The sequence below is a fragment of the Pistacia vera genome, unplaced genomic scaffold, assembly GCF_008641045.1.
Source record: "Pistacia vera cultivar Batoury unplaced genomic scaffold, PisVer_v2 Contig74, whole genome shotgun sequence".
In the NCBI taxonomy this organism is placed as follows: domain Eukaryota; kingdom Viridiplantae; phylum Streptophyta; class Magnoliopsida; order Sapindales; family Anacardiaceae; genus Pistacia; species Pistacia vera.
This window is the reverse complement of record NW_022196601.1, coordinates 68,208-212,386: the sequence shown is the minus strand read 5'-3', so window position 1 is coordinate 212,386 and position 144,179 is coordinate 68,208. Positions and strand designations below refer to the sequence as shown.

The window sequence follows — 144,179 nt, the reverse complement described above, 5'->3', positions numbered from 1 at the left end:
TTTTCCAGGAATGGAATGTAAATTCCCCAGTTGTGGGGACCAAATTTGAGATGACAAACTCTTTGGGTTAAAAGAGAGTAAAGGATCTAAAAGAAAGGGTAAGGATATATGCCTGAAGGGTATGACCGAATCTTGACAGCAATCGAGGCAGGGAGTCCTAATAAGATAGAATAATAGAAAATTGAAGGCAAGGTAGAGAGGGTTTGAGTAATTTTTTAACAAAAGGTTCTCTTAAATGGCAAGAGAGGCATAGAAGAGGTTGTTTCCTTGGTCACCGGCAAAGCCCACGGAGCCCGGGCGCACCCAGTTAGCTCAGGGGACATAGCCAACAGATTCTTAACACAAAATAATTATCACTACCTGCACTAAATTATTAAAAAACCAGACACCCCACAAGCACAAATCTGACTCCACCTCACTAACTATTTCTTTATCTTTTGATTTCTGATTACTCTGTTTCTTTGTTTTTTCTTAAAATAAAAAAATAAAAGCACATAAAGATTCATGCCACAAAGACTAATTGAGTTTCTTTAAAGCTTCAAGTTCCAAATCATTTATAAATGGTGTATTTTTCAACCGTTGAAGTTTGAAAAACCTGCAACGTTTAGAAAACCACCAAAACGGTAGACAACAAGCATCTGTCTTTATACGGAATAAATAAGAAAGATCACAAAAATTAATTTAAATCTACTGAAGTAATGAACAATCAAACATCAACTACCAACCAAAAAAAAAAGGCTTCAAATTCAATTGCAATCCGAGAAATATACCAGAATAATCAAATCATAAACCAAGAGATCACATTGTACTATCATACGTGTAAAACCCTAAAACCCCACATAAAAAAATATGCTTTTCATCAACTATCAAGTTGGTTAAATTAAACAAACAAAAAAGTCAATCCACTCTCCGTGGAAACCCCAGCAAAACCCAAGACCAATTCTATCAAATTTATAAACCCATCAACAATGCTCCCTAACTTGTAGCATTAAAGTAGAAATAAAACCAACCCACTTCAAGATTTGGTAACATCAACCTACAGATGCTAAAAACTTTCAAACCACAAAAAATAAATAAACAGAAGAGATCTCTCTAAATTGGTAAAGCTAACTAATTTTAATTTAAACTCACCAAATATTACGTCTACACCACAATTGTACTATCATTTGTGACACATTAATAAATGGGCCATGCATGAGCACTAACTCACTGAGTCTAAAGAACCAAACCTACAAAAAAAAAAAAAGATAACAAATTTACACACAACCCACAAAAAAGATGACAAATTTACACAAAACCCACCAAAATAAAAAGCTAAAAAAGAAAACTTGAAAATACCAATCAGTGCCTTAGCTGCTTTTTTCAGTTTCAGATTCTATATAATTATGTACGCTAAAGAACCAGAACGCCCCACGTCGAAAGCCAAATAATTAAGCAATGTGTTTTCCGTTCACTCTGTGAGATGTAACTGTAAGAAACAGCACTAATTCTAGAAAATTTAACACGAAAATATTATACTTTCTTTGTTTAAAGACTAGTGGTGTGAAAAAGCAAAGTTGGATTCGGGGAGTTAACGAGAGTGTTTACCTTGCTCAATTATGCACGCCAAAGACTCTGACACACGGCTTTCTTGTTGCCGCTCTTTAATTTCTTCATTAAATGAGTCTCAATCTCACACTCTTTACTTGCATCCTAATGAACCCATCACTCATTAGAGATCAATAACTCAACTCCGTCGTCAAGAAACAGAATGTAACGTAAAAACCATGTTCAGTTTTGTTTAAAAACAGGAACTCTATTATGGCATGAAGTTGAAGATTTTTGTTTACATTTCCGCTTAGCGTCTTAAATAGCGAAACCTAACATACTGTTAGCGTTAAATGTAGCCTTTAGCAACATGCATTGGCTCTCTTCTTGTTTCATCATGACTCTGTGTACGTAAATTTCATCACACATAATTTTTCTAATGAGTATATAGCTGCCTAGCTAGCTTGCAGGCCAGCTGCATAATGTGTTCACAAATGAAGCTGTACATTGTTTAAACTTAATTATAGTTTTATATTTTCTTAATCTTTGAATATTTAAAAAGTGAGAGATTCTTAATGAGCTGAGTCTTACATCAGCTGCTGAACCAGAAGATCAGCCCTAACCAGTTCTGTGAAAATGCATGTGCTTCCATTTGCATGTGCTTTGAGAGAGAGAGAGTGGCCACATAAAATCATAATAATAACTAATAAGAATCCTTAGCCACATAAAATCATCAAGAAAAAAAGAATATGATTGATCATTTTACATATAAAAATGGCAAGAACATTTCATATTCCCACTATAGCACATCCCTACAAAAGTGCTAGATTTCTTCTTCTTCGCATTTATTGATATTTATAAACACCTCACTCAACCACATTTCAAGGTCATTATTTATTGTCTCTCTTCTCTAAAGATTGAGCCTATCTGAACTTTAATTTCTTCATTAAGTTAATAGTTTACTATGAAAAATATTTTTATTTAATTATTTTAATTGAACCCTATGACAGAATCATAAACTTTTGACCATGTTGAGATGAAATTTTATTAATCTCCAAAATAAATTTGATGAATGAAAATGTGTCAGAAGTGTGTAAAAACCATACAACATGAAGGATAGAATAAATAAATAAAGAAAATGGAATTGAAGGTAGAAACTTGAGTCATTGCTGACTCAAATAAACTAAATAAAATATATATAATAAATAAAAGATTCCTTAAGAAAGACTTGATTCCTTTCGAGCCAAATCTTGAAGGGATTCTTTTTTATTTAATAAATAATTAATATTAGGCAGAATTAGCCGAAAGTCATCTATCTGCCCAATCTTGTGTTGTGGTTAGAGTTTAAGTTTATCGATGAACATACATCTTAGTCAAACGACTTATCCTCACGCCCTGTATTCCTATTTCTTACCTCCCTAATAATTTTCATCATTACATTTTTGTTATCTTGTTTTTTTTTTTTTTTCAATGCTCCAAGTTAAACTGCAATTATGATAAATGATCTCAAAGTAATTCTAAGTTCAAACCCGTAAAACGTGGTTCAAAATAAAAAAAATCAATGAAAGAAGCAAATTTTTTTTACTGCTGTGGACGAACCCCCTTGGGTTAATTATATATTAACCATCTGTATAAGATTATTATATAATATTATACAACTCAAATTAATTTTCCATTTTCTTATTATGCATTTGAAAATTGGGTACACATGCTTCAATCATATTGACGAAAATGAGATGATCAATACGACTTTTATTTTGAAGATACCACCACATGGTCTAACAATGCATTTCACACATAATGAGCATATCATCAAATTAGGGCATCACTTTTAGTTAAAGATGATTATCTTAATCTTCCCAACTCATTAATGGTGATATGAAATATGATTATCCCTAAAGAATCATCATTTTCAAAGAGTCAAGAACTGGTTAATGCAAAGTTGGGGAGAGACAAGAGAAATCAAATACAAATTAAGCTTTAAACTGGTGGGGGACAATTGAGTGAGAGAGGGAATCCAGAAACCGCCTATTTGTCTTTATAAACATATTCTTCTTTATTTAATTTCCAAAATATGGTACTTTTTTTTTTATTAAATTATTGCATCTAATTAATTACGTAGTAATTAGAGAGAGTGCACAATGCACATGGCCACCCACCATTAATGTTGCGGCAAGAAGGATATCTTAATCATGATATCCATCACCCTCAATATTATCGCACGTAATCCTGCTCTGCTTTACGTCGCATGATTTAATCAATATCAGATCTGATCACATTGGCATGCCTCCATTAAAATCATTTACCCATCATCCATCCATTTTTATATTAAAATCTTTTGTTTCACAGATTTCTTAAAATGTTTGTTGGATCAATTAATCTAGATAAAATAGAAATATATTTGATTTTTTATAGGATGATTCGTGTATAAAAAACATATTTATCCTTATAGAATTAAAAAATTAAAAAAATGATTTAATAGTGAGAGAAAGAATAAAATAAAATTAGAATTTCAAATTTCATTTAATTCTCTCTCTCATCATTAAGCCTAAAATGAAATATTTTTAAAACATTTGATTTATTACCAAGAACAAATTTAATATTTTAATTTAATTATATGATAAAAGTTATTATACACTTTACTCATGCCAACAATTATAAGTTTAATTATAGTGCCAGAAAAGCACTTGCGCTGAAATATATAACCCATATGGTTTTTTTAATATTCTTTGTTTAAAGAATCGAATTTTTCAGTTTAATCTAATTGTCATTTCAAATCAATTGCATGACTTCGAATTTAAAATAATGTATTATAAGATTTCAATGTGTTAGTGACTTTACCAAGTTAAAATACAAATACATGCAATGACATAATCTTACAAGTTACAATCTACCATGTTTAATGTCATGGGTAAGAACCAAATTAAGAATAGTACTTAAGTTCTAATATGGCTAATGCATGTGAATCAAGTACAACTTAACCGCAACAATAAACACAAACTCAACTTAACATGATTTGGCTAATAAAATGGAAGGATTTAGGTAAAAGACCATCTCGTCAACCGATCTCTAATACCATGTTTACTTAAAAACTGAATCCAAAAACTTAAGCTAATTAGTAAGGACCAAAATAGTCTTTAAGCTCTAACAATTTTGAAAAAAACTGAAATACAAACCAGCCCTAAACTTCTAGGAAATAATTGACAAAACAATGCTTCTCAAATAAACACTTTAATCAATAACTAAACTAGTGTACTTGGCTAAACATTCAAGCTAACTCAACACACTTTGTACCTTTGTATTAATATGTGCTGAAAATCAATGTGTTGCAAACTGTTCTTATACTTGCAATAAAAGATTATACTTGCAACTTTGGATGGCAAATGTTTGATACAAGAAAAAAACATATACTTATAAAAGGGATTACACTTGCAATTGTAAGAGATAAAACGGTATCTTTACATTTTTTTTTAAAGCAATTTAATTATTACAATAAATTAATTTATACTTTCCAATCTCTATTCTTGAAAATATTAAAATAATAATTACTTATATCTCATTCTTTCTTAATATAAATACGGTAAATTGTTTCCCTCCCAAAAAAAAACAAGATTTAAGAGCCAAAAGTAATTTTATTTTACTAAAAGGTAAATTTGTAAATTTACCTTTCAAAAAAGTTTTTGATCGGGATCGATTGATCCAAATAGCACTACTCTTCTTATGACACCTATTCTACAATTATGTCATTAGGTTAAGTAGGGCCATCATGAAAACTATTAATGTTTTCCCTCCCATTAATGATTTCATTAAATCTCTCCATTAATTAAACACCTCATAATAATATTAAGATGTCGGATGACGTAATTCATTGAGACAGAAGTTATTAATTGGTAGGTTGAAAAGAAATTAAGATGATTAATTAGGGCCGAGATAATTCATCACAACAACTTTTGATCAATTATGGAATCATTGAGGATAGAGTAATGCTTTGTATATTAATCAATTTATACTTATCCAAATATTATTAGTTTAAATTTTGAAATTTATTTTTTTTAGTTTTTGGGGAAACTGATGTGACAATAATAGAGATTTACCACGTTAATTAGTACTTGGATTGTATTGTTTTTTGTTAGTGTATATATCATTATTCTTGAATATATCCTAAATAAGCGGTGGGCGGGTTTGGGTACCCATCCAAATTCAAAAGAATCGAAATCAACCGATTTCTTGGATTTGGAACTGAAATCAGTTGATTGTGGTTTTTAGAAGCCAAGAACCAAAACCTGAAACATAGGTTCCGATTCCTGTTCGGGTATCCAGGTTAATATAAATTACCCCATTACTTTTAAAAAAAATAACAAATAAACCCTCTAAAAATTACAATACCCCCAAAAGTTTAAAAAAATTACAATTCAGTCTTAGAACTCGACTCCAATTTCGGTTCTTCGTTTCTACAAGGATGGAACTGGAACTGGAACTGGAACTGGAATTGACCGATTCTTAATTTCTAGAATTGGAACCGATCGGTTCCTAAGTTCTAGAACTAGAACCTACCCTGTGAGGGTCAGTTCTAGGTGGAAACTGGAATTGGAACCCTGGGTACCTGCTATTTTTGGTTCCATTCAGTTCTTTTGCACACACCTAATCCTAATATTTTAAACTGCAGGACTTAAACTTATAGACCTAAACCTCATAAAGTAGATACCATTAACTCTTAATTAGGCACCAGTGAATGTAGATTAACGTACATTATCCATATTAATTGCATTTGCATGCATGCTTCACTAATAATAATAATTATGATCATGCAAAAAGATAAAGGCTACACTACACCGCCCACTCTAGTGGTCTTCAAGGTGGGCTTCTTTGAGTTATCATTATCATACCATTCTTTGATAATCTCATTTTGTTCAGCATAATCAATCTCATTCACATTCACATGTCATTCTCTCCACTACTACTTTTTATTATTATTATCTTTATTAACTTAATTAATTATTCTTTAAATACTCTTTATCTACAACAATCAAACGTAGCCTAACTTTATGTTTATTTGAGTTTTATAATGTCTTGTGTTTAACTCTTGTGATAAGGTTTCAATTCTCAACACTTTTGTCCCAACCTTTTACGGACACTAGTTCAATCCTGTCTCACAATAATTTGAATATAATACCCATTTTATTTAACATCTTTTTACACCTCTTCTCAATTCTCACGTCAGTGTTAATCACAATGTTCTCTTTCTTTCTTTATCCTTCCCTAGAGATAAATGCCCTTCTGGCCTTTCTGTGCCTTCTTCAAGGGCTTATAGATAACTACCAAAAGGAATTGGTGATTTGGGCTTGGAATTCCTCTTGTATTTGGAAGAATGAGGTATGACTAGACCCTCATTGAACAAATGGAACTCATCATTTTCGGCATTATCTTGACGTGGTTTTACACTTGCTAGTATAACTTTTGATTTTCTCGATCATATCTAGATTACTAGATCTACACTTAAGGTGCCTTTTTTTCAAAAAGGAAACTTTGTCACAAATGTTTAATTCTGATTGAAATCTAAATGAGCTTAAGGGTGAGTTTGGGGCAATAGATTGTTGCATAATGTATATTAGCAGCAGTCCAGTGCTGAGACTATTGACATGCATGCTGCCAACAACCATTAGCTTGCTTTTTAATGAAGGATCGTTCAATGTTTTAAACACTTTATATATCCGCCACCTCTTAAAAATAGATATATAAATTGAAACATCTGGCCTGAATTAGCATATATCAATACTAGTCTCTTCTCCTAAAAAAACAATTTGATAATACACACTCACATCTGTAGAAACTTTACCCAGTTTCAATCTAAATATAAATACTCAAGCCATTATAGAAATTTCATACTAATTTAACAATTATCAAGAGTTGGTGAATATTATTACGAAACTTAATATTATACTTATTTCGAATTGAAGAATGAATAAACACAGACTCAATTTCTTCTGTGATGTTTTTTATTGAATAAAGAAGACAAAAATAAATAGGTTACAATAGTAAGACAATTCTGAAAATGAATATCTCTTAAAGGAACAAATAAAAATAAATCAAGAAGATTTGACAATTAAGAATTCAATCTTCTTGTAAAAGGAAAAGAATAATTAAGAAATAAAAAACTCATAAAATAATAAAAAAAACTTCTAAAAACAAGATACACTAGCTAATAAATAGACTCTCAACAAGGAAACAAACCAACGAAATAAACACAATCAACAACTTAGACTTTCAAGGAAACAAACCAACCAAATAAACACAATCAACAACTTGACTTTCAACACTCCCCCTCAAGCCGATGTATAGATGTTGATCATACCAAATTTCTCTACAAAGTCTTCGAAGTTGGCTCGAGCAAGAGCTTTTGTGAGAATACCTGCAGTTTGACCGGTATTTGGAGTGTAGCTAACCTTAAAAATTCCTTCTTCAATATTTTCTTTGATAAAATGTCGGTCTATCTCCACATGCTTAGTTCGATTATGATGAACTGGATTCTTGGCTATATTGATGGCGGCTTGATTGTCACAGTATAATTCCATAGGTTGCTCCAAGTAACCTTTAATCCTAACAATAATCTTTGTAACCAAATGCCTTCACAAATTCCTTATGTCATAGCTTGAAATTATGCTTCTACGCTACTACGGGCTACAACTAATTGCTTCTTGCTTCTCAAAGTCACCAAGTTTTCCCACACATAAGAACAATATCTAGAAGTTGATCGTCGATCTGTAATGGATCCTGCCTAATCTGCATTTGAATAAACTTCGATATTTCTTTTACAAGTTCTTGAGAAGAATAGAACCTTATCCGGAGTCATCTTGAAATTTTTTAGAATTATGTATATAGTAGTCATATGTCCCTCAATTGGACAATTCATGAACTGGTTGACTACACTAACGGAGAAACCAATGTCAAGTATAGTGTGGAAGTGGTAGATGAGTTTCCCCACAAGGCGTTGATACCGTCCTTTGTCGACAGGAGCACTCCCATTATTAACTTCAAGCTTGACTATTGGATCCATAGGGGTCTCGGCAAGTTTACAACCAAGCATTCCCATTTCACTCAACAAATCCAGAACATACTTACATTGGGAGATAGAGATGCATTTCCTTGACTGACCAATTTCCATCCCGAGGGAGTAATTGAGGTTCCCTAGGTCCTTGATCTCAAATTCTTTAAGAATTGTTTGAGAAGTCTAATTTCTTCCTCATGGTCACCTATTAGAATGATATCATCCACGTAAACAATAATAATGGCCATCTTCCCTTCCAAGAAGTGCTTCATAAACATAGTATGGTCTGATTGACACTGGGAATATCCACAACCTTTTACTGCTTTAGTAAATCTCTCAAACCATGTAGTGAAGATTGCTTAGTCCATACAAGGATTTTCAAAGTCTACAAACCTTGTTGGAGTTAAATGATGTGTCAAGCCCGTCAGGAATATCCATATAGACTTCTTACTCTAGATCACCATTGAGGAAGGCATTCTTCACATCCAGCTAGTGCAAATACCAATTAAGGTTAACTGCCAAGGATAAAAGTGCACAAACAATGTTGAGCTTGGCAATTGAAGCAAAAGTTTCCTGATAGTCAATGCCATAAGATTAGGTGAATCCTTTGGCAACCAAACGAGCTTTATACCTGTCCACACTACCATCTGCTCTTATATTTCATTGTGAAGATCAGCTTACACCCAACAGTCTTCTTACCTTTCAAAAGATCAGTAATTTCAGAAGTTCCATTCTTTCTTAGTGCCTGAATCTCTTCATTAATGGCAACCTTCCACTTAGGAAACTTGAAAGCTTCCTGAATATTTTGAGGAACCTGTATCTCTATAATAATAATAGTGAAAGCTCAAAAAGAAGGTAACAAACCATCATATGAAATAAAGTTTCCAATGGGATGTTGAGTGCATGATCGAACCCTTTTTCTCCAAGCGATGGGCATATTTAGGATCTCATTTTCTAACTCAGAATCAACAAAACCATCTAATTCAGAATTGTTACCTGGAATTTTGGGAGGATTAGGACTTGGTTCAGTTGTTAATTTTTGGATCGTTTACGGAGCGAAAATATAAAAAATTTCAATCACAAAAACCATAAAGCCAATGATCCAATTACAAATCTACATCAATTTAATACAAGGAAAATATTTAAATCAAGTTAAATGTCATACCAACTTTTGGAGGCTCCTCCGATTGATGTGATTCACTCCCACTCCAAGTTAGGAATGAACTTCCAGTATCCACACGAAGACAAGACAAACGTCATTGAGGAATTATTAGGCTAGGTAATTCACTCAACTAAAAGAATAAAAAATCTGCAAAATTTTTCTTGGGAAGAAAAATTCTCTCTCACAAAAGGGGTTCACGTTTTGGGAGAGGCAGAGAGAGTGTGGCAAGGGTTTATTTTAATAGATGAATTATTTCACTTTAATTTTAGTTGTACTTAAATAGTTCACACTAAAACCCTATTCCAATTGGATATCGGAATAGATTACCCTTGCAACCAAACATTGCATTTTTCAATTCAAATTTAGAAACCAAATTTGAATTCACATTATCAATATTAATAATAAATATTATTATTGGATAATATATATATATAATCTCACTAATTTAATTTTCACATGAAATTAAATTCAGGCAATAACCTCAGTAAATTTAATTACACTGTGAGATTACCAAAATGTCATTTCATCTCAAAGATGAAAATGCCCTTTCATCATAAATGACGAAAATACCCTTCTTACTAATTTTATTCTTAATCCGTCTTCTATGTGTGCGACCAGAAGGCTCCTCATCATATCGGCAATGAATCGTATCTCAATTGACAATCAATCAATCATCCCACCAGGTACAGACCAAGATTGGCCTCTAGCCAGGTATCATGGCCACCCGATAGATTCAAATTCAATGAAACTGCCTATCAATGATATGGTTACCGTGCAATCCAATCCTTTCATCATCTATTATCTTATCAAGGCTGAGGCATAGAAGTAGTGTCAACCTCGGATATCCTTGATATCTCAATATTTGGTTATTGGACCAACGACCAGAATAGATTGGATTGAGCTACAACTCAATCCAATTGTGGCCACAGATTTAATATCGTTGCCATCTACTGAATTACTTAGTGAGATAAAGTCTCCCGTACCTAGGAGTGATGAATCCTCTATCGATCCACCATAGTCTCGATACACTTTTCAATGCCGCCAACCGCTACCGTTTGGATAGTCTTGTGTAGAACTACGTTGGGTTAATTTCAAACTACACCAATTGGTGCACAAAACGCTTCGGTGATCTCAAGTCTAAGGATCACATGAATCACCATTCATTGGAGGATTTGTTCCATAGACATTAGGGTAACCATCTATGTGGAATCCTTTGGTGGGCCGGTCTGGTGAACTTACGTACAACAAGCACCCACGTGTTGCACCAGGTTGTCACCAAACAACCTTGACAAGTGAGATTTGCCACCACCTTTCGACAGGGTTGTCCAACACTATGATAGTCTTATCGTATTATCTATGCTCTAGGTCAGGATAATATTGGGGCTATGGACGTTTTTAGAATGACCACCATATGTGCTTATAGTGTTCTCACTATCGAGATTTCAAACACTCAATACCCTCTTCACAGTTCTACCCTCCTAAGGACATATATCATTTTCTTATACGCATATAATCAGATCACATGATATAGATAGATGCCTTTATTGATAATAAAACATGATTACAAAAAGTCAATTTACAAAATAGGATTGGCTTTAGGGTACCTACTCTAACATCAGCTTCATGGTTTTGCTGAGGAAGTGCTTTTTCCTCAGTTTCCTCTTGAATGTGCTCCATATCCCGTAAGTCAACAATGAACTTGATGTTTTTGATAGGTAAAGGCTGACTAAATGACTAGAAATGTGATTTTCTGACACTAAAAGATTGTGATTTTCTATGGTGCTGGGTGACTCTAGGGAATGCTCAGAGTCCCAAAACTGATATGTAGTATGGCTGATTCTAAAAAAATGTGACGTCTATTGAATTGTAGAATTTTCTTGTGACAGGATAGTAACACTTATATCCTTTTTGATTTATCGAATACCCAAGAAAGATGCACTTGAGTGACCTAGGATCAAGTTTACTTCTATGTTGTTGATGGTCATGGACAAAACAGAGCACCCAAAAATTTTAGGTGGAACAATGGAAATGAGGTGAGTAGTTGGAAAAGATTTTAGAAGGGTTTGACATAGTGTTTGAAATTTTAGCACCCTAGACGGCATCCTATTGATAAGATACTATAAGAATGGCTTCCCCCCAGAAGAATTTAGGTACATTTGTGGAGAACATTATCAACCTAGCTACCTTTAACAAATATATATTTTTCCTTTTAGCGACTCCGTTTTGTTATGGGGTGTCTACACAGGAACTTAAGTGAAGTATCCTTCTTTTGATAGGAATTCTCTTATTACGGCGTTGAAGTAATCCCTAGCATTATTAGACTTTAGGGTTTGGGTTTGTGACTGAAATTGGGTCTGAATCATATTTTTGAAATTTGTAAAGATTTAATGTGTTTCTGATTTGTCTCTCATAAGAAACACCTAGGTTAATCTAGTATGATCATCTATGAACGAGACAAACCCCTTAACACCTGTTACATTTTTTATTTTTGATTGACCCTAGATATTGCTGTGAATCATAGAGAATGGTTTAGATGCTTTATAGGGTTGAATAGGAAAATGAGACTAGACATGCTTGGATAATTGACAGATTTCACACTCAAGAGGTTTTGGTTTTTTATTAAATAACGAAGGAAATAAACGTTTGAGGTACATAAAATCAGGATTACCTAAGCGATAGTGCCATAACATATTATTTTTATGAAATAATAAAAAAGAACTAATGCTAGCTATCGTTTGAGATTATTCTTAGAAAAAACGCTCATAGAATTACCTTTGTGAGCTAGATTTCTTGAACCAATGACATGACTTTAAGACAAACCAGTTTATGACTAAGTAGACAGAAGAGGAGACAATAATTTTTGAAGCATCTCTATTTGTTCCTTGTTAAAAGGACTTACTTTAGGTGATGGTGGCTCTTCTGTGGAGGTGTGATTTCCTCGACCTTCTTTCTCCATCTAAAGTGTTAGCTTCCAATCAGATGGCTGCCCATGTAATTTCCAGCATGTTTTCCTCAAATGTCTTGGTTTTCTGCAATGATCACACTAAGGCTTCCTCTTTTATTTTTCTAGCAATTATCTGAAGGGGCAAGTTGAGTTCCCTGAGTGAAAAAAACAGAGTTTTCAGCTACATTCAGATGTTGAGGTGACCCCATCATGACCTTCTTCTTCCTTTATTTTTGTCGAACTTCAGAGAAAGCTTATCTGAGACTAGGTGATGTCTTTGCTCCCATGAGTCTTCCATAGACCTCATCAAGATTTTTATTCAAATCTAGCAAAAATTTGTAAACACGTTTTTTCTCTACAATCTTTTTGTACAATGATCCATCAGTAGTACATGACCAGTTATGAACCTCATACATATCAAGTTGACGCTAGTTGTGTATAAGTATTTTAAAATATTGAGTTACCGTGAGATCAACTTGTCGCAGATCATGGAAAATCCCTTCAATCTCTACCACATCTGAAGTGTTTTCAATGTCAGAGTAAGTTTCCTTGGCTGTATCTCCTTAGTAGTTTCGAACACTAGAAAATTCTCGTCAATGTCCATGTTCATTCAATTGACAAGCCATGACATTGCCATGTTGTTTTTTGCCAACCACTTCTTGTAAGTAGGAGCCATTGGTTATGGGGCTTCTGAAGCATTAATGAGGTAGTCGTATTTTTCTTTCCCCCTAATGAACATTAAAATGGATTACGACCATGGAACATAATTGTGTCTATTCAATATATGAGAGGTAATAGAAACATAGGTGGCTTCTATATTGTGAACAAAAGGACATGAAGGAATGATAATGCCAAAATCACTTTCTGTAGCCATACTAGAGGTTGGTCTGTATTTGGGCATGAAGATTTGGAAGACCCAAAGATAATGAGTAGGAAAAACTTGATGATGAAGATAAGATAGGATTAAACTTGCTTTGATATTATGAAGAAAATAAAGACTTGAAGAATGAAGAAAGACATACTCAATTTCTTCTGTGATGTCTTTTATTGAATAAAGAAGACAGAAATAAATAGGTTACAATGCTGAGACAATTCCAGAAATGAATCTCTCTTAAAGAAAAAAATAAAAATAAATCAAGAAGATTTGACAATTAGGAATTCAATCTTCTTGTAAAAGGAAAAGAATAATTAAGAAATAAAAAACTCCTAAAATAATAAAGAACTCCTAAAATCAAGATACACTAGTTTATACATAGACTTTTAACAAGGAAATAAAACAACCAAATAAACATAATCAACGGCTTGACTTTCAATGCGATTTTCTTAATGAGGGTGTGCTCATTACTGAACGAATAGGATGACAAATATCCAAAAAAAAATGAGAAGTCAAGAGAGAGCCAATGTAGTTTACATCGTTGTTGGCCTCTGATGCTCAAAACATAATACTAATCGGTAAGGGCATGTGCAATATATTTGAAAATGTGTATGTGCAATTTTAGAGAGGATGAAAGATTGAAAGACAAAGTGAGATGCAATGTATGTTTAATGCCAAGAATGTCTAACTTCTTCTTTTGTGAAGTCTATGGTATTACGGTGGTATTGCTCAATATATAATGTATTGAAGGATGGTATGTTTGATGTTGTCTCCTAGCTCATTGTATAATGGATTTTTTTTTTTCAATATATAATTATTTGGGGTTTAGATTTCTTTGTTTTCTAAACATCTTGTGGTTTTTCAAACATTGTCCATGAATGAACACACATTATATCATATGTATGTCCAAGAAGATTGTTATGACATGATGATGTTAACCCTAATATGTGATAGGCATGGAGGAGGTTGTTTATTTCCCGACTCTGGCTAATCTATATGTATAACCATATTAAGCTTTCACGTTATTGCCATGTTTTTATAACACTTTCGTGGTATCACAAAATTAAATAGTGTTACATGAATCTTAAGAAGTATTTTCAAAGTTTTCATCCCCACTGACCCTAATGTATAAATGATGAGATCAAATGGTCATTTCAATAATGTACATATTCTAACACATTAGGTTAAGGCACAGGAAGTCAACACCAAAAAAAAAAAAAAAAACAAAAAAAACTGACCAATTATGAGAAGGTGATACTATGATTGACTTACTTGACCTTGACAATAATTTTCTGTCCTCCTCATACTCACTCTGAATATCATCAAAGAAATAATTAAATGGAAAAAAAAATGTATGAAAAAGCAGTAGAGGGGAATGTGATTTCTTTCCTAAACTTGCTCCTAGAGGATGCTATAATTCTCGACAGAGTTACGGCGGGCAGCTATCCCGAGACACCTTTGTACATAGTTTCCGTGCTCGGGCATACTCAATTTGTGCGAGAAATTCTATGTAGAAAGCCTAAGCTCACATCAGAGCTTGATCCTTGAAAATTATCTCCACTTCACTGGGCAAATGCAAAAGGGTTCTTGGATATTGTTAAAATGTTTGTGTCAGCTAATCCTGAAATGTGCTTTGTTTATGATGGAGAGGGGAGAAATCCTTTACATATTGCATCCATGAAGGGACATATAACTACCTTGAGAGAGTTGGTTCAAGTGAGACCCCATGCAGGTCGAAGCTTGATGGAACGTGGAGAGACCACGTTACATTTCTGTCTGAGATATAACCAGTTGGAGGAAATGAAGTTCTTGGTGGAGACAATTAATGATCATGAATTTCTGAATTCTAAGGATGATTATGGAAACAGTATTTTACATCTCTGGCTGTGATTGATAAACAAGTAGAGGTATGTTTTTGTTGATGCATGATTTTGATACCAACTAAATGCAGGTGTGAAATGCTGAGCTGGCCCAGAAGACACACGTGAATGGGGGATTGAGAATGTAAATGATGGCAAGACAATGTTTAAAGTGGTTCAGATGCTTAAACAAGCGAATCCTACGTCCACTGATATTGTATTTATGTTTGAAGGGTCAGGTCGCGGCTTAGCGAGCTGACTATGAAATATTGAGAATACAAATTAGAAAGAGAGAGAGAGAGCTATTATAGAGCGAAATTAGCTAATCAAGAGTAAATATGAGCGAATCCCCCAAATGGGAGAGAAGCTCTCTATTTATAGTGGGATATATTAGGGTAATGATTGCTGAATCTGTAAAAAAGGGTCAGGTACCGTGCAAATCCTTTCTTGCGTCCCATTATTCATCTACTCGCATGATTTCCTCGCTTTATATAGGGATTGGACACGTGGATGACCTCCAGCCTTTCTTCAGTCTGGCACACACCCACTGCACTGGTAGGAGCATGCTGCTCATGCCAGCACGCAACGTGGTCATGCTTGAATGGCTGCAGGGTCTGCCTAGACCCTGACCACTTGTGCTGACTAGGCTCTACGTCAGCCCTACTTTTCCAGGCATAACAGAAGTCCCCTAATTTTTAAGGTTTGAGAATCGAACCTTGGAAATTACAAATGCCTTGATTTGATGTGCTTGAAGAGTTGTTGTTCGAAGCGACTTGATTGTGAAGGAGGTCAAGAGGACATCTCCTTGCATGCGATCTAAGGTGATCTTTGTCCTTATAGTCAATGACCTGGATTTGGGTATCCAGTGCTATAATGATGATTCTGACCTGGGTGGAATCCTTGACTTGTTTACACTTAGTAGCCTTCAAGAGGCTAAGCGGTCGCTGTTTCGCGGTTGATATCTTTCGAGGTCGAAGAATCACATTGCTTCGCAACCGACGTGAGATGAGATCAAAGGGTTACATCGCCTCGTGAATTACAAAACGAAGATTGCTTTTCATAACGACCTTTTCAGATGTTATCCGTTGCACTTTTGCAGCAGATACATTAAATGAATCACCTTTATGTCTTAAGCGTAATAAGTGCCAGTCATGCGCATTAAATGCTAGCCATGCTGAAATGACATTCCCTATTAGCACATTAAATGCAGACATGGGCACATTAAATATGGAAGAGGGAAAACGTGTCGTCACTTAAGTGTTTCAACGGAAGGGGATGACGATCTGATTTCTCGAGACATGATGGTCACTCTTCTTTGTTGATTCGTGACATGTGGTCACGATCAACGATCAGATGCGTTTTTTGCCCAAACGTCATTTGATCTTGGGAAACCAAAGCGCCACTTCTTCACTATAAAACCCCAAACTCTTTTCAGGCAAAGTCATAATACTTTCATTCTCAGAGAGAGCAAGAAACTTTCGTGAGCCTTGATTCTTTTCCTTCCAAATAGGTGTTCATTTGATATTCGGAGCAGAAGAGCCAGCCTTTCTCATTTCAAGAGGTAAAAACGATTCCCTTCTATTTTTGGTTTGATTTCACTTTCGACAGTCACCATGCACCGACTGTCTGTTGGTATCTCATTAGAGATGAAATATCCTTCGTTGGGTCAAGTCAACAGATGGTGGCCCTTCAAGTATCCTGTTAGGGTTTTTCTAGGGTTTAAAAGAAGAAATACTTTCTCCTCCACATCATCGTACGAGATAGTGTACGAGGACTAAATGGTTCCTTGCTTGTCGCTTTTGCAGACCGTAAGAGAATGGACCCCTCAATGACCAGGGCCGAGAAAGGGACCAGTTCGCCCATGCATGATGCTCCTGCAGGTCCCGCTAGAGAGATCTTCTCGGTACTTACTGAGGAAGAGCTTGAAAGGGTGATAGACCAATATGCTATTTGCGTAGAGGTCTTTTGTGATAGGACACGAATAGCTCGATATCCGCCACGAGGGTTGGCTGCGATCTTCGAGGACATTTTCAAGGGTGGGGGGTTAATCCCTTTCCACCCTTTTATCAAGTCAGTCTTGGATCATTTCAAGATTGTGCCAATGCAACTCACGCCGAATGCTTACATGATTGCCATTGCAATGTACATCGCGTGCAGTGAGAACGGGTTGGGCGAGCTAACCGCGATAGAGCTCGGTTGCTCATATATTCTAAAAAAGAGCAAGGACAAGGATTCTTATTACTTGACCAGACAACCTACCATAGAAGCGGGGATACACAGTAACCTAAGCAATGTAGGACCGTATGGGACGAAGTTCTTTTTCTTTCGTCACGATGGCCTTTGCCGCTTTCGGGAGCCAAGTAGGTGCTTTTCCTTTCGAATTTATTGAATTTATTAGTCTTTTGCTAACGAGCTACTTATTTTTCTGGCAGTTAACAAAACGACCAGTTTAAAGCTGCTCGCGGACCTAAACAGGATCACAACCTTTGGTTTCCTGCCTGAAGCAAGTCGTGGAGCTTCTGGCCGAGTTGAGGAAGAGCCCAATTTACGATCTTTCCTCAACCGTGACCATGAGGGTCAACCCACATTACGGAAAGTGATCCCTAGGAAGCTCCACTACCTCAGTTTGAGGAGCTACAATGAGCTTTAGATCAGCTTAAGGCTCAACAGAATAAGCGTGGGAAGGTCGCAAAGACGTCTCCCTTTTCACTAGTAGTTTTAGTTGCTCCTCTCTCATCGAGATTCAGAATGCCTGACATATGGGCATTCGATGGGAATTCAGAGGCTAAATGTCGCTGCTTAACAGTAACCCTAACTGCCCATGCCGAGCACTGGTTCAAATCGTTTCCCGCGGGATCAATCAGCTCGTGGCAACAAATGAGCTCATCATTCTTGAGACACTTCTAGGCGAATAAGAAGTTCTCAATACTATTGAGCTATCTGAGTAACGTACGGCAGCAAAGGAATGAATCCTTCTAGTCTTGTGGAAGGAACTGCAATCTGAGGATGATGTTTCCCTTATTTGCTTCTATAACCTCACTAAGAAATATCTTCGAATAAAAAATTATGTGGTCGCTCTTAATCGCCATGACCCCGGTCCCTCGACTAGTGCTCCCCACCGGGGGGAGAATAGTAGAAAGGCTGATCGCATATGGGCTAATGACGATCAGCGGAAATGAAAGAAGTAGCAATTTGAGCCTTAAAAATCTTATGCCCCTGTTCCTCATCGCGATTGCGACAAAAGTCAATACACTTCTTTGAATGCCTCAGTGTCGACTATTCTAGATAAGTTAGAAGAGGCCAGCCTACTCGAAGAGCCAAAGCTCATGAAGAATCCTCCCTTAGCCAAAAACAGCAAAAAGTGTTGTTGCTATCATCGAGATAATAGGTATCACACTGATGAGTGTCGGGCTCTCAAGCAAGTAATCAAAGACCTCATTAAGTAGGGGCATTTCAAAGAGTATGTAGATGGTCGACTCCCGTTCGGGAAAAGGATCAAGAGAAACTAGGGAAGAAGCNATGTTACTGAGGGGAATAGAATTAAATCAATGTCATAGATAAGTCATGATCTTTGCCCCATATATACTGAGGATGGAGACGTATGTTGCATGCACAGACATCTCATAGGGGCAGTCTTCTTATGCTTCTTGAGACTGCTGCTTCACACTTAAAAGCCTTAAATGGTTAATCATTTACTTGGTTTACAACTTACCTCCAGTTCTACCTTAAAGAAAAATTGCTTCAGCCTCTCTCTATAGGTTGATTATTCAAAACACAATTGTTTGTTCTTGTGAATCATTTTTGCTTCATAGTTCCACCTTCTTTGCTTTAAGTTCTTAAAAATCATTTGTTTTCTTTAATTTTTTGTTTGGCAGCCACCAGCTGAAGCAATGCTGTTGACAGATTTAGAGCTAGATATTGTAAGTGCTATTTCTTGTTTCATAATTATTTATAATCTGCATGCTTTAAATCATCATTAATATATATATGCATTGAATTTGATCTCATTGTAGGTAAAAGATGATCTGTTACAGAAGAGTTCTCTTGGGATTAAGGTGACTTAGTTCAACTATTTTTTCTTTAGTTGTACATTTTGTTTGATTTTCATTGTTCCTGTTGCTTTCTCTTATGAACAGTGTTTATTGGAGGTATGAGTAAATTTTTTTTATGTCAAATCATTTTATGTTTTACAGGTTCACATGGCAACCAACATTCGTCAAAATCTTGGAGAGTGTTAGACGAGCTCTGTGTGTTAATTCATCATCCAGAAGCCACAGTAAGTTCCTAAGGTCTTAATCATTGCTTGCTTCCATTGATAATAATAGAAATTGATATTAGATTTTATTTAGTATATTGGGACTTATTCATTTTTTTTTTCTTATAGATGTATTGATCATTAGTGTTGTGTGAAATGCAATTTAATTTGGGTTGGAGATTTAATGATATGAAGGGAGGATAATGTGCTATCATTGTGGATGCCTGGTCCGCTTTGTACATGCAACTTCTTCATATTTAGTAATATACATTCTCAATTTCTTAAAAAAAAAAAAAAAAAAAAAAAAAAAAGAGAGAGAGAGAGAGGGAGAGAAGATTCAGAGGAAAGTGAATTTTTAATCCTGAATAGATTTTTTGTCATGGTGGATAGTCTAATCCTAGTTTGGTTGTTGAAGTATTGTCAAGTTTGATTGGCCTTTGACAATATGAGCTGATGTAATGGCTTAAGTGTGTTTTATGTTGTGTATTTGGCATGAGAGAACTGGTAGGGCTTTTGGAATATGGAAGTTTTGATATGAAACTCAATATTGAGTTTGCTTTGAGAATCTTATTTTCCAGCATTGTAAGCTCCAATGTATTCCATACACAAGGATCTATTTTGAGCTTTGTTGATTTATTGGACTTTAGGAACTTATGTCTCCTGCTTTTTTCGACTTCCTTTCATTTGTGCTTTTCTTGAATAACACTGTTCATTGCTGGTAAATTTTGTTCCGAACTATAATGGAGAACAAAAAGAGCTATCCTGCTTAGCTCCCAAATCTGTTATTGAATAGTTCTTTTGGTATTGCGGTGACTTAATTTGACTATTTTTTCCTTATTGGTACATTTTGTTCAATTTTCATTGTTCCTGTTGCTTTCTCTCATTAACAATGTTTATTGGAGGTATGAGTAAAGTTCTTTGATGTCTAATCGTTTTATGTTTTACAGGATGATAAGAGAACCGACATTCATGATTATTATGAAGAGTATCTAGACGAAGTCATTGCGGTAATTTCAAAAGGTCGAGCTGGAGAGGCAAGGGAAGGAGATGAATGAGCTCCAAAGGACGGTGGCCAGACTTACCAGGGAGGCCAGTGAGAAAGACCAGGAGCTGAAAGCGGCCATTGAGCGGGCCTCGTGAGCAGAACAAGATAGGGGCGAGCTGTGGGAGAATACCAAGAAGCTACGGTCAGAGTTGGAGGCCGACCTCCACTTTACTCGGGGTCGCGTCACTTTGCTAATGCGGAGATGCAGTAGCAAGAGACGGAGATCGAGAATAGGGCTGCAGAGTGGACGATTCAATCCATCTTTGCCCTTCTTTCGAGGAATCCTGAGATGGATCTGTCCGACCTTCCTGACGAGTACCGGGATGAGCTTGCTTCCATGGCGTAGGCCGCAGCTGAGGAAGCGACTCGAGGACCCGACCTGGAAAAAGAACAGCCTGCTTTCGTTCCCGATGAGCCCGCGTCTGATCAAGCGGCCGATGACCAGCCTGGGGGAGAAGATCAATGATCCGCTTCTCTTGTTTTCTCCCTTTATGCTTATGTATTTTCCCTTTTATAATAAATAAAGATATTGCTTTTCACAATCTTTCCTGAGTATTTATAACTTCCGCATTCTTCACATATGAGATCATATTCTAACTTCTTACAATAATATGGGTACAAGTTTATACGAACAGAATTGTATTTACATGGGAAAATGATTACAAACGATCAGAATTGCACACTTGCTATTACAAAGGTTGCAAAAATTAAAACCGACCTTTACAAGGAAACACTTAAGTTCGGAATTACTGATAATAAGGTCAGAGATGTTCAACATTCCAAGCTCGGGGTACTTTGGAACCATTCAGCCTTTTGAGATGATAAGTCCCTGGTGTTATTACTTTGGCGATGCAGTATGGGCCTTCCCAGTTCAGTCCCAAAACTCCTACAATTGATTCTCTAGTACCGAGAAGAACTTCCTTCAAAACAAGGTCGCTGACCTAGAAGTCTCTTCTTTTGACCTTAGAGTCAAAAAACCTTTTTGCGCATTGCTGATAGGCTGCTATTCTTAGCTGAGCTTTGCTGCGATGTTCTTCAACTAGGTCTAAACTCGCGCGCATAAGCTCTTCATTGTCAACTTTGTTGTATAGGTCCATCCTAAGTAAACCGGTTCCTACCTCCATAGGGATCATCGCTTCACAGCCATATGCTAGCGAAAAAGGGGTTTCTGAGGTAGAGGTTCTCGAAGTTATCCTGTATACCCATAGGACTTCGGGGAGGTCGTTGGCCAAATTTCCTTTGACTGCGCCAAGTTTGGCCTTAAGAGTGTGCTTGATGGTTTTGTTGACAGCTTCAACTTGGCTATTTGCTTGTGGTCTTGCGACTGAGGCAAATTTTTTATAAATACCCAGCTCGTCGCAAAACTGCTTGAACTCCTCATTGTCGAATTGTTTGCCATTGTCTGAGACGAGAGTATGAGGAATCCCATAGTGGCACACAATGTTCTTGAAGACGAAGTCCTTGAGTTTCCTGGTCGTGATCGCGGCTAACGATTCTGCTTCGGCCTACTTGGTGAAGTAATCCACCGCGACCATGGCATACTTAACTCCCCCTTTACCAATTGGCATGGGACTGATGAGATCGTTTCCCCACATGGAGAATGGCCAGGGGCTGGATTAGGGGTCAATAGTATACCTTTTGACAAAGTTGTAGGTGTCTTCTTGGATTAGGGGTCAATAGTATCCTTGACGAACAACTTTGTTTGTGAGAGATCGTGCGGCGGTGTGATTACCACAGATCCTTTCATGTATCTCCCTCATGTTGTAATCTGCCTCTTCGCCCGTTACACATCGAAGGAGAGGGGCGTTAAACCCTCGTCTGTACAGTTGGTCTCCGATGAGGGTCTAACGAGCTGATCTTGTTCGCAGGGTCCTTGCCTTGACCTTGTCGTCAGGCAAGGTCTCATCTCTGATATACTGGATGATAGGGGTCATCTAGGAAACTAATTTTGTTACATTCACGACATGTTCGATCGGGCTGATACTGGGGGTCTCAATGAACCAAACAGGAATATTTTCTGGTATATCTGAATCCAATGACGAGACTATTCTTGCCAAGGCATCTGCCACAGAGTTGCTATCTCTAGGAATCTGTGTGATCGTGAAGTGTTTGAACGACTCGAGTGTGGCCTTAACTTTCTTCAGATAGTTAATCATATTTTCTTCCTTGGCTTGGTACTTCCCCAAAATCTAGTTAACGACCAACATGGAGTCGTTGTGGATACTGATCGCGGTTGCACTAATTTCTCTGGCCAACCGCAGTCCAACGAGCAGAGCTTCATACTCGACCTCATTATTGGTTGCCTTAAAACCGAACCGGAGAATGCCATGAATGCGAGCCCATTCAGGACTCAAAATGAGAAGACCTGTCCCGACCCTCTTTCTGTTCGATGATCTATCGACGTAGAGGCTCCATGTCGATAGATTTTGGGCGGTTTCCTTAATGACTTCGCTGGGCTGTTGCTCCGACTCATTCGTCGGATGATATGAGAATTCTGATATGAAGTCGGTCATGACCTGCCCTTTGATGGTTGCTTTTGACTTAATTCCATGACCCATTTAAGTAACTTACCCGACGCCTCCGATTTCTGGAGGACCTGCTTGAGCGGGTAATTGGTTATTACATGGATCGTATGGGCATGGAAGTAAGGTCGCAACTTTCTGGAAGCGATCAGCAGGGCATAAGCTAATCGTTTCATTTTCAGATACCATATCTCGGCATCCAATAGATGCTTGCTCGCGTAATACACTAGCCATTGGACCCTGTTCTCTTCCCAAACCAAGGCTGCACTGACCGTGAACTGAGAGACAGACAGATACAGGAGGAGGATCTCTTGCGAGAGAGGCTTGGACAGAAGAGGTGGCCTCCTAAGGTGTTCTTTAATACTCTGGAACGCCTGTTCGCACTCGAGAGTCCACTCAAACTTTTTATTGGCCCTTAGAACATTGAAGAACGGCAAGCAGCGATATGTTGCTCTTGATATGAAGCAACTGAGTGCCGCTATTCACCCATTGAGGCTCATGCTTGCTTTTTGTTGGTCGGACTTTTCATATCGAGGAGAGCTTAGATTTTCTCGGGGTTGATCTCTATTCCCCTTTGGTTAACCATGTATCTTAGGAATTTTCCCGAGGATACTCTGAATAAATACTTGATGGGGTTTAGCTTCATTCTGTATTTCCGGAGGATGTCGAACATCTCAGCGAGATGCGCTATGTGATCTGAAGTGACATGCGACTTGACCAGCATGTCATCTACATAGACCTCCATTGATTTCTCGATCTGCTCAGAAAACATTCGGTTAACTAGTCGCTGGTAAGTTGCACCAGCGTTCCTGAGGCCGAAGGGCATAACTTTGTAGCAACACAGCTCCCAATCTATAACAAAGGATGCATGCTCTTCGTCCGGTGCGTACATCGGAATTTGATTGTATCCCGAGTACACATCCATAAAACTCAGCAACTCGTGCCTGGAGGTGGTGTCCACGAGCTGGTCTATCCTAGGCAGGGGAAAACTATCTTTTGGGCATGCTTTGTTGAGGTCGGTGAAGTCGACACAGGTCTGTCACTTTCCATTGGGCTTTTTTACTAGAACTGGGTTAGCAACCCAACTCGGATAGAGCGCTTCTCAGATGGATCCGTTCCAAAGGAGATTATCTACCTCAAATTTCAAGGCAGCATATCGCTCCGGATCCATCGCCCTTCTCTTCTAGCGGACCGGCTTGGCTTCATTATTGATATTCAAGGCATGGCAAATAATATTCGGGCTGATCCCGACCATATCTATATGCGACCATGCGAACACATCGATATTCTCTCTGAGGAAGTTGGTCAGTTCGGTGGCGAGTTGGGGGTTGAGATTGCTCCCAATCTTTAACATTCTGCTCGGCTCGCTCTAATCAACCGATACCTCAGATAAATCCTCAACCGGCCAACTGGAAAGGCATTTCTGAATATGAGGATCCATATTATCCTCGGTTGGGCCAGGATGCAGCTCGATCCAGCTGATCGTCATTGCTTGTTGGGGAATGCCGTGCGAGATGCCCTTCCCTTTACACGCCATCTGAACTGCCTTTACATAACAGTCGCGAGATGCGCGCTGAGATCCGCTAACTTCCCCTATCCCCGTCGAGGTGGGGAACTTCATCTTCAGATGGTATATTGAAGTGACCGCCTTGAAATTTCTCAGCAGAGGTTGCCCCATGATACCATTAAAAGCGGATGGGCAATCCACTACCAAGAATTCAGTTACCTTGGTCACCTCATCAAAGTCACCCAGCGTGACTGGAAGTGAGATCGTTCCTTTGGGGATCAGGTGGTCCCCTGTAAAACCATATAGGGGGATCAAGGCGGGCTTCAGGTCGGCTTCGTCCAAATTCATTCTTTCAAAAACTGCCTGGAACAGGATGTTCACAACACTTCCGTTGTCCACCAACATTCTGTGAATGTCGAAGCGCCCTATCAGGGGTGTGATCATGAGAGCGTCATCGTGGGGATGATGCAATCAAACTGCATCTTTTTCGGAGAAGGTAATTTCCTCTTCCTTGCGAACCTTTGGTGGTCACCGCGTCGTGCTCATCACACTAATGGGGTCGTGATGGGCTGTGCGAGCTTATCTTTCCTAGGCACCTCGTGAGTTCCTCGTGAGGTGCAGTACCCTAAAGATCATTCCGACGCTGCAGATACCCTTGCGATCACGACGCTTCTTTCCTAGCTCCCCTTGATTTTTCTCCTATGCGAGAGTGGAGTCATCAATATACTCCTTGAAATGCCCCTGCTTAATGAGGTCTTTGATTGCCTGTTTGAGAGCTTGGCACTTATCGGTGTGATGCCCATTATCTCGATGAAAGCGATAGTATTTTTTACTATTTCTGGCTGATGAGGGATTTTTCATGGGCTCAGGCTCTCCTAGCAGGCTGGCTTCTTCTGACTTGTCAAGAATAGCCGACACAGACGCATTCAGAGGCGTATACTGATTTCTGTCGCGATCGCGGCGAGGAACTAGAGCATAAGACTTTTTGGACTCGAATCGCGGTTTCTTTCATTTTCGTTGATCATCATTAGCCCATCTACGATCAACTCTCCTGCTTTCCCCCCGACCAGGTGCACTGCCTAAATCATCAAGGTTGCGGTGGTGGAGTGCCGCCATGGAGTTTTCAATACAGAGGTACTTCTCCACAAGGTTATAAAAGCGGGTGAAGGAAACATCATCCTCAGCCTGTAGCTCTGTCCATAGGTCGGTCTGTGGGTGAACTCCCGCTATGATGAGAGTTCGAACAGACTCTTCGGAAATGTGAGCTACCTTATTAAGTTCTCTGTGGAATCGGTCGATGTAAGACTAGAGGGATTCATCCCTCTCTTGCCTTATGTTGCTGAGGTAACTTAAAGGCATTGAGAACTTTCGGTTTGCTTGGAAGTGCCTCAGGAATGTCGTGCTTATCTGAGGCCACGAGTTGATCGATCTCGCTGGGAGTGACCTGAACCACCGTTTGGCATGAGAGGTTAGAGTTACTACCAAACAACAGCACTTCGCCAAGTTTGAAACCTGGTGAAGCTCCATCAGGTCGTTAAATTCATACAGGTGATCCTGCGGATCAGAATTTCTATCGAACGCTCGCATATCCGGCATTCTAAATATTGATTGGAGAGGGGCGGCTAATACCGCCAGAGAAGAGGGAGACGCTGCTGCAACCTGCCCTTGCTCATTTATTGAGCTTTTGGTTGATCTAGAGCTCGTTGTAGCTCCTCAATTTGAGACAGCGGAGCTATTTGAGGATTGCTTTCACCCATGCGAGTTCAACCCTCGCGATTGCGGTTGAGGAAAGTCCGGAGGTCGGATTCCTCTTCGCCTTGACTGGCAGTTCCGGCCATCCTTGACACACGCTGGCTAGAGTCATGTGATGGCGATGAATGGTGCGGCGAGTTTTCATGACCTCCGCGGTGGTACAAACCGCCCCCCAAAGTGTGGGAACCTCCCCCACGATGACGATCAGGATCGTTTTTCTGGCGGTGATGAGAATCGCCCCGTCCAGCACTGTTAAGGGGGTGCTCATACGACGTGGCATGGGACGGCTCGGGTTGCAACCTTTCACCGAGTCTTAATGCCACGAGTATTCTACTCGGGACGTGGTCGGTGTTTGCCGGCCCTTTGGAGCCCTTAGGCCCACTGCTCGCCACTTGCTTACCCTTCCTTCGGCGCACTGCAAAGCTCGCGACATGGGCTATCGCCCTTTATCGTGCTTACGCGTGACCTGCAGCTGTTTTTAGCGGTTGCACCACCCCATTTAATTCAGGTGGCATGCCCCGGTCCAACCTTTGATTGACTGTTTGGAGAGTATTGTTGAACCTCTCCAGGTAGCTCATGATGGCAGGGTCAAGTTGTGAACTTGAAGGGATATCCCCCACGACATTTTGTAGAACTGAGGGCACCTCGGGAGAGGTGTCCTGTACTTGGAGGATCTCCTCAGCACCATGATTGGTTCACTCAGGTTCAAATCGGTAAGCCATTTGCTGTTGTAGGACCAGTTAGTGAGAGATTCTCCTGATGAAGGACGAATACTAAATCAAGCGCTCCTTCTAGCGCCAAACTATTGATGCGTGATTTTGACACCAACTAAACGCACGTGTGAAATACTGAGCTGGCCTAGAAGACATGCGTGAATGGGGGATTGGGAATGTAAATGATGGCAAGAAAATGTTTAAAGTGGTTCGGATGCTTAAACAAACGAATCCTACGTCCACTGATATTGTATTTATGTTTGAAGGGTCAGGTCGCGGCTTAGCGAGCTGACTATGAAATATTGAGAATACAAATGAGAGAGAGAGAGAGAGAGAGAGAGAGAGAGAGCTATTATAGAGCAAAATTAGCTAATCAAGAGTAAAAATAAGCGAATCCCCTAAATGGGAGAGAAGCTCTCTATTTATAGTGGGATACATTGGAGTAATGATTACTGAATCCGTAAAAGTGGGTCAAGTACCATGCAAATCCTCTTTTTCATCCCGTTATTCACCTACTCGCATGATTTCCTCGCTTTATGCAAGGATTGGACAAGCGGATGACTTCCAGCCTTTCTTCAATTTGGCGCACACCCACTGCACTGGCAGGAGCATGCTGCTCACCCCAGCACGCTACGTGGCCGCGCCTAAAAGGCTGCAGGGTCTGCCTAGACCCTTACCACTTGTCCTGACTGGGCTCTACATCAACCCTACTTTTCCAGGCATAACACTGTTGAAGAAAGCATGTATGTTTTCCTTGAATGTGTTCTTTGTTGCTATTATGTTTACATCATTTTCAAGATTCAAATCATGTTACTAAAGAATTACCTCTTGTTTTCTGAATCTAACATATCTTTTTCAGGCTATTAGCGAAAATGGTTATGTTAAACAGATGAAGCCTAACACTTTCGATAAACCGTGGAATAATAGGCAAAAAAGTGACTACAAAGAAGTGAAAACGCTAACAAAAAGTCATAGGAGTGTGACAATTATGCAAGGTTTTATTATTCTGGTCATAGGGATAAGGTTTCAGCAGAGTTAGAGAGGTTTATATTTTGAGTGAAAAAAGAGAGAGTGAGGGAAATAGGGTGTAACCTGGTTAAGGGTTTTTGATGTTAGATTTTTATATTATCTCAACTCTAGTTAGGCCTCTTAGCCAAGGTCTTACAGGTATGCCTCGTATGCTCGGTATGAAACTTCTTCCTTATGCCCTTCTTTACCTATTACGCTCGTTAGCATGTTATTAAAGAAAGGAAAGGTATTACTGTAATATTCCTATCTATCTGGCCAAGGAAAGATCTCTAGTTAGCCCCACTATTATTAGAACTAGGCGGCTATTAGGAGAAGATGATAGACCTATAGATATAAGATTAGAAGCACTCTAAAACGAGAAATTCATAATGGAAATGTCCTATTAGTATTAGGTCCTTTAAGCGAGTGAGTTGTGTTTTCTTGAGTGGTTGTACTTAGAGGTGTAATGAGTCTAGCCGAGTATTAGGAAGCTTGAGCTTGGCTCGGCTTGAACAGTTAAAGCTCAAGCTTGGCTCAAGCTCGACTTGATTACCTGTGCAAACTTATGGTCCGTTTGTTTTATTATTTTGGATAAGATTTTGAGAATAATATTAGGTAGTTGAATAGGAGAGTATTACGAGGCAAAATTTAAAAATTTACAAAAAAAACCCCTAGGTTTGCTAATTTAACTAAACACCCAAATATATAAAAATTTTGTAAAATGACAAAAACACACCCACCCACCCACAGTGCCATATTCCAGCTACCACCGCTGAAATCTGGCCGAAAAATGACGTTACGACGCATACCAGTCAGATCTGGCGGGTAGGGTGTCGATATAGTATTTTTCGAAAATGTTAGATTTACGGCCAGATCTGGTCGTCGATGGCCGCCAAAGTCCAGATCTGGCAGTCAGCAACAGTCAAAGATATGACCGCCGTTGATCGTCAACAACAACTATTTCTTTGGCCGTCACTGACGACCAGATCTGTGAATTACTGGTCAGTTCCGGTCGTTTGTAGGCCGTTGTGATAGATTCCAACTATCACCGATGGTAGTTGCCAGAATCTGGCAAGTATGGGTGAGTGCAAGTATTTTTGTTAATTTTTAAACTTTTTTATAGGGGTATTTAATGAAATTAATAAACTTAAGAGGTCTAAAATAATTTAAAAATATACTAATATTTCTCAAATAACAAAACAAACAAGTATTTTAGAAATAGGATTGGGAATATGGGTAGAAATAATAACCCAAGCTGAGCCTTAGTTTTCTTTTTCTTTTTTGACAAAAATCCATCGCAACAACACAAGTCAAACTTTAGTTTTCTTTATTTATTTATTATTATTTTAACTGAAACCATCGCAACAACCCAAGAACAAATTTCTTCATACTGCCAACCGGATAGAGTCCAACCTCTTTCACATCTGCACCCACCGGTATGGACCTGCAGGACAACCCAAATCCGCTACGAGCAGAATTTGGATGGGAGTAAATTTTTGCAAAAAAGAGACTCAACTGCACTTGTACTACAGGCTTAGATATGGCGGCTATTTTTTGCTGCAATATTGGGTGCAAGGGTATTTCTAATGGTGTTTTTTTTTTATCTTAGAGAGTATATTTTACATAAATAAATAGTATCTTTTTTAATTTCTAAATATGAAAAACAAAATTTATATTCAAATTTAATAGGCTCTTTAAATTAGACTTAATAAAAGCATCTCTAAATGACTCTTTATATGACCCAAACTATTTATTATAAAGAGTCTATCTATAAAAACAAAAGTCCAACGTACTCTTTATCTTTAAAATATAAATTAGAGAGTGCGTTTGGCTCTCCAGATTTAGAAAATCAAATTTCACTCTCTATCCTAATTTTAATTAATAAACTACAAGTTTCTATGTATTTTATTTATTAATTCTCTCTCTCATTAAGTCTTTTTCTTAAAAATAAAGAGCATCTTCATTAAATTTAAAAAATCTATTGGATTTGAATAAAAATTGTATTCTTTATATTTAAAAATTAATGAAGATGCTCTTTATTTATATGAAAGATGCTCTTCAAAATAAAAAGTACCATTAGAGATGCTCTAAATAGGAGAAAGAATTAATAATAAAATGCATAGAAACTTGTCATTTATTAAATAAAATTGGAATAGAAAGTGAAATTTGACTCTGTAAATATAGAAAGTGAAATTTGACTCTCTAGATGTAGAGAGTCAAACTCACTCTTTAATTTATATTTAAAGAATAAAGAGCCTATTGGACGCTTATTTTTATGGACAAACGAAAGTGAAATTTGACTCTCTAGATGTAGAGAGTCAAACTCACTATTTAATTTATATTTAAAGAATAAAGAGTCTGTTGGACGCTTATTTTTATGGACAAGCTCTTTATAATAAAGAGTTTGTGTCATATAAAGAGTCATTTGGAAATGCTCTACTACTTTCTCCATCTCTTTGCTCATGCAAAACACATCCTTTGTAATGGGTGTTCAAGGAACTCAACCGCGAAATAACACAGAAAGGCAATAGTGAGAAGATCGGCTTGGCTACGTCGGCAAAATTGGAGTGCAGTAAGTGTAGCATTGTTCCTCGCTATCGCCTCTCTACATCATTTTGCGATTGAGTTCCTGGAACGAGCGTCAAAGTGCGACTTAAATTGGATTGTGGCGATTGTCATTATGGTGGCATTGGTAAATGATTGGACGATGGCAAAATGTGGCGGTGCAGGCGTCGAGTGCGGCTGAAATTGTAGAATGTGGTGGCTGGGGTTTCTAAATTGGAATTGATTTGGGGAGGACCGGGTACCCCTTGGCCTAGGCCCAAGCCCAACCTCATGAAAAATGCCCAAGCCCGACCCAGGCCCGTCACTGGTATGATAGGTAAAGCCCAAGCCTGACATTACGGGCTTTTTATAACCTTAAGTCTGGCACAAGTCCACCCATTTTTATAATGTGAATTTTTAAATATTAATAAAATTCAATTTTTTTTATATTTCTAATTCTAAAAATAGTTTTTAAATATTAATTTATTTTTGAATACTCATCAAATGGGATGAGATTAGGGTTTGGGAAAAATGGGTATATATATATAGGATAATCTTGTAATTAAATATTTAGTATAAAGATAATTTAGTAAAATTAATAATAAAATTGTCGGGTCGGGCCTTAAAATCAGGTCCAAGCCCAAGCCTGCAAACACCGAGTAAAGCCCAACATTTTCGGGCCGTGCCGAGCCGAGTACCTGAAAATATCAGGCTCATTGCCATCTCTAATTTCTTTCTTACTCTAGCAAATCAATCATGCCACCCAAAGTTAATACACAAATTCAATTGATAAAAAATATTCATGTTGAGTTGTGCAAAATAAAAGTTAATCTATTCAAAAAATAAAATTAATATTAAGACTTACAAAGAGACTCTTTTAAAAATTATTATTATTCGAATAACCTTTGTTTATAAGAGTGGTTTTTGACTTCATAATTATTATTCGAAGAACTGAAAGGTACGTTTATTAGGTTGCCTTCTACCAAACAAGTAGATTTAAATTTGTAATTATGGTTAATTTCACATATAAATCAAATTAAATTGTTATGTTAGAATTTAAGTCAAGTTTTTTATGTTTCACACAAATTATATTTGTATCATTTTCCAAGTTTAATATAGGGTTTACTTCATACATAATTTACGGGATCGTTTTATCTTAAACACACCCAAGATTTTCAGAAATTATTAAATACCCCTTATAACTATTAAACTCCCCTTTGAAATAGGTGGAATTTTAATAATTTAATGGGTATTTAATAATTATAGGAGGGCTTTTGATGGTTTTCAAAATGTTTGGGTGTGATTAAACAATCCCACAATGGGGTATGAAATAATTTTTTGTCTTCTGGAATAATGTTTTACTTTAATAGAGTTCTTAAAATCTGATTGAATCAATTAATAATCTAGTTCAAAACATGTTCATATTTTCTGAAATATGCTATAGTATAAAACAATGTAAATATTTGAGAGAAAACTCAATGGAGGAATTGCAAAACACTAATACTTTGTTATCAACAGTACATTTGTTTGTTGAAACGTTTACTGAAACAATAGGTATAAACCACGAAGGCATTACAGTTGAATTAACAAGTTTTTTTTCAAGTACAAATCAACATGTAATCAAATCCATAAGCACATGAAAAAATAAAGAAAAAAACAGTATCCTTATAGTGTAGTGAACACATCCTAGCATAGAGGAAGAGGAGCTCCATTCCATTCCTTTAAACATTCCATCATGGGATCAATCAACTTCCCTGCACACATTGCTAAGAAAACTTTGTCAAATTCCTCACCTGGTGACCTTACTTTCTCACCAGTAAGGAAACTTGTTCCCAGTTCTTCTTTCACAAATTTGTACAATGGATAGGACCTGCATTCCTTGATCCTGTTTGGAACTGCTGCATTTCCATTCTCGATTTCGATTCTCGTGCTTTCAACTTCTTTGGGGAGAAGGGTTTTTAGTTCCTCCTCAAAGGCTCCAATCTTCTGGAAAATTGAAGTGCTCGAGTTTTTCTCTCTGTCTCCATTGGCCATGGCATGTTCAACTAGGACTTGCCTTAGTTTTTGCATTAATGGATAGGTTGCGCTGCAGGGATCATCGATGTATTCGAAAATGTATTCCCTGTCGACGACTTTAATCAAGTCTTTTTCGCAGAACCTTGATGGGTGAAGTTCGCCATTGAATCCCATTGTCAGGACTCTCTTGGCCACTTGACTCACTGTGTTCTTCACAGTGTTCTTTAAGTTCTCCTCCAAATGCCTCAAGTCAATGGCTTGGCATAGAGCAACCAAGTAAGTAGAGGACATGAGCTTCAATATGTCAACAGCTTCAGCTGTTTTTCTTGAAGAAATAAGGCCTAAAGAGTTCACATCTTGGTTGTGTTGCTCAGCGCTCTGGACATGATTGGTGACAGGATTGGCAAGGAATTGAAGTTCAGAACAGTAAGATGCCATCGCAATTTCAGCACCCTTGAATCCATAATCCAAGCTGGGATTGCGACCGCCAGAAAGATTTGAAGGCAATCCATTGTTGTAGAAGTCATTAACCAGCTCGGAGAACTGTGCAAACATGAGTTTACCAATGGAAGCAATGGCAAGACGTGTGTTGTCCATGGAAACACCAATTGGGGTCCCCTGGAAATTGCCTCCGTGTAGTGCCTTGCTCCTTGAAACATCAATCAATGGATTATCATTCACAGAGTTTATCTCCCTCTCGATCATTTTGGTCGCTGCGCGAATCACTTCAATCTGAGGGCCTAGCCATTGAGGAGATGTTCTAAGAGCATATCTGTCTTGTTTCGGCTTCTGAAGAGGATCGATTTCGTGCAACTTTTGAGCTGCTTTAACATACCCGCTGCCAGCTAAAATGTGCTCCATTATAGCTGCAGCTTCAATTTGGCCAGGATGGTGCTTCAATTTATGTGTCAAGTGGTCAGTAAACTCAGGTTTTCCATTCATAACTTCCGCGAAAATTGCTGATAAAACTTCTGATAGAATAGCAAGTACGTTAGCCTCAAAAAGAACCATTGAAGCTAAGCCAGAGCCAACTGCTGTGCCATTCACTAGTGCAAGACCCTCTTTAGGTTGCAACTCGAAGAATCCACTACTGATACCAGCAAGTTGGAAGGCTTCACTGGAGTTCAGTACTTGCCCGTTGGGCCCGACCGCCTTTGAGTTAGGCCTGCCGATCAAGAGTCCAGCAATGTAGGATAACGGAACCAGGTCGCCCGATGCAGTGATTGTGCCGCGGAGTGGCAAACATGGTGTGATGTTATGGTTAAGGAACTTGGTGATGGCTTCCAGGATATCAAACCTGATGCCCGAGTATCCTTGCAACAGGGTGTTGATTCTGACCAACATCGCCGCTCTTGTTGCAGAATGAGGCAATGTGTGGCATGATTCGGTACCATTGCCAAATATTCCAGCATTCAAGAACCTGAAAAAAAAAAAAAAAAAAAAAATTCAAAAACTACATCAGCTAGATGTACATAAATCCATCAAATTTCCAGGTCCTGGAATATTTTTTGTGTGGATATGGTCAGATTGACAGGATCCACCAAATTTCCAGGCCCTGGAATTTTGTTTTTTTTTTTTTGGTGGGTTGGGCCTGGATGGCCCACAGACAGGACCTGGTCCTGGTCTAAGCCGGACTGTAATTAAAAAATAAAGAATTTTTTACTATAGTTTGACTTGAGCATGAAGTATATTACAAAAACTACCATTTATGGCCAACACCCCATCCTTTTCAGAAGAAAATATTAAATTTGACCCAGGAAAGTTCATATTTTTATATGAATCATGCAGTCCTTACACACAAACAAATCAATATATGAAATTATCAAAAATATGGGATAAAAGTAATAAATTTCTTCTGTATCCACGTGATATGGTGCACCTAATTCTTATTTATGTTTGGTCACTTTCCCAATCCAAAACTTGGAGTGAACAAGAACAACTTCACCAAATCGAAAACTTGAAGCAGGCAAAATATATGTCACTTTCACCAAATTTAGGGCAACGTATGTAATTGAAGCAGGCAAAATATATGTCACTTTCTCCAAATTTAGGGCAACATATGTAATTGAAGCAGGCAAAATATATGTCACTTTCTCCAAATTTAGGGCAACATATGTAACTAATCCAATCCACCCCACTTCTTCGATTTCCTTATTATACTACAAAATCTTCAATTTAGTAAGAAATAGTTAATGACCATTTGACTCTTTTCTTACGGAAAAAAAAACGTGTAAAGTCTAACCTGATTTTTCGTTTAAAAGAGTTAAAGATAATACAATTATTGGACTAACCAAGTCCTCTCTGGAGACATCAAATTTGTGGTGGAGCATGATCCATGGAAAAGAAAACAAAAAGCTTAACTTTTCGGAGAAAATATCACCGACGACACAGTTTTTGGAAGAATTTATTAATTAATTTAAAAGTAATCACGCTGAAACAATTATGAATTTTTTTTTTTTTTTCATATTTTTCTTTAATAAGAAAAGGAAAATCAAACTGTCACTAGTCTAACGGTCAATTAAGACTCTTGGATATATTATTCAAAAGATCTTAACCTCGATTTATTTGAATTGTTAATAGGAGTGACCATTAAATTGGATTTACATGACTATTAACTTTAAAACCCTATAAAATTAATTGAGATACGCACAAATTGACTCGAATACCTCGATCATCCAAAAATAAAAGATAAACATATTTTAAAATTTAATGTTATACGTGGCATTTGACAGTTGGGATTTTTTTTTCTCCTAACTGCATTTTTGGCTATATAAATATGTATTAAATGCAAGCTTGAAAAAGGTTATGGATCTCCTAACACTCAAAATAAATAAATAAATAAAATAAATAACTTAAACTCATGACCTTTACCTAAAATTAGATTAGCAGGCCACTAAGAAACCACCTAACTCCTAATTACACGAAAAAAACAAATAATCATAATCTAAACCTTATTTACGTTAATTACTGTAACTTAATTAATTATAATTCTTAATTACCTTATAAGCTCATTCTGCAGGGCGCCACCTTGCTTCGTTCTCCTATGTGACGTCGCACCAAAGCCAGTGGTCACTCCATAACTATCCGTCCCTTTGTTCATGCTCTCCATCACCCAGTCACTGCTGGCCTGCACACCGGGCCGTGCTGCCTCTGAGAGCTCCACCCTCACCCCGGAATCATGACTGGCAATCGCGGTCACTTGGCCTATCGTCAACGTCTCCCCCCCGAGCTTCACCACCGGCTTCCTGAACTCCTCCACCATGCGTTTAACTTCATCAAGGTGGCTTCCTTTCAATGACTCCGCCGCAAAGTTCCAATTCAAAGGGTCGCTCGTGCACAACCCACCATTGCGATTTTCGTGACAGAACTCCATTGTTGTTTGGCAGGAAAGAAAACGAGTGTGAAAATCTTGCGTTTAAAAGATTATGTTGTTAGTGCATGGGATAATATGAAAGTGTTAGGGTTACTGTGTGAAGTGTTTTTGGAAACAGAGAAAACAAAAATAAATTTTGTAAATTGTTTTGTTTTTGTTGTGAAGGAAATTTTCAGGATTAAGTAGTGAAAATTCCTGAGTTTAGTTAACTAAAAATGAGGCCTTTAAATAGATGGAGGGGGTGGCACATTGAGTGTTTGGTGGATTGGCCGACGGGTTAGTTGAAAGTTGCACGTGGCCGTTGGATTTTCATGAGCTTGGGACGGGTAGGATTTAGACACGTGGCGACATGGTGATTAGTTGGCATGGACTTGGGGTTGGTGGAAGGGCACGAAAGCAGAACGTCATCCTTTTCCTATTGGTGCAATTCGAGGAAAAGTACTAAATTATCCACTTAGAAGATGACTTATGCACTGATGTATAGATTGCGGGGAATATTATACTTAAAATTTAATCTTACAAAATTTTTCTCATAATCTCGATGTAATAGTTTGTAATTGATCAATTCATAAATAAGTCTTGTCTACTCGTTATAGGTTTCGTTTACCCAATTACAAATTAAAGAGTTGTGATAAAAAATTTGTAAGATTAAATTGTGAACCAATCTTTATTATGAAATCTTATGTGAAATAATTTAATCACATTAAAACACATCAGTTTTTATGAATGAGTTTGTATGTATAGTATTACATTTAGAAAAAAAACTGACGGTATTCAATTAAATTATTAATTTTTTTTCTCTTTTTGTTTTTTTAGATAATCAATTAATAGCAGTTTACAAAATAGTCCTTTTTGTCAAACTTGATAAATTAAATGACAAAAAGACGATATAAAAATTGAATTATAATCTACATATTTAATTTTTAACGGAAAGATAAGTTTCCAAATAGAGGGTAATTAATGAAAATAATTAAGCCTTTAGATGTTGGATTAAGGGCAATTTCAATACTAAATACTTTTATAAGCTTGATTATAATTAGTAGATTATTAAGCTAATAAAATAAAATAAAAAAATTTGGGTAGTGCACTGCACGTTGATTGATAAAATTGTTGACAATTCAACCAATTGGAAGGTTTGAAATAACCATCATCTCAACCTCTTCAATTCCAGCGACCTTTGTTCACACCTTCCACGTTTTTCTATTTCTTAATCTTAGATTAATTTATCTAATTAATTGTGTTTAAATTATCAAGACCAACAGCATTCGAACTTAATTAGCAAATTAACCATAAGAAAAGCCTGGTGTTCATTTTAAATGAGGGTAATAGTTATTAATCTAATATACAGATATTATAACNCCCACCATTGCGATTTTCGTGACAGAACTCCATTGTTGTTTGGCAGGAAAGAAAACGAGTGTGAAAATCTTGCGTTTAAAAGATTATGTTGTTAGTGCATGGGATAATATGAAAGCGTTAGGGTTACTGTGTGAAGTGTTTTTGGAAACAGAGAAAACAAAAATAAATTTTGTAAATTGTTTTGTTTTTGTTGTGAAGGAAATTTTCAGGATTAAGTAGTGAAAATTCCTGAGTTTAGTTAACTAAAAATGAGGCCTTTAAATAGATGGGAGGGGTGGCACATTGAGTGTTTGGTGGATTGGCCGACGGGTTAGTTGAAAGTTGCACGTGGCCGTTGGATTTTCATGAGCTTGGGACGGACAGGATTTAGACACGTGGCGAGATGGCGATTAGGTGGCATGGACTTGGGGTTGGTGGAAGGGCACGAAAGCAGAACGTCATCCTTTTCCTATTGGTGCAATTCCAGGAAAAGTACTAAATTATCCACTTAGAAGATGACTTATGCACTGATGCTATATACCTCCATGTATAGATTTAAATTTATCATGATCTCGGCTTAATAGTTTATAATTGGTCAATTCACAAATGAGTTTTATCTGTTTATTATAGATTTTGTCTACCTAATTATAAGCTAACTAATTATAAATTAAAGAATTATGAGAAAAAATTTATAAGATTAAATTGTAAACCAATCTTTATTTTTAAATTTTTATGTGAAAATTATTTAATCACATTAAAATACATCAGTTTGTATGAATGAATTTGTATATATAGTATTACACTTAGAAAAAAAAAAAAACTGACGGTATTCAATTAAATTATTAATTTTTTTTTTCCTTTTTTTGTTTTGTTTTGGGATAATGAATTAATAGTAGTTTACAAAATAGTCCTTTTTGTCAAACTCGATAAATTAAATGACAATAAGACTATATAAAATTTGAATTATAATCTACTTATTTAATTTTTAACGGAAAGATGAGCTTCCAAATAGAGGGTAATTAATTAAAATAATTAAGCCTTTAGATGTTGGATTAAGGGCAATTTCAACACTAATTACTTTTATAAGGTTGATTATAATTAGTAGATTATTAAGCTAATAAAATAAAATAAAATAATTGGGTAGTGCACGTTGATTGATAAAATTGTTGACAATTGAACCAATTGGAAGGTTTGAAATAACCATCATCTCACCTCTTTAATTCCAGCAACCTTTGTTCACACCTTCCACGTTTTTCTATTTCTTAATCTCAGATTAATTTATCTAATTATCAAGAACAACAGCATTCGAACTTAATTAGCAAATTAACCATACGAAAAGCCTGGTGTTCATTTTAAATGAGCGTAATAGTTATTAATCTAATATACAGATATTATAACCTCAAGGGGTTAGGCTAGCGGTTAAGGAAGTTTGTTTTCTTCTTTGAGTATTTGGGTTCAAACCTTGCAGTTATCTATTACGGTATAATTGACTTGATCTTTTGAGTTCATAAAGTATTCAATGAATTTTAAGAATTAGTTAAGATGCGTACAAACTGACCTAGACATATAAGGTGACAAAAAAATAAGTTTGTAAAGTGTTAACTAACTTAAACACGTTATTACCAAATATATATATATATATTATCTATTAGATCTGGGATTTGAACTCTCTTGTGCGTACCTTCATGACCAATAAAACATTTTTAAATTGCTTCCCAATGAGGGCAAGGTTTGTTGGGAGATTTAGTTTGGAACTATGCCGCTAGCCCGAGGAATTTTTGGATTATTATAAAAAAAAAAAAAAAAAAAAAAATCCTGTATCTTTTTTAAATTCAATCAAAATTTATCATATTAAAAAGGATAAATTTTTATTTTTAAATGTTTATTGGGGATTTGGATTTTTTTTTAAAGAAAAAGTGTGACCTAGCATACCCAAAAAAATATAATTTAAAGCTGCTAATTTAATTGATGTGTGAAATAGTCTGAGTCATTGTCAAGATCACATAAAAGAAATTAAGGGTGTAGGATTATTAATTATTTTCAAAAATATTCTTAATGTTGTGATGAGATTTTTGCTTATATTCTCTTGAGATCTTATGCATTAATTAATTATATTAATTATGAATTTAATTATCCCGGCTCCGCCTTCTGCTAGCACCACCCTCGGATCTTAAGTAGCTTAATGGGTTTAATTAATTAGTGTTAGGTTGCGCCTCCGTTCCTGGATTTAGATTGATTGTCATCGTCTTAAACTCATTCATCTTCAACTTTATTTCGTCGTCTTTGCAGGGGCAATGGGATTTCATATTACCTCGAGCTTGAACTCCATGGATTATTATTGAAAGAGATGGTTTGCTATCGAATTTATTGCAGCTTTTGTGAAGCTTCATAATTTATAAATGCTTCAATATATATTTTTCAAGGTGTTCAGATCAATTTGCACACATCTTAATTAATCTCTTGAAACCTTTAAACTGTTGACCAAGTAAGAACCCCAATAACCATTTCTATTAATGTTTGAGAAAACTCGAACTATTAATGTTTAAGAGAGCTCGAACTCAAAAGTTTATAAAATTTTCTTTTACTTTTTTATCATCCGATCACCTATTAATGGTTTAAATACTTCGATATTTGAGAACATGTCCCTTATTAGAAACTTTATTTGCGAGGATGCAAATTTCTGACGCTAAAGGCCAACGTTGGCATTCAAACATTACACCAACATCTATTTATGCTGGTGTTGAACAGAATTTATCGCAGATTTTTTCCTTTTGTCCACGCCGTGCTCGCTTCGGAAGAAGCAAAAAAGGATATATATTTTAATATGAGGTTAATAAAAATAGAGAACAAGTTGGAATTTAGATTGTGAAGCTCCTATAGAAACTAGATATGGAGAAAAGAAAATCAAGGAATTAATATAAAACGTGTTTGTTGTTAGTACATACAAGAACAAGATTTAAAACAAGCAAAACTCATTCTCTGGATATTCATGTCAAATTAAAACAAGTCTGAAAACCTTTTTAAAACGTATTTAATTATTTATTTTATTTTTCCCAAATGTATCAATCGGTCTAATCACTTTAATTACGTATGCCATTTCTTATCACAATTATTATTGAATGAAAAAGAGTTAAAAAAATTGGTTTGTTTTAATATTGTACTTGCATGCTTCCAAAAGATGATTTCGACAGCAAAATTAAACTTTTTGTATGGGAAATTGGGAATGATTTAAACATTGAAAGAAAAAGATGATGCGATTTCTTATTATATTATTCATGTATAAATTTTTCTCTTATGCATGCGTCAACAACTTACTCGATGAATCTTCAATTTACCATTTTCTTAATATTTTCCGGGAAAATCCATCTCCTTTTCTATCCACTCTTAGGCAGTGGGAAACCTACCAACCCCATATCAATTTTTCTAATTGCTTTGTAGTTGGTAAGACATTTTCAAGATCATGCTCTGTGGTCTCCACCCACCTAGCTTTTTTTTTTTTTTAAATAATAACTCTACATTCTTTTTTAATTTCAAATGGAGGAATCTAATTTCTATTAACGGATATTGATCCCTAGCATACTTTGACTGGGTACAAAATGAATATCAATGACTTTATCAGCTTAATTAATATCAAATTTATATGATTATTGATTTGACTTGGATAATATAAATATTCAGTTTCCAAATAAATTAAATGGTTGTTATTGAATATGAGTTAGCAAATGTTGTCCATTGTTAAACGAGAATTAGTAAACTGTTTACTGAATCAAACAATATAAATAAAATTTTAGTAGTAGAATTTGAGGTTACTAGTTCATTGTCGAACATTGAAAATACAAATTCAAAACAATTTTATATGTCATTCAAAGATCACAAAATGGACTTCTCAGGTTTCTTCCCAATTAAAAAACCTCTTATCAAGAAACATTCAACATTAATTGTATACTTGATCATTAATCATCATAATGGTTAATTAATTAGCGGATAATTTATAATAATTACATTTGATTCATCATTCATCAAGCTGAGGCTTTCAACTCGGTTTTGTCTCAATATTTTGTTGAAAATATTGACAAAAAATTTCAGCCATGGAAGTTGACATTGTCAAGGTTATCAAATAATCCAAACCTACATAAAAATCCTTGAAATTGAAAACAAGAAAAACATAGAAAACAAAAACAAACAAATAAAAACAAAATTGGGGGTTGGTGAGAGCTTACACAAGTCATGCTCACCACCAACCACAACTTGTTTGTAAATTTAGTATACGTAGGGTAGGTGAACCCAATTAGAAATTCAAGAGATTTAAATAGAATTATATTTCTATATTTTATTGGTCCAAGTCAAAAAAAAAAAAATAAATAAATAAATAAAGTTATGACTCAAAATTGAAATGGTCATTTATATTAATAAACTCATGTAACTAATTGCCGTTTTTTAATCACTATCATTATAATCTTTTTTAGTTAATTATTTTGTGTTTCATCAATAAGGATTCAAATATTAGGGTTGAAATCTTGATTATTATTATTATTAATTAATCAAAAAATATATATAATATAGGGAACTTAGAAACATCAAATAATATATAATTAATTTTATCCTTATTCAAAACTTCTCTTTCCTATCCAAATATATTACAATTACATTGAAAAGATATCATATAATATAAAAAATAATTTATTTCTTTTTTCAAATATTTATATTTAAATTAAACTTGTGTTTGGTGTAGAAGTGCTTTCACCTACCCAGGTGATTGAAACAGTCACTAAAATAAATTAATTATTGATAACCACTTATAGTTAGACCTGCTTTTTCATTCTTGGTCTCCCGGGTTTTTCTGTGTTAATTAATTAATTTATTAATTAAACACACAAACTGGCCTTTATATCAATCACAAGTATCTTATTTGTGGAATTGTTTCACCTAATTTTAATGATAAGGACACATAAATGCTTTCTATCATTTTAAAGAAGATAAAATATAAATAAATATATATATTATCTGGGTCTAGCTAAAGATTTTAGGTTTTCGAATTAATTATGTGTGTAATGCCAAAACATACTGATGAGAGATGGTTCATATATAATTATAAAACCCTTTATAGGTATGCACATCAACATTAACAATTATTAGTTTTTTATGAATCAATTTGGTGATTATTATGAAACATATCACTGGTGCGTATATATATTTTAAAAGAATTATCACCAAAGGAAAATTGTGATTACCTAACGGGGTTTTTTCTTCTGACATAGACGTTAGATGTTAACATAAGGTTTCTCTCTCGACGCAGGGCTTTATAGGTTTGCACGTTGCACCTATGGCGATGTAATTTTCGTCAAGGTATAATAACCCTCTCCCAACTCGGGTTTATGACGACGAAAAAGAGCTATTACAACAAGTACATAATAGTTGCAGTGACAATAATTCTTCCAAGCAATTTGATTTTCATTTACAGTGCACATATAAATGCGATGTGTTACGACAATTAGTTTTGAGCACAAATATTTAGCAAATATCCAAAATTGTAATTGGCGCAGAAAAAATATTCGATCCCATCAAATCGAAAGAAGCTATTCTTCCAAGCAATTTGATTTTCATTTACAGTGCACATATAAATGTGATGTGTTACGACAATTAATTTTGAGCACAAATATTTAGCAAATATCCAAAATTGTACCTGGCGCAGAAAAAATATTCGATCCCATCAAATCGAAATAAGCTAATTAATAGAGCCAACTGGGGCTCTATACTGGACAAATAATAACTTATCATTGATGGATATGATTCATACGATTTTTCATTCAAGAGTTTGTTGGTTTTGGCGTTTTTAATAATATCAGTAAAGCAGAAATGGAAATGTCCAGTAATATGATCCAGCTGCGATATATTGTAAAAATATATAGAAGTTTTTTTTTTTTTTTCTTTTTTTTTTCGATCATCGAGAGTGTATTCGGATTAGTTTGTGGGCATCTCAACTAATTCTCTGAGAATCTAAAGTTAACAATGGGGTAAACCCTTCAATGTCCACCCTTATTAGTAATCGAGGGGAATAAAACTTAATACCTCTTGAATAATACACTTAAAAGTCTCTTTTATTTCACTCGACCACCCAAGGGTGGTTAATATACACACAAATTTTATTCTTTTGTTCTTTTTTAATTATTTTCTAAAATTGTGCATAATATATGTTCCCTAATAATTTATATTTTTATTTTTAAATTATGCATGATAAAATTATATATACATATGTAATTAATATAATTGAAATCAAATAAAATATCATCTATCGTGCTATATATCCCTTAATAAGTTTCCTTAAAATTAAATATATGTTTGGTTTCTTTACGCAAACAAACAAGAAATTAACTCACAAATCACAAACGCATACGAGTTTGGATTTACCAATAGATGAGAAGAAAGCGAAAGGATTTTGACTGCTTAGCGTTCTTTTCTGAACAGATTGCAAGTGTTTTTGCTTTAATTTGTTGGAAAACCTTTTGATGAATTCCCAATTCCATTAAATGAGGATCCAGATAAATGAATTAGCGTATAGCAACAAAATTAAAAGCATTGAAGGTCAACATCCAACAACGTAGATACAAATATACTTAAGACTGGTAAGTGGTAAAATACGAAGGTGGCTGAAACGCCTGTGTGCACGAGGCGTCTGTCAACTTTCTCTAAACCTATAAAATAAAAAAGGAATATACTGGTAGGAATGCATGCATGCACTGGACTGTTAGGAACTACACCCTCTCAACTATTAATCAAACTAATTATTTCCTTCACAAACAATAACATCGGACCCTTTGGCCTTTTTTCAGGACCTCTAAGATTATTAATTTATTCACCATTTATCTATATATATATATATATATAGAGGCCGGTGGGTGCACAGATTGTCAGATTTTCATTCACTTCTACCATTCATATGTTTAGCTTTCTGGTTTTGATGGATGTAATGTTTTCTATATGTTAATATATATCTCTCTGGCTGATCATTATATATGGAAATGGTATTTTCCCCATCAAAATCAGACTCTAACATAAAAGGGAAGAGGCCACCCTAAACCAGCTTTTGGCTGACAATACATTATAGCTACCAAATCATATGGTCAACGTACACGTTACAATGCTCGATCAGTATCATTACCAACTCTTAAAAACAGGTAGAATTAAGCATATATATTATAGTTTTATAATGTCAATATACAACAGTTAGCAAGGATACGGTGCCTTAATCAATCTCTTAATTAGTATGTAATTAATGTATCAGAAGAAGAAAGAAATATGAATTATTGGTTTATGACAACAATTGAATGACTTACTTAATTAAATTAGGCGAACGATTTACGCATACCCAGGGTTTACCGAAACGATAAATTAGTACCCAAAAGGTTTTGAAACGATAAATAGGTATCTTCCGTCATGTTCTGTTAGTGATTTTCGTTTGATAATAGTGAAAAGACTAAAATGCCCTTGAAAATTTAATATTTTAGTTTTTTATAAATTTAAAAATTTCTAAAAAACCCCCTAGGTTTGCTAATTTGACTAAATACTCTAATATATAAAAATTTTATAAAATAACAAAAACACCCCCGCCACCCGCCGGTGGTGGCCGGAAAATTGTGTTGCGACACAGACCCATCAGATCTGTGTCGTAACGCGTAGATCTTACATTTTCCGGCAAGATCCGTGGCTGATTTGGTCGTCAAGGCCGGAATCTCGCTGGAAAATTGTGTTACGACACAGACCCTTCGGATCTGTGTCGTAACACTTCGATCTGGCATTTTCTGGCCAGATCCGTGGAGGATCTGGCCGGAAAAGGCCAGATCTGGCCGTCGAGGCCGAAAAAGGCCAGATGTAGATCTGGTCGGAAAAGGCCAGACGTAGATCTGGTCGGAAAAGGCCAGATCGATGCGTTACGACACAGATCTGACGGGTTTGTGTCGTAAGACAATTTCCCAGCCAGATTCTGGCGGTGGTGGCCGGAATCTGGCACTGCGGGTGACGGGGGTGTTTTTGTTATTTTATAAAATTTTTATATATTAGAGTATTTAGTCAAATTAGCAAACCTATGGAGTTTTTTAGAAATTTTTAAATTTATAAAAAACTAAAATATTAAACTTTTAAGGGTATTTTAGTCTTTTTACTATTATCAAACGAAAATCACTAACAGAACATGATAGAAAGTACCTATTTATCGTTTTAAAATCTTTTAGGTACCAACTTATCATTTTGTTTAACCTTAAGTACGGGGAAGTCTCCTCCTATTAAATCATTCCCTTCTAATTTTTGCAGGCCCACTGGGGCAAGGGAATAATTAATGGGATATCTGTTGGTAGAACTGTCTGCCGAAATTTAACTGTTTTTAAGGTCCATAAATGTAAAAAAAAAAAAAAGTCAACAATATAATCAATAGATATATAAACATTTTCTTTTCCAAATATAATTAAACAACAAAATAGTCAACCATGATTTCCAATTACAACACTGCCCCTAAGCTAAGTTAAGTCGAAATTGCAATACCTCAAAAGATTTTTTTTTTTTTTTTATTTAATGAATTTAGATACTCTCTTGTGATAGGGCCATTTTGAGATGACACAACCGGCCCAATTTTGGCCCATCAAAAATATCAAGAATAGAAAAGGCCCAAAAGTCTTCTCTTTAATTCCTTCATAGAATATAAGAGAATGGCGTATATAATACGGTTGTAGAATTTTATAATATATTTATAAGAAGTTTCTTGTTGAAAAAAAATGGAGTCTAATTTTAGGCTAAGTATGTGGACTTAATTGTTGAATTCCGATTCCGTGAACCACAAAGAATTGAAAAACTACTACCTTCATTTATAGTAGTTGATGACATTAATGATAGTTCTGATTCATCAAGTTTATCAGTGATCAAGAAAGACTATTTTTGGTGGTGTCAATGAAGAAGACTCTTTTATTTAAAAAAATATTATATATTCCACATTAGACCATATGGGTTGCTTGTTTATTATATATTTATATCTAAATATTTTAGTAAATAATTATTTCATAAGATGACCATAAATATAAAAATCATCTTTGACCCAAGTCTTGAAGTTTGAAAAATAAATCTCTTCTTTACTGGATTCTTATTTCAACTCATTCAACAAGAAATTCGAGTTGTTCATCGTCATCACGCATTGATATACATTGAACTTTCTCAAGAAGTCCATTAGGAATGATGCCTGTCCAAACGTAAGGATGTCGTCCATAATTTATGACGGCCGTCCCAAAGTTTTTTTTTTTTCATAATTTATTTATGGACAGCGTCCTTTAAATGGGCCGCCCGTCCCTTGTATATGGACCCCGTCCATATAATATGGCGGCGTCCATGTATGAATGACCGTCCAAATTTGATGGACGGCCGTTCACTAGAAAAAAATTGTAAAAAAAATGAAGGCGTGTTACACGTAGGCCGGTAACGATTTCGGTGTATTTTTTCAATGTCTGTAGCATTACTTTTGTATATAAATATATATAAATGATCGGGAGTATTCAAACAAGTTTACGTATACTTCAATTAATCCTCTAGGATCCTAAAACCTAGACACTAACATCCGTCATCGGTACCAGTTCTAGTGATTATCCTATTAACAACAAGTACATTGAGAATATTCCAGGACAATTTGGTTGGTTTATGATACCAAAAACAGTTTTTTAAACGATCATATAATCCAAAAAATTAGATTGTAGTTGGATTGTATTTGAAAATGAAAATTATTATTCAAATATTATTCTAAAGCTTTTAATAATACGGTCAATTGCAGCATGATACATGTTTGATACAAGTAACTTTAGTTTTATAAATTTTTAGTAACATTTTGGTTTTCTGGGTTTGAAAAATGATAGGCCAAAACGTTGCTGAAGACTTTATAAAACTAAAGTATACCGAACCTCAGGGATGAAATTGTTATTTTTCTCTCTTTAGCATGACATTTTGCATAACCATGGCCAAATAGAACCTGTTTTCGTTTTGAATACTTCGAGAGACAAAAACAAGAATCTTCTGCAAGAACTACCCAGAAAAATATAAAAGAATTCAGAATTTGATTAAATTAATAAAATTGCCAGAATAATCACTTTTTCCAAAGCATACCATCAATCAATAAATGGCTTTGCTGAAGCTTTATTTATTAAATTTAAATGCACTCAGATCCAATCTTTCAAGCATAATTTCTTTGTGTATTATACTCTCACACCAAATTTTATTTCTATCTATAGTTTGGACCATTTGATATGTATAATTTCTACGTTAGGTAGTGGCAAACCCAGAATTTTTGTCGAGGAGGGTCTCTGTGGCTCTGTTATTGTTTGCCAAACATTAGTGAAAAATTTTAAAAATACCAAACTTTAAACACTGAAATAATACAATATGAAAAACCTGAAAGGAAATAATGCAATAATATATATTTTCTTACTTGAATAAATATATGAAAGCAAAATCTTGAACAAATGTGTTGACAATAACATTCAATTCCAAGGAAAACATGAAATTTTTTTTACGTGAAAACCCTCTTAATGTGAAGAGAGCAAAAAACTACAGAAATCTAGCGATCCTTTAAATCTAATATAATCAAAGAGTTTACAGCAATTACAATAAAAAAATTCCACACATTTTCTTATTCCAACATTCTTCTTCCCTTTTACATTTTTTTTTTTTTTTTTTTTTTTTTGCTTCCAAAGATTATAATATAAATTTTTCGTGATTTTGATCAAACCTACCTTAAGCTAAAGTCAACCAAAACTAAAATCAAGCGAACGTTGCGTTGATTTTTATATGAATTAATAAAAAAAAAGAGAATTTTTTTGGTATAAACATAGATAATAATTCAAATTTCCTTAATAATTTCGAGCAACTAAACGAAATATAGAATGGTGGGTGAAAAGTGAAAATACATCCATAAATATAGTTAAGGTTTAATTAAAAGCATGAACATTCTAGAAACAAAACACAAAACAAACTCACAAGATGCGCTTTTTCCATCAATATAGAATAAAAAACCTCCAAAAAAACTAAATTAAAATGGGCGATACACATACCTAAAACTGATAAAACAAAAAACTGAGCTAATTGTGCACCTTAAGTGTTGCTTCAACAATTTCAGTCTTCAAAAGTTTTAAACAATACATGAAGAGAATGGAGAGTACGGAATTTTGTGGATAAAACATAAAAAATGGTGGAGTCGTGGAGAAGAGCAAGAGAGTTTTAAACTTTTAATATGATGTGGGTCTTACTCTGTAATATATATATTAATAGAAAGTTTTTTGTGGATCTGGATATATGTTAAATAATTCTTATTTTTTTAAATCTAAAGGTAGGTTTGGATATATACTTTATACTGATTTTTTGGTGGGCCTATATAAGCAATTTTTTTTTTTTTTAAATGTGAGGCTAGCTCAGGGCTCAGTCTGCCCCTACTTTTAGGTATCCATTTCCACTGTCTTTTATCATATTAATATGTATAATTTACCGTATGTTATTTTTGAAAGGCACATGTATTAAAAAAATTATTTTTGTTAACGATAACTTAAAAATCCCAAACTAAGGCTGAATCACATTTTTCCATTAAGTTTGGTGAATGTACATTTTCCCTTACACTTTTTTTTTTTTAAAAATAAAATCGTCTTCCATCCATCCTTAAATTTGCGTTAGTTTAACGGGGAAAGGGTATTCTTTTCGGCACAATCTATATTATATGTTAATGTCACTTACACCCCTAAAATACAAACATATACCGTTTTCACCAATTTGGGAAACAGTCACTCAAACACCCTATCTTCAATTTGTACCATTAAAACGGAGGTTTCAGTTAAAAGTATATTTGTTTCTATTAAAAAAGCAAAAAACTTTTCATTTATAATAATATATGTAATAAAAAAATCGAGCATTCACTTAAGTATATATGTTTCTATAAAAAAAAATACAAAAAACTTTTCATTTATAATATATCTTCAAATATAAATTTTATAAAATAATTTCTGAAAAAAGGAAAAAAAAAACTGAAAAATTGTAAAAAAAAAAAAAAATTCAAAAATATAAGAATGTGAAAAAAATATTCAATATTTCAGCCAACTGATTTTTTTTTTTTAGGAATTTTTTAATTTATAATTGACCTTATCTTTTTTTCTAAATTTTTTTAATTTATTAACCCCAAAATTAATATTTACCAAACTAGGGTGAAAATACATTTAATAATTTTTTGGTGGGAAATTGTAATTCGACCTCTTTAAAAATTACAAAGTTAAACAGTAAAGGGTATTATAGTCGTTTTGTCGCTTTACTCCTGTTAGATCACAAATTTCATTGACGGAGATTGATGATAGGTCGGAGCACAGGCCTTGATGGACGTTTTGAAATTTTGCAAATAAAAATTTCAATTTCATCACCTAAAAGTGAATTTGACTCCCTTATTTTTAAAAGTATATTTTGACTCCCTTATTTTTAAAAGTTTCACTGTTATCCCTCTTTAATGTAATTTCCTACATAATTTTTTTTTGTAGGGACCAAAAATAACTATACAAAATTTAAGATCCAAACATATAGTTTCATAATATATATATATCTCTCTCTTATAAATGAACTGTTCTGGTTCCAGTGAAATTTATCTAGTAATGGCTTATACTGGACAATGACTAACTTGCCAAATCTTTCACCAGAAATATTGTCAGATAGATTTTCTCTTTGCATATATAATATAAAGCATAGGTGACCATATCAAATTTCCAAAGCATACGGTAGAGTTTGGAAATTGATTTGTGTGATTGGTTAATTGATAAAATCAAATTCTTAAACTACCTTTGGGTAGTTAATGGTTTGATAAAGACTCTTTAGTGTATTATTCAAGAGGTTCTAAGTTCGAGTCTGTCATTGGATGTTAATAGGGGTGATCACTAGAGCTTTTACTCAATCGATAGTTTCAAGGTTTTAAGAGATTAGTTGAAGTACGCGTAAGCTTGTCTGGACACTCTGATCATAAAAAAATAAAAAATAAAAAATAAAAAATCAAAGTCTTAATGTCCAACTAATATTATAAAATTAGTTGGCCAACTCCTTGTCAATCTGCCGAATGCCCCCATTCCAATTTGTAACGTAGCTTATCATAAACACTACCCACTTCCACTTGTCCCTTTCTTCTCACTCCAAATTAAATCTTAATCAATCTTTGTTATAAAATTAATTAACATCCTAGTATTTTACAAAACACCCTTTAAATAACTTTATAAAAAGTTAAAGCTTAAAAGATAAGTAAAATAAAGCAAGATTTTTCTATGTATTTTTTTTGGACATATCTGGCCCGAAGTTTCCTCTGTTAATTGATTTTAGATTACCAAACATATTTTGGTTCTTTCTCTCTTGTCTTTGCATTGAAATTTGAAGCTTGAAAAATGTACATTTCGAAATCTGCAATCTAATTTCATCTGGTGGAATATTTATTCATATATTATTAGGAATAGATTTACAAGGAACCCTTGAGGTTCAATGTAATAACAAAATCTCCATGAGGTTTATAAAATAATTAAAAATAAAAAACCTACCAGTAAAGAATAGTTAGCGTTTACATTATTATGAGTAAATAAATTTTTTATTAAAATGCTCTCCTATCGTTTTATTGTAACATCTAGGAATTACCCATAAGATGATTTCTATTATTTCAAAAATCTTAGGGAACAATGTATTAACTCTTTCCCATATAAAATTTGAGATGTTGTTAAGATATATAATATTATTCAGTTTTGTTTTGGTGACCAGGATTGTTCAGAACAGTTTACACGTATTTCGATTAATTTTTCGAGGTCTTGAAATTGAAAATTGGGAAAATTGGATAAACTCTTTAGTGGTTATTCACCTCTATTAACAACCGAAGGCAATTAAACTCAAATTTTTTTAAATAATATATCAAAAAATCTCTATCGCTTCACCCGATCACCTATAAATAGTTTATATAATATTATTCTTTTTAAAGAGGAATTAAAAATTTCATAGAAAGAATGACTTACAATTAGATTGTATCTACATAATCACTTATTAATTTTAAGCAAATCAAAACTCTTGCTAGTGCTAAAAAAGAATTCTATATAAATTACCAGAAATCTTCTTTAAAATGGTAACAATAAATATTTTATTAAAGTTGTATGAACTCCATTAAAAGTAAATTCTATTTATAAATCAAAATCCGATTAAAATTCCATCAGATTTAGTGTTTTAATGAAGAAACACTTGCAGGCAAGATCATAAACGCCATTACAAACCAAACGCAAAACTGTGACATGACACTATGACAGCGTACTTTGAACTGTCTTCATAGTTTTAAGGGTGATTTTTTTTTTTTAAATCATTTTTAGTTTATTCGCACTTTAAATCTATATAGAAGATTCTTCCCCGCTTTTGGCGCTTTCATTACGACAGTGTCTTCGTTACGTTTCTAAGCAGCAAACATTTTTCTTAGACGCTCTCGTCACCCTTTTAATAATACTTTCATTCATTTTCTTTCGTTGCATTCGTCTTTAACCCTTCGTTTCATGCACCTTTTTTGAGCTTCTTCCCAAAAAACGTTGAAGGGCAAATGGGATTTGTGAGTAGTTTACTGGGAATTCTCGGTTTTGTTATTGGCATTCCTGTTGGACTCTTGGTGGGATTCTTCTTCTTCATTTATTCTAAGCCTGATGAAGTTGAGGTAACAAACATCAATATTTATTTCGTGATCTCTTCTTATCGAATTAATCGGTTCTTGGGTTCTTAAATTTCTCTGTGAAAATGTATGCATTTGTCATAAAAAGGAAACTTTTTTTTTCTGCTGATCAAATGTTCGTTAACCGATATAGGAATTGGGATTTTTTTCATTTTTTTATTTATGAATTGGTTTTTTTTTTTTTTTTTTTTTTTTCTCTATTCAGTGGGGGCTGTGATATAAAAGCGGATTAATTCAACAGTCTTCTTCTCCATGCTTTAATTTTTTTGCTTTTCGAAAGCCAATAAGTTTTGGTTCACATATCACGGCTTGCCTGTGTTTGTCGCACTCTTTACTATGTACATATCACGGCTTGCCTGTGTTTGTCGCACTCTTTACTATGAATTTGTGGTCATTATTCAACTTTTTCGGTTCCTTTACATATCTGCATTCCGTGAATGTAACTGTATGTTAATGCTCTTTATGGTCTGAGTTGACGATTTTCTGTCCTTTGTTTTCCAATTTTAGATGGAATTTTGGCCCTTTAGAATATATAGTTTTTCAGGCAGGTGTTTCACAGGTCAAATCTTTAGTTGAAATAGTTCTTCTGTTTCATCTATTTTATTATTGCTGTGAAATGAGTGAATGAATTATTTTGTGACATTTGTATCATCACCTTTAAACAAATACAGTCTAATTTCACTCATCAAATGGATTCGGTGTTGAAATTTTAGTCATTCCCTTGAATGGAGACAATCTCCGTCCTCGTTATAGTAAATTGAAAAAAAAATGACCTTTTTTTGAACCATAGAGGCTTATTTAGATAAATCAAAAAAAAAGAAGAACTAGATTTAGAGATGAAAGATAGTGTATAAAATTCACTTGAAAGGGAATCCACAGGCACATTTTTGCTTTTTGAATTTTGAAGGAAGCAGAAGCAGTTGTTACAATTTTTTTTCTTAAACATATTGAATTTCTGGAATGTTTACTTCATTTTGTTTGATTGCAATATGCTCAGTAATTAAAGTCTGAAGTTTGTTCATAGTTTTTAAAATCTGAGGTTTTATGTTCAGCAATGGATCGGACTTCACTGCAAATATGTTTTTTGTTTAGCTTGGATTACTGATGCATTCAGGTCCGTGTTAGGCGCTTGTTGAGTTAGATGCATTTCTTTGTATGCATTAGCTTCACTTTGAAATTTTCGGTTATTAACTTTGTCAATCCCCTATACCTGCATTTAGGTGAATATGACTGTCAAGTTGGTGGCTCTTTAGGGTCTGTCTTCTGATAATTTGCTTTTAAGCTGGTGTTTCTTATGGTCTAAATGCTCTGAAGTTGAAGAAGAATTTTTCTTTTCATCTTTTTAACCATTCTTGCGTAAAATGAATGTAGGATTTAGTATGTTTGAATTTCTATTAAAACATATACATCCAATTTCCACTCATGAAATGGAGTCACTGGAGGCATCTGGTCATCCCTTGGATGGAGAATAACCTCTTTCAGCTTTGTATCTTAGAAATTGACAGAAATTCCCCTTTTTGCACCAGAATGGATTTTTTTTGGATGAAATGAAAGACAGGGTAGCACGTTTCACCTGCAAAGGAAACTCATAGGCTTTTTAATTTTTTTTAAATTTGGTCTTGTAATTTGTTTTCTTTAACAGTGAACTATTAACTTGGCAGAAGTTTTACTTCTTTTTGTTTGACTGTTGTCATTAGCAATTGTACATCTGAGATTTTAGGTTGTTGGTGATGAAACTTCACTGCAAAAATCTTTTTGTTTTAAGCTTGGATTATCTGATGCAGGATCCAGAGGTTAAGCCCCTTCTTGAGTTGGATAACATTCCTTTGTATGAACTGCTACCTGACATTCCATTATGGATAAAGAGTCCTGATTTTGATCGAGTAAGTACTGCAATTTAACGCAAATGATTAATGACAAAATCACTCTTCAACTTATCCATTGTTACTGTTAATTGATTTCTCATGTTCGTATAATTTTTACTTTATATCCTGAAGCTGGTAACTCATTGACTATATTAGTGTGATTATACAGGTAGACTGGTTAAACAAGTTTCTCTTTGATATGTGGCCTTACCTTGATAAGGTGGGTTTCGCAACTCAAATGGTTCACATCCTATTGGTGATTATATTAAACTTGAGTTCATTTTAATGCACAGGCAATTTGTTCTACAATTAGAAACACGGCACAGCCAATATTTGCAGAGTACATTGGGAAGTACAAGATAGAAGCCATTGAGTTTAGGAACTTAACTCTTGGAACTCTACCTCCAACCATTCATGGTAAGTTCTGCAAGATTTATTTTGTGATGTTTACTAAGTCCAGTTAACATTTAGTCATGTTTGTTAAACTGAATTGTCTTCTTTTATTAAACAATGATTATTAGACTGCAGGGTAGTTCTAACCTTTATGACACAGGCCTCTATTCACTTAAAACCTCACAAAATTTTGCAGTTATTTGCTAATATCATAAGTATCTGCTCACTCACGATGTTATATGCTGATATTTCATATGCCACATTGAATGTTTTCTAGGATTCAGTTGATGTAATTTTTAAGAATCTCTGGAAAGTTACTGTTGGAAGTTCAAGATAAAGAAATGGAAACATATGCTGTCAATCTAGAATCATACATAAATAATCAAGTATTCATAACAATTTTATGCTTAATCTTGATTAAAGCATATGTAGGAAGAGCAGATCTACTTATTTGAGTTATTTATTTCAATTTCCCAAAGATACAGGATGCTAGCAAGACTTGGCACTTCCTTTCTTTTGCATTTCATTTTAAGTTTACTTATACAATATTTCAGGTATCAGAGTCTATGAGACCAATGAAAAGGAGCTAGTAATGGAACCAGCAATGAGATTGGCTGGCAATCCCAACATGGTTTTGGTGATAAAATTGTTGTCTTTCCAAATTACAGTTCAGGTCAGAAGAGTCTAAGGACAAAATATTAACAGAAGAATGAATATTTTTAGTTCCTATAAATATCAAGAAATTATGTTTCTTTCACGAGATTGATTCTGCTTCTTCTCAGTTAGTGGATTTGCAAATATTTGCGGCACCTCGGTTAACTTTGAAACCTCTTGTTCCTACCTTTCCGTGCTTTGGAAAAATTGCAGTGTCTTTGATGGAGAAGGTAAGAAAATCTCTTTTTTCACTCAAGGTGTTGATTCTATCTCTGTTGTAATTCAAAGTGAATGGATTAGTGCATTTTGTATGATAATTTTTTCATTGATTGCAGCCACACGTAGATTTTGGAGTGAAAGTACTAGGAGGGGACATCATGTCAATACCTGGCCTTTATCAATTCATTCAGGTGCTAAACTGGTGATTCTCTCTTGGGTAGGGATTGGGTCTAAATATATATTTTAAATTTGGTTGTTTGCGGATGTTATGTGTGCTTACTTTTGGCTGGTTAAGAATCAACCAATGTTCTCGGTTCTTGCAGAAATCTATTCAGAAATATGTTGCAAGCCTCTACCTTTGGCCCCAAACACTTGACATACCAATTCTTGATGATTCAGCGTAAGTTTTATTAAATGATTAAACATTTTTGTTTTCTAATGGTGCTTGAATTTACAGGTTTCATGCCTTCCTTATTTATAATTTAAAATTTTAGACGTAAGGAATAATGTGTTACATTCAAGAAAGATCTAGATATTTCCTTCATAAAATTAAAATTTTTTTACATGAATTCTGTGAAATTAAGCTATCAGATTTTGTGTAGACTTGGAAAACTATATACAAGGATCTTTCCATTGAGTTCATAAACAAACCAAACTTCAAGAGCTGTTTATGCAATAACCTCCTTCTAGCTTAAGGCCTGTTGGTCAGGTGGGCCAGGATCCTGCCATGTGGCAGAGGCCAAGTCACAGTCAAACTGTAGACGTGAGGCTGGAAAGTTTAAGGAAATGAGGTTGTACCTTTGCCAATAGCTAGCTTTTAGTCTAGTTTAAGTGCATAATCCTTACAAGGGATTCATGCAAGTAACAAATCCCTGAAGTGAAGTAATGAAGGCTAGTAAAATAGAGAGCAAACTAACCGGATTTCTTATATGTTATCTTTATTTTTTTATTTTTCTGATAAATACTTTTGTCATCTTTGTCTAGTATGGCCATAAAGAAGCCTGTGGGGATACTACGTGTGAAGGTTGCGCGGGCTATGAAACTCTTAAAGAAGGACTTTCTTGGAACGTCTGATCCTTATGTCAAACTCAGCCTAACTGGGGAGAGGCTACCATCGAAGAAAACCACCATCAAAAAGAGGAACTTAAATCCTGAATGGAACGAAAACTTCAAGCTTCTTGTGAAGGAACCCCAATCTCAAGTCCTTCAATTACAAGTATTTGACTGGGACAAGGTTTTTCCCTTATCCACTTTGTTGCTGTTAAAAATCAGGGAAAAGAAAAAAAATCAGTATTTGTTGTGTCGACAAAGATTTCGTTTTCTTTCAAGTTTCTCATGAATAATCTATTGGAGTCTAGTTATACTGAGGATATTTTCTTCGGCTTTATATTCACAGGTTGGCAGACATGACAGGTTGGGAATGCAATTGGTTCCCCTAAAAGTACTTACACCAAATGAGACGAAAGAATTTACTCTAGATTTGCTCAAGCACACAAATATTACTGATCCTAAAGACAAGAGTCATAGAGGGCAAATTGTAGTTGAGCTTACCTATGTACCTTTTAGAGAAGACAGCTGCAAGTTCAGTACTGCGCTATCAGAGAAATATAGCACAATGGATAGTGGAATTAATCAGTCGTTCAATGTGAATCAGGAGACCTTGGGCAGAGCAGGTTTACTTTCAGTTATAGTCCAAGGAGCTGAAGACGTAGAAGGGGAGCGTCACAACAATCCTTACACTTTAGTCCTTTTTAGAGGAGAAAAAAAGAAAACAAAGGTGAACTTTTTTTCTTAATATATACCGATACCTTTCACTTGTATGTTATATTGTGACTACTTTCCCAGAATCAATCAGATATTCATGTTTTATAGAACTGATATTTCTTGCTTCCTCCATATGCTTAGTAAAATAAATTTCGGGTTGAGTTGAATTTTCTGTTAGCTGCAGTCCTGTTGAGAAACTCAGCTGGATGTTCAGTTAAAGATATATTTTTTGGCTAAGCACATTTTCATTTCTGCAGCTGATAAAAAAAAATCGTAACCCTCTATGGAACGAAGAGTTCCAGTTTATGCTTGAGGATGCTCCTTTACATGAGAAGATCCATATTGAGGTTATGAGTAAGCGGACAGGCTTTAGGTTTCGAGCACTGGTAGCATGACACTCTCAATCTTACCTAGTATATTTTTTACATATTTTTTACTAAGCTCGAAATTAAAGCCATCTTCTATTTATGCAGGAATCACTGGGATATGTAGAAATTAATCTTACTGATGTTGTGCACAATGGACGCATCAATGAAAAATACCATCTAATCAATTCCAAGAATGGCATTATACATGTTGAGATAAAGTGGACAACGATATGAGAAAAGATATGCAGATAAATGGGATGTAACTACAAATCTGAGGGGTAGGATGATGGTAAATGTTGTAACTCCAAAGTGTAGTTATTTCTTTTCTTTGTTGGGAAAGGTTGAATATCAGGAGATACTGCATTTGTATAGAAAGCTGTTCAAAAACATTAGAATTTGTTTCATAAATCGAAATATTCAAATGATGAAATTTTGGCACTTCTATAGAGTCTTTAAAGTACTATGATAATTGATACATATACTGTCTTGCATACGTATTTCAATTCTAAATTTTGTGCATAGTTTGGTTTTGCTCTTAAATTAAGCCCAAAACAATCATAACTGCTGGCAGTTAAGAATTAAAACCCGGACTGGTCTGATCGGGACCTGGCAACTTCTCTGGTCCTATTCAGGTTTCAGGGTTTTTTTTGTAATATTTCAAACTTGTAGGGACTAATAATTTTATAGGAGTGTTTTGGAGATATATCAAAAGTTTAGGGATTAATTGGTAATTTTTTGGGGTATTTTTGTAATAAATACAAATTTTAGGGACTAATAAAATATTTTAAGGGTATTTTTGTTATATACTAAATTTAAGGGATTAATTAAATTTTTCAAAAATAAAATTATTGTTAACGTCATCAGTCCAATCGGTTAAACTGGTCGACCCGTGACCCGGTCATCTTACTAGATCTCACAACGGGTCGGGTTTTAAAACAATATGTCTTAATTGCCCGCAGTTATGACTGTTTTGGGCTTCCTGAACTGGGCTTGGACATGGGTCAATTTAACGTAAGAGGTTCGGCCCATAACCTAAAAGGGCAGTACATGACTACATGATGATTGAAGTAACCGATTGTTTCAATCTTAGTCTTTATAATTTTAATCAGTTTCAAGAAAATATAGTTACTAGATAGTAGATAGTATCATTAGTGAATTCTAAGAGTTTAATATAATTGGATCTTATAGAAGTAAATAGATTTAATTATTATTTATTAATAACAAGTTGGTGGACACAAATTAATTTTAGGGGGGTAAATTCAAAATAAAATAATATAAAATATGATAAAGTAAATTAATGAGGTTAAATCTAAAAATATTAATACAAACACAGTCTAATCAAAATAAAATTAAAGAAATCTTTTTCTTGAGAGGGTCACCAGCCCCCACTCATATATAAGTAGGTTGGTCCCTAATTATAACATTTTTAAGTCGATAAAGTTGTAATATTGTCACACTTTTATTTTTTTTATAAGTAGGGTGTCTAGGTCACCTTTAGAGTACTTCAGCTAATCCTCAGAGGAGACTAGTATAACAATCTCCCGCCATGGCTCCCCATTTAAATCGTTAATTCTTGAGGGAGATTAACGCAATAACCCATCATCACGACTCCTATTTAAATCTTGGGAGCTAAAGAGATTCAAACCTGAGATCATAAGCCTTTAACCAGACATCCTAATGCTCATCCTACCAGCTAGGCGACTACCACTTGTGTTACCCAAGGGTGGTAATATTGTCACACAGTTATGCTTATTTTCTATTTATTTTAACAAAATAGTGTAAAATAAAAATAAATAAATAAATAAAATTAATTAAGACACAAGAATTCTGATTGGAGGAGTCAGTTATGCAAATTTTTTACATAGATTTCACTTTAAATACAACATGCATGCACACAATCATAAATTTCCTTTTATGAAAAGAAAATAGTAATAATATACAAAAAGAAAAAGCATAAGCATACTCAAATTGCTGGAGATGATATATAAATAAATAAATAAAAATGGAGCCCACAAAGTGCATGGATTAGGTTTGACTTGGTGATGATCATGATCATGATCATCATCAATACATGTGACATCATATTTCTGTAAAAGCTACTTGTTCCCTGTTTAAGATTTCCCTTCTTCTCGTAATAGTATCTTTCAAAGAATATTATCATTCTTTAATTAATTTTTAATTATCTCCACCACCAAAGTTTAGGAACATAATTTATGCTCTAAACACTATCTTTGACAACTAAATCTAAGTTTTTAATGTTTAGTGACCCATCCAAACAAAACATAAACGGATGAGAGATATCAAATCTTATCATGGTTTATCCAGTTAACAGATTACGTTTAGTAGAGTCAATATTATTGTAATACTGTCTCACCTCTCTCATTTACAGTCAATGTAATTTGTCGCATAATTTTCTATCATACTTATACAAAAGAAAAATATGTTTATATATTAAGTTTAAAAGACTAAACCTTACTATTACAAGTATTCATATTCCTAAACCCAAACTTAATAATAAATAAATAACTTTGAAAAATCATTCGGTTCTTTATGGAAAAAGCTTAAACTGCCTTATTGTTGAAGGGATCGACAACTCTAACATGGAGCTATTTCTAACCGTATCTTGTTGCAATACAACTAGATAACAAGAAAATAAACGTATTTCACATCTAACATTAAATCCTGGATTTGGATATTTCAATTTTACAGATTTTTGTTTTTGTTATTAATGGTAAAAGCAGGGAATAAGAAGACATCTCGATGATGTTAAGTGGGGAGCACAATAAGAGAAGTTCATATGCCTTATAAAAATAGAAGACAGCTTTGTAGTTGACTTTGGGCAGAAAGTCTGGCAAATTTAGAGGGAATCCTATCCTCTTCATTCATCAAGGAGTTTTTACGAAAATTCTTTTGTTAATGGATCTCCACTCAAGAGAAGCACTCATCATTATTGCTCTCTCTTTCTCTTTCTCTCTCAAGTTGTGTGAAGCATGTGTGCTCTCAAAAGAGGAGTAAAACATTTTTTTTTTTCTTTCTTTAAAAAGGAAGTCACAGGCTTGTTTGGTTCCTAGCTTGTTGATGTTTTGTGGGGAGAGGAATAACTTTTCCAATCCTAAAAAGATAGAACATTTTTCCCCCCACCTTTTAAAAGGTTGTCTTTTTAAGTTAGTAAATCGAAAGTTAGTGGGTATACCAATCTCCCCCACTCATACCCACCATATCATTCATCTCCATCATCATCATCATCATCTTCTTCTTACTCTCTTTTTTCTTTTTTTAAATGAAAAACTTACATTTCAGATAATCACCCATAAACCATAACTTATAAGACGTTTTAATTTATAACTTATCTCATACTATCTGTTTTTATTTATATGCAGAGTTCATATATATATATATACACACACACTTACATTTGCTCTTTAAATTGCAGACCCAAAAAGATGTAATCACCCATAAACCATATTATATAAAATAACGTCAAATCAAATTTCAGACCAAAAAAATGTAATCACTCATGAACCCTATATATAAAATAATGTCAAAATATACATGTAATTTATATAACAAAGCATTTTGATTTATAACTCATCTTAGATGATCAGTTTTCATTCGTATTTACTGCACATATACATGCATATATGTAAGATTTTGATATATGTTGTGATATACACTTTGAAGTTTGAACTATAATTTTTTGATGCTCCAACATGAAACTTTTGAAAGCAATGAAAAATTCCATCTCCACTGAATATGTTGTGATAAAGAAATGTTGTTGTAGTCGTAGTAGTAGTAGTAGTAGTATTTTTCATGGAGAGAAGAATCAAATTCCATGAATATGTGCCCTCTACTATTCTACAAATAATGCATACATCCTGGACCCAACTTCAGCAATTCTTCTTCTCTTCCATTGGTGACTCGAGAATGATTTGAAATGGTCCATTTTTCACACTACTTAAATTCTCTAGAATCCTTCTTTATTTCTCCTTCAACCCTCCTCTTCCATTTATTGTTAGTGCCTGCCCATAATCAATAGATTTGAACTTATTCTCTTACTAATCAAACCCTCTTTTAACTCTTATCAAATCCATTAAACAAACATTTAATACACCACTTTATATTGATGAGATAACCTTAAATATGAAACTAAATATAAACCCTAATTTTCATGGAAACTTTTGAGGCAAATATGATGACTAAGTCAGGTCAATTCAGTAGGTTTCAATTTCAAAGAAAAGTATGAGCATGGTTATCTTGAATAACTCCATAACTTGCTGGAAACTTGTGAATCTATTCAACTGTTGTTTAAATATATCTAAACTCAGAGGATAGAGGCTATATATTTTGAAGATTTCAATGTGGGTAGAATTTGACCATTGAATGATAATTTTGAGGGCGGGCTTCTGGGGGTTCTTAGAACAACGTTTTGTGTGAGATTATCAAAACAAAAGGTTACAAATATGCACACGTATCCAAGTTATTTATTGGTATTTAAACGAATGGAGGACATTAATATATTCATAGAGGTTTAGAAAACTAGAAAAGTCATTCATTTAATATATATATTGTTATTAATAAATATCATGAATTGAGCATACTTAAAAGTTCAACCTTTTTAATAACTACGTGGGAGGACAATTCAACGTATATATATAGAATATTTTGTCACTCCACTTCGAAATGTCCTGAAGATATTTTCAAAATTTTATTGTATATTGTTATCATGTCTTAAAAATATAAGATAAATATACAGTCAATTCAAATGTCAACATTTCGAAGTTTCTAACTTAAAAAAAAAAATAAAAAAAATTAATAATGTTTCACAAAATGTAAATTTAAAGATAATCATTCCTTGTTGACTTGTTTTAAGAAAGATTATTGAATGAATAATATAATCTAATCAATAATGCTACCATTTTTTACACCGAAGGACGTGACATCCAGTCAGACGCGATCATGTTAAAGACAAAATATGTTTTCTGTGAATGAACGGTCGTCCAACAATTATGGACGCCCGTCCATATTTAATGGACGACCGTTCATTACGAATGGATGACCGTTCACTAATTTCATATGAAAATAACAATGGATTCATGTTCATATTATATGGACGAGAGTCTATTTCCTATGAACGGGTATCCACTTCAAATGGATGCCCACCCATAAATTTTTAAAAATATAATAATAGATGTCTGTCCATATGATATGGCTGTCTATTAAATATGGACGATCGTTCATTGGCATACAGATACCAAGGTATTGATTATTTTGAATATTTTAGTTTTGCTTCTCATTTAGATTACAGACATATTCTTATGTTGGTAAATGGTATATTGATTTATTTCGATTTTGCAGGCCAGCAATGAATTTCGTGTGAAACAAAAGCATCATTTGACTTCTAAAGTCTAAAGCTCTGTATTTCCCCGTATAAGAGACCAATAAATACTCATGCATTTTTTAATATGTTATTATTATTATTATTATTGAAAATAGATATGGACGGGTGTCCATCCTTATTCTTTTATAATTTAAATTATAGATGGATATCCATTCGAGGTGGATACCCATCCATAGGAAATGGACCCTTGTCCATATAATATGGACGAGAGTCCATTGTTATTTTGGTATAAGAATTCGTCCAGATTGGTGGACGATCGTCCATTTCTAATGTACAATCGTCCATCAAATATAAACGAGCATCCATAATTATTGGACGACCGTTTATTCACGAAAGACGAATATTGTCTCTAATGTGGCTGCGTTTAACTGGATGCCACGTACGTCAGTACAAAAATTCCATGCAAATTATCGGTGTCCGTGGCATTATTCTAATCTAATTAACTTCACAGGGTTGGTCTAACGGTCAAGAATGATCTTCTTCATTGACTTTTTGGTTCTGAACCTTGACATCACTTATCACAATTGTGACTTATCTTAAAACAATGAGTTTGTAGGGTATTCAATAGGCTCAAAGATTAATTGAAGTGCGTGCAAACTGGCCCGAACACTCTAATCATAAAAAAAAAATATATAATCTAATTTGGGTTTTTATTTATATGTTAATTAGGAAATTCAAAATGTTTTATCTAAGTATATCATTACCTTGTTTTAATTTATCATAGTACAAAGAGTTAATGACTTTTTCTCACTCAAATAATGGTTTAATGACACTTTTTGATCCATAGACTTTTAAAATACTATTTTACTATCCAAATTTATATTCCAATGGAAAAAAGAGATCAAACTCAATCAATGTTATTGGAACTTTAAAAGAGGAGAGACCGATAAGTCTTTTGGTAGTAACATGTTGAATTTTGATGGTTGAGATTGATCGAAATTTGACTTGAAAGGAGTGGTTGTAAAACCCCTAATTACTCGATTGCCGATTATATTTCTTTTTTTTTTAAGGTAAAAGCTAAAGAATCTTGCTCCTAATTATAAATCTAAAATAAATAACAAGAAAGAGAACATCATATCTTATTAAAAACTAATTAAAAATAAAAAGAAAATGAAAATGAATCCAGCTCATGTGATGGGAATAGGATCTAACAATTGTCAAAGGAGTTGACATGTGATGATCATGTGCACGTGTGGCATTCTTATCATCATCATCTCATGTGGAACCAAATATTTTTTATGATTATAAAAATCCCACCATTTTGACTCATGCTCCTCTACAAAATCATTCATCTTCATTCATCATCATCTACCATCATGGGGTCCATCCCATTCATCTCATCATCATACATCAACATTTTATTTTTTATTTTTTCAAACGTATAATGAGTCTCTCAATAAAAAAGAAATCCCACTCAGCAAACATTTAATTTATTATAATGTTTTAAAAAGAAAGTGATTTTTGAGAGATTTGACAACAACCCACTACCACTAAATAATGTCATCCATTTTAATAAAGAAGAACATCATATTTATTTAAGCAATAGAATGTTTCAAATTTCAAATTAAACTATAGCTAACAAATGTTATTAGTTGTGAATTTTTGAACAATCTTTCTTTTATTATTTGCCAAATTCAATTTTCAATAATGCTACAAATTTTATTATTATATGATATAGGTCTCAATTACACCAGATTAAAAGGTGGTTAATGAAAATTATATAATAAAAAAAATACTCTAAAATATATAAAATGTATCAGTAACAGATCTAGAAATTTTTGTTAGAGTGGGCCAAAATAAAAACTAATTGTATGACCTACCATGTTAATTACATTTGAGTAGTCGAGTGATTCGATAGACTCTTGATTGTACCTCTTAAGAGATTTTGAGTTTGAATCTTTCCTCGGTTGCAATAGAAATAGCCACTAGAGCTTTTACCTGACCGATAGTTCTAGAGTTTCAAAGAATTAGTTAAGGTGCATATAAGCTGACCCAAACATATTCGGTCATTAAAAAAAAACCTACCATATTAGTTATATAATATGACATGCATGAATAATGAAATTTGATAAATATTAAAAAAAAAGGTTTATTTTCTTAGAAATGTTGGAACAACCAAATATATAAAGTATTTATTAATTTCCAAATATGTTAGAAATGTTGGAATAACCAAATACATATAAATAAATGGAATAAATTTGGAAATATGAAAATAGAAGGAAAAGAAAGGGTAAAAACAGGAAAGAAAGGGAAAGCAGCATAATTGTTAAAAAGCAAAAATAGCTTTTTCTCATTCAACCAAAACGTGCTTTTTTATTTATTTTTAATTCATGTTATCATGTGTTCTTCTCTCTCTTACAACTAAAAACTCAACTCAAACCTCAACAAGCAAAGGTCAAAGCTTTCAACTTCTCTTACAATGGCGGCCAACAACACTAGCTCCTCGCTCTAGTCTTCTCCTATGGCGACTCAGTCCCTCTCTTTGACATTTTGAAACCTTCTTGCTCTCTCCCCAATACACATTTCTCATTACAATACCAATAAATAAACAAACACTCTAAAAGAGACCTCCATTAGATCTCTCTCTCTCTCTCACTCTTCTCTTGGTTTTCGTGTTCCATTTTAACTTTTGTTAAAGACCCCATTAACCCCATTAGGCCATTTCAACGTTATCTCTCTCATTCCAAGAACCCATCTTGAACAAACAAACTAAAAATCCCAGTACCAAAATCTCCTCAAGATCCCATTTTTTTTCTTCATTTTTACTTCGTTTGCAGCTCATTTCTCATTTGGAGGTAAAACAAAACAAAAAAATGGGAAGTAAATGGAGAAAAGCTAAGTTGGCTTTGGGGTTGAATCTTTGTGTGTATGTACCAAAGACTTTGGATGAATCACCACCGCCTTCTTCTTCAGTTGATGATTCACGTGAGAGATTATCTAGTGCTGCTTTGTTATCTCCTGCTAATTGGGACGCCTGCAGTCCTCGCCCTATGACAGCAACTTCATCTTCTCACGGTTTAAGGTTGTCCAAGAGTGGAAGCAAATCCTCCAAGGTTTGTTTGTTTTATTGTTTTTAGTTTTAAAGCTATTGCTTTTTCAAGATAACTATTTTCTTTGCGTCTGCTTTGTTTGGTTGCTGAGAAAATGGAGAAACTAAAGAAAATGAACTGTTTTTAATTGATGGGCCTGTCTTCATGCATGTCTTTGATCTGTGAATGTGTTTTCTTGCTTATAAAATAGAATTAAATGACCTATTTTCTACTTATTTTTAATCTTCTTTTCATAGCTTTGCTATTGAATTTAAGGAAAGGAAATTTGAAGCTTTGAATATTCGGGTTTTTTATTTTATCAGAATAATGAGAGCCTAAACTTAATTAGGCCTAATTACCCAGCTTATCATTTCAGTTTTAGGCTTTTAGCTGAATGGATATTTTCCATTTATTAATTACAAGTACGAAAAATCAGGTTTTTTTTTTTTTTTTTTTTTTGATATATATATATATATATATATTTTTTGATCTATATTCAACTTTTTTCCCATAAAAATCAAACTGTGAGGATTTCAGAAGTTATTCGTTTTAGTGCCTTTCTTGCAGACTCAGACAAATGAAAGAGCTATGAAATTTCTCAGTCGTACCAATCTAGGAATTACCCATAAGATGATTTCTATTATTTCAAAATCTTAGAGAACAATGTATTAACTCTTTCCCATGTAAATTTACGATGTTGTTAAGATATATATATTATCAGTTTTGTTTTGGTGACAGGGTTTTCGAACAGTTTACACGTATCATTATTCTTGGGTTTTGAATTGAAAATTGGTAAATTTCTTTAGTGATCACCCATCTATTACAACCGAATGCAATTAACTCAATTTTTTTTTAATAATCTTAAGTCCTTATCGCTTCACCCGACTACCCAAATAGTTTATATAATATTATTCTTTTTAAGAGGAATAAAAATTTCATAGAAAGAATGACTTACAATAGATTGTATCTACATAATCACTTATTAATTTTAAGCAAATCAAACTCTTGCTAGTGCTAAAAGAATTATATAAATTACCAGAAATCTCCTTTAAAATGGACAATAAATTAAGTATAACTCATTAAAGTATCTATTTAATCAAAATCCGATTAAAATTCCATCAGATTTAGTGTTTTAATGAAGAAACACTTGCAGGCAAGATCATAAACGCCATTACAAACCAACGCAAAACTGTGACATGACACTATGACAGCGTACTTGAACGTCTTCATAGTTTTAAGGGTGATTTTTTTTTTTTAAATCATTTTAGTTTATTCGCACTTTAAATCTAAGAAGATTCCGCCCCGTTTTGGCGCTTTCATTACGACAGTGTCTTCGTTACGTTTTCTAAGCAGCAAACTTTTTCTTAGACGCTCTCGTCACCCTTTTAAAATACTTTCTTCATTTCTTTCGTTGCATTCGTCTTTAACCCTTCGTTTCATGCACCTTTTTTGAGTTCTTCCAAAAAACGTTTAAGGGCAAATGGGATTTGTGAGTAGTTCCTGGGAATTTCGTTTTGTTATTGGCATTCCTGTTGGACTCTTGGTGGGATTCTTCTTCTTATTTATTCTAAGCCTGATGAAGTTGAGGTAACAAACATCAATATTTATTCGTGATCTCTTCTTATCGAATTATCGTTCTTGGGTTCTTAATTTCTCTGTGAAAATGTATGCATTTGTCATAAAAGGAAACTTTTTTTTTCTGTGATCAAATGTTCGTTAACCGATATAGGAATTGGGATTTTTTTCATTTTTTTATTTATGAATTGGTTTTTTTTTTTTTTTTTTTTTTCTCTATTCAGTGGGGGCTGTGATATAAAAGCGATTAATTCAACAGTCTTCTTCTCCATGCTTTAATTTTTTTGCTTTAGAAGCAATAAGTTTGGTTCACTATCACGGCTTGCCTGTTTTTGCGCACTCTTTACTATGTACATATCACGGCTTGCCTGTGTTTGTCGCACTCTTCATCTTACATGTATTTGTGGTCATTATTCAACTTTTTCGGTTCCTTTACATATCTGCATTCCGTGAATGTAACTGTAAATTTATGGCTCTTTATGGTCTGAGTTGACGATTTTCTGTCCTTTTGTTTTCCAATTTTAGATGGAATTTTGGCCCTTAGATATATTAGTTTTTTCAGGCAGGTGTTTCACATGGTCTAAATCTTAGTTGAAATGTTCTTCTGTTTCATCTATTTATTATTGCTGATTTGAAATGATGAATGAATTATTTTGGTCATTTGTATTCATCCACTTTTAAACAATACAGTCTAATTTCACTCATCAAATGGATTCGGTGTTGAAATTTTAGTCATTCCCTTGAATGGAGATCAATCTCCGTCCTCTGTTCTTATAAATTGAAAAAAAAAAGACCTTTTTTTGAACCATAGAGGGCTTATTTAGATAAATACAAAAAAAAAAAAAAAAAGAAGAACTAGATTTAATGGAATGAAAGATAGTGTATAAAATTCACTTGAAAGGGAATCCACAGGCACATTTTTGCTGTTTGATTTTGAAGGAAGTAGAAGCAGTTGTTACATTTTTTTTTCTAAACACATTGAATTTCTGGAATGTTACTTCATTTTTGTTTGATTGCAATATGCTCAGTAAATAGTCTGAAGTTGTTCATTAGTTTTTAAATCTGAGGTTTTATGTTATCAGCAATGGATCGGACTTCACTGCAAATAGTTTTTGTTTTAAGCTTGGATTACTGATGCATTCGGATCCGTGGTTAGGCGACTTGTTTGTTAGATGTCATTTCTTTGTATAGCATTAGCTTCACTTTGAATTTTCGGTTATTTAACTTTGTCAATCCCCTAATACCTGCATTTAGGTGAATATGACTGTCAAGTTGTGGCTCTTTAGGTCTGTCTTCTGATATATTGTCTTTAAGCTGGTGTTTCTTATGGTCTAAATGCTCTGAAGTTGAAGAAGAATTTTTCTTTTCATCTTTTTAACCATTCTTGCTGTAAAATGAATGTAGGATTTAGTAATGTTTGAATTTCTATTAAAACATATACATCCAATTTCACTCATGAAATGGAGTCACTGGAGGCTCTGTCATTCCCTTGGATGGAGATAAACCTCTTTCAGCTTTGTATCTTAGAAATGACAGAAATTCTCCTTTTTGCACCAGAATGATTGTTTGGATGAAATGAAAGACAGGGTAGCAGTTTCACCTGCAAAGGAAATCATAGGCTTTTTAATTTTTTTTTTAATTGGTCTTGTAATTTGTTTTCTTTAACTTAGCAATTGTAATCTGAGATTTTAGGTTGTTGGTGATGAAACTTCCTGCAAAAATCTTTTGTTTTAAGCTTGGATTATCTGATGCAGGATCCAGAGGTTAAGCCCCTTTTGAGTTGATAACATTCCTTTGTATGAAGCTACCTGACATTCCATTATGGATAAAGAGTCCTGATTTTGATCGAGTAAGTACTGCAACTTAACGCAAATGATTAATGACAAAATCACTCTTCAACTTATCCATTGTTACTGTTAATTGATTTCTCATGTTCTATAATTTTTACTTTATATCCTGAAGCGGTAACTCATTGACTATATTAGTGTGATTACAGGTAGACTGGTAAACAAGTTTCTCTTTGATATGTGGCCTTACCTTGATAAGGTGGGTTTCGCAACTCAAATGGTTCACATCCATTGGTGATTATATAAACTTGAGTTCATTTTAATGCACAGCAATTTGTTCTACAATTGAAACACGGCACAGCCAATATTTGCGAGTACATTGGGAAGTACAAGATAGAAGCCATTGAGTTTGGAACTTAACTCTTGGAACTCACCTCCAACCATTCATGGTAAGTTCGGCAAGATTTATTTTGTGATGTTTACTAAGTCCAGTTAACATTTAGTCATGTTTGTTAACCGAATTGTCTTCTTTTATAAACAATGATTATTAGACTGCAGGGTAGTTCTAACCTTTTGACACAGGCCTCTATTCACTTAAAACCTCACAAAATTTTGCAGTTATTGCTAATATCATAAGTACTGCTCACTCACGATGTTATATGCTGATATTTCATTTGCCACATGAATTTTTTCTAGGATCTCGTTGATGTATTTTTAAGAATCTCTGAAAGTTATGTTGGAAGTTCAAGATAAAGAATGGAAACATTGCTGTCAATCTAGAATCATACATAAATAATCAAGTATTCATAACAATTTTATGCTTAATCTTGATTAGCATATGTAGGAAGAGCAGATCACTTATTTGAGTTATTTATTTCAATTTCCCAAAGATACAGGATGCTAGCAAGACTTGGCACTTCTTTTCTTTTGCATTTCATTTAAGTTTACTTATACAATATTTCAGGTATCAGGTCTATGGACCAATGTAAAGGAGCTAGTAATGGAACCAGCAATGAGATTGGCGGCAATCCCAACATGGTTTTGGTGATAAAATTGTTGTCTTTCCAAATTACAGTTCAGGTCAGAAGAGTCTAAGGACAAAATATTAACGGAAGAATGAATATTTTTAGTTCCTATAAATATCAAGAAATTATGTTTCTTTCACGAGATTGATTCTGCTTCTTCTCAGTTAGTGGATTTGCAATATTTGCGGCACCTCGGTTAACTTTGAAACCTCTTGTTCCTACCTTTCCGTGCTTTGGAAAAATTGCAGTGTCTTGATGGAGAAGGTAAGAAAATCTTTTTTTCACTCAAGGTGTTGATTCTATCTCTGTGTAATTCAAAGTGAATGGATTAGTGCATTTTGTATGATAATTTTTTCATTGATTGCAGCCACACGTAGTTTTGGAGTGAAAGTACTAGGAGGGGACATCATGTCAATACCTGCCTTTATCAATTCATCAGGTGCTAAACTGGTGATTCTCTCTTGGGTAGGGATTGGGTCTAAATAATATTTTAAATTTGGTGTTTGCGGATGTTATGTGTGCTTACTTTTGGCTGGTTAAGAATCAACCATGTTCTCGGTTCTTGCAGAAATCTATTCAGAAATATGTTTGCAAGCCTCTACCTTTGGCCCCAAACACTTGAAATACCAATTCTTGATGATTCAGCGTAAGTTTTATTAAATGATTAAACATTTTTGTTTTCTAATGGTGCTTGAATTTACAGGTTTCATGCCTTCCTTATTTAAATTTAAATTTTAGACGTAAGGAATAATGTGTTACATTCAAGAAAGATCTAATTTCCTTCATAAATAAAATTTTTTACATGAATTCTTGAAAGTAAGCTATCAGATTTTGTGTTGACTTGGAAAACTATATACAAGGATCTTTCCATTGAGTTCATAAACACACCAAACTTCAAAGCTGTTTATGCAATAACCTCCTTCTAGCTTAAGGCCTGTTGGTCAGGTGGTCCAGGATCCTGCCATGTGGAGGCCAAGTCACAGTCAAACTGTAGACGTGAGGCTGGAAGTTTAAGGAAATGAGGTTGTACCTTTGCCAATAGCTAGCTTTTAGTCTAGTTTAAGTGCGTAATCCTTACAAGGGATTCATGCAAGTAACAAATCCCTGAAGTGAAGTAATGAAGGCTAGTAAAATAGAGGCAAACTAACATGTTTCTTATATGTTATCTTTATTTTTTTATTTTTCTGATAAATACTTTTGTCATCTTTGTCAGTATGGCCATAAAGAAGCCGTGGGGATACTACGTGTGAAGGTTGCGCGGGCTATGAAACTCTTAAAGAAGACTTTCTTGAACTTCTGTCCTTATGTCAAACTCAGCCTAACTGGGGAGAGGCTACCATCGAAGAAAACCACCTCAAAAAGAGGAACTTAAATCCTGAATGGAACGAAAACTTCAAGCTTCTTGTGAAGGAACCCAATCTCAAGTCCTCAATTACAGTTTTGACTGGACAAGTTTTTCCCTTATCCACTTTGTTGCTGTTAAAATCAGGGAAAAGAAAAAAAATCATATTTTGTTGTGTCACAAAGATTTCGTTTTCTTTCAAGTTTCTCATGAATATCTATTGGAGTCTAGTTATACTGAGGATTTTTCTTCGGCTTATATTCACAGGTGGCAGACATGACAGGTTGGGAATGCAATTGGTTCCCCTAAAAGTACTTGCACCACATGAGACGAAAGAATTTACTCTAGATTTGCTCAAGCACACAAATATTACTGACCTAAAGACAAGAGTCATAGAGGGCAAATTGAGTTGAGCTTACCTATGTACCTTTTAGAGAAGACAGCTGCAAGTTCATTACTGCTCTATCAGAGAAATATAGCACAATGGATAGTGGAATTAATCAGTCTTTCAATGTGAATCGAGACCTTGGCAGAGCAGGTTTACTTTCAGTTATAGTCCAAGGAGCTGAGATGTAGAAGGGGAGCGTCACAACATCCTTAACTTTAGTCCTTTTTAGAGGAAAAAAAAAAAACAAAGGTGAACTTTTTTCTTAATATACCGATACCTTTCACTTGTATGTTATATTGTGACTACTTTCCCAGAATCAATCAGATATCATTTTTTAGAACTGATATTTCTTGCTTCCTCCATATGCTTAGTAAAATAAATTTCGGTTGAGTTGAATTTTCTGTTAGCTGCAGTCCTGTTAGAAAACTCAGCTGGATGTTCAGTTAAGATATATTTTTGGCTAAGCACATTTTCATTTCTGCAGCTGATAAAAAAAAATCGTAACCCTCTATGGAAGAAGAATTCCAGTTTATGCTTGAGGAGGCCCTTATACATGAGAAGTCCATATTAGGTTATGAGTAAGCGGACAGGCTTTAGTTTTCAGCACTGGTAGCATGACACTCCATCTTACCTAGTATATTTTTTACATATTTTTTACTACGCTCGAAATTAAGCCATCTTCTATTTATGCAGGATCACTGGATATGTAGAAATTAATCTACTGATGTTGTGCACAAATGGACGCATCAATGAAAATACCATCTAATCAATTCCAAGAATGGCATTATACATGTTGAGATAAGTGGCCAACGATATGAGAAATGATATGCGATAAATGGATGTCCACAAATCTGAGGGTAGGATGAGGTAAATTTTGTACTCCAAGTGTATTTATTTCTTTTCTTTGTTGGGAAGGTTGAATACAGAGATACTGCATTGTATAGAAAGCGTTCAAAACATTAGAATTGGTTTCATAAATCGAAATATTCAATGATGAAATTTTGGCACTTCTTATAAGTCTTTAAAGTCCTATTATAATTGATACATTATACTGTCTTGCATCGTATTCAATTCTAAATTTTGTGCATAGTTTGGTTTGCTCTTAAATTAAGCCCAAAACATCATAACTGCTGGCAGTTAATTAAAACCCGGACTGTCTGATCGGGACCTGGCAACTTCTCTGTCCTATTCAGGTTTCAGGGTTTGTTTTTTGTAATATTTCAAACTTGTAGGGACTATATTTTTATCGGAGTGTTTTTGGAGATATATCAAAAGTTTAGGGCTTAATTGGTATTTTTTGGGGTATTTTTTGTAATAAATACCAAATTTTAGGGTACTAATAAATATTTAGGGTATTTGTTATTACTAAATTTAAGGGATTAATTAAATTTTTCAAAATAAATCATTGTTAACGTCATCAGTCCAACGTAAACTGGTCGACCGTGACCCGGTCACTTGACTAGATCTCACAACGGTCGGGTTTTAAACAATATGTCCTAATTGTGCCCAGCAGTTATGACTGTTTTGGGCTTCCTGAACTGGGCTTGGACATGGGTCAATTTAAGGTAAGAGGTTCGGCCCATAACCTAAAAGGCAGTACATGACTCATGATGATTGAAGTAACCGATGTTTCAATTTAGTCTTTATAATTTTAATCAGTTAAAGAAAATATAGTTACTAGATAGTATAGTATCATAGTGAATTCTAAAGTTTAATATATTGGATCTTATAGAAGTAAATAGTATTTAATTATTATTTATTAATCAAGTTGGTGACACAAATTAATTTTAGGGGGTAAATTCAAAATAAAATAATTAAATAATGATAAAGTAATTAATGAGTTAAATCTAAAAATATTAATACAAACACAGTCTAAATCAAATAAAATTAAAGAAATCTTTTTCTGAGAGGGTCACCAGCCCCACTCATATATAAGTAGGTTGGTCCAATTATACATTTTTAAGTCGATAAAGTTGTAATATTGTCACACTTTTATTTTTTTTATAAGTAGGGTGTCTAGGTCACCTTTAGAGTACTTCAGCTAACTCCAGAGGAGACTATACTACAATCTCCCCCATGGCTCTCCATTTAAATCGTTAATTCTGAGGGAGATTAACGCTAACCCATCTCACGACTTCCATTTAATCTTGGGAGTAAAGAGATTCAAACCTGAGACATAGCCTTAACCAACATCCCATGCTCATCCTACCTTAGGGCGTACCACTTGATTACCCAAGGTGGTAATATTGTCACCACAGTTTGCTTATTTTCTATTTATTTTAACAAGTAGTAAAATAAAATAAATAATAAAAATTAATTAAGACACAAGAATTCTGATTGGAGGAGTCAGTTTATGCAAATTTTTTTACATGATTTCACTTAATACAAACACATGCACCACAATCATAAATTCCTTTTATGAAAAGAAAAATGTAATAATATACAAAAAGAAAAAGCATAAGCATACTCAAATGCTGGAGATGATATATAATAAATAAAAAAAGGACCCACAAAGTGCATGGATTAGGTTTGCTTGGTGATGATCATGATCATGTCATCATCAATACATGTGACATCATATTTCTGTAAAAGCTATTGTCCCTGTTTAGATTTCCCTTCTCTCTAATAGTATCTTTCAAAGAATATTATCATTCTTTAATTAATTTTTAATTATCTCCACCACCAAAGTTTGAACATAATTTATGCTCAAACACTATTTAAACTAAATCTAAGTTTTTAATGTTTAGTGACCCATCCAAACAAAACATAAACGGATGAAGATACAATCTTATCATGGTTTATCCAGTAATCAGATTACGTTTAGTATAGTCAATATTATGGTAATATGTCTCACCTCTCTCTTTTATCAGTCAATGTATTTTGTGATAATTTTCTATCATACTTATACAAAAGAAAAATAGTGATATATGTTTAAAAGACTAAACCCTAATACTGATTAAAGATTCATATTCCTAAACCCAACTTATAATAAATATACTTTGAAAAATCTTCGCTTCTTTATGGAAAGCTAACTGCCTTATTGTTGAAGGGTCGACAACTCAACATAGGCTATTTCTAACGTATCTTGTTGCAATACAACTAGTAACAGAAAATAAACGTATTTCACATCTAACATTAAATCCTGGATTTGGATATTTCAGTTTACAGATTTTTTGTTTTTGTTATTAATGGTAAAAGGGGAATAAGAAACATCTCGATGATGTTAAGTGGGGAGCACAATAAGAGAAGTTCATATGCCTAAAAAAGAAGACAGCTTTGTATTTGACTTTGGGCAGAAAGTCTGGAACAATTTAGAGGGAATCCTATCCTCTTCTTTCATCAAGGGTTTTGAAAATTCTTTTGTTAATGGATCTCCACTCAGAGAAGCACTCATCATTATTGCTCTCTTCTTTCTCTTTCTCTCTCAAGTTGTGTGAAGCATGTGTGCTCTCAAAAGAGGATTAAAACTTTTTTTTTTTTTTTTAAAAGGAATCACAGGCTTGTTGGTTCCTAGCTTGTTGATGTTTTGTGGGAGAGGAATAACTTTTCCAATCCTAAAAGATAGAACATTTTTCCCCCCACCTTTTAAAGGTTGTCTTTTTAAGTTAGTAAATCAAAGTAGTGGGTATACCAATCTCCCCCACTCATACCCACCATATCATTCATCTCATCTATCATCATCATCTTCTTCTACTCTCTTTTTCTTTTTTTAAATGAAAAACTTACATTTCAGATAATCACCCCATAATTATAAGACGTTTTAATTTATATACTTATCTCATACTATCTGTTTTTATTTATTTCAGAGTTCATATATATATATATTATATAATATATATATATTGAAACTTTACATTGCCTTTAATTGCAGACCCAAAAAGATGTAATCACCCATAAACCATATTATATAAATCCGTCAAATCAAATTTCAGACCAAAAAAATGAAATCACTCATGAACCCTATATATAAAAATGTCAAAATATACATTAATTTATATAACAAAGCATTTTGATTTATAACTCATCTTAGATGATCATTTTTCATTCGTATTTACTGCCCATAACATGCATATATTAAGATTTTGATATATGTTGTGATATACATTTTGAACTATAATTTTTTGATGCTCCAAACGAAACTTTTGAAAGCAATGAAAAATTCCTCTCCACTGAATATGTTGTGATAAAGAATGTTTTCGTAGCTCGTAGTAGTAGCATTAGTATTTTTCATGGAGAGAAGAATCAAATTCCTGATATGTGCCCCTCTACTATTCTACAAATAATGCATACATCCTGGACCCAACTTCAGCATTCTTCTTCTCTTCCTATGGTGACTCGAGATGATTTGAAATGGTCCATTTTTCCACACTACTTAATTCTCTAGAATCCTTCTTATTCTCCTTCAACCTCCTCTTTCTTCCATTTATTGTTAGGCCTGCCCATAATCAATAGATTTGAACTTATTCTCTTACTATCAAACCCTCTTTTAACTCTTATAAATCCATTAAACAAACATTTAATCACCACTTTATATTATGGATAACCTTAATATGAAACTAAATATAACCCTAATTTTCATGGAAACTTTTGAGGCAAATATGGATACTAAGTCAGGTCAATTCAGTAGATTTCAATTTCAAAGAAAGTATGAGCATGGTTATCTTGAATAACTCCATAACTTGCTGGAAACTTGTGAATCTATTCAACTGTTGTTTAAATATATCTAACTCAGAGGATAGAGGCTATATATTGAAGATTTCAATGTGGGTAGAATTTGACCATTGAAATAATTTTGAGGGCGGGCTTCTGGGGGTTCTTAGAACACGTTTTGTGTGAGATTATCAAAACAAAGGTTACAAATATGCACACGTATCCAAGTTATTTATTGCTATTAAACAATGGAGGACATTAATATATTCTAGAGGTTTAGAAAACTAGAAAGTCATTCATTTAATATATATTGTTATTAATAAATATCTGAATTGAGCATACTTAAAGTTCAACCTTTTTTAATAACTACGTGGGGGACAATTCAACGTATATATAAGAATATTTTGTCACTCCACTTCGAAATGTCCTGAAGATATTTCAAAATTTTATTGTATATTTTATCATTTCTTAAAAATATAAGATAAATATACAGTCAATTCAAATGCAACATTCGAAGTTTCTAACTTAAAAAAAAAAAAAAAAAAAAAAATTAATAATGTTTCACAAAATGTAAATTTAAAGATATCATTCCTTTTTGACTTGTTTTAAGAAGATTATTGAATGAATAATATAATCTCATCAATAATGCTACCATTTTTTACACCGAAGGACGTGACATCCAGTCGACGCGATCATGTTAAAGACAAATATGTTTTTGTGAATGACGGTCGTCCACAATTATGGCCCGTCATATTTACGGACACCGTTCATTACGAATGGAGACCGTTCCTAATTTCATATGAAAATAACAGGATTCATGTTCATATTATATGGACGAGAGTCTATTTCTATGAACGGTATCCACTTCAAATGATGCCCACCCATAAATTTTTAAAAATATAATAATAGATGTCTGTCCTATATATGGCGTCATTAAATTGGACGATCGTTCATTGCATACAGATACAAGGTTTGATTATTTTGAATATTTTAGTTTTGCTTCTCATTTAGATTACAGACAATTCTTATGTTGGTAAATGTATATTGATTTATTTGATTTTGCAGGCCAGCAATGAATTTCGTGTGAAACAAAAGCATCATTTGACTTCTAAAGTCTAAATCTGTATTTCCCCTATAAGAGCCCAATAAATACTCATGCATTTTTTATATGTTATTATTATATTATTTTGAAAAGATATGGCGGGTGTCCATCTTATCTTTTATAATTTAAATTATAGATGGATATCCATTCGAGGTGGATACCCATCCATAGGAAATGGACCCTTGCCATATAATATGGACGAGATTCCATTGTTATTTTGGTATAAATTCGTCCAATTGGGGATCGTCATTCTATGTACAACGTCCATCAAATATAAACGACATCATTTATTGGACGACCGTTATCCACGAAAGACGATATTGTCTCTAATGTGGCTGCGTTTAACTGGATGCCAGTACGTCAGTACAAAATTTCCATGCAAGACAATTTCGGTGTCCGTGCATTATTCTAATCTATAACTTCACAGGGTTGGTCTACGGTCAAGATGATCTTCTTCATTGACTTTTTGGTTCTGAACCTTGACACTCACTTTCACAATTGTGACTTATCTTAAAACAATGAGTTTGTAGGGTATTCAATAGGCTCAAAGATTAATTGAAGTGCGTGCAAACTGGCCCGAACACTCTAATAATCAAAAAAAAAAATATATATCTAATTTGGGTTTTTTTTATATGTTATTGATTCAAAATGTTTTATCTAATATATCATTACCTTGTTTTAATTTATCATAGTACAAAGAGTTAATGACTTTTTCTCACTCAATAATGGTTTAATGACACTTTTGATCCTAGACTTTTTAAAATACTATTTTACTATCCAAATTTATATTCAATGGAAAAAGAGATCAAACTCAATCAATGTTATTGGAACTTTAAAAGAGGAGAGACCGATAAGTCTTTTGGTAGTAAACATGTTGAATTTTGATGGTTGAGATTGATCGAAATTTGACTTAAAGGAGTGGTGTAAAACCCCTAATTACTCGATTGCCGATTATATTTCTTTTTTTTTTAAGGTAAAAGCTAAAGAATCTTGCTCCTAATTATAAATCTAAAATAAATAACAAGAAAGAGAACATCATATCTTATTAAAACTAATTAAAAATAAAAAGAAATGAAAATGAATCCAGCTCATGTGATGGGAATAGGATCTAACAATTGTCAAAGGGTTGCCATGTGATTAAGGGTATTATAGTCGTTTTGTCGCTTTACTCCCGTTAGATCACAAATTTCATTGACGGAGATTGATGATAGGTAGGAGCACAGGCCTTTATGGACGTTTTGAAATTTTGCATATAAAAATTTCAATTTCATCACCTAAAAATTATTTGACTCCCTTATTTTTAAAAGTATATTTTGACTCCCTTATTTTTAAAAGTTTCACTGTTATCCCTCTTTAATGTAATTTCCTACATAATTCTTTTTTTTTGGTCTCCCTTATTCATTAAAGATAGCACTTTGGCCCCCCAAACATAATTTCCTGTTCCATCGCTCCTTAAAACTATCATCCTACTAAAAGGTATTCTTGTATGAAACCATCTAATTCTTTGTCTAGGTATCTAATGTACATAAGTGACAGTAGAGGAAGAAATCAAATTTATCTCGATGGGACCAAAAATAACTATACAAAATTTAAGATCCAAACATATAGTTTCATAATATATATATATATATATTTCTCTTATAAATGACCTGTTCTGGTTCCAATGAAATTTATCTAGTAATGGCTTATACTGGACAATGACTAACTTGCCAAATCTTTCACCAGAAATATTGTCAGATAGATTTTCTCTTTACATATATAATATAAAGCATAGGTGACCATATAAAATTTCCAAAGCATACGGTAGAGTTTGGAAATTGATTTGTGTGATTGGTTAATTGATAAAATCAAATTCTTAAACTACCTTTGGGTAGCTGAATGGTTTGATAAAGACTCTTTAGTGTATTATTTAAGAGGTTCTAAGTTTGAGTCTGTCATTGGATGTTAATAGGGGTGATCACTAGAGCTTTTACTCAATCGATAGTTTCAAGGTTTTAAGAGATTAGTTGAAGTACGCGTAAGCTTGTCTGGACACTCTGATCATAAAAAAATAAAAAATAAAAAATAAAAAATCAAAGTCTTAATGTCCAACTAATATTATAAAATTAGTTGGCCAACTCCTTGTCAATCTGCCAAATGCCCCCATTCTAATTTGTAACGTAGCTTATCATAAACATTACCCTCTCGTCCCTTTCTTCTCACTCCAAATTAAATCTTAATCAATCTTTGTTATAAAATTAAATAACATCCTAGTATTTTACAAAACACCCTTTAAATAACTTTATAAAAAGTTAAAGCTTAAAAGAAAAGTAAAATAAAGCAAGATTTTTCTATGTATTTTTTTTGGACATATCTGGCCCGAAGTTTCCTTTGTTAATTGATTTTAGATTACCAAACATATTTTGGTTCTTTCTCTCTTGTCGTTGCATTGAAATTTGAAGCTTGAAAAATGTACATAGTACATATCAAAATCTGCAATCTAATTTCATCTGGTGGAATATTTATTCATATATTATTAGGAATAGAGTTACATGGAACCCTTGAGGTTCAATGTAATAACAAAATCTCCATGAGGTTTATAAAATAATTAAAAATAAAAAACCTACCAGTAAAGAATCGTTAGCGTTTACACTACTATGAGTAAATAAATTTTTTATTAAAATGCCTTTTCGCACAATCTAATATATGGTTAATGTCACTTACACCCCTAAATACACAACGCACCGTTTTCTCACCATTTGGGAAACAGTCACTCAAACACCCTATCTTCAATTTGTACATTAAAACGGAGGTTTCAGTTAAAAGTATATTTGTTTCTATAAAAAAGCAAAAAACTTTCATTTATAATAATATAGTAAATTAAAAAAATGAGATTCACTTAAGTATAATGTTTCTATAAAAAAAAAAAAAAAAAAAAACTTTTCATTTATAATAATATCTGAAATTATAAATTTTATAAAAAATAATTTCTGAAAAAAGAAAAAAACTGAAAAATTGAAAAAAGAAAAAAAAAATTCAAAAATATAAGAATGTGAAAAAATATTCATAATTTCAGCCAACTGAATTTTTTTTTTTAGGAATTTTTTAATTTAATATTGCCTTTCTTTTTTTTCTAATTTTTTTAATTTTATTAACCCCAAAATTATATTTACCAAACGGGGTGAAAATACATTTAATATTTTTTGGTGGGAATTGTAATTCGACCTCTTTAAAAGTTACAAAGCATTTGAAAATGAAAATTATTATTCAAATATTAATTCTAAAGCTTTTAATAATACGGTCAATTGCAGCATGATACATGTTTGATACAACTAACTTTAGTTTTATATAAATTTTTGGTAACATTTTGGTTTTCTGGGTTTGAAAAATGATAAGGGCCAAAACGTTGCTGAAGACTTTATAAAACTAAGAGTATACCGAACCTCAGGGATGAAATTGTTATTTTTCTCTCTTTAGCATGACAATTTGCATAACCATGGCCAAATAGAACCTGTTTTTGTTTTGAATACTTCAGAGAGACAAAAGCAAGAATCTTCTGAAAGAACTACCCCGAAAAATATAAAAAAGAATTCAGAATTTGATTAAATTAATAAAATTGCCAGAATAATCACTTTTTCCAAAGCATGAGCATCAATCAATAAATGGCTTTGCATTGAAGCTTTATTTATTAAAAATTTAAATGCACTCAGATTCCAATCTTTCAAGCATAATATTCTTTGTGTATTTATACTCTCACACCAAATTTTATTTCTATCTATAGTTTTGGACCATTTGATATGTATAATTTCTACCGTTAGGTAGTGGCAGACCCAGAATTTTTGTCGAGGGAGGGTCTCTGTGGCTCTGTTATTGTTTGCCAAACAATTAGTGAAAAATTTTAAAAAATAACCAAACTTTAAACAACTGAAATAATACAATATGAAAAACCTGAAAGGAAATAATGCAATAATATAATATTTTCTTACTTGAATAAATATATGAGAAGCAAAATCTTGAACAAATGTGTTGACAATAACATTCAATTCACAAGGAAACATAAGAAATTTTTTACGTGAAAAACCCTCTTTAATGTGAAGAGAGCAAAAAACTACAGAAATCTAGCGATCCATTTAAATCTAATATAATCAAAAGAGTTTACAGCAATTACAATAAAAAAAATTCCACACAAATTTCTTATTTCCACACAAATTTCTTATTTCTCCTTTTACATTTTTTTTTTTTTTTTTTTTTTGCTTCCAAAGATTATAATATAAATTTTCGTGATTTTGATCAAACCTAACTTAAGCTAAAGTCAACCAAAACTTAAATCAAGCGAACGTTGCGTTGACTTTTAATATGAATTAATAAAAAAAAAAAGAGAATTTTTTTGGTATAAACATAGATAATAATTCAAATTTCCTTAATAATTTCGAGCAACTAAACGAAAATATAGGAAAGTGGTGGGTGAAAAGTGAAAAATAACATCCAGTAAAATATAGTTAAGGTTTAATTTAGGAAAGCATGAACATTCTTAGAAACAAAACACAAAACAAACTCACAAGATGCATGCTTTTTCCATCAAATTAGAATAAAAAACCTCCAAAATATAAACTAAATTAAAATGGGCGATACACATACCTAAAACTGATAAAACAAAAAACTGAGCTAATTGTGGCACCTTAAGTAGTTAAAGCTTCAACAATTTCAGTCTTCAAAAGTTTTAAGAACAAATAACATGAGAAAGAGAATGAGAGAGTACGGAATTTTGTGGATAAAATCATAAAAAATAGGTGGAGTCGTGGAGAAGAGCAGAGAGAGTTTTAAACTTTTAATATGATGTGGGTCTGTACTCTGTAATATATATATTAATAGAAAGTTTTTTGTGGATCTGGATATATGTATAATAATTCTTATTTTTTTTAAATCTAAAGGTAGGTTTGGATATATACTTTTATACTGATTTTTTGGTGGGCCTATATAAACAATTTTTATTTTTTTTTTAAATGTGAGGGTAGGCTCAGGGCTCAGTCTGCCCCTACTGTTAGGTATACCTATTTCCAACTGTCTTTTATCATATTTAATATGTATAATTTACCGTATGTATATTTTGAAAGGCACATGTATTAAAAAAATTATTTTTGTTAACGATAACTTAAAAATCCCAAACTAAGGCTGAATCACATTTTTCCATTAAAAGTTTGGTGAATGTACATTTTCCCTTACCTTTTTTTTTTTTAAAAAATAAAATCGTCTTTCCATCCATCCTTAAAATTTAGGCGTTAGTTTTAACGGGGAAAGGGTATTCTTTTGGCACAATATATATTATATGGTAATGTCACTTACACCCCTAAAATACACATACGCATTGTTTTCACCAATTTGGGAAACAGTCCACTCAACACCCTATCTTCAATTGTACCTAAAACGGAGGTTTCAGTTAAAAGTATTTGTTTCTATAAAAAAAGCAAAAAACTTCATTTTAATAAAATATAAGTAAATTAAAAAAATGGAGGATTCACTAAAGTATATATGTTTCTATAAAAAAAAAAAAAAAAAAAAAAAAACTTTTTATTATAATAATATCTGTAAATTATAAATTTTATAAAAATAATTTCTGAAAAAGAAAAAAAAAACTGAAAAATTGTAAAAAAGAAAACAAAAAGATTCAAAAAAATAAGAATGTGAAAAAATATTCAATAATTTCGGCCAACTGAATTTTTTTTTTTAGGATTTTTAATTTGATAATTGACTTTTATTTTTTTTTTTTTCTAAATTTTTTTAATTTATTAACCCAAAATTAAATTTACAAACTGGGTGAAAATACATTTAATTTTTTTGGTGGGAAATTGTAATTCGACCTCTTTAAAAGTTACAAAGTTAAACCGTAAAGGGTATTATAGTCGTTTTGTCGCTTTACTCCTGTTAGATCACAAATTTCATTGACGGAGATTGAGAAGGTGGAGCACAGGCCTTGATGGACGTTTTGAAATTTTGCAATAAAAATTTCAATTTCATCACCTAAAAGTGAATTGACTCCTTATTTTTAAAAGTATATTTTGACTCCCTTATTTTTAAAGTTTCACTGTATCCCTCTTTAATGTAATTCTACAAATTTTTTGTGGGACCAAAAATAACTATACAAAATTTAAGATCCAAACATATAGTTTCATAATATTTATATATCTCTCTTATAAATGAACTGTTCTGGTTCCAGTGAAATTTATCTAGTAATGGCTTATACTGGACAATGACTAAATTGCCAAACTTTCACCAGAAATATTGTCAGATAGATTTTCTCTTTCATATATAATATAAAGCATAGGTGACCATATCAAATTTCCAAAGCATACGTAGATTTGGAAATTGATTTGTGTGATTGGTTATTGATAAAATCAAATTCTAAACTACCTTTGGGTAGTTAATGGTTTGATAAAGACTCTTTAGTGTATTATAAGAGGTTCTAGTTGGTCTGTCATTGAGGGTTAATAGGGGTGATCTAGAGCTTTTATCAATCGATAGTTTAAGGTTTTAGAGATTAGTTGAAGTACGCGTAAGCTGTCTGGACACTTGTCATAAAAAAATAAAAAATAAAAATAAAAATCAAAGTCTTAATGTCCAACTAATATTATAAAATTAGTTGGCCAACTCCTGTCAATCTGCGAATGCCCCCATTCAATTTGTAACGTAGCTTTCATAAACACTACCCCTTCACTGTCCCTTTCTTCTCTCCAAATTAAATCTTAATCAAACTTGTTATAAAATTAATAACATCCTAGTATTTTACAAAACACCCTTTAATAACTTTATAAAAAGTTAAAGCTAAAAGAAAGTAAATAAAGCAAGATTTTTCTAGTTATTTTTTTGGACATATCTGGCCGAAGTTTCCTTGTTAATTGATTTTAGATTACCAAACATATTGGTTCTTTCTCTCTTGTCTTTGCATTGAAATTGAAGCTTGAAAAAAGTACATTTCGAATCTGCAATCTAATTTCATCTGGTGGGAATTTTATTCATATATTATTAGGAATAGATTACAAGGAACCCTTGAGGTTCAATGTAATAACAAAATCCATGAGGTTTTAAAAATAATTAAAAATAAAAAACTACCAGTAAAGAATGTTAGCGTTTACAATTATGAGTAAATAAATTTTTATTAAAATGCTTTCTATCGTTTATGTACATCTAGGAATTACCCATAAGATGATTTCTATTATTTCAAAAATCTTAGGGAACAATGTATTAACTCTTCCCATGAAAATTTGAGATGTTGTTAAGATATTAATATTATTCAGTTTTGTTTGGTGACAGGATTGTTCGAACAGTTTACACGTATTTCGATTAATTTTTCGAGGTCTGAAATTGAAAATGGAAAATTGGATAAACTCTTTAGTGGTATCACCTCTTATAACAACCGAAGGCAATTAAACTCAAATTTTTAAATAATATATCAAAAAATCTCTATCGCTTCACCCGATCACCTATAAAAGTTTATATAAATTATCTTTTTAAAGAGGAATTAAAAATTTCATAGAAAGAATGATCTACGATTATCTACATAATCACTTATTAATTTTAAGCAAATCAAAACTCTGCTAGTGAAAAGAATTCTATATAAATTACCAGAAATCTTCTTAAAATGGTAACAATATATTCTATTATAATCAAAATCCGATTAAAATTCCATCAGATTTAGTGTTTAATGAAGAAACACTTGCAGGCAAGATCATAAACGCCATTACAAACCAAACGCAAACTGTGACATGACACTAGACAGCGTATTTGAACAGTCTTCATAGTTTTAAGGGTGATTTTTTTTTTTAAAATCATTCTTAGTTTATTCGCACACTTAAATCTATATAGAAGAATCTACCGTTTTGCGCCTTCATTGACAGTGTTTCGTTACGTTTCTAAGCAGCAAACATTTTTCTTAGACGCTCTCGTCACCCTTTTAATATACTTTCATTATTTTCTTGTTGCATTCGTCTTTAACCCTTCGTTTCATGCACCTTTTTTGAGTTTCTTCCCAAAAAACGTTTAAGGGCAAATGGGATTTGTGAGTAGTTTACTGGGAATTCTCGGTTTTGTTATTGGCATTCCTGTTGGACTCTTGGTGGGATTCTTCTTCTCATTTATTCTAAGCTGATGAAGTTGAGGTAACAAACATCAATATTATTTCGTGATCTCTTCTTATCGAATTAATCGGTTCTTGGGTTCTTAAATTTCTCTGTGAAAAAGTATGCATTTGTCAAAAAGGAAACTTTTTTTTTCTGCTGATCAATGTTCGTTAACCGATATAGGAATGGGATTTTTCATTTTTTTATTTATGAATTGGTTTTTTTTTTTTTTTTTTTTTCTCTATTCAGTGGGGGCTGTGATAAAAGCGGATTAATTCAACAGTCTTCTTCTCCATGCTTTAATTTTTTTGCTTTAGAAGCCAATAAGTTTGGTTCACATATCACGGTTGCCTGTGTTTGTCGCACTCTTTACTTGTACATATCACGGCTTGCTGTGTTGTCGCACTCTTACTATGTAATTTGTGGTCATTATCAACTTTTTTCGGTTCCTTTACATATTGCATTCCGTGAAGTAACTGTAATTAATGGCTCTTTATGGTCTGAGTTGACGATTTTCTGTCTTTGTTTTCCAATTTTAGATGGAATTTTGGCCCTTTAGATATATATAGTTTTTCAGGCAGGTGTTTCACATGGTCTAAATCTTAGTTTTGAAATAGTTTTCTGTTTCATCTATTTTATATTGCGATTTGAAATGAGTGAATGAATTTTTTGTGACATTTGTATTCCCTCACCTTTAAACAAATACAGTCTAATTTCACTCATCAAATGGATTCGGTGTTGAAATTTTAGTCATTCCCTTGAATGGAGATCAAGTCTCCGTCCTCTGTTCTTAGTAAATTGAAAAAAAAAAGACCTTTTTTTGAACCATAGAGGGCTTATTTAGATAAATACAAAAAAAAAAAAAAAAAGAAGAACTAGATTTATATGGAATGAAAGATAGTGTATAAAAGTTCACTTGAAAGGGAATCCACAGGCACATTTTTGCTGTTTGAATTTTGAAGGAAGTAGAAGCAGTTGTTACAATTTTTTTTCTTAAACATATTGAATTTCTGGAATGTTTACTTCATTTTTGTTTGATTGCAATATGCTCAGTAAATTAAAGTCTGAAGTTTGTTCATTAGTTTTTAAAATCTGAGGTTTTATGTTATCAGCAATGGATCGGACTTCACTGCAAATATGTTTTTGTTTTAAGCTTGGATTACTGATGCATTCAGGATCCGTGGTTAGGCGACTTGTTGAGTTAGATGTCATTTCTTTGTATAGCATTAGCTTCACTTTGAAATTTTCGGTTATTTAACTTTGTCAGATCCCCTAAATACCTGCATTTAGGTGAATATGACTGTCAAGTTGGTGGCTCTTTATGGTCTGTCTTCTGATATATTGTCTTTAAGCTGGTGTTTCTTATGGTCTAAATGCTCTGAAGTTTGAAGAAGAATTTTTCTTTTCATCTTTTTAACCATTCTTGCTGTAAAATGAATGTAGGATTTAGTAATGTTTGAATTTCTATTAAAACATATACATCCAATTTCACTCATGAAATGGAGTCACTGGAGGCATCTGAGTCATTCCCTTGGATGGAGATAAACCTCTTTCAGCTTTGTATCTTAGAAATTGACAGAAATTCTCCTTTTTGCACCAGAATGGATTTGTTTGGATGAAATGAAAGACAGGGTAGCATGTTTCACCTGCAAAGGAAACTCATAGGCTTTTTAATTTTTTTTAAATTTGGTCTTGTAATTTGTTTTCTTTAACAGTGAACGTATTAACTTGGCAGAATGTTTACTTCATTTTTGTTTGACTGTGTTCATTAGCAATTGTAATCTGAGATTTTAGGTTGTTGGTGATGAAACTTCACTGCAAAAATCTTTTTGTTTTAAGCTTGGATTATCTGATGCAGGATCCAGAGGTTAAGCCCCTTGTTGAGTTGGATAACATTCCTTTGTATGAACTGCTACCTGATATTCCATTATGGATAAAGAGTCCTGATTTTGATCGAGTAAGTACTGCAACTTAACGTAAATGATTAATGACAAAATCACTCTTCAGCTTATCCATTGTTACTGTTAATTGATTTCTCATGTTCTTATCATTTTTACTTTATATCCTGAAGCGGGTAACTCATTGACTATATTAGTGTGATTATACAGGTAGACTGGTTAAACAAGTTTCTCTTTGATATGTGGCCTTACCTTGATAAGGTGGGTTTCGCAACTCAAATGGTTCACATCCTATTGGTGATTATATTAAACTTGAGTTCATTTTAATGCACAGGCAATTTGTTCTACAATTAGAAACACGGCACAGCCAATATTTGCAGAGTACATTGGGAAGTACAAGATAGAAGCCATTGAGTTTAGGAACTTAACTCTTGGAACTCTACCTCCAACCATTCATGGTAAGTTCTGCAAGATTTATTTTGTGATGTTTACTAAGTCCAGTTAACATTTAGTCATGTTTGTTAAACTGAATTGTCTTCTTTTATTAAACAATGATTATTAGACTGCAGGGTAGTTCTAACCTTTATGACACAGGCCTCTATTCACTTAAAACCTCACAAAATTTTGCAGTTATTTGCTAATATCATAAGTATCTGCTCACTCACGATGTTATATGCTGATATTTCATATGCCACATTGAATGTTTTCTAGGATTCAGTTGATGTAATTTTTAAGAATCTCTGGAAAGTTACTGTTGGAAGTTCAAGATAAAGAAATGGAAACATATGCTGTCAATCTAGAATCATACATAAATAATCAAGTATTCATAACAATTTTATGCTTAATCTTGATTAAAGCATATGTAGGAAGAGCAGATCTACTTATTTGAGTTATTTATTTCAATTTCCCAAAGATACAGGATGCTAGCAAGACTTGGCACTTCCTTTCTTTTGCATTTCATTTTAAGTTTACTTATACAATATTTCAGGTATCAGAGTCTATGAGACCAATGAAAAGGAGCTAGTAATGGAACCAGCAATGAGATTGGCTGGCAATCCCAACATGGTTTTGGTGATAAAATTGTTGTCTTTCCAAATTACAGTTCAGGTCAGAAGAGTCTAAGGACAAAATATTAACAGAAGAATGAATATTTTTAGTTCCTATAAATATCAAGAAATTATGTTTCTTTCACGAGATTGATTCTGCTTCTTCTCAGTTAGTGGATTTGCAAATATTTGCGGCACCTCGGTTAACTTTGAAACCTCTTGTTCCTACCTTTCCGTGCTTTGGAAAAATTGCAGTGTCTTTGATGGAGAAGGTAAGAAAATCTCTTTTTTCACTCAAGGTGTTGATTCTATCTCTGTTGTAATTCAAAGTGAATGGATTAGTGCATTTTGTATGATAATTTTTTCATTGATTGCAGCCACACGTAGATTTTGGAGTGAAAGTACTAGGAGGGGACATCATGTCAATACCTGGCCTTTATCAATTCATTCAGGTGCTAAACTGGTGATTCTCTCTTGGGTAGGGATTGGGTCTAAATATATATTTTAAATTTGGTTGTTTGCGGATGTTATGTGTGCTTACTTTTGGCTGGTTAAGAATCAACCAATGTTCTCGGTTCTTGCAGAAATCTATTCAGAAATATGTTGCAAGCCTCTACCTTTGGCCCCAAACACTTGACATACCAATTCTTGATGATTCAGCGTAAGTTTTATTAAATGATTAAACATTTTTGTTTTCTAATGGTGCTTGAATTTACAGGTTTCATGCCTTCCTTATTTATAATTTAAAATTTTAGACGTAAGGAATAATGTGTTACATTCAAGAAAGATCTAGATATTTCCTTCATAAAATTAAAATTTTTTTACATGAATTCTGTGAAATTAAGCTATCAGATTTTGTGTAGACTTGGAAAACTATATACAAGGATCTTTCCATTGAGTTCATAAACAAACCAAACTTCAAGAGCTGTTTATGCAATAACCTCCTTCTAGCTTAAGGCCTGTTGGTCAGGTGGGCCAGGATCCTGCCATGTGGCAGAGGCCAAGTCACAGTCAAACTGTAGACGTGAGGCTGGAAAGTTTAAGGAAATGAGGTTGTACCTTTGCCAATAGCTAGCTTTTAGTCTAGTTTAAGTGCATAATCCTTACAAGGGATTCATGCAAGTAACAAATCCCTGAAGTGAAGTAATGAAGGCTAGTAAAATAGAGAGCAAACTAACCGGATTTCTTATATGTTATCTTTATTTTTTTATTTTTCTGATAAATACTTTTGTCATCTTTGTCTAGTATGGCCATAAAGAAGCCTGTGGGGATACTACGTGTGAAGGTTGCGCGGGCTATGAAACTCTTAAAGAAGGACTTTCTTGGAACGTCTGATCCTTATGTCAAACTCAGCCTAACTGGGGAGAGGCTACCATCGAAGAAAACCACCATCAAAAAGAGGAACTTAAATCCTGAATGGAACGAAAACTTCAAGCTTCTTGTGAAGGAACCCCAATCTCAAGTCCTTCAATTACAAGTATTTGACTGGGACAAGGTTTTTCCCTTATCCACTTTGTTGCTGTTAATAATCAGGGAAAAGAAAAAAAATCAGTATTTGTTGTGTCGACAAAGATTTCGTTTTCTTTCAAGTTTCTCATGAATAATCTATTGGAGTCTAGTTATACTGAGGATATTTTCTTCGGCTTTATATTCACAGGTTGGCAGACATGACAGGTTGGGAATGCAATTGGTTCCCCTAAAAGTACTTACACCAAATGAGACGAAAGAATTTACTCTAGATTTGCTCAAGCACACAAATATTACTGATCCTAAAGACAAGAGTCATAGAGGGCAAATTGTAGTTGAGCTTACCTATGTACCTTTTAGAGAAGACAGCTGCAAGTTCAGTACTGCGCTATCAGAGAAATATAGCACAATGGATAGTGGAATTAATCAGTCGTTCAATGTGAATCAGGAGACCTTGGGCAGAGCAGGTTTACTTTCAGTTATAGTCCAAGGAGCTGAAGACGTAGAAGGGGAGCGTCACAACAATCCTTACACTTTAGTCCTTTTTAGAGGAGAAAAAAAGAAAACAAAGGTGAACTTTTTTTCTTAATATATACCGATACCTTTCACTTGTATGTTATATTGTGACTACTTTCCCAGAATCAATCAGATATTCATGTTTTATAGAACTGATATTTCTTGCTTCCTCCATATGCTTAGTAAAATAAATTTCGGGTTGAGTTGAATTTTCTGTTAGCTGCAGTCCTGTTGAGAAACTCAGCTGGATGTTCAGTTAAAGATATATTTTTTGGCTAAGCACATTTTCATTTCTGCAGCTGATAAAAAAAAATCGTAACCCTCTATGGAACGAAGAGTTCCAGTTTATGCTTGAGGATGCTCCTTTACATGAGAAGATCCATATTGAGGTTATGAGTAAGCGGACAGGCTTTAGGTTTCGAGCACTGGTAGCATGACACTCTCAATCTTACCTAGTATATTTTTTACATATTTTTTACTAAGCTCGAAATTAAAGCCATCTTCTATTTATGCAGGAATCACTGGGATATGTAGAAATTAATCTTACTGATGTTGTGCACAATGGACGCATCAATGAAAAATACCATCTAATCAATTCCAAGAATGGCATTATACATGTTGAGATAAAGTGGACAACGATATGAGAAAAGATATGCAGATAAATGGGATGTAACTACAAATCTGAGGGGTAGGATGATAATGTTGTAACTCCAAAGTGTAGTTATTTCTTTTCTTTGTTGGGAAGGGTTGAATATCAAGAGATGCTGCATTTGTACAGAAAGCTGTTCAAAAACATTAAAATTTGTTTCATAAATCGAAATATTCATATGATGAAATTTTGGCACTTCTATAAAGTCTTTAAAGTATTGTGATACTGATAGGAACCCACTCCAATAACTCAACAATTTGGACTGGGCCATGGGTCTTTCATGGGCTTGGGTAAAACTCTCTTTGGAAAACCGGCTTGTCAAGGGAGGGTGCCCAAGCTTTTATAACCCACATGCCCACCCTTTTCCCTTTTAATGTGGGATCCCAACATTCTATCACGTTTCCGCAACCGACGTCCACGTCGGCCTCTTTACCCCCGTCGGCCTCTTTACCCCTTGGGTGACTACGCGGATCCCCTTTTCTCTCGGGCCTCCATGCCCTTTCTCGGGGTAGTAGCCCGGGTTCAAGGTCAGCCTGCCACGGGTTAGCCTGCCACGCGTGCACTACCACATAGGCGCAAGATCATGCTCTGATACCAATTGATAGGAACCCACTCCAATAACTTAACAACTTGGGATGGGCCATGGGTCTTTCATGGGCTTGGGTAAAACTCTCTTTGGAAAACCGGCTTGCTAAGGGAGGGTGCCCAAGCCTTTATAACCCACATGCCCACCCTTTTCCCTTTCAATGTGGGATCCCAACAGATACATATACTATCTTGCATACGTATTTCAATTCTAAATTTTGTGCACAGTTTGGTTTTGCTCTTAAATTAAGCCCAAAACAGTCATAACTGCTAGCAATTAAGAATTAAAACCCCGACCAGTCCGATCGGGACCTGGCAACTTCTCAGGTCCTATTCAGGTTTCAGGGGGTTTTTTGTATAATATTTCAAACTTATAAGGACTCATTGAATTTTATAGGAGTGTTTTGTAGATATATCAAAAGTTTAGGGATTAATTAGTAATTTGTTTGGGGCATTATTGTAATAAATAAAAATTTTAGGGACTAATAAAAATTTAGGGGTATGTTTGTAATATACTAAAATTTAAGGGATTAATTATAATTTTTTAAAATAAAATCATTGCTGACGTCATCAGTCCAACCGGTCGACCCGTGACCCGGTCACCTTGCCGGATCTCACAACGGATCGGGTTTTAAAACAATCTAGCTTAATTGTCAACAGTTATGATTGTTTTGGGCTTCCTGAACTGGGCTTGGACATGGGTCAATTTAACGTAAGAGGTTCGGCCCATAACCTAAAAGGGCAGTACATGACTGCATGATGATTGAAGTAACCGATTGTTTCAATTTTAGTCTTTATAATTTTAATCAGTTTAAAGAAAATATAGTTACTAAATAGTATCATTAGTGAATTCTAAGAGTTTAATATAATTGGATCTTATAGAAGTAAATAGATTTAATTATTATTTATTAATAACAAGTTGGTGGACACAAATTAATTTTAGGGGGGTAAATTCAAAATAAAATAATATAAAATATGATAAAGTAAATTAATGAGGTTAAATCTAAAAATATTAATACAAACACAGACTAATCAAAATAAAAAATTCAAAATCAAATTAAAGAAATCTTTTTCCTGAGAGGGTCACCAGCCCCCACTCATATATAAGTAGGTTGGTCTGTAATTATAACATTTTTAAGTCGATAAAGTTGTAATATTGTCACACTTTTATTTTTTTTATAAGTAGGGTGTTCAGGTCACCTTTAGAGTACTTCAGCTAACCTTCAGAGGAGACTAGTACAATAATCTCCCACCATGGCTCTCCATTTAAATCGTTAATCCTCGAGGGAGATTAACGTAACAACCTATCGTCACAGCTTCCATTTAAATCTTGGGAGTTAAAGAGATTCAAACCTGAGACCATAGGCCTCTAACCACACATCCCAATGTTTATCCTACCGGTTAGGCGGCTACCACTTGAGTTACCCAAGGGTGGTAATATTGTCACACAGTTATGCTTATTTTCTATTTATTTTAACTAAGTAGTATAAAATAAAATAAAAAATTAATTAAGACACAAGAATTCTGATTGGAGGAGTCAGTTATGCAAAATTTTTACATAGATTTCACTTTAAATGCAACATGCATGCACACAATCATAAATCTCCTTTTATGAAAAGAAAATAGTAATAATATACAAAAAGAAAAAGCATAAGCATACTCAAATTGCTGGAGATGATATATAAATAAATAAACAAAAATGGAGCCCACAAAGTGCATGGATTAGGTTTGACTTGGTGATGATCATGATCATGTTCATCATCAATACATGTGACATCATATTTCTGTAAAAGCTACTTGTCCCCTGTTTAAGATTTACCTTCTTCTCGTAATAGTATCTTTCAAAGAATATTATCATTCTTTGATTAATTTTTAATTATCTCCACCACCAAAGTTTAGGAACATAATTTATGCTCTAAACACTATTTTAAAACTAAATCTAAGTTTTTAATGTTTAGTGACCCATCCAAACAAAACATAAACGGATGAGAGATATCAAATCCTAGTTAATAAAATAATATGTGTGATCTATCATGATTTATCCAATTAATAGGTTACGTCTAGTAGAGTCAATATTATTGTAATATTGTCTCACCTCTCTCGTTTATAGTCAATGTAATTTGTTGTATAATTTACTATCATACTTATACAAGAGAAAAATATGTTTATATACTAAGTTTAAAAGACTAAACCCTAATACTGTATTATAAGGATTCATATTCCTAAACCAAACTCAATAATAAATAAATAACTTTGAAAATCGTTCGACTCTTCATGGAAAAGGCCTAAACTGCCTTATTGTTGAAGGGATCGACAACTCCAACATAGAGCTATTTCTAAACGTATCTTGTTGCAATACAACTAGATAACAAGAAAATAAACGTATTTCACATCTAACATTAAATCCTGGATCTGGATATTTCAGTTTTACAGATTTTTGTTTTTGTTATTAATGGTAAAAGCAGGGAATAAGAAGACATCTCGATGATGTTAAGTGGGGAGCACAATAAGAGAAGTTCATATGCCTTACAAGAATAGAAGACAGCTTTGTAGTTGACTTTGGGCAGAAAGTCTGGCAAATTTAGAGGGAATCCTATCCTCTTCATTCATCAAGGAGTTTTTACGAAAATTCTTTTGTTAATGGATCTCCACTCAGGAGAAGCACTCATCATTATTGCTCTCTCTTTCTCTTTCTCTCTCAAGTTGTGTGAAGCATGTGTGCTCTCAAAAGAGGAGTAAAACATTTTTTTTTTTCTTTCTTTAAAAAGGAAGTCACAGGCTTGTTTGGTTCCTAGCTTGTTGATGTTTTGTGGGGAGAGGAATAACTTTTCCAATCCTAAAAAGATAGAACATTTTTCCCCCCACCTTTTAAAAGGTTGTCTTTTTAAGTTAGTAAATCGAAAGTTAGTGGGTATACCAATCTCCCCCACTCATACCCACCATATCATTCATCTCCATCATCATCATCATCATCTTCTTCTTACTCTCTTTTTTCTTTTTTTAAATGAAAAACTTACATTTCAGATAATCACCCATAAACCATAACTTATAAGACGTTTTAATTTATAACTTATCTCATACTATCTGTTTTTATTTATATGCAGAGTTCATATATATATATATACACACACACTTACATTTGCTCTTTAAATTGCAGACCCAAAAAGATGTAATCACCCATAAACCATATTATATAAAATAACGTCAAATCAAATTTCAGACCAAAAAAATGAAATCACTCATGAACCCTATATATAAAATAATGTCAAAATATACATGTAATTTATATAACAAAGCATTTTGATTTATAACTCATCTTAGATGATCAGTTTTCATTCGTATTTACTGCACATATACATGCATATATGTAAGATTTTGATATATGTTGTGATATACACTTTGAAGTTTGAACTATAATTTTTTGATGCTCCAACACGAAACTTTTGAAAGCAATGAAAAATTCCATCTCCACTGAATATGTTGTGATAAAGAAATGTTGTTGTAGTCGTAGTAGTAGTAGTAGTAGTATTTTTCATGGAGAGAAGAATCAAATTCCATGAATATGTGCCCTCTACTATTCTACAAATAATGCATACATCCTGGACCCAACTTCAGCAATTCTTCTTCTCTTCCATTGGTGACTCGAGAATGATTTGAAATGGTCCATTTTTCACACTACTTAAATTCTCTAGAATCCTTCTTTATTTCTCCTTCAACCCTCCTCTTCCATTTATTGTTAGTGCCTGCCCATAATCAATAGATTTGAACTTATTCTCTTACTACTCAAACCCTCTTTTAACTCTTATTAAATCCATTAAACAAACATTTAATACACCACTTTCTATTGATGAGATAACCTTAAATATGAAACTAAATATAAACCCTAATTTTCATGGAAACTTTTGAGGCAAATATGATGACTAAGTCAGGTCAATTCAGTAGGTTTCAATTTCAAAGAAAAGTATAAGCATGGTTATCTTGAATAACTCCATAACTTGCTGGAAACTTGTGAATCTATTCAACTGTTGTTTAAATATATCTAAACTCAGAGGGTAGAGGCTATATATTTTGAAGATTTCAATGTGGGTAGAATTTGACCATTGAATGATAATTTTGAGGGCGGGCTTCTGGGGGTTCTTAGAACAACGTTTTGTGTGAGATGATCAAAACAAAAGGTTACAAATATGCACACGTATCCAAGTTATTTATTGCTATTTAAACAAATGGAGGACATTAATATATTCATAGAGGTTTAGAAAACTAGAAAAGTCATTCATTTAATATATATATTGTTATTAATAAATATTATGAATTGAGCATACTTAAAAGTTCAACCTTTTCAATAACTACGTGGGTGGACAATTCAACGTATATATATAGAATATTTTGTCACTCCACTTCGAAATGTCCTGAAGATATATTCAAAATTTTATTGTATATTGTTATCATGTCTTAAAAATATAAGATAAATATACAGTCAATTCAAATGTCAACATTTCGAAGTTTCTAACTTAAAAAAAAAAATAAAAAAAATTAATAATGTTTCACAAAATGTAAATTCAAAGATAATCATTCCTTGTTGACTTGTTTTAAGAAATATTATTGAATGAATAATATAATCTAATCTATAATGCTACATAAACTGATTTTTTACACCGAATTTTTATATCGAAGGACATGACATCCAGTCAGACGCGATCACATTGAAGACAAAACACGTTTTTCGTGAATGAACGGTACCGTTCATTACGAATAGACGACCGTCCATCAATCTCGTACGAAAATAACAATGGATTCATGTTCATATTATATAGACGAGAGTCTATTTCTTATGAACGGGTATCCACCTCAAATGAATGCCCATCCATAAATTTTTAAAAATATAATAATAGACGCCTGTCTATATGATATGGACGACTGTCCATTGGCATGCAGATACTAAGGTATTTATTATTTTGAATATTTTAGTTTTGCTTCTCATTTAGATTACAGACATATTCTTATGTTGGTAAATGGTATATTGATTTATTTTGATTTTGCAGGCCAGCAATGAATTTCGTGTAAAACAAAAGCATCATTTGACTTCTAAAGTCTAAAGCTTTGTATTTCCCCATATAAGAGACCAATAAAAACTCATGCATTTTTTAGTATGTTATTATTATTATTATTGAAAATAGATATGGATGAGCGTCCACCCTTATTCTTTTATAATTTAAATTATAGATGGACATCCATTCATAGTGGACAACTGTTCATTCGTGATGAACAGTCGTCCATCAAATATGGACGAGCGTCTATAATTATTGGACGACCGTTTATTCACGAAAGATGAGTATTGTCTCTAATGTGGTTGCGTTTAAATGGATGCTACATACGTCAGTATAAAAATTTGGTACAAATTATCGGTGTCCGTAGCATTATTCTAATCTAATTAACTTTACAGGGTTGGCCTGACGGTCAAGAATATTTATCTTCTTTATTGACTTTCTGGTTCTGAACCTGGACACCACTTATCACAATTGTGACTTATCTTAAAACAATGAGTTTGTAAGATATTCAATGGGCTCGAAGATTAATTGAGATGCGTGCAAACTGGCCCGAATACTCCAATCATAAAAAAATAAAAATATTAGTAATCTTCCCTATTAGTTAACTATACGCAAGATTCATATATGAATTTTCAATGATTTATTGTAAATTATTTTAGATAATTTCTTCAATCAATACAAGAGTCCATATGTTTTAAATATGTTATCTTTATGTGTAGTCCGCATTATTAGAAAGTTGATAAACCTCATTAATAGCATAAATTTGAAATGAGCAAATAGGTGTGTAAAATAATAACAATAAAAAATATTGGATTACATGATATCCACGAACCAAAAACCTCTTTTCAATGAATGGGAGAACACAAATTTTATGAAGACACTTTCATTTAATGTATAATTTGGACTTCACATTTCGACACTTTCCAAAACCTTATCTTAAAGCATCTCCAGTGATGCTCTTTATTTTAAAGAGCTTCTTTTATATAAATAAATAGCATCTTCATTGATTTTTAAATATAAAAAACAAAATTTTTATTCAAATCCAATAGACTCTTTAAATTTTATGAGAGAGAATTTGTTTTTTCAAGAAAGAAACTTAATAGAAGAGATAAATCATAAATAAAATGCATAAAAACTTGCAATTTATTATTTAAAATTATGATAGAGAGTGAAATTTGACTCTTTAAATGTGGAGAGTCAAACTCATTCTTTAATTTATATTTAAAGAATAAAGAATCTGTTGGACTCTTATTTTTATGGATAAACTCTTTATAATAAAGAGTTTGGGTTATATAAAGAGTCATTTGGAGATGCCCTTAGCATACAACTATTTTACAAAGATAGCTTAAAGATTTTATTCATCATTTTAGAAAGGTACATGCACTAAAATGGGAAAAAGAAAAAAAAAAGTTTAAAGAGTGGAGTGATATACTATTTTTAATGTCTTAAGATATTTATTAATTTTTTGTTTTAATTAAAATTCAAGATCAAGGGCAACTTTATTTTTGTCGTTAACAAAATTAAAATTAATTTAATTTATCATCTCGGCAAAGACAAACTATAGTAATTAGGCCTGAGATGGCCAGTGTCCTAAATATTTTTTGAATTCTGGATATAGAATCAAAGTTTCATCCCAAAAATTCCTTTTTACTGTGGCCCCCTTAAATTAAATATCTTTGAATGCATTTTTATATTTTGGTTTCAACTGATTCGTTGAACGTATATTACACTTTGGCCTCTTAAATAAAATTGTATTGTTTATCCAATATATTTAAGCATTATGTCTCTGTATATCTTTCTTTTTAAAATATAGAATTTATATATAAAATACATTATAGGTAATACTGTACTTTGTATCAAGAAAATAAGTAATTTTTGGTTCTTGGATATATCGTAGCCAACTTGCATTTAAAAATTGCACTTTAATCACAAGGATGGAATTGAAGGGCAAGGAAGGGCACATCTTTGTAACTTTGCAATTGAAAAGCAGAAAATTGACAAGAAAAATTGAAAAAGAGAGAGAGCAGGAGCAGAGAAGAAACGCCTTTTTACTGCACTTTTCGTTAATTACAAAGTAAGTAGCTACTGTTTTACATATATAGATTTTGAGTGAACTTTTACACTCTAAACGACAGTGTTTTGACTCTTTAATATTTGAGTTAAAATCGGCAGCGCATTTGTCCAACATTGCCCCTCAAACATGACTGCTTAAGCTATTTACATTGCACTTTCTGCATTGTGCTGAATCTGTCCAACAAACTGGAATTCACCCCATTGTTTGAACTGAAGAGCTAACTACATTGAACCAAATGGCTGAGCTGCATTTTCTCAGCATTTTCTCACCATAGCAAGAAAGTTTCAAAACCAGAAACTTCAAAGCTGAAGGGGCTGCATTTTTCTTACCAAAAGAAAGTTTCAAAGACTGACACTTCAAATCTGCAGAAAAAAAAAACTGCACTGAAACTTCAATCTGCAGGGGCAAAACAACTGCAGTAGCAGAACTGCAAAACACCTTCAAAACTGCACCAAGTTTGTAGTAGCAGAAACTGCAAAACAAGAACTTTGAAACTGCACAAATCTGCAAGTAGCAGAACTGCAACTCCAGGACAACCAAAACTTCAAAACAAACTGATTCCTTGCAACCAAAAACTATAGAACAATTACTCCACTCAAGACCAAATCTGCAAGTACCAGAACTGCAACTCCAGATCAACCAAAACTTCATAACAAACTTCAAATTTGCAGGGGCAAAACAACTGCACTGAAACTTCAATCTGCAGGGGCAAAACAACTGCAGTAGAAGAACTGCAAAACACCTTCAAAAACTGCACCAAGTTTGCAGTAGCAGAAACTGCAAAACAAGAACTTCAAAAACTGCCCAAATCTGCAAGTAGCAGAACTGCAACTCCAGGACAACCAAAAACTTCAAAACAAACTGANAAAAAAAGAAGAAGCAGAATATGTCTTAGTCACTGATAAATAAGTTGTACTGATTAACGGTGTTCTAACTAATTTTGCAAAGTATATGAAATTATTGAGCAATTTATTTTGTGTCATGTTGTTTTCCCCTCTTTAGGCTTGTGGGGTTACTGCTTTTTCCTCCTCTTGGGTGGAAGAAAAGCAAGTATGGTATGGTGGCCTCATCTGTTGACTATTAAAATGCAAGCTTTCTAGGTGTGAACTTCATCAAAGAAGTTAAAAGAAGAAAAAAAGAAAAAGATATATCATAAAGAAACTTATGATTATCCTTTCTTTGATAGATTGGTTTCTTCATTTTTCTCCCAAGTTGTTTTGAAAGGTCCATATCATCATCTGTAACACTGTGGTTACTTGATAACCTTTTGAAATTGACTCTTTTGATATATCAAACTTTATTTCCTACTATGTTCTCTATTTTTTGGATGCCTAACATTGACTACTTTTTAAGCATTTATACTAGCTATGGCTAATCAATTAACTCTCTCTCCTTCTCTTATTCATTTCTTAAATTTTCTAGATATCTCTCCACTTCCTAGATTGTTCTACTTATTATTGCTTGGCCTATAGGGCAAGGCTATACATACCCGATTTCTTCTGGTAGGTGTTGTTTCCTTCTTATGATGAGACATCCTTATAAGACCCTCAAACTTGTGTAAAAAAAACATGGGATATTATAACATTCTGCCACCTAAAAGATTGTTGTTGACTTTTACTAAAAAAGGAGGTGAAGAGGTTAATATAAACGTGAAACATGCCGACTTTGTAGAAATACCAAATCCTCAATATGTGGCCATCTGCATAGTCTCAATTTTTTATATGTTTTCTTGCCCTGATGGTAAAAGTGGAGTTACTTTTATTACCAAATCCATTTTAAGTAGTTCTTTGAGAACCCGTCCTTCACTAAAATTCACATTGGAGTTGGGGGAGTTTGGTTCACATTGAGGACGGCATGAGGTTTCAAACTCTTAATTAACAATAAAATCAGTTTATATGTGCCCTTTGGCATTTTAGCTCTACAGGATGACCAGAATGAATTTGGGGACAAATAGATCAGTTTCTAAGTTCTTCTTTCCCAGTGTTTAACAAGTTTTAGTGCCAAGTTTATAGTTTTCGTCTTTTGTCCTCTGATTTAGTTTGTCCTGTCACTTGGCATTGATGGTGTTATGGAATAGTGCAAATTTTTTTTTTGTTATATGTAAAATCGTATGTGAGTTGCTTGAAAATTGTTGTTTATTAATGACTTCAATGCACAGAGATATTCTGAAACATGATGTTCATAGTGTAGTATTGCATGTGTGTTTGTCAGACCAATGCTGGTAACCAAAGTTATTCAGATTTATTTTGGTTCTTTAAGGTATAATCTCATATATTTTGCTCCTGTTATGCATTTTCAGCAAACCTGCTCGATATGTTTGACAAAGATGAAACAGGGAGGGGGGCATGCTATTTTCACTGCAGAGTGCTCACATTCCTTTCATTTCCACTGCATTGCTTCAAATGTGAAACATGGTAACCAAATTTGTCCAGTTTGCAGGGCAAAATGGAAAGAGATCCCCATGCAGGGTCCTGGCTTAGATCCTCTTCCTGGGAGGGCAGTAGTCAATCCAATAGGTTGGCATCAAAATGATGCTTTGATGACTGTGGTTCGCCGAATACCTCCTCCTCATCGGGATTTGAGTCGACGGCACATTGTTCCGTTATTTCAGGCTCCTGAGCCAGGAGTATTTGATGATGATGAATCCCTGGATCACCAACCAGTGTCAGCTGACCGAAGCTCCAGCGGTAACAGTGTTGCAGATACCAGTTCCATTAGAGCTGTAGAAATCAAAACATACCCAGAAGTTTCAGCTGCACCTCAGTCCAATTCTTATGATAACTTCACTGTTTTGGTCAATCTCAAAGCCGCTGCTACTATTACTACACAAAATCCCAGCAGAAATCAGACTAGCTTGCCTCAACTTTCTCAAACACCACGCGCTCCAGTTGACCTAGTTACTGTACTTGACATCAGTGGAAGCATGGCTGGTACCAAGCTTGCACTGCTAAAACGAGCAATGGGGTTTGTCATACAAAACCTTGGCTCCAATGATAGGCTCTCAGTTATCGCCTTCTCTTCCACAGCTCGCCGCCTCTTTCCCCTACGTCGAATGTCTAACACAGGACGGCAGCAAGCACTTCAGGCGGTTAATTCCTTGGTTGCAAATGGTGGAACCAACATTGCCGAAGGTCTGAGGAAAGGTGCAAAGGTAATGGAAGACCGTAAGGAAAAGAACCCTGTGGCCAGTATAATATTGTTGTCAGATGGGCAGGATACATATACAGTTAACTCTTCTGGTGGCAACCATCCTCAGCCCAATTATCAGTTGCTCCTCCCTTGGGCAATTCATGGAAGTGATAACAGTGGATTCCAGATTCCAGTGCACTCTTTTGGCTTTGGTACAGATCATGATGCTTCATTAATGCATTCAATTTCAGAGACCTCTGGAGGGACCTTTTCTTTCATTGAGACTGAAGCTGTGATCCAGGATGCATTTGCACAATGCATTGGAGGGCTTTTGAGTGTTGTGGTACAGGAGCTGCAAGTGGGAATAGAATGCATGCACCCAAGTCTCCGTCTTGGCTCATTAAAAGCAGGAAGTTACCCAAGCCGTGTAATGGTTGATAGACGCACTGGATTTATTGATGTTGGAGATCTATATGCTGATGAAGAGAGGGATTTTCTGGTATCAGTTAATGTTCCAGCAGAGTCTTCGACAAATGAGACTTCATTGCTAAAAGTGAGATGTATTTACAAGGATCCCTTGACTAAAGAAATGGTAACTCGAGAAAGTAATGATGTCAAGATTGAAAGACCTGAAATAGTAGGACAAGAAGTAGTATCAATTGAAGTGGACAGGCAACGTAACCGGCTCCAAGCAGCAGAGGCAATGGCATTGGCGAGGACTTCAGCTGAGCAGGGAGATCTGGCAGGTGCTGCTTCTATCCTTGAGAATTGTCGGCAGTTACTCGCAGAGACTGTGTCAGCTAAATCTAATGATCGACTCTGTCTTGCATTGGATGCCGAGCTCAAAGAAATGCAAGAGAGGATGGCAAGCAGGCATGTGTATGAGGCATCTGGCAGAGCATATATTCTTTCAGGTCTGAGTTCGCATTCATGGCAGAGAGCAACAGCAAGAGGTGACTCCACCGATGGGTCAAGTCTTGTTCAGTCTTATCAAACCCCATCCATGTCTGAGATGCTAACTCGATCACAGGCTATGTTACTGGGTAGTCCATCAGCTCAAAGGCTTGTTCAACCGTTATGGTCTTTCGGATCTCAACCGAAACCAAGGTAATATTTGAAGTACACACTTCAAATATTTTCCAGCATCTTTTTTCCTATATTTTTCACAGTTTTGTTTGGGGAGGGGAATATATTGGAGATATAAGAAGAGGAGTTTCTTGGCTGTGGTTTTTGCTCATCTTTGTATTTGTAAATGAATAAAACCTGAGGAAAGGGCAAAAGAATATATTTGGGAAAAAAGAGAGGAACACTAGGTAGGCTTTACAACAATATTTTTTGTTTGTTTTGTGTTGTTGGGGGTGTGTACATAAGAGAAATGGCTTCTCTTGGAAGAACTGGGCATAAGTTTGTAATTGTGGAAATGTTTTGGGTGAACCCTTCACCTAATATATAATTACTTGCTCTCAATTCTTTATATAAAGTGTTGTTTATTTTTATTATCTTAATCTTAATCTTAATCGTAGCTGTCACTCAAAGCCTTAAATTGCCCTATATGTTGAGAATTCAAAGCTGATTTAATTCAATCTTTGACAAATGCTTGGCATTCAATGACTCTTAGCAAGTCTGGAAAGTTACAGGAAGAATTTTCCAATGTAGTTATAATATTAAACATAACTTTATACATCAGTTCGGAGTTTAGGGTAGACCTGAAAAAGATGAAGCTCCTCAACTTTATTCTAAGTGGACCTATCTGTATTCAAAAATCTGCCGGAGTCAACACTTCTGCAACAATTTCCTAGGCCAAGGGTAAAACACAAAACCACAGTGTGAGAATAGTATGACCCACATGGTATAGCTCTTTTTTATTCTTTTTATCCTTTTCTTTTGGTTTGTGGTACTCTTAAAAGCTCCATTGCCATGAAAGTCACACCAATCTCAGAATGGACATTTGTCTGTTTTCTTTCTTTTCAGTTTAATCTCAGGACTTAAAGCTTTAAAATTACTCTTAATTTAGTGAATATCCTATTATGCCACCAAAAAAATAAAAAATAAAAACCCTTAAGAATTGTGTTGGTGTCACTGTTGTTACAACTCTAATTGTGAAATTATATTTGGCAATACGCATCGAAGAAATAGACCTGAGTGCAACTGTGGGACAAGTCTCAAGTATCCAAAGATGACTTGATGTGATATTTCTTCTAACGTTGAATGGTAGATGCATGTATCAAGAAAAGAAGTTGCACCAAATCAGCAGACAGAAAGTCTGTTATCTGTTGGGCACAATGCTTTGATCCATAAAAAGGCTCAAATTTCTCCTCACTTATACGATCTTTGTCACAAGTGTATTGGCTTCCTCAAACTTCATTCTATCATTGATGGATCCACCTCCTCCGGATGCTGCACCACCACCGCCAGGTCCACCAGGTTTAGGGTATAATGGACCATTGACGTCATGGTATGATTTCTTTCTTTCCCCCATAACTCTTTACTTTACAGCTGAAAAGGATATAATGGGCAGTTATTTTTTCCAGGTTCCTAATATGTTTTCTCTTCAATTCCCAGCTTGTGGTTTCTCTGCTGCTGTGGTCTATTTACTGGCTGCTGTCCAGATTTTTTTCCTCCGGCACCTCCACCTCCACTGTGAAGTTTGCAAGCATATAACTTGCTTTCTTGTTGGCTTTCATTTTTCTTCTCTTAATTTAGTTGCAATATAAGATGTAAAGTAAATAAAAGTAAGATGAATAAAATTTGTCCGCTTAATTTACATTCCTGTCTAGTAAATATTCTGCACAATGGAATGCAAAAGAATTTTATTGCAAAAAATGAATTACTAATCTACTCTCAACAATATATTTAATTCAATGGTTTAAGTATGCACTAATAGTTGATCAGGTTTCGTAACAATATCACTATAGCTATAAAGTTATTCCAACAAAAATCATATGCATGTAATACATCAGCTGATACTGGTCAGAAACAGACATTGAAAGTTCACTTGAAAAGAGGAAAAAGAAAAAAGAAAAACCAGTATATTCAAACAAAATTTCACGAGATTCAAGCCCTCACATTTCTATGAAATGCTAAAGAGTGGTATAATGATACAAAAACCATGAATAGAGAGAGCCTCAAACTAGTCTGACTTTCCTTCATTTGGCTTAGGAATTCTCTTATACTCGTAGTTATTTATGTCCAGCTTCTCTTGCAATGCCTATAGAACAGAGAAACAATCAAAACAAAAGAAACAGAGAAAGAAAAAGAGGCCATAAACATATAAATGCCTTGATTATATCAATCGTGGATTCCTAGAAGAGTGATTATACCTTTAATTCCTCTTCCAGTGAGATATTTTTTGGCTTGTATGCATCTACGGGTCCTGTTCTTGACAGTGCTTTTCTAGTCTCAATAATCTCCCACTCCTGATCATCTTTCACCTTTGCAATTTCCTTGCTGAACTACAAAGTCCCACCATATTTTAGATGAACAATAAGAAGAAAATGATTGACAATAAGACATTAGAGATGCCAGAATGATGGGAATGCATTAAGAAAGGGTCTGAACAGATTGCTTCATGAGAGACGCAACATTAACTTTGTCTGCCTGATGAATAAAGTCATAAACTACTGAAAGAAAAAGTGATACTTTCTATTCATAACTTACAAAAACTGAACCCGACCACCTAATGGACATATATATTCATTAAACCTGTTGCTAGTAAAAAATGTAAGATCACCCATGGTAGTTTCATTCGTGAAAGGATGCATCTGTTTTTCATTAGTTTCCCACAACTACTTTTAATGATTGATGGATTGAGTTAGGCTAAAGCTCAAAAAACCAAAATCATATTACGCCCACAAAAAATGCAAACTTTACATCTGCCAATCTTAAATTTTGGTCACGAAATTATGTACTATACACATTATGCCCAAGGTTTCAATTCTCATAAACCGATCAACTCAAAGAATTTAAGCAATTCTAAATGAGAACCTAAATAAGTTTCGAAATTATAAACCCTAATCAACCAATCAAACCATCAATAGTCTTAGTAAACGAAGCAGTAAAAGAATAAAATCCAAATGGGTATTGCACGAACCTTCCTTGCAAGAGATGACCGAGTCCAAGTGCCCCAAACACCGTCAAAGAGATCATGGGCAGCCCGTATCTTACAAAGGGATGCATTCTACCCCATCTTTTGAACGATGGTTGGACCTTTACAGTAGCTGGTACATCGTTTTTGGGTTTCGATGACTCGGCCATCGCTGTCTGTGTCTCGACGGTCGTCATTTCAGACAATATACTATATACCGAGGAGTTGTCAGGCCTTTGTTAAGATGTTTCTGTTACGTTTTTAGTTTCTGTTCAGAGAGAAAAGGAAGATGAGAGTGAGAAAGAGAACACTTGTGTGGAAATGGGCTTCGGCTTGGGTTTGGGCTGAATGAGGCCCAACAAGTGTAGCCCTTCTTAACGATATGTTTGCATTTTTTAATAGGATGATATTTTTAAAATTGGTTAAAAATTGGTGTCAATAATTTAAGTTAAATATCTCAACTATTTATTTATATAATAGTATTTATGTATATTATGTTTGGACATTCAAATTAATCAAATAATATTTTCCCATTTAAGGTCTTTAAATCAATGTTATTTTGCATACTGATGAGTTTGTGTGTATTAATTGTTTTTAGCAAATGTTACCCGTAAATTGTAAAGTTATAATAAAAAACTAAATGGACGGTATAAATAGGGTGTATTCTTTTATGAATTTTGTGATTTCATTTTCTATTTTCTGAAAATATTGAAAATGTTTGAAAAATGTGAAAAATGTAAATACATCAAAAATAAAAACGTGTTCGATATTTTTGTCTAAAAACACAAACAAAAGAAATAAAATATAAAAAATTGATTGCTTACACAACAGATAAAATTATTTAAAAATATCACTTATTTTGTTTGTTTTGAAGGGTTGGTCTCAAATATGTTATCCGTTTATAATTTTATGTTAAAAATTTTAATTTAAAATAAAAATTGGTTTTGTAAGAGAGAGAAATGAAAAAGGGATGATAATAAATGATTATTTTATTTATTTTTTTTATAGTAAAAAATGGGTCTCACATGTTTTCTCAAACATAAAAAATTTATTTATCTTTTTATTTAGATAATTATTATTACAAAAGCATAATGAAACCATACAAAACTTAGGCTATTTCAGTTTATGTCACAACAATAGGTGAAATAACATATTTCCCAACAATACTTGTCACTTTATCATCAGTCACAACCACTTCCTTGGTTGAAATCTTAACCTTATAACTTTGTTTCTCACCTCTCTCTTTGAATTCCAACTCTTCAGGATATATCAACTGTCACAGTCACACCTTCAGGATTGATAATTCTCACTTTGTACCTTGAAGCAGTCTCGCTTACATATGTCACTGTTCTTGTCGTCACCAAAACCTCTGAATTGGATGATTTTGAAGCACCAAAACCAACTGAAATAATTGGGTAATTTAGGTCCCATGGGTTCTTTGTCTTGCTTGAACTACAGTTCACTGACCTCCTGGTAATTATCTGGATATGATCTAGGCTGTAATTTGATGCACAGAGAAAATCTATGTAATCTTCAGCTGTTAAATCATAAGCCAATCCAGGCTCTAAAGCTTTCTGAGGATCCACATGTCCAGCCCCATCGCCCAAATATTTGTCTGATTAAGATCTTTCTCGTCTAGCAGAGGATTACCATCTTCATCCTGAGTGTAAGCTGTAGTCATCAAAGCTGATTTGATCATTGCTGGAGACCAATCGAGATGGGCTGCTTTCAAAAGAGCTGCCAGGCCTGAAACATGCGGGCACGACGTCGATGTGCCAGAGATTATATTGAATTCAGCGCGTCTTGTATCTTCAAGACAACCACTTGGTGAAGAATCATTCGTCCAGGCAGCTAGAATGTCAACTCCTGGTGCAATTACGTCAGGTTTTAACAATGTAAATTGATTGCGGATTTGGCCCGCGAGATGAAAATACTGGAACAACTGGAGCTGGTTTTGCTCCCAATTGAGTTTTGTTAAACACCATGGTGGCTCTGGGATTCTTGGCAGAGATTATGTAATTGAGAACCTTTTTCACAAGCTGATAAAGTAATGGCCAAACCAGGAAACAAGTGTGCATCAGCTATTAAACCTTCACCTGATGATTCTGTATTAGCAACAATCACTCCAATCCCGCCAGCCTTTTTCACAGCATTTCCCTTGTCAACACATCCAATGTCACCACGATCACACACCACAATCTTACCATGAATCAATTTTGGATCTAATGACCCATACATGCAAGCACTGCCAGCATAGATCAATGGAAAGTACGTCTTGTTTGGCAATTGTTTTCCATTATAAAGAGTGTGATAGTTGTTCCATCTTCAAGAACCAAATCGGCAGGGAACTTTCTGTCAATCGTACTAGCACCAACAGTTATCATCCACGGAGCTACATTATCCACAGTTTCAGCTCGAAAACCTGAATTTCCTGCAGCAGCTGAAACAAAAACTCCTTTTTCCATTGCACCAAACGATCAAATTGCGATTGGATCCAGAAAATATGGTTCTGACCGACCAGAACCTAATGAAATAGAGATAAGATCAACTCCATCTTCAACAGCCTTGTTCAAGCCGGCTAAAATGTCAGATTCCATACAATATCCTCCATTCCAACAAACTTTGTATGCAGCAAGTCTAGCTTTTTCTGCCATCCCAGATGCTTCACCGTTTGCAAAACCAAGAAAAGAAGCATTATTAACAGTGTGCCCCGCAATGGTTGATGAAGTGTGAGTGCCATGTCCATGATGGTCTCTTGTTGATATTGTTAGGGCCAAAAATCGTCTTCAGCCTGACGAGGCCCAATAACGAAATAAACATGTTACAGTCTAAGGCCTCAGCCCAATCCCGATTGAGCCTACACTTAAAATCACCTTGTGAACTACCCACTCTATGAGTTGGGCTATCCTATAAGTTAAGCTAAACCGAGTTTCAGCCCATTAGCCTGCAACAGTCCATAAATAGGAAATCAGAATCCCATTCTATTTCCTCTTCTACTAAGATTCCAAATCTTACTTAAACTATTAAACTTAATTTGATAAAATCAAGAAATCATATTTTTTTCCTGATGGGGATTATCTTTCAAAATAAGACTTAGTGTCCCACTAAGATTCCAAATCTTACTCAAACTATCAAACTTAATCTGATAAAGTCAAGAAATCATATCTCTTTCCTGATAGGGATTATCTCCCAAAAAAGGACTTAATGTCCTACTAGGATTCCAACCCCTTGGGTTCATTATAAAAACAGAGGTCTGCCCTCTCATTAAGAGAGAAATCTCCCATAGTCAATCTACACTACTTAAAACCATCTATTTGCTCCTGAAGTTCTTGCTCCCAGAACCCGACGCCTCCGCCATAGTCCTAGCCTCCGACAAGACTCCTGCAAACCCTTATTCTCCTTAATTCTTATCAAATAATCTCTTTTAGTCTTCCTGACTTGAGCGTCGAAGTGCCTACGGCAAACACCACCTCGGTGTTTTTCGTAAGCTTCACGCTTGTCCTTTCATGTGTGCAGGTCTAGCGGATTGTCAATGGCCTCAACCTCACGGGATCAGACCCTATTTTTATGACAGTAGAATTTTTGCATCTACAGTTTGGCGCCCACCGTGGGGCCTCTGACAATCGTTATTCCAACGACGACTTGCAATATGAGAGGAGACACGAACTCCTTTCGACTAACATTGTTAATCTGAAATTCCATCATGATAAGAAAATTTTTTCTTTACTTTTCTTCATTGGTTTATCTATTCACATGTCATATTATATCTATTCAGCATATCATAATCTTTTTTATGCGTATTATATTTATCCTGCGTGTAATATGATACCTTGAAGCATCAAAACACAACTCACGCTTCTCATTTTCTATCTGCATTTTCTTCGCATCTTTTCTTCTTCTCCTCTCTCTTTTACTTACTTCAACGTCCTCCTTTTATAATCCCACTTTCTTCTCCAAAAGCCACCAAACAACTGAGAATTTCCAAAGGTTTTCAAACCTTCCTCCAAAACCCAACCTAGAGCACCTCAACCTCGCCAAATTCCATAAAGGATCAAGCTTTGAAGCAGATTCCAAACAAAAAACACTACCAAAGAATAAAAACAACCACTTTTTCCACACCTTGCTATGATTCATCTGCCCAAAATATCCACCCTATTAAACGTGAATTACATTCTTTCCAAACACATTAAGAATCCAGTCTCCCCCACTCGTCTTTTAGTGACCCCAAAACAAGTACTCAAAGCCTACCCCAAAATCCATTCCACTCCACTCGGATGACTTGGCAGCATGAAGTCGAATTGCAGCGCCGAGTAGGATCGCGTCCAGAAACATGCCTTATTCGAGTCGCTGCCCCTCTCCAAACGCCAACAAAAGGAAAACCAGTCCCTCTAAAATCCCTTTCTCCACCATCCAAAAAGAAGATGACGCTTGGCACACTTGGTAAATGACACATATAACAGCCCTTTTAACTGCACCTACTACTGCGCCCACATGGCAGTTATCTTTTCTCCTTTTGAAAATGAGTCGCTTACGCATTCTTTCATTTATCTACTCCAGCATCCTCCACTTGCATTGTCCTCCCCACCCACGTTTTCATTCGCATTATCTCTCCCCCAAATTCTCAAAGCAATGACAGCACAACATTTTATCCAAACTTTCTCATTGGCTCTCCCAACCCATGTCGTTACTCATGGTGATTCTGCCCCCTGCCACCGATTGTAATTTGTTTCCCTACCGGTGCACCTGGTGGCACTCATGCAAAAAATTCGCCATGTTGTTTACTCGTTCTAGAACCTGGAACTCCCTGAACTCTCTTCTTCATCATCTTTAAGATTTAACACACACTCTCTGTCTTCATTAAACAATCTTCTATAAAACTCATAATGTGGACTGGTGGCATGGTTGATCGTTTTGAGCCTTTACTCTTATCATCTTCTTTGTAACTGTCATCGTCGTTCTCAACATCACCACCAAATACTCTTCCCAAAGACGAAACAAGGAAAGCAGCAACAACAGCTGCAGACCAAAGCTATCCATGGACCTGCTCGCCCCCTACAGTTCATGCACTTCTCTCTACCGGCAACCGTTGCTTCATCGAAAAATTACGTCGCCAAAGACTGGCACTCGCAGCTTAAACTTCTTAAAATGTCATTGCATAACAACATCTTCGGAGCTCTAGACTCAAGTTAGCGTGACCAGTAATTCTGGCATAGTTGTTGTACTAGTTGCGCTGTACCTATACAATCTAGACAATTAGTCAACCTGAAGCACTAAGGATATTTGCTGAATTGAAATCAAAGGGGTATGCACTTTTTTGTGTGGGTTTCCCCTCCTCTAATGTTGAAGTAGAAACACAAGACGAGGATGAGTAAAAGCCGCATTATCCCCCCTCTTGGCAGCCGTAAACGTTTTTAGGTTCCTTACCTTCATCCATCTTCAATAAGCTCTACCAATACTCGATCTGATTGTCAAAAGGCAAAGTGAAGGCTCACCCCACTTGGTTGTACACTCCCACGCAGTTTCACTAACTCTCGGTCTCAAACAAACTCATATGTGAGAGTGGCAACGGCAGCAAAAAAACATACTATAGCCTGATCAGTTACATTCTTCTCAGCAATCAGGTATGCAAATAGTCATTTATTATGTGAATTTCTTTAACCTAATCAGTTACAGTCTTCTCAGCAATCAGGTATGCAAATAGTCATTTATTATGTGAATTTCTTTAACCCAATTAGTCTCTTTCTCCAGTCTTCAATTGGTGACTCAAGTGTGATTGCAACTAGATGACTCAGTTTCACTCGACTCAGTCAAGTCGGCTTGTCCCAAGGAATAACGACTCACCTTGTTCACACCTACAGATGACTCCAAAAGCTTCTTTGTTGAAGCTTGAAAAGCACACCACGATTCATGCATGTTAGCATCATTCCATAAAAAATCCAATAGCCGATCGGCTGAGTCTCGACATGATAGTAACTGCAAGTCTTTAGGTCCTTATGAGGACGTAGTCACATGAGCCTTAGTCGAGACATCCACGCTTGGCACGGCTCGCCCAATTGAGTGTGAGCGACAAACATAGTGTGGCTGACACACTTCATTTGGCTTATTCTTTCTCCATTCGGTTTATTGGTTAAAACATATGCATCCCATGCACTTTACTTTTTCCATTTAGCTTATTCTTCATTCGGTCCATAACACATGCACATCACACATATTGCTTCCCCATTCAGCTTAAAACATGCGTGCCAGGCATGTTACTTCTCCAGGTAAGATTATTCTTCCCTTGATCTTGCATCACTTCTCCATACGGCTTGTTACTTGATACATGCACGATATTTTCCATTTGAGTTTTATCTTTCCCTTGGTCTTGCATCACTTCTCCATACGATTTGTTACTTGATACATGCATGACATTTTCCATTTGAGTTTTATCTTTCCTTTGGTCTTGCACATGCACGCCATTACTTCTCTTATTCAATTTATTGTGGATAACTGTACACCATGCGGGATACCATATGAAGTTGTTTTGAATCGTCTACTGTGATCACCTTCAATCGGCCCATACCGATTTATTAATTTACACCTTCAATCGGCCCAGACCGATTTATATATTTACACCTTCAATTGGCCTAGATCGATTTATAAATTCACACTTTCAATCGGCCCAGACCGATTTACAGTTCACACCTTCGATCAGCCTGGACCGATTTTTATATTTACACCTTTAATCGGCTTAGATCGATTTATTGATTTACACCTTCAATCGGCCCAGACTGATTTATAAATTCACACTTTCAATCAGCCCAGACCGATTTATAGTTTACACCTTCGATTGGCCTAAACCGATTTATAGTTTACACCTTCAATCGACCCAGACCGATTTATAGATTTACACCTTCAATTGGCCCAATCCGATTTGTTGATTCACACCTTCGATTGGCCCAGACCGATTTATAGATTTACACATTCAATCGGCCCAGACTGATTGAAGGACTTGCACCTCAAATCGACAAGTCATCGACCCAATCCACACAACGGTCAATCCGACCTAACGAGCTGCTATTACTAATCTGCTCAGTCTGTACTCATTCGATTAAATCTACTCTCTAAGCTAAATACTCTTTAACTTAGAGAGTGGGGGGCTAACTGTTATGACAAAAAATCGTCTTGAGCTTGACGAGGCCCAATAACGAAATAAACATGTCACGGCCCAAGGCCTCAACCTAATCCCGATTGGGCCTACGCTTAAAATCACCTTGTGAACTATCCACTCTATGAGTTGGGCTATCCTATAAGTTAAGCTAAACTGAGTTTCAGCCCGTTAGACTGCAACAATCCATAAATAGGAAATCAGAATCCCATTCTATTTCCTCTTTTACTAAGATTCCAAATCTTACTTAAACTATTAAACTTAATCTGATAAAGTCAAGAAATCATATTTCTTTCCTGATAGGGATTATCTCCCAAAAAAGGACTTAATGTCCTATTAGGATTCCAACTCCTTGGGTTCACTATAAAAACAGAGGTCTGCCCTCTCATTAAGAGAGGAATCTCCCATAGTCAATCTACACTACTCAAAACCATTTATTTGCTCCTGAAGTTCTTACTCCCAAGAACCCGACACCTCTGCCACAGTCCTAGCCTCCGATAAGACTCCTGCAAACCCTTATTCTCCTTAATTCTTATCAAATAATCTCTTTTAGTCTTGCTGACTTGAGCGTCGGAGTGCCTACGGTAAACACCACCTCGGTGTTTTTCATAAGCTTCACGCTTGTCCTTTCATGTGTGCAGGTCTAGCGGATTGTCAGTGACTTTAACCTCACGGGATCAGACCCTATTTTCATGACGGTAGATTTTTTGCATCTACAGATATGTTGCTTAATTCTTCGGAACAGAAGTATCGAGCATCGATTAATTTTTTGTTGCATAGAGACTTCAGGAAGTCTTCTCCTCCAACACATTCTCCTTTCCAACGAGAAGGAATCGGATCAAGACCATGGTCTTGGAAACTTTTTCCTTCCGGCCAGATGCCAGTATCAAGCACTCCGATTATAACATTGGAGCCGTAGTTTGATTTTTGACGAAGATCATTGATTTTGGCTTTTGTGGCTGTGGTGAGTCCAAGGAATCCCGGTGACCGAGTTATTTAAATATGGCGCTTTTGGTCCTGGATAACTCTAAGAATTTCCAGGCATTTCTTGAGTTCCTGGACTTCTTGTAAGGCAAGTCTTGCAGAGAAGCCATGGAAGACAGTTTTATAGACATGGGTAATTTTTTTGTTGTTTTCAGAGAACAAAGATTTGGAAGTTAGACTTTCCAGGATGGAGCTGTACCAATCTTCTACATTAGAAAATTCAGATGGCTTCATGCCATTTTGGACTTTGATTATGAAACTTGGGCTTTTCTGGGCTGTTGTGTTGCAGGAAATGAACAAGTTTACTGAGAGAAAAACTGTGAGGAAAAGAGTTGAAACGAGACCCATTTGGGAAGAGAATTGAGTGAGAGTGATGATTTCTAGAGATAATTACTTCAGTTTTTATAGTGAAATAAAGCCATAAAAGCATCTGAGAAAAGCCTGAGTAGAATTGAGTGAAAAAATGAAATTGACATATATAACGGAAATAAATCAATATTACTAACCTCCAACAATAGTAATTTGCCGTTGTTGTTTTCTTCAAAGATTACAGATTCTTCCAATGCACTGCAATTCTCAGAATGATGGTTTTGGGAATATCAGAATTAATTACATGTATTGGGGACCTGTAACTGTTCCCCTTTTAAAGTACATAGAAGTCTTTCCATCAAAGACAACTGCTGGGGATAACTACTCAACTGTTGCTCAACAGTTAAATATTATATAAAAGTGAAAGACCAAATAGTAATTAATGAATTTTAATTTTAATTAATTAAAATTCTAATATTCTCCCAATTGATCTAAACTTTTATTACACAATCCACAATATAGTAGTTTTATATTCTTTATGTTTAATTAGAAAAATAGAATTGCATGAATCATAGCAGTAAGTCTCTTTTAAGCAAGTATTACCTTCTATGTATTACTATGCAATTTTTCTCTTTCTAGATAAACGCTTAAATGTGGAATATTACTTTATGAACAAACCTCAAATGTGCGTTCCAAGTCCACCAGAATGTTTGTTTTTCTCCAACCTATACAACTTAAAAGAGAAAACAAACTAAATTACAAAGTTTCAGTTAATGAAAGTATTACCTCTCATAGTAACAAAGCGGAACGTAGTCCCATTTGAACTACATGATCCTTGAACGTCTTTAGTGGCATGCCTTTTGTAAGAGGATTAGCAATCATTTGCTCAGTGTGTATGTGTTCAATGAGCACTTCTTTGGCTTTAATGTACTCCCTTATGGCTAAGTACTTAACGTCGATGTGTTTCCTTCGACTTCCACTCTTATTGTTCTTAGCAAAGAACACAGCAGCTGAATTGTCACAATACAACCTTATTGGCCTAGAGATAGACTCAACAACTTCAAGTCCAGAAATGAAACTTCTCAACCAAATACCATGTGTAGTAGCCTCAAAACAAGAAATAAACCTAGCTTGCATGGTAGAAGTGGCAACCAAAGATTGTTTGGCACTTCTTCAAGATATAGCACCTTCGGCTAGCATAAAAACATATCCGAATGTTGATTTCCGAGGATCAACACAGCTAGGGAAGTCTGAGTTTGAATATTCGACGACCTCCAAAATATCGGACCGTCTATATGTAAGCATAAAACTTTTAGTTCATTGAAGATACCTCATGATTTTCTTTGCAGCTCTCCAATGATCTAAACATGGATAAGTTTGATATCTTCCTAACATGCCAAAAAGACAATGTCAGGTCCAGTACAGACTTGAGCATACATTAGGCTTCCAATAGTTGAAGCATAAGGGATATTCTTCATTTGTTCCTTTTCAATCTCAATTGTGGGACGTTGATTCAGATTGAACTTGTCACCCTTAACAATGGGTGCAACACTGGGTGAACAATCCTTCATATTAAATCTCTCAAGAATTTTATTAATATAGGCTTCCTGAGATAGTCCCAAAACATGTTGAGACCTATCCCTATGAATCTTAATGCCGATGACATAAGACGCCTCACCCATATCCTTCATAATAAATGTTGAGATAGAAATTGTTTCACCTCATGTAGCAAACCCAAATCATTGGTTGCAAGTAGAATATCACCTACATATAACACAAGAAAGATGATTTTACTCCTATTGACCTTATGGTATATACACTGATTTATAACATTTTTTACAAAACCAAATGAAGAGATAATAGTGTGAAATCTTAAATACCACTGATGGGAGACTTGTTTAAGTCCATAAATGGACTTCTTAAGCTTGCAAACCCAATGTTCACCATCACTTGAAATGAACCCATCAAGTTGTTTCATATAAACCTCTTCCTCCAAATCTCCATTGTGGAAAGCTGTTTTCACATCCATTTGATGTAAATCTAAATCGAAATGGGCAGTAATGTCATGATGATGCAGAAGGAATCCTTTTGAGAAATTGGAGAAAACGTTTCTTTATAATCTATCACTTCCCTTTGCGTGAACCCTTTGGCAACAAGTCTAGCCTTGTATCTCTCAATGATGCCTAATGAATCACTCTTGGTTTTAAATACCCATTAACAACCAATAGGTTTCTTTCCAGTAGGCAAATCAACAAGGTCCCAAACTGTATTATTTGCCATAGAATTCATCTCGTCAATCATGACATTATACCATAACTCAAATTTACTATTGTCCGTAGCTTGTCAAAACGTGTCTGGGTCATGTTCAACCTATGTCATAATTAGACTCTTGTAGATACACTACATAATCAGTAAGAATTACTGATTTCTTTGTTCTAGTACACTCCTTAATGTTGTATCAACAGTCTCTTATTGAGACTATTGCACAATTGGTTGTTCCTCCTGTAGTGGAAGTTGTTCATAATGATCTTCTAAAACAATCTCATTAGAACGTGGACTTTGAATGATTGGTTCCTCATTGTTCACCCTATTTGGATGAACAATGTAATGACTCTTTCTAACTTATATACTTGGGAAATATAAGATATTAAAAACACATAAACATATAAGAAAAGATAATGGGCCCGAAAATTTTCTTTACTTTATATATAAAATTCTTTACATTAATAAAAGTCTCATGTAAATAAGCTCAAAAATAGTAGACAATGGTGCCATTTCCCTTGGCTTCTCGACGTTCATCCGACCGCTTCTCACCTATTCCTGGCAAAACAAAGAAATCAACGGAGTGAGCACTAATTGCTAAGTAAACCCGCTATACTAGCCTTCTCTCTCCGTTGCTCACAATCTAATTTTGTTCCTTACATTACTCTTCTCTGTTCTTTCTCTTTATTTCTCTATTCTTTCTCTATTCTAACCTCTCCATTCTTTCTTTCTTTCTAATTTCTCACTGTTTCTTCTTTCTTTCTAATTTCTCACTACTCATGGTAGTAGGCATAATGCCATGCATAAGTGTGATGCACATGCACAAATGCAAGAAGTGCACATTTTCTTTTCTGTTTTCTATTCTTATTCTGTATTTCTTTCTTTTCTCTATTTCTCTTCTTTCTATTCTTTCTTTTCTTCTCTTATGCTTTCTTATTCTTATTCTTTCTTTCTTATTCTTATTCTTATTCTTATGCTTTCTTTTCTTTTATATTCTTATTCTTATTCTTTCTTTTCTTTCTTATTCTTTTGCCGATCGGACTCGGTTGAGGCATGGATTCGGAACCCTGGCCGTGTGAGTGTATTCTTCTTTCTTGGGTATAGCCCTCATCCACATGCACAATTACTGGCTATACCAATTCTTCTTCTTATTCTTAGGCCGCTCACTGAAGGCGGCGTGCATGTGGGGAAATTTTTCTTGTCACTCATGGGTTCCCCATTGCAACAACTTGTTCTTTTCTTCTTTTTAGAGCATTCTTTAATATCTTTTCTTTCTTTCTCTCTCTTTATTCTTTAAGTTCTCGTACATATGTACATGCATGTATGTAGATGGCTCATGCTTATTATTCTTTCTAAATGCAAATGTTTAATGCAAGGATGCCATGTAGCATAAAAATAAGTTTTTCTCTATCATCTACAAACTCTTATCAAAATCATAAATAAATAAACTCATGCATACACTTCCCTTGGACATTTCATCAAACATATTACATGCACACTCAAACTCTAATTTGGCTACAATTCTATTTCTTTCTCAAGTCACCAATATTTGGAGTAAAACTCCCTTAAGCAATTACTAAACCTGTCCAAAACAATACACTCCCAAAAATTCTACTTAACTCTTTCTAACTTCAACCAAACTTCAATTAATCATCATACAACCAAAACCACTTCTCATGGCTAAATTCTACTCATCAATAATAATCAAACTGATCAACAACTCATCAATAAACATCAATTTCAACAACAATTCTCAAAATCATAAGCATATACATATATGTAAAATCTCTACATACTTGATTTCTCAAATCATAACTTGGGTTGGATTTACTTACCTTATACTTGAGTAATTCCACTAGAATCTCTCTTTCTTTGGTAGACTTGTTCTTTCTCTAAAACCCTAAGCATACTAAAGAATTCAACACTTTTAAAAATTAAACTCATATCTATTGCAAGAATTCTTACCTTTGGATGCTTAGGATCAAGTCTCTACCAAAATCCAACCAAAAGCCCTCTAATATTCCTTGGAAATTTGATGAGAGATGAGAGAATTGGAGAGTGGAAGTAGCGTGTGGGGTGTAGAGAATGGTAGGGTTTGTGTGCTTGAACTCTTAATATCTCATATAATATACATTCTTTCCCATTTTGCCCTTACATTTTATAGAAAATTCCATCTTTGCCCTTTAATTCATTACAAATACACCCCCATCTCCAAGGCATTCTCCATAATTTTTCCTTACTTTTCACTCCCCACATTTACAACTAATTAGGGGTAAAATGGTCACTTTGCCCCTAAGGAAATTTCTCTAGAGTTTTCTCAAGAATTTCAGCCAGCTCTTCGCCTCGGCGAAAAATTCCAAAACTTACATTGCCGCGGCGAAGCTTGCAAAATCTTAAAATCAAATTTGGGTAGAGAGTTCTTGGCCGCGGCGAAGTCTGCACTTTTCCCAATTCTTCAATCTTTCACCTTAAAGCAAGCAGCACTAAGGGCAACCAAGCAAAAACTAAGGGCAAACAAGCAAGAATAAGCTATATACCTCAATGTGGGCGTTACAAACAACCAATCTTTTACTTGATATAGGAGCATTGTCTGAAACATCATTTTTCTCAAAGACTAAGTCTCTGAGTTGATCACTCCCACTAACCACATCATTCTCAAGAAATTCGGCATTTATGGACTCAACAATTCTAGTGGAATGGTTAGCAAAATAAAATCTATATCCCTTGGATTTTTCAGCATATCCAATAAAATATGCACTAATAGTCCTAGGATCTAACTTCCGTTCTTGTGGATTATAAACTCTAACTTCAACTGGACAACCCCAAACGCATAAATGACTTAAACTCGATTTCCAACCTTTCTACAACTTGAATGGCGTTTTGGGAACCGCCTTAGTTGGAACTCAGTTTAAGAGCTTTGATCCACAAAGAATGAGGAAGTTTGGGAGTTACTAAGCATACTCCATACCATTTCCATTAACGTTCTATTTCTCCATTCTGCTACACCATTTTGAGATGGTGTGCCAGGCAAGGTGTATTGAGTCACATCTTGCTCTTGAAGAAATTTAGCTAATGGACCAAGTGCTTGTCCTGTACTAGTGTATCTACCATAATATTCACCACCTCTATCCGATCTCATAATCTTAATTTGTTTTCCACATTGTTTCTCTACTTCTGCTTTATATACTTTGAAAGCATCCAATGCTTCATCCTTGTGATGAAGCAAGTAGAGATACATGTATCGTGAGTCATCATTAATAAAGGCGATGAAATATTTCTGACTGCTAGAGCTCATGTCATGGCAACAATTATCTGTGTGTATGATTTCTAAAAGTTTAGAACTCTTCCTGGCACCTTTCTTGGATTTGTTAGTCTCCTTTCCCTTAATGCAATCTATACAAGTATCAAAGTCAATAAAGTCAATAATTCCAAGAACTCCAACATTTACCAACCTTTTAATCCTATCAATGGAGATGTGTCCTAATCTCCTATGCCACAAAAAAGAAGAGTTTTCATTCATAACAGTACGTTCCATACTAGTACTAGCATGTGAAGCCATTAAACTATGAGGAACAATATCACTTACATGAATTTTAAACAAACCATCAACCACAGTACCATTTCCAACAATAGATGAGTTCTTAATTAAATTAAAAGAACTACCATAAAAGTTGAAAGAGTATCCATAAAGTACAAGTTAAGAAACTGAAATTAAATTCCTAGAAATACTAGGAATATAAAAGGTTCGTTCCAAATCAAAAATAAAACTAGTACTTAAAACAAGTCTAAATGTTCCAATAGCTTCAATACGTGAAGGCATATTGTTTCCTAAATAGATGTTGCATTCACTTCCAATCGATTTCCTTTGATCTAGAAAACCCTGTATGGTATTAGAAACATGGATTGTAGAACCAGAATCAATCCACCAATCATTATGAGAAACACAAATCATATTAGATTCATGATGCGTGCAAAAGCAACACCTAGTTTTACCTCACTAAATTCTAATGCAAAGTCACGTAGTAACAAAGAGCAAGTAAAGGTCTGTCCTGCAGAGGATCTGTGAACTTAATTAATTATCTACTTCTAATGGGGTTTGTCACGAATTATAAAAACTCAACAAAAACTAGCAAACTAAAATTAAACAAAGTAAAACAAGCAAACAATCACGAAATAGATGAATAAGAGAAGCGAGATTGAACGTTTATTCGCCACCACTAGACATGAATTACATATAATAAAAGCACTCTTTAACGTTCTACCCTCTTAATCACATCAGCTCAGAAAATACCAAATGCTGATAAGTTCTATCTCTCCTTACTGATTTGTTGGATTAGACACGGTCATAACCCAATTCCCTATTTATTAGGTAACCTAGGATACGATCTCTAGATTCAAAGTAATAAAAACATTAAGTTGCGAGAGACCTACTGAATCAAGGCTAAACTCATATGGTCGGTTTAGTTATCTTGAGTGATTACCCCCCATGTATGCATGCATATACTTTACCACTAGTTATTTAGGTTAATAAAGCGATTCCATACTAAACAACCTAAATTGGCATTAATAGATTAATCCTAATAATTTAATTGTGCACTTAAACAATTAAGACAATCTATCTAAACCCTATTCACAGAGAAATAATCACATAACCAAGAGGGATTAAAAGATAAATAGATGCATATTTTATTAATTTCAAGACATGTCTAGGGCTTTGAAATCACCCTCAATCACAAAAGAATTAGTTACTCATGGAGAAGAATAAAAACATAATCATATTAATGAATAACAAAATAACAACAAGAGATAAGAAAAACTTAGGAAATCTTGGGTAGAACAATGGAGTTGATGATGATCTTCCCCCCAATTCTTCTATCCAAGCCTTTTTCAATCTCTCTTAATATCTACATTATTGAGTACTTTTGTTCTCTACAAAGATCCCTCAAAATAATGCTAAAAGACTTCTATTTATATCCCACAAGGATTAGGCTTTTGTTTTCCTTAATTCTATTTAGTTTAGGACTCCTAAAACCCCAATTTCCTAGTCAAACACGGAATTTAAACACCCAGCTATCGTGACTGTGCCCCGACATTGTGTTGCAGCATGGTTGATTTGGACTAGGTGTACTACAGCACAGTGCTGTGGCATGGTTGGTTCTGGACTAAGTGTGGTGCGACATAGTCCAATTCCTCTTCTAACCTTGCATCATTCTTTAGCACTCCGAAAATGGTGATTTTTGAGCATGATAACGATGGAATTTGGAAAAGTGGTAAGCATATGAAATGTAGCCCTTTAAATCAGATTTCCAACGATTTAAGAATCGTCTTAATCTAAGGTCTACAGATGAGTTATTGTTGAAACACCGACGCATACTCAAACTGGAGCGTAATCTAGAATCTCTTCTTTACTTCAAAGCTCCATATCTTCTTCAATTCAACTCTGATTCTCGATCCGTTTGTTTGTACTTGTCACTCATTCCATTGCTGACACCATCTTTCATCTGAATATTATTTTTAAGCTTTATTCCTTGAAAACACAATAAAAATACCCGTGATCCTGAAAAGTGCATTTATGAAAATATTAAGTTAATTCGTGCAAATTAATCATAATTTCCCACAAATACTCCCAATAAACCACTAATTATAAGTGAATTTTCAAGCATTTATCAATTCATAATGCACAAGAGATGTGAGTTTACCTTTCTTGTCAAGCTAGGCCTTTCTTTTAGGACAATCCTTCTTCATCCATCCCTTCTTTTTACAGAAGAAACACTTGGTGTTGTCTTTACTTCCTTTGCTCATAACCTCATTCAACTTGCCTTTTCCCTTTCATTTCTTATTCTTGTTTGAAGTATACTTGACATTTCCTGTCACCAGATGTGCAGTTTCACTAACTTCTTGAAGCAATCTCTCAAAAGTTCATTGATTGACCATTTAGCCTGTGTGTGTTATAGGATATCTTGAAATGAGTATAATAAGATGAGAGAGAGTTTAGGACATAATGCACCAAGAAATCATCATTAATTACCATCTGAAGGGACCTCAATTGAGCAACAATTTTCCTCGTTTTCATAATGTGCTCACGAACTCCTTTAATATCGGTAAGCCTCATGGATGTCAACCTACTCATAAGAGTACTGCCTAATGCCTGCTCTAATGTTTCAAACTGAGCATGAATAGCGTCCATCAGATCTCTGACATTCTCACACTTCGGTATCAACCCACGGATACTACTCATAATGTGAGATTTGATAAACATCATGCTTAAATGGTTGTATTGCTCCCACCGTTCATACAAAGCAATCTCAACCTGAGTGCTAGTATCTGTAGGTGCAGTTGGCTCTTCCTTACGAAGAGCATAGTCAAAATCAATGCACCCTAAATAAAGAAGGACGGCCTCCCTGCACTTTTTGTAGTTGTCACCACTTAAATAAGGAACTTTATCCTCAACCATCATCAAAGTTTGATCAATTGTAGGTATATCAACATATATACTTACTAAATAAATTATGAGGCACAAACCATCAACAACAATTATAAGTTTACCAATGTAAATTAAATAACAGATCATAAATAAACTGACATATCATAAAATCTTTTTGTGGGTAAAGACATTACATATCATGATTCATTATCCTTTAATGATGAAAATAAAATTATTAATATTTCATAATACCTGTGGGCTAATTAAGAAATAAAAATAATATAACATCTAAATTATGATAATATATGCATTAAGTAATATTAATTATGATCATATTAAAGTTAATGACATCATTTTGTAGTTAATCATGTTGATATAACATTTCCTATGGGTAAAGTAATTATATCTACATGATTAACTACAAAATGATGTCATTAATTTTAATATGATCATAATTAATATTACTTAAAGCATATATTATCATAATTTAGATGTTGTGGCCATTCTAAATTAATCAAATATATACGATCATAAAACATCACATAATTATAACATATATTATTGCATATAACACAACATAATACAAATTAAAACAAGCATACCACATTAATTATACATTATAGACAAATATGCGCCATAAAAACCATCACACGCGCTATCAGTATCACCAACGCCTATGTACCTTCATGCACCACCGTGACATCTCTACAGCCACCATGCGCCGACATAAGAGTTTCACATGCTAGCATGCATCTCCAGAAGACACCATGCGCCATCACGCGCCTCCAGATGATGACACGTGCCTCCACGTGCTACCACGCTTCCAAACACATGTTCACGCGCCGGGTCAAAATCAAGTCTAAATAACTCATTGACTAGGTCAGGTTGACCCGGTTTGATGAATTGACCCATTTTGTTGACTGGTTTGACTTTAGACCGGTTTTGATCGGGTCGGGTTGACCCATTGGGTCCTTGACCAGGGTTGATCAGGTCAAATTGACCCAGTTTTACCTTTGATCGGTTCAGTTTGACCTGTTTAAGCCTTGACTGGGTCTCTTTGACCCATTGACCCGGTCTTACCAGTTCTTCTTGACTCGGTTTCTGCAACTTTTTTAAACCATTTTTTTGTAGTTTTTAACAGCCCAATTCCGACCAATTTTTCAGCGTTTAAGAGAGGAAACTTGAACTTGGACATATGGCCTATGTCGATGGCATCCTAAATGATGTTTTCGTCCCCAATCGGCATCGTAAATGGCTGCCAAAATCACCCAATGATGATTTTTATCGAAAACTTTAAACTAGCATAACTTTGCAATCACAACTCCGCTTTTGACAAATAATATATCATTGGAAAGCTTCTTCAACCAGGATTCCAATGATGCTAAAATTGAAAACATAAATGATTTGTACAAGAAATTTTGTCTTGGTTTTAATACAAAAAGTCCAAATTTTATGCAATACATTCCAAATTTGCAACAACCAATTTCAGTATACATCATATGTCAACAATCATACCAGGCAGAGATTTTAAACAGGCTCTGATACCACATGTTAAACATTTTACTCATATCAATAAACATGTATATAGCCAAAGCATATAAATCCATATACATGTTCATATACAAATACATTAGAAATAAATCAATACTACTAACCTCCAACCATAGCAATTTGTTGTTGTTGTCTTCTTCAAAGATGATAGATTCTTCCAATGCACTGCAATTCTTAGAATGATGGTTTTGGGAATATAAGAATTAGATGCGTATATTGGGGACCTGTAACTGTTCTCCTTTTAAAGTATGCAGAAGTCTTTCCATCAAAGACAACTGCTAGTGATAACTGCTCAACTGCTAAAAAACTGCTCAGCCATTAGATATTATATAAAACTAAAAGTGAAGGACCAAATAGTAATTAACGAATTATATATATATATGGGCTGGATTGGGGCAGGATGGGGCGGGGCTGAGACTATATCCATCCCCGGCCTCGCCCCAAATTCGGGGATTGCTTTTGAGCCCAAGCCCATCCCGGTCCCCAATCAATTCAGGGAATCTCCGCTCCGTTCGGGTCGAGTCGGGGCGGGGAACATGCCCATCCCTACTTATCAATATTCATCCACAAAATTAGAAAATAAGAGGTAGTTTATATTCTTATTTTATAATTGCCCTATTTAAATATTTTAGTCAGGTATAAATCTTGTTAATCTAATAGTAATTTGAATTGTTGAAAATCAATCAATGAAGCAAACTAATTAAATTAATTAGAAGAAGGAAGATGAATTTTATACAAGAAAAAATTAATTACTAAATCAATATTTAAAATTTTTGTAAATTATTTTAGATATCAGTCTAGTGATCGGTTCATAATTGATATTGTAAAAATGATAACATTTTAATTTTGATAAGAAACTTGATTTTCAAAGAATTCATACATTATATTATAAAGATGTAGAGACACAATAAATTGTAACACATAACAAGAAACAAATATGTACCAATTGAAAATTAAAAAAAAAAAAAAATCCTCTCATTAAAAAAATTATGTTTTTATTTTTTAATGAATAATTATAGCCTTTACTATATTTAATAATTTTAATTTTTTTACCCAAACAATAATCTTTTCTAGTATATAATTTTATACAACATACATGAACATAAGCACCGTTCATTAGTGCTGGATTATATCTAACAAATCTTATTACAAATTATAATTAATTTGTGACATTTCATTTAAATAATAATATGTAATTTACAGTTGCCCGTACAATTGATCCTTTTGGTAATTTCAGAAAATGGGTTCACATCTTTGAATGAGAAATTAAATTAATATAATAATAAATAATTTAAAAGAAGATGTAACAAATAAGGAAATAAAGTGTGAATTAATCAATGGGCAAGTTGTATTAAAGAAGTAACTAACTAATAATTGAGAGCAATGTTTTCAAAACCAACCCGGGTCTACCAGTTCAGCTGGTCGAACTGGAAACAGGAAGCAAAGCCGGGTTTTGAGGGGCAAAAAACCAAATTATGGCATTGAAACCGTTATGACCCGCGGTTAGACCATTGTTACAATAGCCAGCCATCGGTTCAACTGATTTTGACGCAAAATCGAGTTAATGCAAATAGCCCCATATACACAGATTGTTACCCTTTTCACCATTCATTTCGAGTTTTTGACAGTACATCTCTTATCACTAGTCCTTACCTCCACTCCACTGTTGAATCTTCCATCTTCACTGCATTCTCCGATCGGCAAGCAACCTGTGTGCCAAACTTCAATCTTCACTGCTTTCTTCAGTTTTGTTCTTCGACATCTTCAGAGTTCAAACTCCAGACTTCTTCTCAGTTCTCAGTTCACACCATGTGTTCATACTTCATCTTCACTTCATCTATGCAAAAGGTTGAAAATTTTGGTTGATAATATTTGATTCTGAATGAGTTAATCTTTGCTCCAGATTCAAGATTTGTGGGTTTATGCGAATATAGATTCTCGATGAGTTATTCTGAATGGTTGATAAATCAGTGTTGGTGCCACATTGGACCAGAATTGAATTGAGATTTTTCCATGATTCAGTATTTGTATTCTGATTTTTAACATTGTCGTTATCAATGCAAATACTTAGGCTATTTTTCATCATCAGTTTTTCTGGCCAGCCCTCGTCTGACCGTCTCTGTACCCAGATCTGTTGCCTGCGTAAATTTCATGCTTGGTGTTCTATTACATCATCTACCATTTGTGTTGTTCAACAATATACTGACGTAATTATGTGAGCCATGAATGTGTAGCTTATTTTTGCAAGTGATTGCTGAAGGTGTAAACTGAAACGGGTAAGAGAAAAAAAGCTCCTTTGGATGTTTAGAAATTGTGGACTTCTTGGAGCATAATGACATCACCGGTCCGACTGGCCAGTTCAACCGGTCAATCTGGGACCAGGTTACCTGATCAGGTCATTGAGCGGGTTGGTTATGAAAAAATTGATTGGGAGCACATTATTTGGTCAAAGGTCAAAATTAACAAATAGACAAAACGTACGTATTGATATAAATACATTTATTTTTTTATTTTTAATTATTAAAGTTAAATTTGGTTTAGTATTATTATTACAATCAACGGACGGCCTCACTCCGTCCGAATTTTCCATATTATCCCCGTCCCCATAAAGGAAAATAATATAGACACCGACGGTAGTATACCGAATTTGTGCACCGAATGACGTGATAAAATCTTAACCGTTGATTAATTTTAACTTAATATTAATCAACGGTCAAGATTTTGTCACGTCATTCGGTGTATAAATTCGGTGCATTATCGTCGGTGGCTATAACATTACTCCCTCATAAATACCTGTCCCTGATATTTTCGAGAAATCTCCGCCTTGAACCCCCGACGAGGCAGGTAAAGGCCCATCCCTAATCAGATGTATGTCTTCAAGTAGACCACTATTAGAGTGTTCCTATCATTGACTTCCTTGGACTCGAAAACCTGTTCTTCAGCTCCATTGCTTCTTGTTCTATTGACTGATAAGTGAAACAATAAAGTATGAATCAGAATATATCATTAACAACAATAAAGAAAGGATAAGAAAAATAATCAATAGTACGAAGTTTGAGGTAAGAATATCAAAAGAATTATCGTCAAAATGTACAATAAACATGAAAAGAATAGATTTCTTATTTCGAAAGGATGGGCAAAAGTAGCATCAAAAAATTTCCTTTGTTTTTTCCTCCTGTGATAGCAAGCTAAGATGATTATATTTGATCAACATAAGAGAGATAAATCCATATCAAGGATTTCTGTATCTATTTTCATAGGAAGGAATTATGGGTATTCTATGTTAAATATTTAAGAGTAAGGTAAGGGCTCACAATCTCTTTCAAAAAAAGAAAACAAACTCTATACTGATTAGAAGGATACCAATCCAAGTATATTAGGATTTCCTCAATATATGCATAGTTTCTTTTGCTTCGGGTTAAGGTTGAAAAATCTTCCCTAAAATTCAAATGAAAATGAAGCAGGTGCTCAACCTACAGGAACTGTTCATCATATTTCAAAGGCGGGGTTTTTTATGTTACTTAGTCTTAATCAAACAAAATTTTATTAAGCATAACAAAATTTTATTAATGAAGGTCTCACCTGGCTAACAACAATATCATATCCATAGACATGGAGACATACAAACGTAAATAGCAAAGAACATATCAATCACCTCACAGCTTCAGAGAGTCAACAAGCACTGAAGTGAAGCCAGAATCTGATCGGTTGGACAGATTCTATAAGCAAGCATATAAGATAAACCATAACACTGGAATTGTTTTGTATCTAAGTTTTACATACGAAAAAGGAAGAGAAGGAAAACAAATTAAGAATAAAGGTGACTTGTCTCTATAGAATTAAAAGAAGCTCCGTAAATTTGTAAATCTACTAAAGAACTAATACTGTTTCACATTAAACCTAACATCTAATTACTCAAAAATGTTACCTGTAGTATGTTTTTCTTCCTTGATAGTAGTTCCTACAGCTTCATAATTTATTCTGTCAAATGTTTACTCTCATTGACTAACTTGTTTTCTGACCAATAACAAGAACAAAATCTCCTTCAGATGGTATTATTTGTGAAAACTATAATCCTAAAAGTTTGATTGAGCAAACAGAAAATAAATTGTCATTGGCAAAATTATATGCACCAAAAGGTGGTGAAAACTTTCACCTCCCAAGAACGACATAGCTCTAGCTTGTTTATTCGATAGTTTAAATTCTGCATTAAATAATATAAAAGATAATATTTAAGAAAATCTAGCCAAAGCAGTTATTGTGACAAGATATTCCTCTTAATGTCTCATGAAACGGGGTTGACTAATAAAATGATATACAGAACAAAAAGTTCTTAAATCGAAGAACCACCCAAAAAAATATTTCAATATGGTTTGCAACAAAAGTTAAACTAATGTCAGTGCAAATTCAGTGAACAACAGTGAATCCACAACATCGAGCAACAACTTGATGCATTTGTATGATACTAGGTTGAGAATTTGTCGAACCGGTCGTCACAGTCACAAAATTAAACCTAAATACCGTAGTTAGCGGTAAGCAGGGTCGAATTCACAGAGAGCAAGACTAACAACCTAATGTATATTTGAGTAGCGGAAATGAAATTGGAAATCTGATTAATTAACTAAACAAACTAAATGCAAATAATAAAAGCGTGAAATTAAAACTAATGAAGACTTTATAATAAAAACATTGCTGCTACGGTTTTGGTTCAACACGAGACCAACTCACACAATTCTCCTCCACCCTCTACAATCCCCTAAACCTACAAGGCAAGGTAAATCAATGAAATGACTTTCCGATACTCTAGGTAAGTTCGATTGGTTAAAAACTATCATTGAATGTCGATAAACACTACAAGACAATACCACTAGTTGGTACGCGATTAACAAATACAATTTGTCAACACGTATCTTCTAATCAACCAACTTCACAATAAACATAACAACAGTAGAAATGACATTAAATCCGAAAACAACTCAATTATAATCGATGCGAAGTAATGAAAAGCAATATTCATCATTTAATTATCTCAAACCAACGTTTATCATTCAACGGGTTCTAAGAAAACATTAAATCACAATGGAGAACTATATTCATCACAAATTATGCTCAAACTATATTAAAGTATCGAAATCAAACATGATACGAAAACAATTATAATTCGAAACACAATACTACCAAATGTCCTACAATCGGGCTCATCCAACAAGTCAATAGCTGATGAGGAGAGCATTGGAGTCAATCTCGATCTCGATCTTGCCTATGCCATAACAAACAATCGAGAACTCAGCCGCTCATGATGGTGTCGACAGAGGCTGGAGCGGTGGAAACGAAGCTGATCATGGCGAAGAGGAAGTGACCGATAGCGAGATGATGCGAAGAAGGAGGGAAAATGACCAACGGACAGCCCGGAATACGAACAGTCGCACTCGTCGAAATACGTTAGTTTTATGGTGGGTCTTCCTACAAATGGTGGCAGAAATGAGATCCGAAGGTACCACTGGAAAGATCAGGTGATGGGGAGTTCAAATCAGGTCCTGGGAGATGAAAGGTCGCTGGACAGTGAGCGAAATCACGGTTGAAAGGTGAAGCGCGGCGACGGCGATGGTGGTTTGCGGTGTTTGTGGCGGCAGCTGAAGCTTGGAATGGATGGATTTGAGTGTGGGGAAGCTAGATCGGCCAACAGAGAAGTGAAACGTCACTAGAGGTCACCAAAAAATGGCCCAATGACGGCTGGAATGCGAAGAGGCGCAACAGAAAAATGCGTGATTGCGGTGGTGATACGGGACGATGATGATTGGTGCAAAGGGAAGACGAAAGGTCGCCGGAGGTCGTTGAAAATTGGAGAAGAAGAGTTGCCAGCGGTAAGCACTGTGGATGGATGAACGGCGCCTCAGATTTGCAACCCTTCACTTTCTTTTTATACACGAAGTGGAATATATCATTTTGGTCCCTACATGATTGAAAAGTGACAAAATCAACCCCTATAAATATGACAGTTTACCCCCTAAACAGCATAAATGAGACAAAATCACCCCTAATCCATAAACCACAACCTAATATCAACTCGTACCCTTTCCAAAATCATTCCAAACATGTTAAATTCATAAGAAAAATATTAGAATGCGATTTTCGTGAATAAATTCATAAATTCTTTCATTTTAATCACACATAAGGTCTCTTTATCACCAAAATAGAGTCACTTTCATGACTCTAATAGAATTATAAACAAATAAATATAAAGCATCTTTCAAAGGAATTGAATTTTTTCCCGTGGGAAATAATGTTTGCTCTAACAATATATCTAGGCTCACAACAATTTCTTATGTATTTTAACAAGTCTTTTTCATTCAACCTCTTTTGCAATATTAACAATTCTCATGACACAATTCGAGAAGGCATGTCAAATCTACCACAAACTATGTCCTCAAACTCAATATTTCACCTAGCCACAGGCATAAATCATTCAACCCTTACCACAATAGAACCAGCACAACATAGAAAACAATTCTAATGAGAATATGTCCAATTAATTACGTAAACCTAGTATATATATAATTCAAATCCTAGGGAGTAATATATATTAGAAACAAAAACACATTCTACCAAACATAAAATATCACAATAAAAACTCAAAAAAGAAGTATGTTGTAAGGCAATATAAAAAGACATAAAGCTTATTAGGAGAACCTACCATTCCTCAGAGAATCCAATAATGCATCTCTAAAAGATTTCCAAAGTATATTAACCAAATGGTCCCAATCATCAAGCCCCACCATCATGCCCTGATGATACATGTGTAAAAGATGTAAATCATTATATAATGCAAACCAGACCAACATGTTTTGTTTTTGAGGGCCCACACACTTAAATAGGAACATGAAAAACATGATCAATGATGAGAGAATAAAATCATTTCAACTAGGTAGTGCAATTAACTTTACTTAAGTGTTGGAGAACAAACCAACCAGCTCGCATATGAAACACATGAGCATACAAGGAAGAGCAATGATGATGGTGGGACCCTCAAACATCTTGCTCAGTCATTTAAGTTAATTTAAACGAAAACAATAACATCAACAATATGCATTTTATCCCGCAATTGTAAAATCTTGAGCCTAGCACGTCTTTCAATATCAAAACATCTAAAATCTAAGAAAGCCTGACAAGATAAAAGAAATAAAAGAAAACAATGTGAAATTGTGAAATTACAAGAAATGTTATCACTAGAAAACACAAAAATACAAAGTAAAACTACACTTGAAAGTTTGAGAGAGAGAGATGTGAAGAAAAATGAGACAAGCAATCACCTGAAGTATATCTTTTAGACCCATCAGTTTAGGTTGTCCATCAAGCATACTGTAATATATAAGTCAAGAACTACATTAGTGTGTCAATATATAAGGAAGTTCTATATCCTATTGGATGTAATTTAACATAGGGAAATTCAATTTAAAAATTTGGACAGCTGTTGATCCCAAAATATCATTCTTGATAATAATAATTAAAAAAAAAAAAAAAAAAAGAGCCTCAACTTATCTATCATACTCTTCATGAAAAATCAAGAAACAAAGTTTTATTAACTAGTTTAAGTAATAATCAAGGTTTTGGGTTTTAAGGATATCACTTATTCAAATTAGACTATACTTTAGAGTAGATTCTGATCTCCTTTTTAATTAAATACTTAACTCTTCTCAATAGGGCATATGTTTTATTCTTAATGAATACAAAGTGATTATAGATATAATATAATAAATTAGTTGTTTTCTCCTCCAAAATTTATCTCTCTGTTCTCCTTTTTCTATCTCTCTCTAATTTCTTGCCTTATTTTCTCTTAATTTTCTCTCTTTTTTTCTTTTCTTGTTCCAAATCAATTAACATCTAAATTACGTTTTGAAGACTTACAAGAATTGATCTCAGCCATTGCCTATTAGTCTGATCCAATGACTCTCATTAGTCCAACAAGTCAACCTATAAAACAAGACTAATTGACAGAATTACACAGTTCATTCTATTCTTCTTTTGCGATCAAATTGCTCTGCTAGGGTTTGTTCTTCGGGTAGTCTCAAATCTTGTAATTGGGTCACAATCTTTATAATTATGGGTTGAAGGATAGGGTTCTTTCAGGGTAGAGAGGCTAGATTAAGTTTCTCTCTAGGAATAAGGGTTACAGTCTGATTTAAGGGATTATTGTGAGTGAGTGATTTGGGAATTAGTGAACTATCTTATAATCTTGTACATTCTTGATCCTTATAGTGCAGCGAGCCCCAAATTCTTGGAGCTCAACGTGGACATAGCTTATTCTAGTGGAATAAGTGAACCATGGTAAAATTTGGTGTTCTTGTTTATCATTTGCTATTTAAGTTTTGTGTGTGTGTGTTGTTGTGGTTTTGGTAGAATTGATTAGGTTGAGATAAGATTCGGCATAACAACTGAAGCTAATTTTTTTTGCATTTATATGCTAAGTACAGATAATATTTTGATTACTTTCGCTCGTGGGAAATCTAGCTCATAATATCTTTTCTGTTTTCTTTTTTGGATTCCAATGGAACCAGTACATGGACAACCAACTATATTCTTCCAACAGCAGCTGAGACTTTGATGACTAACTTCCTGGATTTGAAAGTATCAGCTTCTGTCATATTACATCTCTGAAGCTAAAATTTCTTGAATTTTATTACAGATAATATTTTGACAACTTTCACTCATGGGAAATCTAGCTCCTCATAATATCTTTTTTGGGTTCTTCTGTGGCTTCCAGTGGAACCAGTACATGGACTAAGAGACTGTACCCTAAAGAAAAAAAGTTGTTATTATTATAAGTATGCTTTTGTTATTGTTATATTGAACAATGAAATTGTACCCTAAAGACAAATGTTGGGGTGTACAAGCTAGAATTGCTTTTGTTATTGTTATATTGCTGGGTTTGTGGAACTTTATTTGTTTACTTAGTATGCATGTTATTTGAGGAAAATGGTAAACTTGGTTCAATATAGATAATGATTGGAGGATGCAAAAGCGTGTGCTCAATTTTGTTCATATACCTCCTCCTCGACTTGGTGTTGAGATTGCTGCTGCTATTCATTAGTGTTTTTATAGAATGAGGAATTGAGAACAAGGTGTTTAGTATCTCGGTTGACAATGCTTCAAGTAATGACGCGACAATCAAGATTTTGAGGGAGAATTTAGGAAGAAACAAGAAGCTAATGTGTGTTTGGAAGTTGTTTCATGTGCGATACGCAGTATACATATTGAATCTTATGGTTAAGGATGGGCTTTCGCAAATTAAGCCCATCATTCAAGACATAAGTGAGATTATTTTGTGTGTCAAACAATTAGAGGCTAGAGTAGTTATGTTTTCAAAGATTGTTCAGATGTTGCAGTTGCCACAGTGGAAACTCATTCTTGATTGCAAAACGAGGTGGAATTCTACTTATGAGATGTTGACACTTGCAATTCAGTACAAAGAGGTGTTTCTAATGTTATTTCAATTGAATCATAACTTTACTTGTTCCCCAATAGATGAAGATTGGGAAAAACTTGAGGAAGTGTGTGAGATTTTGGAAGCCTTCAACTTTGCAACTAATATCATATTGGGGAGTGAGTACCCCACTCCTAACTTATTTTTGCAAGAAGTTTGTGACATAAAAGAGTTGCTAGATGAAAATATAGCTGATGATGATGATTTCATTCGAGAAATGGTAGGAAAGATGAAAGAAAAGTTCGACAAGTATTGGGGGGAATGCAATTTGTTAAAGGCAATTGCAACTGTATTGGATCCGAGGATGAAAATGAGGTTGCTGCATTTTGCCTACCCATAATTGTTTCCTACTAACGAAACACAAGAAAAAAATGATGAAGTGCAAGATGCCTTGTATGGGATTTTTTAGGAATATGGGGTGGAAAGTCAATCTACTAGCAGTGAACCACCTATAGAAATCAATAAGGTTTAGCGGGTGAATGTACAACGCCCTAAACGTAGTAGGTCATGGTTCAGTCAGTTTGTGAGGACAGTTCAAATGGTGCAACATGAGAAATCTGAGTTAGATCGTTATCTGGAAGAGGGGTGTTTGTTATAGGATGAGGATGATACCTCGTTTGATGCATTAGACTGGTGGAAGGTTAATCATATGAACTATCGTATTTTATCTAAGATGGCTCGTGAAATACTTGCCATTCCAATCACCACGATTGCTTCAGAGATAACTTTCAGTGCTGGAAGTCGAGTTATTAACACTTATCGATCATTGTTGTCTCTTGAAACTATGCAAGTGCTACTCTGTGGGGTTGATTGGTGTTGCAATCTCTATGGAGTCAAGAAAAGTTACGAAGTAAGTTTCATACTTCCATAGTCTCATTTATTAAAATTATTTTTTTATTTTGTCATTTATTAACATTATTCTAACTAAAACAATTTGTTTTCCTTTTTGTTATTTAGAAAGAGAAGACAATAGAGGCGTTTCACCTTGCAATCCTATGAAGTTTTGGTGGACTGTTTGCTGGTATATAACCTTTGCAACCATCATGCTTTTTACCTTCTATGGTGGATAAAATGTAATCATAACTCTTTTTTTTTTTTCTCCTTTTTCCTTCTATGATGAGTATACTCGTCATGTGGATTTTGGTTATTTTATTTTTCTATGGAGTTTACAGTAAATTGAAGGTTCTAAATGATGTGGTAACTTAAAAAAAAAGGAGACCAGTTTCTAACAAGTTATTGTGTATAATCCAATGATTTTTTAAAGTGAAAAATGAATTGGATTATACATAAACTAGAGTAATGCTACACTCACAAAGATTTCCATAGAAAGTGATGCAACAAAACATGAATGGAAGAGTGAACATAATGAATTCGACTTTTTGTTTCACTTTTCCATTCATGCTTTGCCACCTCATTTTATATGGAAATTTTTATAAGATTTTTTTGTAAGTATAGTATTATTCAACTAATTTGATGTCACAATAACTTGTTCTATACATATGTCGACATTCATGTCTGCGATTTCTCTTCTTTGCCACTGCTTTTGTCATTTCTCCATGACTGTAATTTGATCTCTCTTTTGCCTTTAGTTTTATTTAGGCATCTTTGAAGATAGAACGTGAAAAGAAGAGGGAGATGTACTTCCCAATGAGGAAATATGCCATTAAGGTGTAGGAAAGATTGGATTAGGAAGCAGATCTTGATGTTCAACTTATCAAATGCCATCACTACAAGGATGTTGTTTATTATTTTTGTGCTGTTGAATTTTAGATTTTGTTTTTCTTACTCTCAAACTGTTGGCTTATCATGATTTCAAACTTTAATGTGTCCTTAGATTTTTTCCTTAAAAGTAGAGAATTCAAAGTTTTTACGATGAAATTATTTGTTTTTTAATTATGTTGTAAATTAAACAATAATGTTAGATTTACAACTTTCTCTCACGTCGCAACTTGTCAGGTTACCTCGTAAATGGTCAGGTGAGACCCATTTTGTAAGCTGACCAATAAGGAGCTGCCACATAAAGGGTTGTGAGATTAGATTGTGGACCTAACATCACCCTAAATTAAAATATCACTTGCTAAAGAAAGTGAATTAAGGATCCAAAATGAATAAAGTATAGCAAAAACGGGCCAGTTTCTATTTGGGCCATCTGATGTAACCCATTAGCAATTCCACTACCATATTACTCTCGAGCTCGAGTCAGACACTACTCGGCTCGGCTCGGCTCAACTGCAAGCTCAATTAGTTTTCAGTTTTCACTATATGATAGTCGTTGATTCTGCCACCAATCCCCGGCTCTGCAATTAACTAACCTCACCAGTTTTTCAACTACAAAAGTCTACATTCATGAAATAGCCAAAATTCCAAACCTTTTGATTCCTTCAAAACAAATCACAACACCTCCAACTCCAACTCTCACTCTCACTCTCTTTCAACTTCACTATGCGAAAGCGACTACAAGCCGCTTCGGTGGTGCCACCATCCAGCACCACCGAACCGACTCATGAAGAAATTAAGACCATTAACAACGTTCACTTGAGGAGCGCGCAGAGGTCAGGGTTTTTATGGACGGTTTTACTTGCGTTGTTTATGTACAGCTCTTGGGGCGTTTACTGTTATCAGTATGATTCCATGCCTCTGCCGCTGAGTTCTGAGCAGGCCGGCAAGAGAGGCTTCTCTGAGATTGCGGCCATGGAACATGTCATTCTCTGTGTGCGATAATTTTTAAACTGAGGGGAGGCTTATAAGTAGTGCTGCTTTTGAAAGTTTAAATTTTCAATAATAATAATAATGACATTATATTAGAATTCTCTTCCACATTTATCTGTGATTACTTTTTCTCTATGATATGAATGCTGGCTATGAGCTTCTATAATATTAGTTTTTGTAATTCTATTGTGTCTTGCTTACAGGCATTAGAAGTTACAGTTTGGCGTGAAGCAATGGAATACCAGCATAAATATTCACACGGGAAGCCCATGACAACTCTAACATGTCATGTGCTTCCTGTCGATTCAAAGGACCGCCAGGGGACACGCATAAGATTCTGGCCTGATAAAGAAGGTTTTCTTGACTCTTCAATACATTATATGCTTTCTCTTGAAGATTTGGATCTTACTTTTGCATTTGGAGATCAACATTTTTCTTTTCTTGTTGGCATTTGTTATGCCTAAAAAGTCATGCTTATTTCAGCTCAATAAATGTATTTTTGTACTAGCTGCCAAGCCCATACCTCCTCAAAGATATTCATACTAACCCTATCTCATTTCAAGAGATGAATGGACGAGAGCTCTCCATATGTCAAGGAAACTTGTAAAACACTCATTACATTGACCTCAAAGATGTATAAATTGACATTTCTCTTCACGAAATGAGAGGTTGGGCATATGAGAGCTAGGCATAGATTTGAGTTCCATTATTTCTCTCTGTAAACAAAGCTTTTCTCCATCTTTGTATGCCTTACAGACAATATCATAGAAATAGCCAGAGAATAATAAAATAACAGTGGATGTAGGATTTGCTTTAAGCATCTGAACCACTATAAAAGCCTCTCTTGTCAGTCTATTATTTATGTTTTCTGCAACATATATAATCTCAGCTCCATATTCAAATCTCATGGATGCATCACGTGTAATTTCTAAGACTCTCTTAGCACTTTGCACGTGCGAGTCGTTAGTGTCCAAAATTAAGCATCAACAGCATTAAACCTCTCCTCTAGTATTCAGCAGTGCTATGCAGTTTGACTACAATAGAGTAGCTGAAGAGTGAGAGAACTTGCTTTTCTAAACCCGAAGGTGATGCTATAGTTTATAATTATGCCAACTAAGGTTTTTTTCACTTTCGATGGTTGCTTTTGTAAGAATTAATGTTTGCCTATCTATTCTTAATTTGAAGATTATTTGTGGCTAGTTATTATTTTCTAATTCTCATAGCTGAGTGTCAATCTAAACTTTTACTGTGTCCTTGCATCTTAAATGTTGTTTTTCTTCTCTTTTGACCACTGCAGCTTATATTCACTCTTAGGAAGGAATGAGGACGTTGACCCAGAGAAGAACCTATATAATGAATATTTCTTTGCTCGGGGTTTGGTGGAATATGTTAAATATTTTAACGCTGAAAAGGTACCTTTTTTTTTCCTCTAACGCTTTCCCTTCGTAGATCTTATTGTTCCATGCCAGATCTTGTTTAGTTTATTTACCTTTTGTTGTTGGCTAAGATCAGGTTTATTTGTTTTAGTGGAATGACGTTTGACCAAACCATTTTCAGCTCAAATTGTTTGCATTCTCAAATGGAGGACTAAACTTCTGCCATTCATATAATCTATAAAAACTCACACGATTCAATTCAAATCCTCATTTGTTAAGGAAATATTGTCCCAAAAAAAATTATTTTTTTGCTTGGACTCTTGCTGAATACCATTGTAATTGGTTTAGTTTTATTGAAATGTTTTTAAAAATGATTTTTGAATATAATCCTAAAGATTGTTTATAATACCTAAGTTAGATTTCTTTTCTTGTTTCCCATAATTTCTTACTTTGAAAACAATTTGTCAGTATTATAGGAAACCTGTTTTGGATACTAAAATATTGAAATTGAACTCAAATTTTTGGATAATGTTTTGATTTTTGAAAATGATGTTAAGATCACAAACCAAACATGCCCTTGTCTTTCCATTTTGAGGAGACAATTTTGACCCAAGAATATTTGAATATCTGTTTACTTCAGCTAGCCAGATATGCCACATGCAATAATGACATGCAAGAGTCTAGGTGCCATCCTCGTAGCATATCTGGAAGATGGATGCACATGGTTTAAGGTTTTTTCTGTCTAATTGAAGGGTTTTTTAAAGTTTAGGGCTGAATGAGAATTAGGATAGTAGTGTAAGGAGATGAAAAGCCTCTAGAGAGTTTTTGATAGATCACCAAGACTCATCGCACAAGTTTACAGGTTAAGGATGAAGGGGGGTAATTAGTTATTAGGCCCTATTAGTGAATTGGAGTTTGTTAGTAGAATAGTCACGTGGCAGCACCAAAGAAAGAATAGTGTAGGGACAGCTAAGTAAAAGATGGGGCAGAGCCTATGGAATGGCTGGAGAATGTGTTAGTGGGAATTGTTTTGAGAGGCTCCTAGCTCCTCGAATTGCTAGTGTTATCCTTTTATTTCTTTGTTTTTCCATACTTGTTCATGAATAGAGTGTCTGTTATAACCACACACATAAGAATCAACCAAACAAAGATCACAATCAAGAATCACAAATCACACACGCACAAGAACAACCGGAATTTTATCGTGGTTCACTTGCTCTATTTTGAGCAAGCTACGTCCACGTTGAGCTCGGGAAACACACGAGCTCGCTGCACTAAATCACTGTCAAGATTACAGATTACAGATTACACACAGCAACACAAAAACCCTCAATACCCCTTCTTCAACCCGTAACTCACTCTAGAGATTATACCCTTTGAATCCTTATAAGCAGCATATACAAATACACCCAGAATGACCTGACCCAGTCACTTAATCAACAAGTTACAAGATTCACTCAACCCAGATTGAAACCCTAAAAGACTCAAAATGGTGTTTAACGAAGAAGAGAGAGTTTTGCACAAAAGAATACTGCGTGTAAAATGCCAAAACAAATCTGCTTTTATATGGTTGACTGTAGGGTTTAATTCCATTCGTTGGATCTTCTCTTCATCAACGCTCAAGATTGTTTTCTCAGTTTAGTTCAAAACGACGTCGTCCCACTTAAGTTCTAATACAACAGTGTTTCAAGCCATCATCCAATAATCTCCACCTTGATGGGTTGAAACAACCCCCTGTGCCAGTGCAGCTAGCCTTCAGTGAGTCCTTCATGGCTATTTTGTTACCCTTGCTTACTGAATGGACAGCAGGTTCAAGCAATGCTTGAACTTAGCAAGTGTAACAATCTTCGTACCCATGTTTGCTGGATTGTGCTCAGTAGGAACCTTATTGAGAGCTACCTCTTCCCTGGTGACCGGATCTCTCACAAAGTGGTAGCGAACATCTATGTGTTTGGTTCGCTCATGGTACACCAGATTTTTACTTAGGTGTATTGCACTTTGACTGTCTGAAAAAATGGTTGGCTTAAGTTCAGACACGTTTGCTTCACTCAGGATCCCTTTGAGCCAAATTGCCTCCTTAAATACATAAACTACAACCACATATTCAGCCTCAATTGATGACAGTGCAACTATAGGCTGTAATTGTGACTTCCAGCTGATGTAGTTGCCCCTCAAGGTAAAGTAATATGCTGTGGTTGACTTCCTAGTGTCCCTGTCACCTGCAAAATCAGAGTCTACAAAACCAGCTAGCTCAAGTGAGGCAGATCTTTTACAATATTCCAATCCCACATTCAATGAGCCATTAACATATTTGAGTACCCATTTCAGGGCTGTCCAGTGTTCCATACGAGGATTTGACATAAATCTACTCAGCAATGATATCACAAATGATAAGTTAGGCCTAGTACTAATCATAGCATACATCAAGGATCCAATTACATTTGCATAGGGTATGGTCTCTATTTTAATTAACTCAGCATCAGTATTAGGGCATTGGGCCTTGCTTAATGTGAAATGGTTAGCTAAAGGCATTGAAACAGTTTTAGTCCCTGTCATTCCAAATTTTTGTACTAACTTATGCAGGTATGAACACTGGTGTATTTTCAGTTTGCATTTGCTCCTATTCCTATCAATTTGCATGCCTAAGATCTTCCTAGCATCCCCTAGGTCTTTCATTTCAAATTCAGCATTCAGTTTATTCTTTAACACACAGATTAGAGGCTTTGATTTGCTTATCAGTAACATGTCATCAACATATAGCAGTAAGTAAATAGGTATCTCATCCACAACAACAAAGTAGAAACAACTATCATACTTACTCCTAGTGAATCCTATACTTACTATAAAGGTGTCAAATCTCTTATACCATTGCCTAGGGGATTGCTTTAGGCCATATAAATATTTCAGCAGTAGGGAGACATGGTTGGGGGCCTTTTTATCTATGAAACCTAAGGGTTGGCTCATGTAAATCTCTTCCTTAAGATCTCCATGTAGGAATGCAGTTGTAACATCTAGTTGTTCAAGCTCTAGATCCTAATGGGCTACTATGGACAACATGAGCCTTATGGTTTTGTACTTAACTACTGGGGAAAAGACTTCATTGAAGTCTATTCTCTCTCTTTGGGTAAAGCCCTTGGCTACTAATCTAGCCTTATACCTGAGGGGATCCTTTTCAGTGATACCTTCATTTAATTTGAACAGCCATTTGCATTGTACAAGTTTCTGATCCTTAGGCTTTGGTATAAGTTTCTAGGTTCTGTTCACCACCAAGGACTTCATTTTAGCTTCCATAGCAGCCTTCCATTTATCCCTTTCCTTTGACTGCATGGCTTCCTCATAGGTTTCAGGTTCTATTCTTTGTATTTCAGTACCTGCAAGGAGGGCAGTATATATTAGATCAGCATAGGAATATCTTGTGGGTGCCCTTACCTGTCTTCTGGTTCTATCTCTTGCAAGCTGGTAGTCTTGCAAGCTTTCAGGCTGAATCTCAGTGTCATCTGCTGTTTCTGTCTCATCCTCATGTTCTGGATCAGTTTGTCCAGTTTCTCCTCCAGGTTCAATAACAGCTTCAGTTTCTTGATGAGTTTGAGTTTGAGTTTGAGCAGGAAGCTCCACCTCAATTGGTGTAACTTCAGGATAGGTGAAGGGATCCTCTGAACTTGAAGTGGGGTCAGATCTAGTTCTAGTTTCCTTACAAGGAAAAACTCCCTCATTGAATACCACATCTCTGCTCACAATGATTCTAACCCCTGGAGATTCTCTATCCCAAAGTCTATAACCTTTGGTCCCTTCTTGATAACCCAAAAATATGCACTTAGTTGACCTTGGTTCCAATTTTCCTCTTGTGGTGTGTGCATAAGCTGCACACCCAAAAACTCTTAGGTGGCTTAAAGCTAGGACTCTACCAGTCCACATTTCCTCAAGGCTCTTTAGGTTTATTGTAGTAGATGGGCTCCTATTTACCAGGTATGCTGCTGTTGTAAGGGCTTCTCCCCAAAAAGAGGTGGGGAGTTTGGAGGTTACTAATAAGCACCTAACTTTATCAAGGAGGGTTCTATTCATCCGTTCTGCCACTCCATCCTGTTGTGGGGTGTAGGTTGCTGTCCTATGTCTTAAAACCCCTTGGTCACAACAAAATTTGTCAAATTCTTGGTTACATAATTCCAGTCCATTGTCTGTTCTAAGAACCTTCACCCTGTTGCCCATTTGGTTTTCTACTAGAGTTTTCCAATCCCTAAACCTAGCTAGAGCCTGATCTTTGGATTTCAGTAGGTACACCCACACCTTGCGGCTGTAATCATCCACTAGAGACATAAAGTAATTATTCCCTCCATAAGTTTTCACTTTTCCAGGTCCCCAAAGGTCAGAGTGTATGCATTCTAGTGGGCTAGTGGCTAGGTGTGTCCCCTTAGTGAAACTATTTCTATGATGTTTCCCTAAAACACAATTCTCACATAATTCAAGGGATGTAGTCTTGTCCTTACCAAACTGCCCTTTATGCTTCGGGATGTCTATGCCTCTTTGACTCATGTGGCCTAATCTAAGGTGCCACTTTTCTGTATTGGACAAGTTAGTAGAAATAATCACAGAATTAAAGCAGTTTTGGGAATGGTTCCCACAGAGTATGTAAAGGCCATTTCTTTTCTCTCCTTTTAGAATCAAGTTGTTATCTTTATATATGTTCAAGCATCCATTTTCTACTTTATAATAGCATTCTGATTCATCTAGGGTGCCAAGGGATATCAAATTTCTTTTAAGTTCGGGTATATACCTAACTCTAGTTAGTTTTACCATTTTTCCAGTGTTAACCCTTAGAGTCACTATGCCTATCCCTCTTACTCGACATGCATTATTGTTTCCCATGTAAACAGTTTCATTGTCAACATCTTCAAATTCCTAGAACCAATCTCTCCTAGGACTCATATGAAATGAACAACTTGAGTCCAGCACCCATTCTTCACTAGTGTCATTCATTGACACAGTAAGGACTTCAGGTTCCTCTACTAGGTTTCTAGTAGTGGCTAGGTTATTCTCAGTATTCCCTTGTTTTTGTTTTTTAATCCGCTCAAAGCAATTCTTTTTAATGTGCCCAGTTTTATTACAAAAGAAGCATTTTCTAGACTCTCCTCTATGGTTGTTGCTGCCCTTCCATTTTTTCTTATTTCTAGCCCCCTGATTATTCTGATTTCCTTTACCAGATTGACTAGGTTCTGGTCTACTCTTAACAAACAGATTTGTGCCATTTCATTTTTGGGTTTTTAATTCTAATTCTCTGGCCTAAGTCCTGCTGTTATTAGGTCAAGATTTGGTACAGTACCTGAGTATCGTAGGGCATTCTTGACTACTTGGTAGTCATCAGTCAGGGAATTCAATAGAATAATCACTAGACTGGTTTCTCCTAATGCTTGGTCTGTCCTTTTTAGGATCAAGGTCATTTTCAGAAACTCATCTAGGTTTTCATCTATACTCTTAGCACTATCCATTTTATAAGAGAATAAAGCCCCTTTTAAAAAAGCTAGGTTGGGGGTAGATTGCAAAGCATACAAGGTATTGAGTTTACCCCAGAGTTCAGTCAG

The 144,179-nt window shown here is 34.5% G+C and overlaps 6 protein-coding genes and 2 pseudogenes across 11 annotated transcripts in view; 4 read left to right on the top strand and 4 right to left on the bottom strand.

Annotated features, from left to right (window-relative positions):
- Positions 1–1,078, bottom strand: part of LOC116115447 (BTB/POZ domain-containing protein NPY2-like) — a 6,045-nt gene extending 4,967 nt beyond the window's left edge. Inside the window, exon 1 of one of the 3 annotated variants that reach the window (XM_031401602.1) lies at positions 771–1,078. The gene's annotated coding sequence lies outside the window, so the exon portion shown is untranslated. Of the gene's footprint in view, positions 744–770 lie in introns of those variants that run through there. The other 2 variants (XM_031401600.1, XM_031401601.1) reach the window with 2 other exon arrangements.
- Positions 1,079–32,235: 31,157 nt separating this feature from the next.
- LOC116115436 (phenylalanine ammonia-lyase-like) lies at positions 32,236–37,719 on the bottom strand. The gene is made up of 3 exons (XM_031401584.1): positions 37,511–37,719; positions 35,773–36,118; positions 32,236–34,193 (listed from the first exon to the last, which is right to left on the bottom strand). Exons 1-3 carry the CDS (start codon positions 37,536–37,538, stop codon positions 32,444–32,446), a joined length of 2,124 nt encoding a protein of 707 aa, XP_031257444.1. The 5' UTR covers positions 37,539–37,719; the 3' UTR covers positions 32,236–32,443.
- Positions 37,720–51,939: 14,220 nt separating this feature from the next.
- On the top strand, positions 51,940–57,931 carry LOC116115441 (synaptotagmin-3-like). Of its 2 annotated transcripts, XM_031401593.1 has the most exons (12): positions 51,940–52,197; positions 53,997–54,095; positions 54,247–54,297; positions 54,371–54,494; positions 55,025–55,143; positions 55,253–55,354; positions 55,460–55,534; positions 55,667–55,743; positions 56,328–56,577; positions 56,740–57,120; positions 57,365–57,493; positions 57,581–57,931. In XM_031401593.1, the coding sequence occupies exons 1-12, from the start codon at positions 52,087–52,089 to the stop codon at positions 57,707–57,709; spliced, it is 1,647 nt and encodes a 548-aa protein (XP_031257453.1). In that variant the 5' UTR covers positions 51,940–52,086; the 3' UTR covers positions 57,710–57,931. The 2 variants fall into 2 exon arrangements, with proteins under 2 accessions (XP_031257453.1, XP_031257454.1); XM_031401594.1 differs by lacking the exon at positions 51,940–52,197 and having other exon boundaries at positions 53,935–54,095; positions 54,234–54,297.
- A 7,289-nt stretch (positions 57,932–65,220) lies between these two features.
- On the top strand, positions 65,221–103,775 carry LOC116115448 (E3 ubiquitin-protein ligase WAV3-like). Its single transcript, XM_031401603.1, has 2 exons — positions 65,221–65,926; positions 101,447–103,775. The coding sequence occupies exons 1-2, from the start codon at positions 65,687–65,689 to the stop codon at positions 103,385–103,387; spliced, it is 2,181 nt and encodes a 726-aa protein (XP_031257463.1). The 5' UTR covers positions 65,221–65,686; the 3' UTR covers positions 103,388–103,775.
- LOC116115439 lies at positions 69,276–72,207 on the top strand (annotated as a pseudogene).
- LOC116115449 (synaptotagmin-3-like) lies at positions 69,292–91,481 on the top strand. 3 transcript variants are annotated; one of them, XM_031401605.1, is made up of 12 exons: positions 86,564–87,496; positions 87,723–87,821; positions 87,973–88,023; positions 88,097–88,220; positions 88,751–88,869; positions 88,979–89,080; positions 89,186–89,260; positions 89,393–89,469; positions 90,054–90,303; positions 90,466–90,846; positions 91,091–91,219; positions 91,307–91,481. In XM_031401605.1, exons 1-12 carry the CDS (start codon positions 87,485–87,487, stop codon positions 91,433–91,435), a joined length of 1,548 nt encoding a protein of 515 aa, XP_031257465.1. In that variant the 5' UTR covers positions 86,564–87,484; the 3' UTR covers positions 91,436–91,481. The 3 variants fall into 3 exon arrangements, with proteins under 3 accessions (XP_031257466.1, XP_031257465.1, XP_031257464.1); XM_031401606.1 differs by lacking the exons at positions 86,564–87,496; positions 87,723–87,821 and adding an exon at positions 69,292–69,326; XM_031401604.1 differs by lacking the exon at positions 86,564–87,496 and having other exon boundaries at positions 87,639–87,821.
- A 1,394-nt stretch (positions 103,776–105,169) lies between the features above and the next one.
- Positions 105,170–106,565, bottom strand: LOC116115451. The gene is made up of 3 exons (XM_031401607.1): positions 106,367–106,565; positions 105,597–105,723; positions 105,170–105,484 (listed from the first exon to the last, which is right to left on the bottom strand). Exons 1-3 carry the CDS (start codon positions 106,555–106,557, stop codon positions 105,407–105,409), a joined length of 396 nt encoding a protein of 131 aa, XP_031257467.1. The 5' UTR covers positions 106,558–106,565; the 3' UTR covers positions 105,170–105,406.
- Positions 106,566–107,619: 1,054 nt separating this feature from the next.
- LOC116115418 lies at positions 107,620–110,692 on the bottom strand (annotated as a pseudogene).
- Positions 110,693–144,179: the final 33,487 nt, after the last annotated feature.

Coding starts and splice junctions, on each gene's coding strand:
- LOC116115436 (XM_031401584.1), bottom strand. CDS start 37,538: ATGGAGTTCTGTCACGAAAATCGCAATG. Junction 34,194..35,772: donor CTGCAGAATGAGCTTATAAG/GTAATTAAGAAT, acceptor TTTTTTTTTCAG/GTTCTTGAATGCTGGAATAT.
- LOC116115441 (XM_031401593.1), top strand. CDS start 52,087: ATGGGATTTGTGAGTAGTTTACTGGGAATTCTCGGTTTTGTTATTGGC. Junction 54,298..54,370: donor TGTGGCCTTACCTTGATAAG/GTGGGTTTCGCA, acceptor TTTAATGCACAG/GCAATTTGTTCTACAATTAG. Junction 55,144..55,252: donor CTTTCCAAATTACAGTTCAG/GTCAGAAGAGTC, acceptor GCTTCTTCTCAG/TTAGTGGATTTGCAAATATT.
- LOC116115448 (XM_031401603.1), top strand. CDS start 65,687: ATGGGAAGTAAATGGAGAAAAGCTAAGTTGGCTTTGGGGTTGAATCTT. Junction 65,927..101,446: donor GTGGAAGCAAATCCTCCAAG/GTTTGTTTGTTT, acceptor ATGCATTTTCAG/CAAACCTGCTCGATATGTTT.
- LOC116115449 (XM_031401604.1), top strand. CDS start 87,669: ATGAAACTTCACTGCAAAAATCTTTTTGTTTTAAGCTTGGATTATCTG. Junction 88,024..88,096: donor TGTGGCCTTACCTTGATAAG/GTGGGTTTCGCA, acceptor TTTAATGCACAG/GCAATTTGTTCTACAATTAG. Junction 90,304..90,465: donor AAGTATTTGACTGGGACAAG/GTTTTTCCCTTA, acceptor TTATATTCACAG/GTTGGCAGACATGACAGGTT.
- LOC116115451 (XM_031401607.1), bottom strand. CDS start 106,557: ATGACGACCGTCGAGACACAGACAGCGATGGCCGAGTCATCGAAACCC. Junction 105,724..106,366: donor GGTCATCTCTTGCAAGGAAG/GTTCGTGCAATA, acceptor TTTGTAGTTCAG/CAAGGAAATTGCAAAGGTGA. Junction 105,485..105,596: donor CACTGGAAGAGGAATTAAAG/GTATAATCACTC, acceptor TCTGTTCTATAG/GCATTGCAAGAGAAGCTGGA.